The sequence below is a fragment of the Equus caballus genome, chromosome 18 (genome assembly GCF_041296265.1).
Source record: "Equus caballus isolate H_3958 breed thoroughbred chromosome 18, TB-T2T, whole genome shotgun sequence".
Lineage (NCBI taxonomy): Eukaryota > Metazoa > Chordata > Mammalia > Perissodactyla > Equidae > Equus > Equus caballus.
The window spans coordinates 39,242,049-39,386,227 of record NC_091701.1 but is presented as its reverse complement, the minus strand read 5'-3'; the positions used below and the strand labels follow the sequence as shown (position 1 = coordinate 39,386,227).

The 144,179-nt window shown below is 37.2% G+C and overlaps 1 protein-coding gene and 1 long non-coding RNA gene across 4 annotated transcripts; one reads left to right on the top strand and one right to left on the bottom strand.

The window, feature by feature from the left end:
- Nucleotides 1-62,622: 62,622 nt before the first annotated feature.
- LOC138918650 (uncharacterized) lies at nt 62,623-68,814 on the bottom strand. 2 transcript variants are annotated; one of them, XR_011428229.1, is made up of 5 exons: nt 67,861-68,767; nt 67,317-67,411; nt 66,261-66,351; nt 65,984-66,055; nt 62,623-65,460 (listed from the first exon to the last, which is right to left on the bottom strand). It is a non-coding gene; the product is annotated as an uncharacterized lncRNA (long non-coding RNA). The 2 variants fall into 2 exon arrangements; XR_011428228.1 differs by having other exon boundaries at nt 67,317-68,814.
- Nucleotides 68,815-69,511: 697 nt separating this feature from the next.
- On the top strand, nt 69,512-143,714 carry ACVR1C (activin A receptor type 1C). 2 transcript variants are annotated; one of them, XM_023622943.2, is made up of 9 exons: nt 69,512-69,829; nt 97,448-97,678; nt 118,690-118,929; nt 124,028-124,258; nt 126,850-127,017; nt 128,062-128,218; nt 130,272-130,396; nt 132,758-132,888; nt 137,117-143,714. In XM_023622943.2, the coding sequence occupies exons 1-9, from the start codon at nt 69,760-69,762 to the stop codon at nt 137,240-137,242; spliced, it is 1,479 nt and encodes a 492-aa protein (XP_023478711.1). In that variant the 5' UTR covers nt 69,512-69,759; the 3' UTR covers nt 137,243-143,714. The 2 variants fall into 2 exon arrangements, with proteins under 2 accessions (XP_023478711.1, XP_070097076.1); XM_070240975.1 differs by lacking the exon at nt 69,512-69,829 and adding an exon at nt 88,484-88,519 and having other exon boundaries at nt 95,697-97,678; nt 137,117-140,389.
- The last annotated feature ends 465 nt before the right edge of the window (nt 143,715-144,179 follow it).

The window sequence follows — 144,179 nt, the reverse complement described above, 5'->3', positions numbered from 1 at the left end:
TATATGTGGAATCTAAAACAACAACAGCAGCCAAATTCGTAGAAAAAGATTTGTGGTTACCAGAGGTGGGGTTTGGGGGAGGGTAGAGTTGGATGGAGGTGGTCAAAGATACAAACTTCCTGTGTAAGATAAATAAGTACTAGAGATGTAACGCACAACATGATGACTATAGTTAACACTGTTGTATGGTTTATTTGAGAGTTATTAGTAGATCCCAAGAGTTCTCATCACGAGGAAAAAAATCTCTGGTTTTTTTGGAATCTATATGAGATGATGGACGTTAACTAAACTTACTGTGGTAATCATTTCACAATATAAGTTAAATCATTATGCTGTACACCTTAAACTAACACAGTGCTGTATGTCAATTATATCTGAATAAAACTGGAAAAAGTCCATAGCAATATCACACTTAGGAAAAGGAACTGTGCATTCACATAAGCACACAGCTTTATAGCAAAGTTTGAAATTACTATATATGAGATATACTATAGTGACTCCTATCTACATTTACGTATTTATATATTTAACATAACTTGTGAATATATAAGAAAAATAAAGTGACCATTATAGAAATTTATAAATAAGAATTTTTAATTTGTTTTCACATCTATATTCTAGCTCACAAAAATATAAATTGTAGTTAATTTTATGCTTTTAAAAGCCTATTGCCAATGATATTCTTAAGACTATAAACAGTAAGGTTTTAAAGTTACAAGAAGTTACTTTTTAATGTTTAGGTCTTAAGCCAAATCTGGCACCAAAACTGGAAGATGTTGTGGTGGATTGTTTATTTGCCCTTTGTGGTAGACAGACTAATAACCCTGCAAATATGTGTTTGTCCTATCCCCAGAACTGTGAACATGTTAGATTATATGGCAAAGGTGAATTAAGGGTGCAGATGGAATTAAGGTTACTAATCACCTGAATTTAAAATACTATTGGAGAGGAGGGAATTATGCAGAGAAAGGACATTTAAAAAAAAATCCTTTATAGGCGTGTGCTCAAATCTTTTATTGCATAACAATTTGCACAAGTTTAGGGCAAAAACTCATGAGGTTGGCAATAAAAACTTTTAAAAAGTGACCATGGGGGAGCTATAAGCTAAGTAATTTCCCAAGCTCACACAGTGATAGCAATTGTTCACAATAGCCAGGGTGAAGAATCCTCGTTGAATAAATGAAACGTCTCATAAAGACTTTAGAAGGGGTAGGCCTTGGTAGTGTGGCTAAATTAAATTAAGTTTAGAATAGTAGACCTGTGAGAGCCTCTCTAAAAAAGAATAAAACAATTTTCCTAATTTTAAAAGTAGTTCACAAATAAATACTCTCCAGATCAAAGTCCAAAACTTCTTAAAGGAATATAACAAAATTCCACTCTCAACAATGTAAAATTCATAATGTCTGGCATACATAAAAAATTTTACATATAAAGAAAAAGAAAAATGTAACCCATAACCAAGAGGAAAAAAAACCCAATATGTATAGACCCAGAAATGGCAGAGATGGAATTATAAGTCAAGGATGCTAAAACAGCTATTTTAAATATGCTTAAATCTTTAAAAAAAAAAAAAAAATGTGGGTGGGCCAGGCCTGTGGCTGAGTGGTTAAGTTCACACACTCCTCTTTGGGGGCCCGGGGTTCAGATCCTGGGCATGGACCTAGCACTGCTCATCAAGCCATGCTGAGGCAGCATCCCACATGCCCCACTAGAAGGACCCACAACTGAAAAATATATACAACTATGTACTGGGGGGCTTTGGGGGGAAGAAGAAAAGATAAAATCTTAAAAAAATATATGCTTAATATGTTCATACACTTAAAAGAAAACATCAGGATAATGAGAAAAGAAACGAAAGATATAAAAAGAACCAAATGGAATTGCTAAAGAACCAAATGGAATTGCTAGAGATGAACACAAACAAAGGAGAAGAGAAGTAAACTTCTATAAGTGTATATTATATATGAAGGGATTAATATTATTTGGGGGTATGCCTACTGTAAATTCTAGAGCAATCACTAAATACACATACACACACACACATGTATAACTTATAGGCCAACAGTGGAGCTAACATAAAATTAAAAAAAAAATTATTCCCTATGAAAAGGATCAGTCCAAAGAAGGCAGGAATAAGTAGGGGGAAAAAACGGTAGATTTAAATCAAATCATATCATATCATATCAATAATTATATTAAATGTAAATGGTCTAAAGAATCCACTTAAAAAGCAAGACTCAACTCTAAAAGAAAGCCTAAAAGAAATTCTTTTTAAATATAAAGATATGGATTGGGTAAAAGTAAAAGCAAGGAAAATGATAAATCATCCAAATCTCAATTAGAAGAAATGTGTTATTGGTTTATTAATATCAGACAAAGTGGATTTCAGGACAAGGAATATATCCAAAGTTAAAGAGGGACTTTTCACAAGGGATCAATTCATCAAAAAGACATAAAACATCATAAATGTGTATGGCCCTAATAACAGAGGTTGAAAAAATTAAAAGGAAAAGTCACAAAGCTATAAGTATAGTTGGAGGCTTCAATATTCTTTCTTTTAGTAACTGCAGGAACAAGTAGAGATTTACATGACTTAAACAATTTTATCAACAAATTTGACCTAACTTACATGTATAGAACTCTCTAATCATCAGTAATAGAATACACATTCTTTTGAAGTACACGTGGAACATTTACCAAAAGAGACTATATGCTGGGCCATAAAAGAAGTCTCGATAGATTAAAAATAATTGAAATTATATAGATTATGTTCTTGACCATCCACAGAATTAAACTAGGAATCAAAAAGAAAATTAGAATATTTCCTAAATTTGGAATTAAACAACCAACCAATGGTTTAAAGAAGAAATCACAAGAGTATTTAGAAAATATTTTGAAGAGAATGAAAATAAAAATGCAAAGTATCAAAATTTGTGGGATGCAGCAAAAGCAGTACTTAGAGGGAAATTTATATAATATTAGAGGCTTATATCAGAACAGAAACAATAGCTCAAATAATCTAAGCTTTCCCAGGAAGTTAGGAAAAAGCAGTTAAATCCAAAATTTAAAAAAAGGAATATAAGAGCAGAAATCAAAACAAAAAACAAACATAAAAATGAAAATATCTGCTTCTCTGAAAAGCACAATAAACTGTATAAAAACTGGTCAAAAAAAAGGAAAAGACAGAAATTATCAGTATCAGGAATGTAAAAGTAAATACCACTAGAGATACTACAGACATTCCAAAGATAAGGAAATATGAACAAATTTATGCCAATAAATTTGATGACCAAGTTGAAACAAACACATTCCCTGAGACATACAAATTATGAAAACTGATTCAAGAAGCAATATAACACTTGAACAACCTGATAGCAATTAAATAAATTGAATGTACATTTAAAAACCTTGCTGTGAAGAAAATTCAAGCCCAGATATTATCTCTGGTGAATTTTATCAAATATTTAAAGAAGAAATAATACCAATCCTATGCGAACTCTTTCAAAAATAAAAAGGAAGACTATTCGTCTATTTTATGAAGCCAACACTATCTTGATACCAAAGACATTACAAAGAAACTATAGACCAAAATTTCTCACAGACGTAGATGCAAAAAATCTTTAAAAAGATAATAGAAGTTGAATTCTGCAATATATATTTTGAATGTAGACATATAAAAAGTGAGGAGCATCTAGGAATGCAGGTTTGGTTTATCATTGGCATCGAAATTGGAAGGGAAGAAGTAAAACTATCCCTATTTTAAGATAATATGATATTATATATAGAAAACCCTAAGGACAACTAAAAACTGTTTGAACTAATCAAATTCAGTAAAGTTACAGGATACTAAAATCAATGTACAAAAGTCAGCTGTCTTTCTATATATTAACAACGAATTGCTAGAAAGAAAGAAATAATCTTATTTACAGTTGCATCAAAAAGACTAAAATACCTAGGAATACATTTAATCAAAGAGGTGAAAGATCTCTATCCTGAAAACTGTGAGACATTGATAAAGAAAAATCTAAGATGACACAAATAAATGGAAAAATATTCTGTGCTCATGGATTGGAAGAATTTTGCTAAAATGTCCACACTACCCAAAGCTATCTACAGATTCAATGCAATCCCTACCAAAATCCCAATGCCACTTCTTATAGAACTAGAACAAACAATCCTAAGATATGTATGGAACCACAGAAGACCCCAAACAGCCAAAGCAATCTTGAGAAAGAGCAAAGATCAAGGCATCATGCTTCCTGATTTCAAACTATATTAGAAAGCTATAGCAATCAAAACAGTATCGTATTGGCATAAAAATAGACACGTAGAGCAACGGAACAGAACAGAGAGCCCAGAAATAAACCTACACATATATAGTCAATTAACTTATGACAAAGGAGCCAAAAATATAGAATGTGGAAAAGATAGTCTCTTCAATCAGTGGTGCTGAGAAAACTGGACAGCCATCTGCAAAAGAATGACACTGGACCACTATCTTATACCATACACAAAAATAAACTCACAACAGATTAAAGACTTGGACATAAGACCTGAAACCATAAAACCCATAGGGGAAAATAGGCAGTAAACTCCTTGGCATTGGTCTCAACAATGATTTTTTGGATTTGACACCCAAAGCAAAGGCAACAAAAGCAAAAATAAATGAGCAGGACTCCATCAAACTAAAAAGCTTCTGCACAGCGAAGCAAACCATCAACAAGTGAAAAGGCAACCTACTGAATGGGAGAAAAATATTTGCAAATCATATCTAATAAAGGGTTAATATCCAAAAAAATTATGATGAACTGAATAGGAAAACAAAAAGTCTGATTCAAAAACGGGAAGAGGAACTGAATAGATATTTTTCCAAAGAAAACATACATTGGCTAAGAGGTACATGAAAAGGTGTTTAACATCACTAATCATCAGGGAAATGCAAATGGAAACCACAGTGAGATATCACCTCACACCTTTTAGAAGGGTTATCATAAAAAAAGACAAGAGAGAAGTGTTGGCGAGGACGTGGAGAAAAGGGAACCCTTGTGCACTACTGGTAGGAATGTAAATTGTTGCAGCCACTATGGAAAACAGTATGGAGCTTCCTCAGAAAATTAGAAATAGAACCACCATATGATCCCCCAATTCCACTTCTGGGTATTTATCCAAAGAAAATGAAAATGCTAAATCAACAATATATATGTGCCCCAATGTTCATTGCAGCATTATTTACTATAGCCAAGACATGGAAACAACCTAAGTGTTCATCGATGGATGAATGGATAAAGAAAATGTGGTATATATATACACAATGGATTACTATTTAGTCATAAAAAAAAAAAAGGAAATCCTGCCACTTGTAACAACACGAATGAACCTGGAGGGCATTGTGCTCAGTGAAATGTCAGACAAAGACAGACAAATACTATATGATCTCACTTATATGTGGAATATAAAAAACCAAACTCATAGAGACAGATCAGATTTGTGGTTGGCAGAAGTGGGTGTGGGGGAAGTGAGAGTATTGAATGAAGGTGGTCAAAAGGTATAAACTTCCAGTTATAGGATTAATAAGTTCTGAGGATGTAATGTGTAGTGGGGTGACTATAGTTAATAATACTGTATGATATATTTGAAAATTGCCAAGACCCAGATCTTAAAAGTTCTTATCACAAGAAAAAAGCCTGTGACAATGTTAGGTATGAATGTAACTAAATTTATTGTGGTAATCATATCACAATATATGTAAATATCAAATCATTATCTTGCATACTTTAAACTAATACAATGTTATATGTCAGTTATATCTCAGTAAAACTAGGGAGTGGGGAAAATAGAAATCGAGTCCAGCAATATAAATTTTGAATCCAGCCATATATAAAAAGTGGAGAGTATTCCTGGAGTGTAAGTTTGGTTTATCATTCAAAAATCAATGTACTTCATCATATTAAGAGTATAAAAGAAAAATGCCATATGATATTTTTAGTAGATATTGAAAATGTGTTTGACAAAACTTAATATCCACGTGTGATAAAAACTCTCAGTAAACTGGAAATAGAAGGGAATTTCCACAACCTCATAAATGGCATCTACAATGAACCTACAGCTAGCACCATACTGAATGGTGAAATATTAAATTGCTTTCCCCCTGACGCTGGAACATACCCTTTCAGCCTTTGTATTTAACATTGTATAAATGGTCCTAGCCAGGCAATAAGGCAAGAGAAATCAAAAACACAGAAACAACATGATTAGGTAGATAGAAAATTCCAAGAAATATACAAATAGCCACTAGAACAATGAGTTTAGCAAGGTCAATTTACAATAATCAACTGTGCTTCTACATTAGTAGCAGCAAACAGTCAGAAATTGAAATGGAAAAACAATGCCACTAACAATAGCATCAAAAAGCACTAAATTTGAATATTGCTGCTGAGAATGTAACAACCCACCAATTCCACTCTAAGGTATTTGCCCAAAAGAAATGAAATGTATGTCCACATAAAAATAGTGTTAAAGACTTTTACACTAATGTTTGTAGTAGAAAATTTAAAATACAATCTGAACTATAAAGAAGTATATCAAACAGAAAGGGAATATATTGTCTCTCTCCCCAATCCCATTCTCTGGATATATCCACTGTTAATACTTTGTCATATATCATTCTGGACTTTTTAATGTATAACTAAGCACATACATGAAGCCGTAAAACTTTAATATAACCTGCTTTATCACAGCACAAAGTAGCATGGACATACCTGTGTCAGTATCTTATCTTTTCAAACAGATGATGATGGTACTTAATTTATTTAATAGATTTCCTATTAACAGACAATTAGGCTATTAGGGTTTTATAATTACATAGTTGCAGAACATGTTAACATTTTTATATACTTGTGCGAGTCATTCTTTAGAATTACTTTTTAGAAATAAAATTTTAAATTCTAATAGCTACTGGCTATTAAATTCTAATAGCTTCTGTCTCTTGCTTATAGCTGGATTAGTTAGGAAAAGTTAAGGGGCCACACCATCAGCTTCTCTGTAGCTTCAAGTTTAAGACCCTAATCTTGGAACATTAAATATCATTTTTAGGTGTTATTTATTGAGCATTTCTTGCTCCAAGTATTTAGAAACATCTGGGGGTCCATTTTTTATAATGGTGACATCAATACAGGTATAAGTGAGACTATGAGTAGAATTCATTTTCTTGATTCTAATCTTATTCTTGGTGTTTGAGATATGTTCTCCTTTATCTACCGATTAAGTGTACACCAGTGCAATTTTTCCTTTATGCACTGAATTCATTAAGAATGGAATTCTCTTTTCTATATCCAACAAATGCTAAGAGCTAAAGCAGCATTCAAAATATCCTGGCTGGAAGTGTAAGATTTTCAACCAGGTGGGAGTGGTACAAAACAAACTCTAACTTTTATATTAATGAATGCTAATGGGCACTTACAATGATAAAAAATTGGTTAAAATCACTCTCCCTCATTTAGTAAAATCCCACTGTGTGTAGAACACTGATAGGCTTTAGAGAAACTGTGTACTTTATCACCCCATTAAGCATTTACTAGGTGAGATCAGGGTCTTTAGTAAACTGAAGCCCTAAAAATCACTTACATGAGCTTTTTTACCTTGAGAGAAGACTACTTAATGCAATGGCTCAGCTGGTGGTCACTGTGGGGTCCTGTCTATCTTCCTACAACTGTATAAAACTTTCATGGGGAAGATAAATGAATATTTGCTTTTTGCTTGACCAAAATCAGAAGACCCCTTGAAATGTAGGCTAAGATACTTATGCGTGGTTATTATTATAGGGTCTAAACTCTTTGAGTCATGCATCCATTAGATTATAATATTAAATGATGGAAATACACAAGTTGTGAATGTAAAGTAATAAATCTTTGGGACTTGTCATACCCTTTCTTCCTCCCGACAACCTCAGAGCCCAGGAGGACCTGATGCCTGGCTTCATCAAGGAAAAGTGCTATATTTGAATTTGAAGAATGTTTAACATTAAGGGGAATTGAAGGCCCCTCAAAGTTAGCTGAGTTTGACTGGGGAGAAATTGGAGCTCCTTAATAGAATGAGGTTTGAGGGAAGATGACTGTGTCAGTGCCTGAGCTGATATAGTTAATTGAGAGTTGGTGCCCCCATGGTAGAATTTCTTGGTAGTGTCTCAAGGCTCTGTACCTCTTGATAAACCTTTGAAAGAAAAGACTCCAGGTAGTGGTGTGTAGGTATAGGTTTAACAACTGGTGGGGGGGGGGGTGGGGAGTGAAGAGCAGGGGGGAGGAGAGGAGAGCAGAAGGGAGGAGGGAGAAGCAGGAAGCTGTCATGTAGCAGCTCCCTAACAGACAGGTAAGAACTATTGTTAAATGTAGGCAGTAGTTCAACGTAGAAGGTTTTAAATCGAGGTCAGTGACTGAAATCTAAAGAGAGTACGGTGTACTCTAGGGACTTCTGAATTTGTTTTTCTTAAAATTGTTTTTTCAAATATATAATTCTTTATGAGTTAGAGACTCATAAATCAGTAAAGCATTTTCTCTTTTCTTTTATACATGCAATGACTACTTTTTATTAAACAAATAATGACTGGATCCCTGCTTTATGCCAGGTACTGAAATGTGCAATAGACATGGTCTCTGCTCCGTAGAGCTTAGAGGGAGACCTTTTTACGTTTACAAATGGAAGTAAGTGCCATAAAAGAAATGAATGCAATCTATAAAGCAAAGAAGGATGAGCTCCCCGGAGGAAGCGATGTTTGAGGGAGATCTGAAGGAAGAAATAGGGGTTAACCAAACACAGGGGAGATGGAAGGGGAGGGGAGGGACTCACACAGGAAGAATGGCCAACATAGCTGGGAGCAAGTGCTGGAAGCCAGGCTAGACCAGTCGGCATGGGTCTGGCCATGTAGGCCTTGTAGCCACGTCTAAGGGTTTTGTTTATTCTAAGAGTAATGGAAAACCACTGCAGACAACCAATTTTTAGAGAATATAGTTATGTCCTTGAAAAGCTCACAATCTAACTGGGGAGAAAGGCATATGTGTTGGTTTTCTATTGCTGCTGTAACAAGTTACCACAAATTTGGGGCTTCAAACAATACAATTTTTTTTTAAGTTTACAGTTCTGGCGGTTGAAAGTCTGAAACAGGTTTCCCCAGGCTGAAATCAAGGTGTTGGCAGGATTCTGTTCCTTCTGGAGGTTCTAGGGGAGAATTGTTGTTGTTTTGCCATTTTTCAGCTTCCAGAGACCAATTCCTTGGTTTGCGGTCCTGCAACACTCCAATCTCTGCCATTGTGGTCACATCTCCTCTGACTCTCCTGCCGTCCTCTTTCCCTTTTAAGAACTTCGTGATTCCATCAGGCACACCTGGATATTCTCCTCGTCTCAAAATCCCTAATTAATTTCATCTGTAAAGTCCCTTTTGCCATGTAAGGTTTCATATTCACAAGTTCTGGGGATAAGGATGTGGCCATCTTGGGGGACAGGGACTATTCTTTCTATCACAGCATGTAATTAAACGACAGACATAAGGCTGAAGAGGAAGGTTGGAACCAAGACAAGAACATCTTTCTAATTTGCCTTATTTTTGATAGTTACCTAAGAGTACACTGTCATGATTCTGCAAAGGACAGTTTGCTTTTGTGTTTTAAATCAGAATAATTCTGAAATAGTTTGATGTCTTAAGTGAAAAAAATCTATACGGAATTTTTCAGATCATCACTACAAAGGGACAAGACTGATTATTTGTTTTTGTGTATGGTAAATAGCAAATTTCATCAGCATTTTGGTCTGGCTCCTAAGCGTAAATTGAATGCAGCATAGAGCAGCACTTTCCAAACTTTAATGCACATACAAATCTGGTTAAAATGCAGATTCAGGGGCCAGCTCCGTGGCCGAGTGGTTAAGTTTGCATGCTCCGCTGCGGCAGCCCAGGGTTCGGATCCTGGGCGCGGACGTGGCACCGCTCGTCAGGCCACCTTGAGGCGGCGTCCCACATCCCACAACTAGAAGGACCTGCAACTAAAATATACAGCTATGTACTGGGAAATAAAGCAGAAAAAAAAAAAAAAAAAGATTGGCAACAGTTAGTAGCCCAGGTGCCAATCTTTAAAAAAAAAAAATGCAGATTCTGATTCATTCGATCAAGGGTGCAATCTGAAATTCTGCTTTCTAATATGTTCCCAGGGGATGTGGTGCTGCCTATCTGAGGACTAGACTTTGAATAGCAAGGACCAAGATTTCTAACCATCAAAAATCCTCCTAACATGTACAAAAGAGCATATGGAGTACACAACTTAGGGGCAAAAACAGTCATTAGCTCATGAAGAATATAGTAAAGTGTGTGTGTGTATGAAATAGCTCACTAACTAGTTATACTATTTCATTCAGAGGAAGAGCTTAATATTTATGCATTTTCTTAGGACCAAGGATCAATAAATGGAGAAAAGCCTCTGCCTTTGAACTTGTCTGCTCTGGGTTAGAAAATTGGGGGGCTTTCATTCCTCTGGGGACTATTGGAGGTAAACTGTTTTATCTTATCTAAACTGCCCAATAGTTGAAGCCATGGAGCTAGTGATGTGCTGGATCTGGCAAGAACAAGCTACTGTGAAATACTTAGCAATTCTGTGAGCTGGTTGTTAAACCATTGGTAGCTGGATCGCATCCCTGGTGGGAGTATTCGCACTGGGGAAATTGATACATGCCACAGACAGGGCTGGTTTGCTTTCTTGCTTTCCCCGGGGAGCCGGTTTACCAGCATACCACTGCCACAAGCCCCACTATTTCTTTAATTTTGTACATTTTAGGGACTGGCAGGTGGTATGCTGGGTCCAGACTCAGCCCTTCTCTCTAGCCCACCTGCCTGTGCATGGTGTCAATGGCTGCCACTCTGTAAATGCAACGCCTATGTGTGCAGGTATCTTCACATGGTATCCTCTAGGCCTGAACTTCTCCTAGTTTCCTAGAGCTGAGTTGCTGCTTTGGGATATAAGTGAGTTTCTCAGAAGTATTTTAACGTACTGTACAAAGAATCACATGCTCTACTAGAATTTTTAGAGTTTTCTTGTGAAATGTTCCAAAGGCATCTTAGAACAAGTCGTTTATCTCCAAATCACTCCTTTGAGCAAGAAAGTTGGACCAGTCATGATATTTATTCTGCCACTAGTGGTCTAATCTGAAGAGGGACAACTGGGAGGGAACATGCAAAAATCAAGCCTGGTGGGTATGGGTGGGGAAAGAGGGCCCTAGGGTACAGCTGAGGCAGTTAAGAATATAGTTCTAGGGGCGTGGTACTTGTGTGTGTGTGTGTGTGTGTGTGTGTGTGTGTAGGAGGCATTGTGAACAGGGATTAATAGGTAGGGAATTGGGTGGAGAGAAGGAAGAAAAGAAAACAAAGATGATAGTTTGCCAGGAGGCCTAATATTAGTTGATTAAGCTTCAGTGCTTGTATACTAATTATTAAACAATTACATACTCCAGCCCTAGGCAGTTTACAAAGCAATTTTATGTAAATTATCTAGTTTGATCTTTCCTTATGTTTACAAATTAGTTAAGATGGTAGCAGTATCCTCGTATTTACTGATGAAGAAAGTGGGGTTCATAAAGTTGAAGTGACTTCCTCCAGAATCACACAACTGTCATGAGGCTAAGTGTAGACAAGGGATGGGCAAACTACAGTCTTCAGGCCAAATATGGTCCACTGTCTGATCTTATAAATAAAGTTTTATTGGAACACAGCTACCCCCAATTGTATACTCTTGTCTGTAGTTGCTTTTACCTTACAACAGCAGTTGATTGGTTATGACAGAGAAGTCTTGACAGAAACTGTATGGCCCACAAGTCAAAAAAAGCTCTGCAATCTGGCCCTTCACAGAAAAAATCTTCTGACCCCACCTTTAGATTCCAGATCCCACTGTCCCAGCTGAGTCAACTTGATGCTAGTGGGGTACAGAAGTGAGTGTGGTGAGCCAAAACGGAGCCCTGGCATATGGTGGATTGAAGGGAGAGTGCTCCACCCACACCTGGGCAGCCTATACGCAGACCCAGGCAATTAACGCCATCTGAGAATAAGGGCCCAGAGTTTCAGTATCCTGTTTTCCAAGAGAAGTTTAAAATCCAAATTTTATATTGAAATCTTCACATTTTTAAAATATGGTGATCACATTTTTTGAAAAATGCCATGTGGGCAAAATAAAACATACGTGAGAGCCTGTTCTGTCTTATTGTCAACCAGGTTGCAACCTCTGCATGACCCCACTGATAATTAAACCTATCATAGAATGGGCAGGAGACATTTTGATGTGGCCATTTTAACAATGTGGCTATTTTGATGTTCACGTCTACCTATTTTTCAATCCCTGAAACAAAACATTATATTTTCAGCTTTTGAAAAGTTATCAAGTAATGTACTCCATAACCCATCCCGTGCTGTCACTCATTCTTACACCATCCAAGCCCCACGCCATCCTGGACTGCTCTACCCCTCCTTTTCTTCCATCCCATCCTCGAGGCCCACTCATAGGCAATGCACAAGCAATGCACAAGCTCTGGATGCAATTGTGATGGATCTTTCCCCAAGCGCAACATAGGTAACTAAGCACAGTTTATTAAACAATTTTTTTGGTTGGTATTTCTCAATGGGTTGTCTTAAAAAGCAGAAAAATTTCAAAATTTTGCATAGTCTGTTAAATCTTATTATGTCAATCAAAGAACGTGGCTCATTGTTTTACTTTCATTCCTACTTTTCATCTTAATAAACAAAAGAGAATAAAACGTGAATTTTTCCTGTAGTAGAGAAATAGATCACTGACTTACATTTCACAACCTGTGAGCAGTTTCATATATTCTAGTGGGCTCTCTAATATTTCTGTCAGCCACAAATTTTCTTTCCCTCTGTGTGTGGGTGAAAGATGGAAAATGGTCATTGCTGAGGGCGATGAGGTGGGGTCAGGGATGAGGTGATGGAATCCAGTACCCAATGCTTTATAATATTTTTTAAGCAAAAACATCAAAACACTGCTTTATCTGGGAATAAACTTCTCAATTTGATGGGAAATTTTTCTCTCATACAATGTGAGAATTCAAATAGTGATTTTTATGTGGTGTTCTGATTTTTTTAAATGTTAGCAATTAATTTTACAACATACTTTGATAAAATTGCTCATTTAAAATAATTCCTTTGAAATCTCATCATTGATTTCTTTCTAAGGGTCTCTTCTTTCTTCTTCCTAAATGGGGTTACTACTGTATCTTCTCTTAATTTTTCTCTCAACTAGTATTGGCTTACTTCCATTAATTAGACTCACTCTCTTTTTACTGCTTCTGTAAGCTAGTCCAAATCCATATGAGTCCTCTATCCTGAAAATGGACAATTTAGAACTTTATTTTGTTAGAGTGATAAGTTTGGATACAGGAACCCCAAGAGTTCCCTAGGTGGTCATAAAGAAAAATAAAGCTTTTTATCTAATGTTTCTTAATTATAGAAATAGCCATTAGCTATGACGCTTTGGTAGCAAGTAAGAAAAACTCTTGGAAGATCTAAATTAAAAATTGTATTTATTATTACCATAGAAGAATGTCTTAGTCATCCAATGCAGAAAGGCCACTAGGCCTAAGGAGGGGACCAGAACCAGATATAGAAAATGTTTCAGTCCTCTCTGTCTTGTCTTGGCATCTCTCTATGCATCTGCTTCCTTCTTTCTTTTTGCAACCAGTTTTCTCTGCTTCTCCAGATCACAGAACAATGACCACTCCCAGCACCTGAATTAGAGATTATCATTGAATCCATTCACAGAAGCTAGCTTACCATCACTGTCATAAGTCTGCATTCCAGAAGAGAGCATCTGATTGGTCCCTGCCTGGTCCCATTTGCCCGAGCCAGATGGCTGGGTCACATCGAACAAATATGGCTGCAGTTCAAGTAGAGAAAATTTCCCAAGACAAGATGGGATAATTTAGTTTGTGGGCTGGGTTTATAACTCAAAATGTGACTCACTGGAAGTATCTCACTTAACCAGCAAGGCTTATCAAACAGGCAATATTATGTAGTCTATTTTCCCCAAACTTTGGTATTTGCATATCCAAGTGCCAAATATTCCGTTGTTTACTAAATATATTTCTTACATCAAATTTAAGGTATGATATTATCTGATTCCTAAGCAATTTCCTGAAGTCACAGATTTGGTATGTTTTATTTTTTCTAATATTCGTTAATATAAATCTATAACTACTAAATGAAGCTGTTAAAATAGGAAAAATTTCATGGATAGCCCACTAATGGCTCTTTTGTCTGGACTTTCTACTTAGCCTCCTAACTAGGCACCTCATATCCACCCTTGTCCATCTCTAATCCACTCTTCATGTTGCAGCCAGAGTGATCTTTTTGACACACGAATGTGGTCATGCCACCCCCACCCCTACAACTTAAAATGCCTTAGTGGCCTCCCCTTGTTCAGTGAATGGCAACTCCATTCAACCAGTGTTTCAAGTCAAGGCCTTGGAGTCATCCTTGACTCCCTCTCTTTCTCTAAGACTTTTCATTCCATTCATCCATATATCATGCAGTCTTTATCTTTGAAATGTATCCAGAATCTGACCACTGCTCACCACTTTCACTACCACCATCGTCCAAGCCACTATCATTTCTTAACTTGGATTATTACGATAGATTCCCAACTGTTTTCTCTCTTTCTACCCTTAGCCTCTTACAGTCTATGTCCACAGAGCAACCAGGGTGATCCTTCCAAAACATAAGTCAGATCATCTGATTCTTGAGCTCAAAATGCTCCAAGGAATACCCATCCCATTCAAAGTCAATGTCAAAGCCTTTACTTTAGCTCCCAGACCCGATAACCTGCTCCCTGTGAGATCTCTTCCCAGATTCTCACTCTTCCCCTTGCTGACTGGGCTCTAGGCACACTGAATTTTCTGTTATTCCTTAAATATTCTAAGCATGTTCTCATCTCAGGACCTTTGCCTGAATTGTTTCCTCTACATTTTTTTTTGAAACTCCTAAAACACGCCATGTTCACTCCTGCCCCAGGGCCTTCTGTGCCTGCTATTTTGTCTACAAGGAGCACACTTTCTCTTCCTCCCTCTTTGCCTGCTTAAACCTCAGAGAAGAGTTCCTCAGTTCTAAGGGCAGGCCAAATTCTATTGTATGTTCTCATAGCATTGTGTGCCTTACTTTGAGTCACTTGTCACAGCTCTAATTCTACATCTATTTATGGGATTATTTGATTGACTACCCGCAAGAGTAGGATGGGGTTTGTTCTATCTAAGTGCCAATAAATATTTGTTGAATGAATAAATGAATACAGACCCAGATCCTAGTAATAGACCTATAGCTAATTTTCTGTGTAACTCTGGACAAGTCAGTTTTTCTTTCTGGCTGTCAATTTCCCTAACAGTAAAATGGGAAAGCTGGTCTATACAGGCCCAATTCAGCTTTCCCTTTTGTCTCTTTGTCTTTTGAGTTGAAGGTAACCATACTCAATACCTGCCTTCTGTTGATGTGAATGAAATCTAGTGAACCCCAAATACATCCTACTCACTCAGTGAAGTAAACTCTGTTTTCTTTGTTCTTGAGCTCGAATCATTTTATAGGCAAAATTTATTTTCTAGGAGTTCTTTATGTCGTATTTCTTTTTATTCTCTGATCCTTTCTACTGGGAGGACACAATTACATTGAAGCCTGTTTAACGATGAGGAAGGTAAGTTGAGTTATGGCAGAGCTATGCTTGAATTTCTCTCAGTCTCGACTCTTCCCACAAATCATGCTGCCTCCCGACAACATGTTAACCCCTTTGAAGCTTGTCTGTTACCTCATTTATCTCAACACAGGAACGTTGAGGACACTGTATTCTTTACAAGTCTTATTATGGTGTAAGAAAAGGAACTGAACTCTCGTAGTAAGGAAGCAAGCCCCAGAAAAACATTTTAAGGAAGGATAGTTTTCCAATTAAAACCTTTTAGCTCCTATATTCAAATCTTCTTTAAGTTTCCTGGTTGATTTCTGAGAATTGCAGAATTAGCTGAAACGGATCTTAGCCAATCCACGCCCCAAAGTCTATCAATGACAGAACTGAAGCCCAGAGAAACTGGGTGAAATGTCTAAGGTTATAGAACTAGTTAAAGGCAGAACTAGGAATAAAATCCAGGTCTGATTCCTAGTCTAGTGTGTTCCCAGGAACACTTTGGTTCCTAGGAAACTCTGGGGACCTAACATCAGTTACCTAAGTTGATGAGGTGGGCATGACTAAGTTAATGCAAATCAGCACTCCCACCACCGAATTCAGCACTGAATTTCAAGGCCCCACATCACAGCGTGGGGTGTTCAATTATCTCTATTTTTAGGTATTCAAGAGTCAGATTGTGTTACAGACCAATCTGGGCTCCGTGGAGGCAGGGTATCAGCATTCAAAAACCCTTCATTTCAAATTCAAAGTAAATTCACTCTCTTTTCCCTCAAGGTGGCTCTTTGCTTTAGCTAGAACTTTTTCCTCACGGCTTCAAGCTACCGTAGGAGGTTCTTATGTGCAAAGCTGATGGCTCGAAGGCCAACTGGGTCAGAACAAATTGCCTGAGAAGAAAACCGTGTTTAATCAGAAGATTCTTGTTTTAAATGGAAGAGCAACCTGATGACTTCAGTGGGTGGGTTTTCTTTGAGAAGGAGCTATGGGACTGCAGGTGGTGCTTGATCAAGTATATCTAGAGTATGTCACTAATAAAGGCTAGGTGTCTTTTTGATATGGCAGAGCATAGGCTAGAGCCAGACTGTGGGATCCTGTCCTAGCATCTCCAGTTTCTAGCTATATGGTCTGCCTCAGTTTCTATGATGTCAAATGAAGATTAAAAAATAATGTCTACTTCGGAGGGTTGTTGTGAGTTTTACACGAGTTAAAACATATATGGTGCTTTGAACCATGCCTGGCACATAAAAGATATTAGCACCTGGTTTTGTTAATGTATTATTGATGTGATTTTTTCCTCCTTTCTCTTCTTGTCTTGAAATCATTTCAGTGAAAGGTCAGTAATTTCTAGTAGAGGACCCCTCCACAGACCTGCAAGACAGCAGATGCCACCTGGGACACTCTGAAGGTCCATACAATCTTCAGCTACCCCCATGGCATTGGCAGAAGCTTTGTTGGGCTGCACTGCCCTTGGGCTTCTCTTTCTGCTCAACCTGCTTCTTCCTCCTCTCTCCCACAGACATCGATCACCGATAAACACTCTTCGTGCCAACTCCATCTCAGCATCTGGAGAACTCCCCCTTTGAAAACTGATTTCCAAAGGATGTCAGTTACAGGCAGGAGAAGGAGTTTGGGGGCCACTGACAAAATATGAAAATGTGGAAAAGCATTTGATTTCTCAAGGGTCTCAGTTTCCATATCAGTAAAATGAGGGTGATTATCTTTAACTTGCAGGGTATTGTGAGTATTAAGGGCTATCATAAAGTGCCAAACCCATAGTAATGAGCCCTTTAAGAGATAATCTGAGACGCTCTCCATTTTACCCTCTTGTTTCCTCCAATTTCCTCTTTCCTCTTCCTTTTCCTAACTTGGTCACAATTTTCTTTTCTCTTATTTCGCATGTTCCTTTTCCTCTTCCTTCTCTGTTGGTCATCTTCTTTTAAGTTGAATTTAGTCCTTTAATCATTATTGTTGAGGTATAATTTGCATAAAATACAATGCATACATTTTAACTGTACAGGTGAGTTTTGAAAAATGTATACACGTTAATCCACCTCCACAATCAAGGTATAGAGTACTTCCATCACCACAAAACGTAGCCTGGTACCTCTTTCCAGTCAATCCTCACCCTACAATCCCAGCGTAGGTAACCATTGACCTGCTTTCCATCACCATATCAGATTTGTCTCTTCTAGAGTTTCATATAAATGTAATCCTGCTGTATGTGCTCCTTTCTGTTTGGCTTTTTTTCTCTCCGTATAATGTTTCTGAGATTATCAGTGTTGTGTGCACCAGAGTTTGTTCCTTTTTATTGCTGTGCAATATTCTATTGTGTGAATGTTTTACAATTTGTTTCTCCATTTACCAGATCTTGGACATTTGATTGTTTCCAAATTTTGGCTATTATGAATAAATCTGCTATGCATGTTTATGTACAAGTCTTTGTGTGGATATAGGTCTTCATTTCTTATACAGTAGAATTGCTGTGTCATATGTTGTGTATGTTTAACTTTATAAGCAAATGCCAATATCATGTTGCTTTCCACCTAAAAAATATACAGATTTCAGTAGTCCCACATTCTCTCCAACACTTGGCATTGTCTGTCTTTCTTATTTTAGCTATCCTAGTAGGTGTGAAGAGAAAGTATCTCATTGTGATTTAATTTACATTTTTCTAATGACTAATGATGTTAAGCAGTGTTTCATGCTTCAATGGCCTTTTGTATATTTTTTCTGAGGGTTTTGTTAAAATATTTTGCCCATTTTTAATAGGGTTGTTTGTTTTGTTATTACTGAGCTGTATAAGTTTGGAGTGTATTTTGGATGTAAGTTCTGTCTTAGACATATGTATTGCGAATATTTTCTCCCAGTTGGTGGGGGTTTTTTGTCATTTTTCAAAGAGAAGTTTCAAATTTTGATGAAGGCCAAATTTGTTATTTTTTCTTTATCATGCTCTTTGTGTCCTAAGAAATCTTTGTCTTCTCCGAGGTTGCAAAGACTTTCTCATACATTTTTCCCTAGAAGTGGTATACTTTTAGGTTCACATTTAGGCCTGCAGTCCATTTCAGGTCAATTTTTTCACATGATGTGAGGTACGAGTCTCGCTTTTTTCCATATAGATACCCAGTTCTAGTACCATCTGATGAAAAGCCTTTTTTATTCTCCATTGAATTACTTTGGCCCCTTTGTCAAAAATCAGATACCATATATAGTAGTTTATTTCTGTCCCATTGTCTATATGTCTATCCTTATGCCAGTAACAAACTCACTTGATTATTGTAGCTTTATAAGTCTTAAAATCAGGTATGCATGAGACCTCAAACTTTGTTTTTCTTTTTCCGATACAATCTTTTGATGACTTTAATTAAATTTTCCACATAAATTTCCACGTAATTTCCACATAAATTTTAGAATCTACTTGCTAATTTCTGCAAAAATGCCTGCTGTGATTTTCATTGGGGTTGCACTTAATCTATTTGACAAAAATTGGCATTTTAAAAGTATTGAGTATTCCTATCCAAGCATGATGTATCTCTTCATCTATTTAGATCTTATTAATTTTTCTTGGTGATATAATTTAGTTTTTAGTGTAGATATCTCTTGAAAAATTTACTCATAAATGTTTTAAATGTTATTTTTAACGGTTTTTTCTTTTAGAATTTCACATCCTAATTGTTTATTGCTAGAATATAGAAATACAATGATTTTTGTGTATTAATATTCTTTCCTAAGACATTGATAAATTCATTTATTACTTGCAGGAGATTTTTTTAATGTTAATTTCTTAGTATGTCTACATAGACAATGATATCATCTGCAAATAAAGACAGTTTTACTTTTTATTCTCTAATATGTATGCTTTTATTTATTTTTCTTGCCTTAATGCATTTGCCAGGACATCTGGTATAACAACTGAAGAGAACCGGTAATTATGATATCCTGTCTTATTCTCAATCTTAGAGAGAAGGCATTCAGTCTCTTACCATTAAATTAACTGTATATTGTTTGTAAATGTCTTTTATTTGGCTGAAAAAGTTCCTTTCTCTTCCAGATTGCTGAATTTTTATCGTGAGTGAGTATTAAGATTTTTCAAATGTTTGTTTTTACATCTACTGATAGGGTCATTTTTTAAATTCTGTTAATGTGACGATTTATATCAATTTATATTTAAAATGTTATGCATTTATGAAAGTAATTTGTGCAATAATGCCACTTGGTCTTGGTTCATTACCCCATTTATACATTGCTGGATTCAATTTGATAATATTTTCTGTTTGAAAAGGTTTTAAATTGGAATCCATTTTGTTAAACTGATATAAGGCTATTTAAAGTTTTTAAATTCTTCTTGAGTTGGTTTTGTAATTTGTGCCTTTCAAGGAATTTTTTTATTTCTTCTAGTTTGTGAAATCTACTGGCATAAATCTGTTCATAACATTCCCGCATTATTTTTTAAGTGTCTGCAGAGTTTATAGTAAAATGCCCTTTCATTTCTGACATTGGTAAGTTGTGTCTACTCTCATTTATCTTGTTCAGCTTCCCTAGGGGTTTATCAATTTTACTGATCATTTCACAGTACCAGCTTTTTATTTTGTTGAGTTTTGTTTGTTGTTTCCTATTTCATTGATTTCCACCCTTATCTTTATTATTTCCTTCCTTATACTTACTTTGGGTTTAATTTGCTGTTCTTTTCATAGTTTCTTAAAAGGTAAGATTACATAATTGATTTCAGACACTTTTTCCACCAAAATTATCACTTAATGATTGATTGTTTCCTCTAAGATAGTGCTGGTCAATAGGCTTTTCTGTGATGGTGGAAATGTTCTCTGTACTGTTCATAAGGTGGTCACTAGCCTCATATGGCTTTTGAATGTTTTAAATACGGCTAGTTTGACTGAAGAAATGAATTTTTATTTTATTAATCTTATATAATTAAAATTGAAATGTAAATAGTTCCATGTGGCTTGTGGCTACCGTATTAGACAAAACATCTCTAAATACTACTGCATCCCACAAATTTTGATATGTGTGTTTTCATTTTCATTCAATTCAAAATATTTGCTAATTTCTCTTGTGATTTTTTTCTCAAACTTATGGGTTACTTATAAATGTCTTGTGTAACTTCCAAATATTTGGGAATTGTTATTATTGATTTCTAGTTTAATACCATTTTGTTCAGAGAACATACTCTATATGTGTCAATTCTTTTAAATGCATTGAGGTTTATTTTATTGCCCAGCATATTGTCTACTTTGGTGAATCAAACACGTGCACTTAAGGAAAATGTGTATTCTGCAGTTTTTGGTTGAATGTTCTATTCAAGTCAATTGGTCAATTTGCTTACTGGTGTTGTTGAAGTATTCTCTATACCTATTGATTTTCAGTCTACATATTCTATCAGTTACTGAGAGAAGAGTTTTTAGTCTCTAATTATAATCATGGGTTTTCTATTTCTCCTTTCAGTTCTTTCAGTTTTTGCTTCATATATTTTGAAGCTCTATGTGTATACACATTTAGGATTATTACACATTCTTGAAGAATTGATTCCTTTATGATTATGAAATAAACCTCTTTACTCATTGTCTTGAAGTCTACATTGTCAATTTTAATTTAGCCACTCCAGCTTTATTTTTGATTGTTATCTGCAATCTATATCTTTTCCACGCTTTTTCTTTTACCCCATTGATGTCTTTACATTCAAGGTCAGTTTGTTGAAGACAGCCTATAGTTGAATCTTGCTTTTTTTATCCAGTCTGACAATCTCTGACTTTTATTTGTTGAGTTTAGACTATTTACATTTAATGTGTTTATTGATATGTTTGAGATTAAATCTAGCAATTTGCAATTTGTTTTTTCTCTGTCCAATCTGTTCCTTATCTATTTCTTCTTCTTTTCCTATCTTCTTTTAGATTAATTCATTATTTTTGCTCTTCTTTTTAATTTCCACTGGAGGTTTATTAGCTATACCTTTGTATTTTATCTTTTAAAGTGTTTGTTCTAAGCTTTACAATATGCATTTTAAACTTAACACAGTCTGTCTTCAAATTACATCACAAAACTTCACATATAATGCAAGAAATTTACAACAGTATAACTTATTTTCTTTCTTCTCTCTTTTCTGGTATTATTGTTACACATTTTACTTCTAAATATGCTATAAGCCTCCAAATATATTGTTTTCATCATTTCTTTAGGCAGTTAGCTATCTTGAAAGAAATATAAAACTGAGAAAAGAATATCTTTTCCATTTATCTACTCATTTATCATTTCTGGTCCTCCCTATTTAAGTAGTCACCTGATATAATTTTTTTTCTTGTTCTATTGGCAATGTTGTCACACAGGTTTTACTTATATGAAAATTCTTTCATTTTTGAAAGATAACTTCTCTAGGTATAGAAGTTTGGATTGACATTTTCCCCTAGAAGTTAAATACATTGTTATATTGTCTTTGGGCTTTCATATTGTTGTTGTTGTTGTGTTTGCTTGTTTTTCTGAGGAAGATTAGCCTCGAGCTAACATATGTTACCAATCTTCCTGTTTGTTTTGTTTGTTTTCTGCTTGAGGAAGATTAGCCCTGAGCTAACAGCTGTGTCACTCTTCCCCCACTTTATATGTGGGTCATTGCCACAGAATGGCTGATGAGTGGTATACGTCCACACCCGGAACCCAAACCTGTGAACCTGGGCCACTGAAGCAGAGCATGACGAACTTAACCACTACACCACAGGGCCGGCCCCTGGCTTTCACAGTTTTTGATGAGAAACTTGCTGTAATTCTTATCTTTGTTCCACTTTATATAATGGCCTCCTTTTCCTGGCTGCCTGTAATATCTTCCCTCTTGTCTCTGTTTTTTTTTAGCAATTCGATTGTGATGTGCTGTGGTTTTCCTTATAGTCACCCTACTTGGAGATTGTTCAGCTTCTTGAGTCTTGGTTTATAGACTTCTTCAAATTTCGAAACATTTTTGGCTATTATATTTTCACATATCTCCCCCCCACCCTACCTGTCCCCTTGTCTCTTTTCTCCTCTTGGGATTTCAGTCAAATGTTTGTCTCGTCAGACCCCTTGATATTGTTCCACATGTCATAGAGGATATTTCTTCTTCTTCTTCCTCTTCTTCTTGTTTAGTTTTCTTCCTCTCTATGCTTCATTTTGGAGAATTTCTATTGCATTGTCTTTAAGTCCACTATCTTCTTTTTTTCAGTTTCTAATCTACTGTTAACCATATCCAGTGAAATTTTATTTCAGATGTTATAGTTTTCATCTGTACAAGTTCTTTTTTGGTCCCTTTCTCTATCCTTCATTTCCCTCCTCTTTGTATTCATTTTCCCCTGAGTTCTTAAGCATAATGATCATAGCTGTCTTAAAGTTCCTGTTTATTAATTCCACATCTCTGTAATTTTTAGATTTGTTACTATAGACTAACTTTCCTCCTGGTTATTGGTTATATTTCCTGTTTTTATACATGTGTAGTGATTTTAATTAGATTCTTAACACTATAAATTTTATGTTATTTGGTGGATTTTGTTGTATTCCTTTAAAAAGTGTTTGTTGGCCTTTGTTCTGGAGGTTATTTAGGCTGTTGGCAAATCAATTTCATTCTTTCAAGGATGACTATTTTTTTTCTTAAAGATCATCTGTACTATTTTTTTTTGCTTTTTCTCCCCGAATTCCCCAGTACATAATTGTCTATTTTAGTTTTGGGTCCTTCTGGTTGTGGCATGTGGGGCGTTGCCTCAGTGTGGCTTGACGAGCAGTGCCACGTGCATGCCCGGGATTCGAACCAGCGAAACTCTGGGCTACTGAAGTGGAGTGCGTGAAGTTAACCATGTGGCCGGCCCTCAAAGATTATTTTAAAAGACTTTGTTAGGGCTTGTTTAGACTAGACTTTACTTTCTGGCTGGTTAATCACCACTACTAAATGTTGACTCCTCAGTGGTCTCTACTGAATGCCCTTTGTATTTAACAAGGATATTTTATTCTGGCTATTGTGAACTCAAAATATTCCCAAGTCTGTGTGAACTCTGGGGTTGTTCTCTTTGTGGCTCCCTGGCAATTTTTATCACCTTAGAAGTTGTTCTTTGCACAGACTTGTAGAATTTCACCCTTTGCATGTGCAGTTTGACATTTACCCCAACACTAAAGGGGAACCTATAAATATTTCTGAAGCTCTTTCTCTTCTATTCTCCATTACTCTTCCCTGCACACTCTAGCTCCTTCAGCCTCCTTGAACTCTGAATTCTGTCTCCCCTACCCAGTGAAACTGATGGAGTGTCTTTGGGTTCTTTCTTTCCACACTGAGTTTTGGAAATTACATCTAGGCACTCACAGGGTTTACTTTATTAGTTTCCCATCTCAGCCATTATAGTCCTGTGCTACCTGTTGTTCAATGTCTGAGAATTGTTGTTTCATATATTTCACTCGGTTTTCTAGTTGAGTATGTCCTGACAGTAAGGCCAAACTTTTTCCTCCTAAGGGCTGGAAGCAGAAGTTCTAATTTTAATTTTTACCCAGGCACAAAGTTTAAAGAGTGAAATAATTTTCCAATGTTTTAATAAAACAAAACAAAACAATAGCAATTCCCTGTTCTTGACCCCGTTGCTCACTCCCAAAGGCAATCACTTTCAAACCTTTCTGTTGATTGTTTTCATATTTACTTCCATTTTGCTTATGTTGCCATTTTTTGAGTGTTTAGTTTTGAAACATTGACTTTCCACCAGAGAATACATAGATTTGGTTCTTTATCACATTCTCCACCCTTACTCCATACATACAAATTTTGATTGGATAAATATTGTGTTTACATTGTAATGGTATGTGAATATTTTAAATAGCTGATCACATAATATGTTACAATTATTTTTATTTATTGTCCACATTTTTTAGTTTCCCTGGAGTTGATAACTATCTTGTTTTCTTCATCTCCAGATCTCCTCTAGTTGTTTATTTCTCCTTTTATTATGTTTGAACACTTCAGATATTCTATCCCTAGCATCTTATTAAAGAAGTTGGATTGTTTTTCTCCGAATTGAGAAAGTTTTGTTTCATTTTCTTCTAGATTTCCAGTGTTGTTGTTGTGATATTTGATCCTCTGTATGTGATCTATTTTTCTTCTCTCCAGAAAATTTTAGGACTTTTTCTTTATTCTTATGCTTTATCCTTTAGAGGTCTAAAATTTCACGATGATATATGTTGGTGTATTTTGACATCAGTTTCCCAGAAAGTGAACTTGAGGCAAAGGCTTAGTTGCTGTTACTTTATTGGTAGTGCACATCCAGAAGTTAGGGGTAAGCGGCAAGGGGAGTGGAGGAAAAAATAAGTAGAGCCAATACGAAGATGCGTTACTGGTCTGATATCACAGAACTGTCATCCATGATGCAACACATCTCAGGATCATCCATCTGAGGTAAGCAAGAGGAAAGAAGTTTATCCATCAGCTCCCATTTCCCACTGGTCAAAGGTTTACCCTGAACATCAGTACATGTGTAAGCATTAAATAGGGTTCTGGGGCATCACACTCTTTAGTGTCAGCAGAAAAGCTGCAGGGCAGGAGTTAAGAGGCATGTAGTGCTGGCTTGAGGAGAGACATATGTGAAGCTTGTCGGAGCCTGGCAGATCCGGTTGCCATAGAAGTGACTGAAAAAAGAGACAAGGGAAACCAGGAAGATCTGACGTATTACATTAGAGGTGTCTGATACAGTCTGGGTCTTTTTGTTTCCATCGTGCTGAGCTTTTCATGAGCCCTTTCATGAAAATTATGTTGTTCAGTTTTGGCAAAATTTCTCAATTTTTTTTTGGATGATTCCCTTTCCTCATTTTCTCTGTTTTCCCTTTCTGGAACACCTGTTAATCGGATTTTGGACCATCTGGATTCTTCCTGAAATCTTATGTTTTCTCTCTATTTCCATTTTCTGCCATATTGCTCTACTTTTTGGAGAGATTTTCTCAACTCTACCTTCTGATTCATTGGATGCTTTCATTTCATTTCATTTAAATTCCCAAAGGATTTTTATTGTTGTTGTTTCTGAATATATGCATGTATGTATGTACACACACACACACATTTCTCTTCTTATTCAGTGGTTGCAGCATTTGTCTTTGAATTCTCTGCATATTAATTATAGCTCATGTGCTGTTTTATACTTCATGAAAAGAAACCCTTTGTTTCCTTTATACTTTATCTTTTTCTTGTGGTTTTGACCTCTGTATTCATATTAAAGTTGTTCTCCAGGCTTTTGCTGATTAGTATATATAAAAATGGGGCCCTGAAAAGCTGATTGAAAGCTCTCTGTGCATGGGTGAGCCATTTAATTAAAATGCTTCTAAGGGGCCAGCACAGTGGCATAGTAGTTAAGTTCCAGTGCTCCACTTCGGTGCCCTGGGGCTCACTGGTTTGGATCCTGGGCACGGACGTACGCACTGCTTATCCAGCCATGCTGTGGAAGGCATCCCACATATAAGGTAGAGGGAAAATGGGCACAGATGTTAGCTCACGGCCAATCTTCTTCAGCTAAAAGAGGAGGATTGGTGGTGGATGTTAGCTCAAGGCTTATCTTCCTCAAAAAAACAAACGAACAAAAGCTTCCAATGTCGTTATCTTGAAGACTTTTCTTTTGGCTGGTCAGATTCCTTAGAGAAAACTCTTGTAATCTTTGACCTGGAAGCTATATGCCAGGCTGCCAGTGCTCAGGAATCCAAATGGGGCAAAAGGCTGAGAGTCACAACATTTGATACACAAAATTGCACACATCTTCTTTTTTCCTTTTCAGGTTAAGACACCCACTGTCAACTGTGTCGAGGGCTCTCCGGCGAGAGACCCTCTATTTTACTTTCTTCAGAGACTAAGCTCTGGCCTTCTCTCAAGAAGGGGAGGGGATCTTGGAGGCTAACTAGTTCTTAAACAGAGTTGGAACCAAACATCTTGATTTTAACCCCACCTTCACGCCGTCTCTAGAGGTAGCTAGTGCCAGTAATTCCTGAGTCTTTGAGGGGTCTGTAGTGTGAAATGGGTTGCCTCTCAGCTGTCCTCACTGCCAGTTTAGGATTTAGCTTCTTGAGTCTGTGAAGTTATCTGTATGTTTTTTAGCTTCCAAAAATTTGCGACTAAAATCTCTTCTCCTGTTCTCTTTGTGGTATTCTTTTCCAAATCTCTTCTCATGGAAGGTAAATGTACATTTGAAGGCTACTCTTCCTCCCACTCTAACAAATATAGATGACCAAACTAAGTCCAGGGGCAAGTCCACTGTTCCTTGTGTCTTGGAAAATTTAGGTCTTCTCAATGTGTTTGTAGCACAATAGAATTTGTGTCTCTTAATGTGTCAATTCTGGCTTACTGAGAAATTACAAAAGACTGTGCGTTTAGTATGACATATAAAATAAGACCTCATTCATGAAGTTTTATGCCATCTAAATACAGTATAGTAGAATGGCAAGTCCTTCAATTGATTTGCTTGTTTTTCTCTGCACTCGGCTTCTAGGTGAGAGAAACAAGTTCAAATATATCAACAGCATCAGGTATTTAGTCAAAATAAAAATAAACGTTCCGATATGTGTCCTGAGGCTGAAGAGATGTGGGGCCACATTCTACACTTTCCATATCTAAGCGACAAAGAGAATTGATGTTCAAAATGATTACCTTAAGATGCTATAATGTCTTCTATCAAATAAATTATATTCTCTCTTTATTTTATAAGGTGGAAATAGACATTTCAGAAAAGTTTTTAACAATGAGAATAGAACGTGAAGGGATTTTAGTTTAACTGTAAGCCATTCACCAGAATGCTCCATTTCCCAAAGTTATTCTAGCTTTACGGAATGGAAGTAAATAAGTAAACAATTGCCCAGAATATTTAACTATGGAATTGCTTAGTTGGAAGAAGCTGAGTCTACAAAATTGTAGGCTTGAGGCCACATTCAACAGCAGCAAACTGTTTTTCATCCAGAATCTGTTTTAGTAACTGCTTTGCAGTAGCTGCCTCTAATGAAACTTCCAGAATCGCAAAGAATTACTGAAGCAATCTGCCATGAAAAATCAATAATTCACGTGACAATTCAAAAAATCCCAAGAAAATGCTTTTGAGGCACACCTTCTTTTCTGAGCTCTGGGAAACCCAAACTAGTATAAAACAGAGCCCTTGTTTTGAGGGTCTTACAATGTAGTCAAGGAGAAAGATGTTATAAATCAATATAAGTAAAAGTAAGGGGGTACATGTCACTTTAGTGGCAGGGATATTAATGACTTTAGGAGAAATATAAAGGAGGTAGAAGACTTCATTCAAGAGGTAGGTGGATCCACCAAACCAGAGGAGGAATAAATTAGGTAGTTCTTGCTTTTGTTTCCTAGCTCATCATTAGTGCTTGGGTGGTAGGAACTCAGGGCAGCAGTTTAGATGCAGCAAGCTGGAATACAGAGGCAGCTTAAATGAGCATATTATAATGTACAGTTTGGGTTTCCCAAATTTCAAGATCACATTTCATATATAATAATATATTTATCACATATTTGTATATATTAACCAAGTTTCTTCTGGTTACAGACACCCATTTTAAACTACTTTAAGAAAAGAAATTCTATTGACTAATCTGATTGACAAGGTCAATGTCAGAATGAATCAGGTGTGAATGGATGTGGATGTTCACATAATGTCATCAGGAATTTCTCTCTACCTCTTGGCTCTGCTTTCCTATATGTTGACTTGATTTTTAGGCAGGCTTTCTCCATGTGGTGGGAATTATGGTCAACTCAGGTCTTACGTGGCCCGTACAGTTTCCCCTCTCAGAAGATTAGAGAACAATTATTCTTAGCACTCATATATAGGAAGTGTCTGGGAGCTGCTCTGCCTGCTCTGTGGACCAGTCATGATGGACAGAGGATGACTGACTGAGTCTTAATCACACGGCATAAGGGAAGAGCAGTTTCTCAGTGAAAAGGTGCACTGGGAAGAGAGAGACAAGAAGTTTTGTTACAGACATGAAATTACTCATTTTACCTTAATTTGTGCCAATAAACATTTAGATGTGGCTGCTTCTTGAGTTTCAGGTTGTACATAGTAAGAGTCACTAATGTAGACATGAATAAAAGGATGGAGAGTTGGAATTGGGGATATTACACATCTGAGATATGAATTATCCCATCTTTTAGGTATTTCCCATCATTAAAGATGACACTCTTAAGAATATGTTACTTCTTGGGGACCTACCTCCTATTAATGACCGTTAGCAAATCTGGCACTCACAAAGATAATGTGCTAATGAAGAGGGTGAAGAACAAATATGTTCAACAGGACCTCATGGTTCTTTCTGGGTTCTGTTCTTCCTATTTGCCAGGAGTCTTCTGAGTATTCACACTCTCTTTTTTTTCCTGGAGATTCAGAAGCATAGGGAATTGCACTTTTAATGGAGTCCAATCTGTAAGGCCTTAGTAGCAGAAGCAAATCTTCTGAATCCCATGTCAGGAGGAAAAAAATACTCTTGGAGAGAGGAATGTAAGTGGTTCAAAGTCCAGGCAAAAGATTGAGGCCTTGAGACCTGCAAGAGCTGAAAGAGGAGGGGAAATTTCAAGGCCCTGGGACAAGGAAGAACCTTGATAACTATTGTAACTTTGCAGATTCAGGGTTTTTAGGTGGTTCAGGTATAAATGAAAGAATGGGAGAGAGAATGGTAATGATTGGGAAAACACGACTTGGAAGGTAGACCAAGGGTGTGGACAGATAAATCTTGGGCATTAGAAATACTGCTTAGGCCTTGTCTGTTTATTTAGTAGTGACTGTCTTGAGCAATGTGTTGAGAAAGTTTCAGAAGCTGCAGGGAAGAAAGCTGTAATTGGTTCAAAAGATCAGTCAGGGGCAAGGTAGCAGAGGTACCGCCCCAGTAATTCTCTCAAGGGCATTTGGTAGAATGGTAAGGAAATATCTAGAACTCAAACCTAGGCACAAATATTTAGATTGCTTCATGGACAGGAAATTAGAATTATAAAATGCTTTAATCACTCAGGTATTGTAGGAATTAAGATGAGAAACACTTTAACATATCCCTCAAGATGGTTGGCTGGAGAGTGGTGTTTAGGGGAATCCGTGGAAAGACACGTTGAAAGGATTATCCAACAACTTCAAAAATCACTTGTGAGTTTTTAGGAAAGAATTTGTGCTTAGTAACCGAATAAATGTAAGGACTATAAGAGCAGATTGCTCATTAGCAAACAGCCATTGCCTAATTTTAATGTATTTGTCCGTTTCAGTTGCCACTCAATCAACTTAAGGATGCTGCTTTATATAGGAGATAACACAAATTTCCCAAGCACCTCCAAAAGTGTTTTCCTTCATTCAGCAATCAATCACTTATTGAGCCACTACTATATGTCAGGAGTGCTAGGCTCTGAGATACAAAGCTGCTTATGACATATTTCCTCCCTATGTGGAGTCAGAATTGTAATAATTCAGTGTAATAAATGCTAACATAACCTACCGCCACAGAAACAAAGACAGAGAGGGAGAGATTCGTCCTGCCTAGGGATTTAGGAAATACTTCACAGAGGACGTGACATTTGAGACAAGCTTTTAAGGGTTGACTAAATGCTCTTGGCTCCATAATTTCCCCTGATTCACCTGTGGGCTTTAACTTTATTTAAAATCTTTTTTTTTTTTTTTTAGCTTTTTTATAGATAAGGTATAGTTAGCAAGGAGCTAAACAAAGGAAGAATGAGATAAAAAAAAAGAATTTGCCTATTGTTTAGTGGAGTGCTGAACATCAAAGGAAGAGATATAAAGCTTTGAGTAAATAGAATGATCTAATTATATGTTATATGGTGACTACTTCTTTTTCCTTTTTTATTATTGTAGTAAGAATACTTAAGATCTACCCTCTTCACACACTTTTAAGTGTACAATACAGTATTGTTAACTATAGGCACAATGTTGTACAGAAGATCTCTAGAACTTACTTACTCATTTTGAATAACTAAAATTTTATATCCATTGTATAGCAATTCCCCACTTTCCCCTCCCCCCAGACTCTGGCAACTAACATTCTACTCTCTATTTCTGTGAGTTTAACTATTTTAGATAACTAGTATAAATGGAATCATGCAACAATTGTCCTTCTGTGACTGGCTTATTTCACTTAGCATAATGTCCTCCAGGTTCATCCATTTTGTTGCACATGGAAGGACTACTTTCTTTTTTTCTTCTTTTTTTTTTAATTGAGGAAGATTAGCCCTGAGCTAACATCTGCTGCCAATCCTCCTCTTTTTGCTGAGGAAGACAGGCCCTGAGCTAACAACCGTGCCCATCTTCCTCTACTTTATATGTGGGACGCCTACCACAGCATGGCTTGCCAAGCCGTGCCATGTCCACACCTGGGATCTGAACCAGAGAACTCTGGGCTGCCAAAGTGGAACACGTGTACTTAACCGCTGCGCCACCAGGCCAGCCCTGGGACTACTTTCTTTTTTAAGGCTGAATTATACTCTATTGTAGGTATATACCACATTTTCTTTATCCACCGATCCATCAATGAACATTTAAGTTGCTTCCACAGCTTGGCTATTGTGAATAACGGTGCAATGAACATGGGAGTGCACATATCTCTTCAAGATCCTGATTTCAATTCTTTTGGATCCAGAAATGGGATTGCTGGATCATCTGATAGTTTTATTTTTAATTTCTTGAGAAACTGCCAGACTGTTTTCTGCAGTGGCTGCACCATTTTGCATTACCAGCAACAGTGCATGAGGATTTCAATTTCTCCACATCATCACCAACATTTGTTATCTTTTGTTTTTTTGATAATAGCCATCCTAATATATGTGAGGTGATATCTCATTGTGATTTAGATTTTCATTTCCCTGTTGATTGGTGATGCTGAGCATCTTTTCATATCCTTGTTGGCCATTAGTATGTCTTCTTTGGAGAAATGTCTTTTCAAGTCCTTTGCCCATTTTTTCATTGGGATTATTTTGTTTTTGTTTGTTTGTTTTGCTATTGAGTTGTAGGAGCTCTTTATATATTTTGCACATTAACTCCTTATCAAATATATGGTTTGCAAATATTTTTTCCCATTTTGTAGGTTGCCTTTTCATTCTGTTGATTATTTTCGCTGCTGTGCAGAAGCTTTTTAGTTTGAGGTAGTCCACCTTATATTTGCTTTTGTTGCTTATACTTTTGGTGTCATGTCTTATGTGCACTTTAATTTAGTTGCCAAATATTTATTGCATATTTACAAAGTACAATCTAGAGACAAAATGAAGACTGTAACATGATAGAAGCAAACTCTTTTTTCTCGATAAAAAGATAGTATTATAATCCTTATGTAAATTTGAACTCCAAAGGAAATGGCCATCTTTGATGAGAGGCTGTATAGCATAATGGTAAAAAGTGCAGTTCTGAAGCCAATCTGCCTAGATTTAATAAAACTTAGAAAATTTACTGTGTCTCAATTTTTTCATCTGTAATGTGGGATAATAATAGTATCTATATCCCAGGGCTATTGTGAGGATTAAATGCGTTAAAGCATGTTAAATTCTACATTCCTTGGCACATAGCAGCACTCAATAAATGTTAGCTAATATTATTATTCTTTTTTGAAAACCCAGAGCTAACCTGCATTAATATCCTTATTCAGGCTGTATTTTATCAGATGTGATGAATTTCCAGACCCTAGTCACTTTAGGCATCCTGGTTAATCAGGTGTGAAACCTGAGTGGGGGCCTATGGGGTATCACAGATGATGAGGTTTGCTTATGTTTTCAATAAAGAAAATCTGACTTAAATACTGTCTTTAGCCACCAAATGCTTTATTTGACAACCAAGGGCAATCTCCTCCTATATGTCTTCCTTTTAAAAAAAAGTTGAGGTCTAGTGAACACATTGCAAAATGAACAGCTCTTAAGTGTGCAGCTTGATGGTTGTTTTTTAATCTGTGTATATACCCATGTAACCATCACCCAGATCAAGCTATAGAACATTTCTATAACCCTAGAAAGTTCCAAAGCCATCCCTAACTGGTGTTTTATAATATGACTACTGGGCCACCAAGAAGTTTGCTTTCTCTTGGTTTTCATCTCAAGACTCCCCTATCTACATCTGCATGTCAGAGCTGATCTCTACAAAGAGGTAACTCGCTCTCAGCCGGGACTGAGATTCAGGAATCTTAGAATGTTCTCCTAACATATGACTGCCTTAAATAAGTCCAACCACTTTCAAAGCCAGGCGCCACTCCCCTTGAATGGCACTGCCACAGCAACTGAAATTTGAACCTCGGTAGAGACTGTAACATAGAATAAAAGAACACCCAGCTCAGTTTCTCTGAGACCGTGGTCTGTGATCAGCTGAGTTTGGATAGCACGCTGCCTTCTCTCTTGAGATTCCCCTTGCACATTAGTGTATTAAAGGGATTGAGAAGTTCTGTTCGAAAGAAACCTATTAACCAAATGTTACCCAAAGGAACTCAATCACAGAAAGATTTTCCCACTTTTTTAAACCCGCATCTCCAACTTAACATTTGGAAAGTTGAACTCACTACTTTTTTCTACAAACTGGCCGTCTTCCTTTCCTAACTTTTCCAGTTTGATAAATTTACTTTTTCAGTTCCCCAGATTCAAAATCTTGAAACTTCTATTTCATACCCTATATAAAAAAGTTTCTCACAAAAATGTTATTGATTCTTCAAAATTCCTCAAAATGTTTTATATTCTCATTCCCATTCTCTCTATTTCCCATCGAATCTTTAAAGTCCTTGAAGTACTTCTGTGAATTATTTTTGAATCTCCCTTGAACCTTCGAAAGATGTTTACTTGTGAAGAAGATCAAGGTTTTTATCAATGCTCCTCAGTTATTTCTATATGTTCATGGATACTGCTGCTTGTTATACTAATTATGGTAAAGGCTTAGCTAGTATAACAAAGAAACCCCCAGAATACAGTGGATTACATAAGATTTTAGTTCATTCTACTCTCACATGAGAGTCTGGTCTGTCTAGGTTGGCTAGGCAGCTCTGCTTTAAGAGGACGTTCAGAGATCCATGTTTCTACTAATCATAGCTCTACCCACCCCAGGCATGGTCCGCATCTGCGTGGTTGAAGCTGAGTCACTGTCAGGTCAAAGTTCCAGCCCATGGAAAGAGAAAAAGCCAAAAACCAGGAAAACAGTTTGTCTCTAAGTTAAAGATGACACATATCGCAAAAGTTGGCCCAAACTTGGTCACATGGCCACATCTAGATGTGACTAAGGAGACGGGGAAATATATAGTAGTCCCCCATTATGCGCAGTTTCGCTTTCCAGGGTTTCAGTTATCCACGGTCAACTGCAGTCTGAAAATAGTATTACATGGAAAATTCCAGAAATAGACAATTCTTAAGTTTTAAATTGCATGCTTTTCTGAGTAGCATGATGAAATCTTGGGCCATCCTTGTCCATCCCACCCAGGAGGTGAATTGTCTCTTTGTCCAGCGGATCCATACTACATACGCTACCTGCCCATAAATCACTTAGTAGCCCTCTTGGTTATCAGATTGACTGTCATGGTACCACAGTGCTTGTGTTCAAGTAACTTATTTTACTTAAAAATGGCCCCAAAGCTCAAAAGTAGTGATGCTGGCAATTTGGATATGCCAAAGAGAAGCCATAAAGTGCTTCATTGAGTGAAAAGGTGAAAGTTTTCGACTTAAGAAAAAAATCATATGCTAAGATCTATGGTAACTTTTATTGCAGTATATCATTATAATTGTTCTATTTTATTATTGGTTATTGTCGTTAATCTCTTATTGTGCCTAATTTATAAGTTAAGCTTTCTCATAGAAAAACATAGTATGTATAGTGTTTGGTACTGCCGTGGTTTCAGGCATCCACTGGGAGTCTTGGCACATATCCCCTGTGGATAAGGTGGACTACTGTGTTGTCTAGCTTCTTGGCCATGTATGCAGGAAGAGGAGTAAAATGGATCTTGGGACACTAATATTCTGCCATACTATCTTCTCTGTACTCTGGCCACAAAATATCTTAATCTTTTATTCATTCATTTGGTCTATCAGCCATGTATTTATTATTATATTTGTTCATTCATCAATATACATTTAAGTGCCTACTCTGTTTTATTCTGACTGTGTTCTTAAAAAGGTCCATACAAAGTTGGATAAATGAGGGGTGTTTTACACCCCCAAGAATTTGAGGGACATATTCTTGGAATGGGGGCTACTTAATCTTTCTTATCGGTGAGGTTACCTGTGTGGGCATGCTCACCTCCCAGCACATCAAAGGACCCTATTCTAGAGGTTGGGAAAAGTTGTTTCGAGTGAAGCTTGCCGAATGGGTGGGTTGAAGTACTTTGAATGCATCCCTCCTTCTGAAATATGAGTACTTAGAGAGAAGAAAGAGGTAGGTCAAGTTCTCTAGCAGCAGTATCACAACTGTTGTCTCCATTTCGTGTTCTAATGTCCCTTACGTAGTAAATTGCTGTTTTAATGCCTCCAGAATCTGTCATCTGTTGCCCAGGTTGTGGGGAGTCAGTCAATAGCTACACATGATTTACTGTACAAGATTTGTCAAGACAAACACCCAGCAATTTCCATGTCAAAAATACAGTCTTGTTCTGTTCATCCCTGATGAGCACCTCTTCATGCATGAAGGATGAAGACCTCACATTCTACTCTCTAGTTCCTCCCTACGTTAGATGCTTCAGTCATCTCAAGCAAATCTGCTAAGCTCTTGGAACCTACATCTCTGCAATGGGGAACCACTGATAATTAATTTTTGGTATTAGAAACCTACTTTGAACACTCTTACTCTCTTTTTCTTTCTTTTACTTCCATTTCTTTTCTTCTCTTGTTCCTTTCTTTGTCAAGGCTATGCAAAGTCAATGCTACATTTTATTGGCACTGAGCAACTAGCCATGATTGTCCAAACCAATAAAACATGAGCACTGTGAGTAATGACCCGCATTTTGAAACACGGTCCACATTAATAATTACCATGCACCGTGTGCTCATCCTCTGGTTGCTGGCACGGTGCGGCACAGAGCAGGCCTTCATCATCACGTGCTGGTGCTGTACACAAACGTCTTCGAGTCAGCCTTACCATCTTGAAAGAGAGTTTTATCTTCATTTTACAATGACAGAAACTGAGGCACCAAAAGGATAGTTAACTTGCCAAGATCATGAGCTAGAAATGTACCTGTGAGTCTCTGCTTATGAGATCTGACCCCAAAGGAGTAGTTCCATTGTCTGAAATAACACTGGGTTTCTCTTCTATGTAGCTGATTTTTCCTGTCCAATTGAAAGTTTTCAGAGACCCTGATACCAGATGCTATGACCTATATAGGAGATCAGCAAGCACAACACTCTGTTGAAGAACAGCAGAGGGGAAAATACCATAAACGCCTCCTTTCCATCCATTCTCTCTTCATTCAGCAAATATTTAAGGAGTCTATTACCTATCAGGCTCTATGATTGGTCTGGGCAACAGCAGTGAACACGATACAGTCCCTGCCATCAAAGGCTTCCAGTCCAGTGGGAAAGATGGCAAGGAAACGGATGATACAGTACAGAGGGGCCACTGCCGGGATGGAATTAAATTTGTGTTGCTCTGGGAACGTATAAGAGGGGATCTCCAATGCAGACTCTGGGGAGGGAGGAAAGTTCCTGATCCTGTCCTGACAGTCTCAGAGCTTACACTCTTTGCCTTATTTCTGTAGGAATGATCATTTTAGATCACTGCTGCAGTCAGCAGAAGTTCTAATTTGGGCATGGCTAGGTCCACTACTGGGGATCATACACGGTCTGAGTGTCTGTTAGCATTAGAGGTAAAAATAAAGAGCCTTTGAGTTGCTAAGCTATGTAAACATCTTTTATAGAATATACAGTTAATAAATGGCAACTGTTCATAAAGAAATTCACTCAACCAAGGCAGTAAAAAGTAATGCAATGTTTCCCAAAATAAAGGAAGTGAACATTTTGTATGCCTTAGTCTGGGGCCTATGAAATTCACATCTGCTCAGTCTCAGGCAACTTTCTTTTCTCCTACTGCACATTCTACATGGGCAATTTATGATTTCAATTACCAGCTACAAGACAATGACCATCCAATCATATCTCCAGCCTGATCTTTTCTTACGTGTTTCAGATCCATATGTGTAGCTAATTGCCTACTGGGCATTTCCATTGAGATATTCCACAACCTCTCAAACTTAATAAGTACAAAACTTTATTTATAATCATTCCACCAAATATATTATGATGTCTGTGCTTCCTAATCTTATTGAATGGCACCACTATGAATCCATTTGCTCAGGATGGAGACCAACCTAATCAATTCTAAGTCCTGCAGATTCTAAGTCCCAAGTAGTTCTTGACTCCATCCACTTCTTTCATGCCTATTGTCACTACTCTAGTTGAGGCTACCATTATCCCCCACTTGGTTATTGCAGGAGTTGCCTAATGATTGTCCTGCCTGCAATTTTGCTATACGGCAGCCAGAGTAATTGTTTGAGACACAAATCTGGTCATGTCACCACTTGCCCTAAATATTTAACAGTTTCCCCTTGCCCTTTGTATACAGATCTCTATCTTTCCTGTGGTTTATAAGTAGGCTGACCATATGTCCCACTTTCCTGTAATAGTTTCAGTTTATGCTCGTTATTTCAGTATAATTATTAACAGACCCTCTTCTCACTCACAAACGTGTTCCGGTTTGGTTGATAAATTAGAAAGTCACCATATTTATAAGACCTTTCATTTTTTGGGTTTTGCATACTTCTCTAGGCCTATCTCTCACCATTCCTTACTTAAATTTTGTTCCAGTCTCACCAAACACCTTTAATTCTTCTGACATACACTCTTTCTTTTGCTTCCTGACTATTGCCCATATATTCCTGTCCTCCTGGACCGCTTTGCATCTTCTTTCAACCCTGGCTAATGGCTGCTCATTCTGCAGGTCACAGCTTAGCTCAGTTATATGTCTGTCTTATCATCACTCAGAGCACTGATATTTCTGTCCTCATGGTTCTTACCACATTGAAGCTTAATTACAAATATATTTGTCTGAAGTCACCACTAAACAACAAACTATAGCAGGGATTGGGTCTGTCTTGTTCAAGTTTTCCTCAGGAGTTAGTGCTATGCCAGTTACAAAATAGATGCTCAGTAGATATTTGATGAGTAAATGAATGAATCTGGGCATATGAGAATGTCTAGTAGAGTATCAACATATCCAGACTCTCAAGAATGGAGTGGGTAGTTACAAAGGGTTTAACAGTCAGCAAGACAAAGGGGAGGACCATCTGTGTTACTTGTACAGTAGACCTCACAGTGCCTTTCAGGAATATCTTTTCTTCTCCTGGCTGCCAAAAAAAATTTTTATGTGTGACTTCACCTGTATCAGCAAAAGGCTGGTGGTTGGGGCATGAGCTCACAGGATATAAACTTGCCTTGTTCCTTTCCCACTCCTAGGCCCCTTGTTCTGCTAGGGAAAACCCAACACGAGCACGGGGCAAGTTATGTGTAAAGTGTGAGGCAGTAAGTGGTTGTGCTCTTGCACCTCTACTTCTCGTGTCCTCTCTGTCTAGGGCACCAGACTAGCCTTCTGAAGGGGAGTCCAAATTGTCTATGAGGATATTCCAACCCACAGTTTTGTTTCCTGGTTGCTCTCTTGGTTGCATTCTGAATGTATTATTCTTTGCCTTGCTTAGGCATGGGTAGAGCAGGGCTCCTCAAACCAAGGCCTGGGTGCCAAATTTGGCCTGCTGTCTGCTTTTGTAAATAAAGTTTTATTGGAACACAGCCATGCCTGTTTACTTACATACTGTCTATGGATCCTTTTTTGCTATGATGGCTGAGTTGAGTGGTTGCAGTGAAGACCCTGCAGCCCATGAAACCTAAAATATTTACTATCTGGCCCTTTACGGTGAAAGCTTGCTGACCTCTGGTCTTGTATCCCAGTCAAGGAAACCTTGGGAGGAACCTAGGAGCTTGCTACTCCAAGTGTGGTCTGTGGACCAGAAGCAACAGCATCAAAAATTTTATTATAAATATAGAAATCTTGGGCCCAACCCCAGACCTACTGAGTCAGAGACTGTATTTTAAAAGATCTCCAGGTGATTCATGTGTACATCACAGTTGGAGAGCACTGATCTAGGTACCTATGGAGACTGAGGAGAACCCCTAGAAGAACTCACTCTTGAGAAGGCGTTGCCTCTAGGATGTAGAGAGAGTCCGGCTGGTGGCCTAATGTTTACGGGTTGCAGGAGTATCACTATGTTAACAAGCCATAGTTCTTAACCCCAAACAATAAAACCTTAACAATGAATCTCAGGACTATGGAAACTGACAAGGTGAATACGCTAGGGCCAGGGAGACTCCAAGTACTCCTCAAATTGCACCATTAGGCAGCCACATGCTTTGGCTATGAAGGCAGTCAACCCTGAGCAGTTTTTGAGCCCAAGGGTGGCTGTGGGGATTAGCGATGCTGGTCAGAAGCAGTTGCTGTTTTATTACTAGCTTCACTGCTCTATTTTATTGCAACGACAAAAATACTCACTCTTTCTTTGTCCATCTCACTATTTCTGATTTCATTTCCCCTATGGCTACAGTTGGTATTAACAGTTTTGAGGGGGAGAGGTTTGGTGAATTGAACAAAAAAGTTATTTGCTATCCATAATTTGTTTTGGTGGCTCTTAAATGAAGAAAACCACAAAGTCATGTAAAACAAGGCCATTTTTCTATTACTCTTGAGACATCACACTGGGGACAATTCCTGGAACTCTGCAAGAATCATACTGAGCAGCAGGACAGCATGTCAGTGCCTGTTCCAACACAAGAAATAAGTTGATTGCCATCAAACAATGCCTGTACGTCAATACCAGCTAAAGTTGTAGAATATTCTGTAAGATACCTAGGTGGGAGGGCAGTGAATGTCTCCAACAGCACACAGTGTTCTTCCTTAGAGCAGGAGATGTGTTTACCCTCCCCAAACAATCCAAAATGAAAATTCAAAAGCCATGGACGCAGAGTGCTCTCTTGTTGTGGTAAATGAGCGGTTCCAGTATGTCAACCCGGGGAATTTAATAAATCTCATCATCACCTCCATCGCTGTAACATTTGTCACAGTGAGGAACACGTAAGAAGTTGGTTTTGTTTGGCTGTTTTTGTTGCTGTTGCTTTGCTCAGGATTTTATTTCGCTAACCTTGAGCTCAGATTCCTTTATCAAAGAGGAGAGAACACTTTAAATTTATTAGCTTATTAATTTGGGCAAAAGTACACTGTGTATTTTTTGGAACCTGAGAAGAGTAGTCCTAGTTACTCACAATTCACCACAGGAACAGGGGACAGGGTTGGTTTAGAAACCATGGTTTTGACGGCACTTTTTTCTGCCCTTACTAAACCCATTTCTATAGTTGGTAAATAATAAATTTGATTGATTTTGACATAATTTTCTTTATCTCATTTTACCATTTCTCTGATGCAGATTCAAATGAGTCCATTAAAATAAAAATTACATTTAAAAGAAAAAAGGAGAAACAGAAGAGACTTGGATACTCCAGAATGGATGCTCAGGCCCTTGGACTATGAAGCTGCTGGTGTAGATTCACGGAAGGAGTCTCTCAGCTGGGCTGGGTTGGCGATGCTGGCCCAGGGGGGTTTACAGACCTAAATTTCAGTTGTGTTCTCTTGTACCTCTGAATGACTTGATGTCCCGTAGCTCAGGGAGCATATATACAGATTTAAGATTCTGGACTGTTGTGGGGCCTGCCCAGTGGTGCAGCAGTTAAGTTCACATGTTCCGTTTCTTGGTGGCCTGGGGTTCACTGGTTCGGATGCCGGGTGCAGACATGGCACCACTTGGCAAAAGCCATGCTGTGGTAGGTGTTCCCTGTATAAAGTAGAGGAAGATGGGCATGGATGTTAGCTCAAGGCCAGTCTTCCTCAGCAAAAAGAGGAGAATTGGTAGTGGTTTGCTCAGGGCTAATCTTCTGCAAAAAAAGAAAAAAAAAATATTCTGGACTGTTGTAAGTTGTTTTTGTCAAATCCTTTGCTCATATAAATGTAGGCTCCATATCTAGAGACTGGGGACTGCTTATAACTGTTCCCATATTGAGGGCAAGTCCCTTTCCTCTTCCTGCAGCAGGCTGTTCTGATCCAAATAAACTCTGTGAATGATGGAATTCACTCTCTTTCTTTGCCTATTAACTCATTTAAAAGTGTCCAAGATGCTAGTTCAGCAAATAGTACCCGCTCTGGACCAGGTCCTGTGTCAGCACATGTTCTTGAGGTTACTCCTCATGGTTACTCTGTAGGGTGGATATTATTACTCAAGTTACAGATGAGGAGGCAGACTCCCACACGCTAAGTATTCCAGCCATTACACTATGCTGTACGGTGGTATGAGTGGGTTAAAAAGACCTCACTTATTTATTCTTTGTCAACAAGTAATGATTAAGGCAGCTAATATGTAATATGCTCGGCACTGTATTCAGTGTTGGGGATACAAAGGTAAGTGGGTCACTGTTTTTGCCCCAGGGGGATCTATGCCAAATGGCAAGATGTAGGTTTTATTTTTCATTACCTACTTGAGTTGTTGTTTTTGCTGCCCCTTTTATTGCTGTTTCTTGTTATATAGCCCACGTCGAGCAGGACCTGTGTGAACTGGCTTAGGCAGAGGCTTTGCTCTGAATGTTCATACTTCATGACAGACAGACACGGGGACGACGGAACAACTGTAAGGCAGTGGCAAACGTGCTCATTAGCTACAGCAGCTCACTAATTCCAGAATCTCAAATTCTGAAAAATCGCAAACATCTAATAAGTAAAAATGAACCTCTGAGCACCCAGATAGAAGTCCCGGAGTCTATTTACTCAAGCTCATGTGCTCTAGTTGCAGGGAAACAATTCAGCTCCTCACTTTGAGCCAATTTACTCCTCTCTCATCCAGAATTTTAACATGATTGGATATCTGCTCGCAGCTTATAGTAAATGAAAAAAGGAGCTTGTTTATCCTTGGGCATTGGCTGGACAAAAGAAGAGATTTGATTATCCCAAAAACCATTAATAATTTTGCTGAGGGCTGATTTTGTGCACCTGAACTGGGAGATAGTGCAGAAAATGTGTTTAACAACATAAAAGAATTGAAAACAAGTACGTTTGATTTGACTTTCCCAGGAAGGGTGTGATTGAGTTTAACAGTTTTGCTGAAAACGAGTGCATCTTTTACCTTTTTGCTTCGTCCTCTCTCATCTCTCATTGGTTTGTGTGCATGGTTCTAGTGCGTCGATAACAGCTTCAGTCAATTATTAACTACAGAGTTTCTGCAAACCAAAAGAGAATGGCTTTTAATCTTACACTCCCACAGTTTCACAGGGGCATGGATTTGAGGTGGAAAACATCTAGCTAGAATTTCACCATCTTTTGGCAAAACAGTATTTCCTGGAGGTCTGCCTAAGTTGCTTCATGTTGTCAGTCACTAGACCTGGCTTCTCCAGCGAACAGCTACACTAATGAGAAAGGAGGCCCTATGAATCAGAAGGGGAACCAATGCACACAGTAAATTCAAGGGTGGAATTGCTGGCCATCTGGGCAGAGGAATTATGGATCTTGGCTTAGGAACTTCCATTTCCAAATGGTACACAGGGTACTTTATTGACTTGTGAAGAGTCTTTTTTTTTTTTTGCAGGAGTTATGTGACTAAATATTTCTGAGAGTGATATAGTATCCAATAGTGGCTTTTCTCTTGAAGGGGAAAAAAGAAGAAGTGAAAAAGTGTACCAGGAGGACTTCATTTTGACATTTGGAAGAATTGTAATATGTTAGTTACCTAAGGAAAAGTGGATCTTTGAATCTGAAGATGAGCTATCAAGTATAAATTCTTGTTTTTCTTTGAATGAGTAGGAAAGGGATGTGTAATGTTCTTGTCACTTTTAAGAATCACACATGTGAACACAGAGCAATTCAGAATCTTGACCAAGGGTAGTAGAGTAAGACAAAATGGGGAGAGCTAGAAATACAGTACGGATCTCTTGACTTGCATTAACACGTTCTACATGCTAGTCTCATGTTTATATAACTCATTTGGGAAAGTTGCCCACTCTTCAAAGATTAACATTTTACAATGAAATGAGTGAGAAACATCCATCTCTGGGTCAAGATGGTGAGAGAAGCATGGTATGAGGGATCCCACTGGATGAGAACAAGACTGGGAATGATAGACCTGGTATCACTCTCAATGAGTCTCTATGTCTGATAAAAAGAAAAACTTACATTTGACTGTTTTTCAGTGCCTATGTTTGAAATTAAATATGTAATCTGATGTAATTTTGTATTTAAAGCAATTAATAGAATTAGGGATTTATTTACCCAATGATTAAGTGCCTAAGGCACAAGTTGCCTTAAAAATTTCAAACATGGATGAGACTTACATTATAAAGTTCCTCAACTGAATTTCTCCTTTGACCACTATATATAATCATATTTTGTGTTCTCTTGGATTTTACACAGTTTGTAGATAATCCAAATATTTTTACCTTATCTTCTTCTCTCATAAAGGCTCATTTCATAAAATCATCATCATCACCACCATCACCACTATCGTCTTCTTCAGCATTGCCATCACTATTATTGAGAATGTATTAAGCTCTTGACACATATTAACTCATTCATAGCTCCCAATAATCCAATAAGGTAGATATTATCATTATCCTGATTTTCCTGATGAAGAAAATGAGGCACAAAAGTTAATAATTTGCCAAAATTTATGCAACTAGTATATATTACTGAGGAGAGTCTCTTAAATGTTATTCTATATTACCTTGGATCTGGTGAGATCTTAGTGAAATTTTCATTGTATCTAGGCCTTTATTTTGCAAAGTGAATTCTTCTCTCTACATAGAAGAACTGACTTTCCTTTGACACTCAGCCAATTCTTGACAGAGCTTTGATTAGAACTCACATTCCCCGATTTCCTATACAGTGATCTTTCTAACATTATACTTTGCTCTTATTTTCTAAGTAATACAATCTTTGCCAGAATGTCCACTTTACAGGGGAAAAACTGTTGAAACCAAAATTCTTCACTCTTCCATAAATAAAATGGTTGGTAGGGGTGGAGACTTAGCCTATTGATTAAAATAGGATTCTTGGAATATTTCTATATTTATTGCTACCTGTGACGACCTGTCAATCTGGATAGTTCATAGATGGCATAGAATATCACCCATATTTGGCCTGTTAGGGAAGCCGTTTTATCACCCACCAGTGTCCTTAATTGTGAAGGGCTATAGTCCAGGGTTCTCACATCCATTCTCTTTAATATCATTCATAAATGAGTCATGCTGAGTTATATTGCAAAAACAGGTAGTTTACATTCCTCATATCTAAAACGATAAAGTTAAACATCCACATCCCTGGAACAAAGTTGAATAGTACTTGAGTAACTGTGAACTGGACTAGGTTTGCTTCTTCAATCCTTGGAAGATTTCATTCCTATCCAGGACTAGTTTCTTAGGCATAGGCAAAATAAGTGATTTTCTTTTTTAATGAATGAATTGTATGATATATGAATTAAAGCTGTTTAAAAAATTAAGGGATACAATCTCCATAAATATTTTCTAAATTTAAAAATATACATAATGCACACATACACACCATTGCATTAACCTATTATGTGCATTATATCCACTATAACAGAAATACGTAAACTAGACTTTTATAGGCTGAGATGAAAAATAAATAGAAATTTTAACTTTTTCTGTCTGCAACCCAGTGGATTGCTTCTGGAGACCCCTGCTCTAGAAGAAGCAGCTGAGATTCTGGAAGGTAACAGAGCATGCCGGCTAGCAGAACCTTTGCTCTTCCTGGCACAGCATGCAGATTCCAGGGTCCCCCGGAGGCTGAGGCAGGCCAGGGAACCCTACTTTTTTTTTTCTTAATTATTTTATTGAAGTCATATTGGCTTATAACAGTGTGTAAATTTCAGGTGTACATTATTTTCAGTTTCTTGATAGACTGCATCGTGTTCACCACCGAAAGTCTACTTTTTATCTGGATTAGTGACTTCTTTTGAAAATGGAAAACTCATTGTTGGTTAACATCTGTTAACTACAAGTAGAGTCAAGTACATTAAGAACATGTGGAATACGTGCCTTCTGCCCATTAATAGCTGGCTTTCTGAAAAATCTGAAAGTGAAGGTCTCCTAGTAGTTTAAGGTGCTCAATGGTATTTAATTGTGAAAACTATAGAACATGGTCTTTCTCATAAACTCTGTTAATTACAGGACAGAATTTCCAAGTATGAAATTGAATTAAATTTAACCTTTCTTTATGGTGAGGAATTTAGAGTGTGAGTACCCAGAGGACTTCATTACAAGGCAGCTTCACTTAGAGGCAGAGCATCAATCTACCTATTTTGCTTCTGAGCAGATTCAAACTTATGGGTAAAATATTCCCTTGGGTGAGGCAGATGCTTTGAGAAGTTGCATTAATAACTATTTAGAGCAACTGTTTATGATTCATGAGCTAAGCGAGGTTATTTTCCTGTGGCTCACCAGACCATCTGTAAATTGGCTTGACACAGGGCTTCAAAAGAATAAATACATAGTAAAAAATTCTGAGTTAGAATTGAGGCTGTTTTCTTAACTCAATTTGAAATCCCAGTTCTTGGGTTTTTTTTTTTAAACCAATCAAGTACCTTTTATTTTAAGCTCTTTATCAAACATTTCTTTTCACTGAGGTCTAAATGTCGACTGTAGGTTTTTAGCATATAAACTTTAACATATGATAAACAAGTAAATATTTTTCATTTATTTTATATACATTTCCTAATGTTTGAGTATACCGAGCATATTAAGTAAAGAATATACATATCTGGGAAACTCAGAAAAAAATAATAAAGTAACAATATTATATAACCACCAGATCCATGACTTCTCCATTCTCCAAATACAAATAAGGTCTCAGTGACTTTAATTACAAAGAGCATACACACTTAATGAGAAATGCAACACATGACCCTGTACAATTTAGACAAAACAGAAATGAATAAAAAAATGAGAATGATTCCGCACCACTCCCCCCTGTCTTTCAGGGATCCATAGAGTGTAAGATTCCAGGCCCTCTTTCACAAACATCCCTAGATGTGTGCACGTACATACAGAAGTGTGGTTTTTGTTTTATAAACATTGGGACCAAATTATACTTATTGTATGGTAACTTGGGTTTTTTTAATCTTAAAAGCGATCCACTATTATAAAGATTAAATTAATTTTTAACAGCTGTGCATGATTCCATGTATCATCTTTTAAAAAATCATTTCCTTGCAGGGGCTGGCCCCATGGCCAAGTGGTTAAGTTCTCGCGCTCCGCTGCAGGCGGCCCAGTGTTTCGTTGCTTTGAATCCTGGGCGCGGACATGGCACTGCTCATCAAACCACGCTGGGGCAGCGTGCCACATGCCACAACTAGAAGGACCCACAACAAAGAATATACAACTATGTACTGGGGGGCTTTGGGGAGAAAAAGGAAAAAAATAAAATTAAAAAAAAATCATTTCCTTGTTAATAGATATTGAAGTTGTCTTCAATATTTTTTCTATAAAAAATGCTTCCTGTTGAAGACATCCTTATAAATTTCCCACTAACATTAATCATTAAAATTTTAATAGGTAACATTTATACTTGATTCCAAATTTAAAAGTTATACATGAGTATATGGTGAAAAATAAATCTCCCACTCTTATTTCCCAACCACTCAGTTTCCTTCTCTTTCTTGTGAATCCTTCCAGAGATCTTCTGTGTATGTATGCACGTGTGTGTATACAAAATTTTCCCCACATATTCTGGCATAATCTATAGACCGCTCTGTACCTTGCTTTTTAACTTGCTAACAGGTCAGTCTGTTTAAGCTGCTTATTTCTTTTTATTGACTCTGAAGTATTCCCTTGTATGGATATAGTGTAATTTATTCACCTTATTAAATATTAAATAGTCCTTTATTAACTTGTTTCCCATCTTTGCTAATACAATAAAGTGAATATCTTCGTACGCATATCACTTTTAGAGGTGACCATGTATGTGTAGCATCACACTTAATTGTGGAATTGTTGGATCGAAGAGTATGAGGAATTTTATTCTGAAAAATTTTAAATTCAAGCCTCCTGTGGAGAGAAGTTGTACCCACATACTTTTGACCAACAATTTATTAAAAAAATATACATTTTCATAATTCATTTTACATAATGCATTTTCCCTTCAACTCGGTCCAACATAGTTTCTCTCTCTTTCTTTCTCTCTTTTATCATGGCCAAACCGGTAGATGAAAATGTAACCTCATTATGATTCTATTTACTATTTTGAAAGATTATCAGTGAGGCTGAACAATAATTCATGTGTTCAAGAACCATCTGTATTAGCCTTTCTATTAATATTTATCTTCCATTTTTCCCAATTTGATTTTTAGACTCTTCCTACTGAGTTATATGAACTCGTTACATTTAAGGCCATTGGTCTTTTATTAGTGATTTTGGTTGCAAATTCCCACCCTGCTTCTTCCCAAAGCTGTCCTCTGTCATTTGACTTTTGGTCATATTTGCAATGCAGTAAGTTTTTATTTTTACATAGCAGAGTGTATCGTCTGTTTTTAGTTGTTTCCGAGTTTTGTTTGATATTTGGAAAGTCCATTTCCTCTTCCAAGCTGTTTAACAAAAATCACTTGATCTTTTTAGCTCTTCAATGCATTATTATTTTTTCTCTCATCTAGATCTTATATCCATCTGGAAATTATTCTATTTCCTTTTCCATATCAAGTTTTGAATCTACTCGTGTTGATTTAAAGTTCAGCTTACGTCACACAAACCCCTCCTTACTGGATTCGAGGAGCTTCGCTGCTTCACTAGCCTCCCTCAGTTGTGTTTGGATATTCTCAAAGAATTATTTCATGAACCATATGAGGATGAGGCATGATAATTCCTGGGCTATAATCATAGCTTCTGGAGTTGGACAGACTTTGATTTAAATTCTGGCTCTGCTACTTACTAGCTATGGCACCTTCAGAAAATGTGAGGAGATGCTGATGGTCATAGTGGTAGTAATACCTACGTCATAAAGTTGCTGGGAATATTCAATGAGATGATGCACGTCATCTTGGTGCACAGTAAGTGCTTGGCAATGTTAGGCATGATTATCATCATCATTATTAATATAATTATTAATAGTTAATAATGTTATTATTGTTATTATCACTAAAGTCAGTTTGTTGGGTAGAGTCCCATTGAGATAGCTTCCTCTGCTGATCTGGACAGGAGGCTGAGCGATGCCAAAGGGACATACAATGTGAATGTCATTGTCTAACGTGCTGTCTCTAGACATGCCACTCCCAAAGCCACAAGCTGATAGAGCTGGACTATGTTAACAGGTAGGGAAAGGGCGTGTTCCCTAACGTGCAGTTCACATTGCCACTTGGGCCCCGAAGAGCCTTGCTTACTCCGTGTCCACCCAGTGTTCACGAAGGCTGAAGATCCTCATAACCATCTCATTATCAGATTCAAACCCAAGCTGATAGGCCTGGTGAGTAACATGTATAGAAAATAAAGAAGCAGATATTTAAAACCATGAGGTAGGTAAAACCTTCCTGGGCATTCACAAAATACAGAAGTCATAAAGGAAAGTGTCAATTGATTTTAATAACTGAAAGTTCAGAATTTCTGTTCAATAGATGTCAAAAGCAAAGTTAAAAGACAATTCTGGGGGCTGGCCTGGTGGTGTAGTGGTTAAGTTTGCGCCCTCTGCTTAGCGGCCAGGGTTCGCAGGTTTGGATCCCTGGCGCAGACCTAGCACCGCTGGTCAAGCCAGGCTGTAGCAGTATCTCATATAAAATAGAGGAAGATTGGCACAGATGTTAGCTCAGTGACAATCTTCCGCAAGTAAAAAAAACAAAGGGGGAAGATTGGCAACAGATGTTAGCTCAGGGCCAATCTTCCTCACACGTGCACACACACACACACACACACAAAAGACAATTGTCAACCTGACAAAAAATTTGGAATATATATATGTAAAAAGATATCAGCCTTAATATCTAAAGATTCCATGCAAATTAAGAAAGAAAAAAACAACTAATATAAATTTTAAAATTATAAATGGTTAATAAACCTGTGAAAAAATGTTCAAAGCAAATTAAAACAGAGATATATTTTTGCCCTTCAGATAGACAAACATTAAAATATTTATAATAGCCAAGATCATGGGTACATTGCAGGCAGAATGCAATTTGGGAGTACCTAAAAAAATTATACTATACATACACTTTGAACCGGCAAATGCCACTCCTAGATATCTTTTTTACATACAGGTGTGCACTAAGATATATGATTAAGGGAATTAATTGCCACGCCATAAAGAAGAAGTTAAAACAATCTAAATATCCATCAATAGAGGAATGGTTGATATGGAACGCTACACAATGGTTAAAAATCATGTGGTAAATTCTGACGAGGAAAGATTTTCCAAACGTATTATATGGAAATCAAATTTTATACAGAATTCAAGTTATGGAATTATATGGAAAATCAAGTGGTAAAATAAAATGTATAGTGCAATTTCAAAAGTGATAAGAAATTATCCAGACCAAAGTATATATCGTATGTATAATTATGTTGAAAAAGGTCTGGAAAAATGCACACCTCATGTTAGAATGGTTCTGATAAGGAGAGTGGAATCCATGAGGGTGGAGCAGTGAGGAGGTAGGAGAGAGAATATGGGAAATTTTCACTTTTCATTCTCCATACCTCTTTGTTGTTTAAAAAGTTTATGACAACAATGTATTCAAGTGTACTTACATAACTAAAACTTTCAAAAATGACATCATGGTTATCCTTACATAGTACTGCTTGCCATAAAGTTTAATGGAATGATTACTTGTAAAACCTTGCGTAATATAATTTATATTTTTCAGAATACAATTGGAAAACCAATTAGGAGATCACAAATAATCAGGGCGTATAAGAGGATTGCTCACAAATCACTAAATTTAGGACCGGCCTGCCATAGCACACGTTTAAGACAATGCCGAGGTCCTCATTAGAGCTGGAGTCAGGTTATAATGAGGTGATTCTGCTGACAAACTGCACCCAACCCCATCATACTAAATTCTGTGCTGCAGAAAGCAGTGTCACATTCTGAGATGGACTTTCTTTCTCTGCTGCAATCCTACTGAACTTTTGCTCTTTAACATATAAGAAAAACAGTGGCAGAGTGAAACTTCCCTGGTGTCATTAAGATTGTGAAACTGACACAGTTATTTGGCAAAGTTGTTGCACAAGGACATCATTAATCTTTCTTGAAACTTCATGAGAAAGAGATTGATGCCTTAATATCCCTGAATTTTCTGCCTCTGAGACTGGCCCTTTTGATCCGTCTTTTGTTTTCCTGCTTTTGACAAAGATGAAGTTATAAAAAAAATTTCACTTTCCTCTTCTCTGTACATGCTATCTGTATAAACAAAACAAGAGTGAAAACACAATGGTAAACAGCAGTGTTATTCATCTGCAGAAGAAGGGAGACATCAAGGAATGAAGAGGACTGTGACAAAATGGTAAGTTCATGCTCCACCCAAAAGAGGCAGGGCCGTTCAGTTCCAGCTAGTTGTTACCGTGTTGGAATGGAAGTCTCGTGGTGCAGTGTTGTGTGCCAGTGTCAGCCTATCAATAACCAATGTGGTGGTTGGACTGGCCCTTGTGGTTCTTAATATGCTTGCAAGAGGCCCTTCAGCAATAATCATCAGGAAACTTTGAGAAAATAAAGATTTATTACTCACAAGACCTAGAAATTTCAACCTCACCTGGGGCCACACAACGAAGTCTCTGGTAGAGAGAGAGAGTGTGCATGGGCCTGGGGTCCTGCTTTTATTGGGGTCGAAGATGGGAGCCTAGGGTTTCTTGGGTTCACTGTTTATCGGTGAATTTAAAACAAGAGCAGAAATTTAAAGTGATGGTGGTGGCCTAGCTCTTTATCTAGTGGTGTGGCTGGCAATGTGTTTATTTGTGATAGTCATCTTCAAAGTTGATGCCTCCTTGAAATGGATGCCTTGGCAATCCAAACTTAAGTCAGGCACTTGCATTACAAAAAGGAGAAAAACCAACAGTCAGAGCTTACATGACATCCAGATTTTCTAATTTTTAAAGAGAAGGAAAATATCCTGATTTTATGTGATTTTCCCCCCAATTTTTATAGATAGGGAAATATAAATATAAAATATAAATACAAAATGTAGCATGTAAAAATTATTTAGCCAACCCTATGAAACACACGAAAGCCAAATTTAGCTTATGGGCCACCACTTTGCAACTTCGGATTTACGTCATTCCTTTTCCCCTGAGTGCTCTGCATCACAGATTCCCAAACATGGCAGTGGGTAAAGACCACCTGTGGAAGTTATTGAAGATATAGACTATCAGGCCTCACTCAGTGTACTAAATTTGAAACTACACTTTTAACAAGCTCCCCTATTGACTGTATAAGCTAGCCCAACAAGAGCTTTTGGCTAGCAGCCCATCAGCTATAACTGGAATGGCAGATGGAATCCATCTTGAATGCAAATTCCAAGCCATTAATGGGTGACTGCCTGGAGCACTGATTAGAGGGGGACTGCCAGATTGTGACCTGGTTCAGTGGGGAAAGATTGGTGATCTTTTAGTGATGCCTACCTTGGGCATAGGTGAATGGAAAGATGGTACGTGCACAGGTTGTTTGCTGACTATGGCTCATTTGGTAGGATCTATGCTTCTAAAAATGATATTTAAATCCCTCCATAAAGTGATCCCACTCTCTTCTCTGGTCTCAACATCCACTTTATTCTGCCTCATATGTGCAGCTCCAGCAATATCAAAGTATTTGTTGCTTCCCAACGTATCATTCTCTTCTACTGCTCTGTAGCTTTATTCGTGCCATTTCCATCCCCGACCTCCTCCCTTTCTGGGTGCCTCTTACTTCCTGTTTAGGGCTCAGCTTGGATATCTTCTTCCAGAGGAGGATTTTTCTGACCTCTTCTCCCTTCCTTTTTCATTTCAGGATGGATTAAGTGCCTTGTGCTTCCTTGTAAGTGTCCTAAGAATATCTCCATCATAGCATTTGTTTCATTTTATTAAAATGATCGGATTATACTTGCCATTTCCTCCCTAAACTGGAACCTTTCCCTGCTTGAATATTTTATTCATATATGTATAAATGCACAATGTATTATCAATTATATAACTAAACTACATCTAGGACATCTGCAGTGATGAATTAATATTTATTAAATTGAACTTTGCTATGTTTATTATTTATAAACTTGTAGTATATATGTTTGTAATGAAGACTTATCTTTCTTGCTGAATTACATCTTGCTTAAGGGCAAGGTACCTGGAAACAAAGACGTTAAAAAGATATTAAAGCATAAAAGCTCCTTACAAATTATCTTATTAATATATTTCCCTTATAATTGTATACAAGAAGAAAATGAGGTTGAGAGAGGAGGGAAGATTATGGGTTAAGATTGGTTTCTGGATTCAGACTGCCTGGGTTCAAATCCTGTCTCCACCACTTCCTAGCTATGCGAACTTAGATGTAAATTCTGAGCTTCAGTTTTCTGATGTGAGAATGATGCCAATAACATTAGGTCCTTAATAGGGATAATATGTTGGTTCAATGAGAAAACCTCTTTTTAACACTTGGTAACATTCCTACCATGTTACAAGCACTAAATAAATGGTAGTTATCATAACAGGTTAAGTAGTTTGCCCTTGAAATACATAGTAGTTAGTGAAACAGCCAGAACAAGAGCCCAAGTTTTCTGACTTCCATTCCAGTTACTTCGACAGCTTAGTTGATCCTCTTCTATGGCAGACTAGATGTTTCCTAGTTGTCACATTGGCCTAGACCCCAAATACCTAAGACTACTGTTTTCTCAGATGAGGATTTTTTGCTAAAGCCTTTAAAAGTAAGTGCTAGGTGAAGGGAAAGTGTTCTCTAGCAAAAACAAAACAAAATGAGAACAGCAAAAAAAGTTGAACTAAATGAATAGACAAATTCCTTTTCTTGCATGTAATATATTATGTAAAGCATTTATATAAGCCACTGAATACATTTTGAACCAAGTTTGCTTACAATCGTTTAAAAAAATCATCCATGGTGAATTGATGGGAAACATGTCTGGCTGTGTCCTCTCAATGACACTGTGCTTATAAAATGGTGAGTACTTGCGAGTCCTTACTAAAATCATGACAATTATTTGAGCCATAGTCATTGTGAATAGTGTGAATAAATTATTCTTCTAAACCTTGTGGCATTTCGTATGTTGAAGTTCTTGTTTTTAAATGAGTTGTTCAGGATTCTCATTAATCTGAAGAAAATAAGGAATATTTCACTATTACAGTGTGGCAACCAGTTGTGCATCTCTTTGGGTCTGTCATGCGTCAACAAGGCTACATTCTGAGAAGTGCATCATTAAGGTGATTTGGTCACTGTGCGAACATCATAGAGTGTACTTACACAAACCTGGATGGTATAGCCTACTACACACCTAGGCTACATGGTACTAATCTTATGGGACAATGGTCATATGTGCAGTCCAAAACATCATCTATGTTGACCAAAACATCGTTATGTGGGGCATGACTACACAGAATGTTCTGTTTGATGTAATTTCTGGCATCCATTTCCTTGCCTTGCCTACAATATCCTCTCTCAAGGCTTCTAGATATCATTTCATGTTAGCCATACTCACTGGAAATCAATTAATTTAACCATATAATCAAACAAATCAGTTTTTAATATATACTATTTTTAAAATTAATCAGTTTTAAAGGATATGATCAAATATCTTTGGATAATTCTAGCCTTGAAGCTGACAGAAATCATTCTGTTTTTACTGAAAACAGTAATGCTTAATTACAGGTTTAGATCAATGTATGGTAGGAACCTAAATCCTTTTTAAAAAGGGATGTATGCTATTTGTACAGAGTTGACATTGGCATGGTACCTTGGTTCTTCATGACAATGTGATCAACCAAACCAACACTGAGACTGCCCACCTCCAGTTTCCTTGTTAATGAATAAGAACTGTGTTATATGCCCACCACTAGGTGAATAATGGGGAGTGACTGGGACCAATTACAATTCATCCTATGGGGCTGGACACATTGTAATCAACAAATCAGAAAGAGGGGGGAATGAGTGATGGGAAAGTAACCGACAGTGTGTAGTGTATGTTATGTCACATCTAGAAATCAGTTCAAAGAACAGATCCTAGTGCTAGGATGATCAGTGTTATTTCACGCCAAGGACGGCATTCCTAATGATCAGGCATTCACGTTCATAAACAGCTTGGACAATAAAAGATGCACAAAAGCAATAACTGTTATGAATTTAGTTGTGATAGTAAGATGCATTCTATTGAACGACTGCTCTTGCATTTATGCATTTATAAGATATATTTAGAAAAACTTCTATTATTTCAGGCCATGCTAGTTAATAAAGAGGTTTTAGTTAATAAATAAGATTAGCATTACACCAAGAGGTTCAGTAAATACTAGTTGTTCCCAAACCAGGCTGTGAGTCTGAATTACACGGGCTTTAGAAATTCCAAGGGGCTATGCGGTAGCTGAAGTGCATTAGTGTGAACAATAGAATGGTCCAAGGTATTTGTAATTTGAACAATAAAAAAGCCTAGAGACATTTTGTGACCTATAGAGTTCAGAGTAACAATATATAAAACAAACACGCCTGCCCTGAGTACATTGGTATTCTTAAGGGTGATTAAAGTGTAGTCAGGTGTGAGTAGAAATCTTCATTAAAAAGATGGAACAAACCAACTTGTGTTTGCCTCTATCCAGTGGTTTTTAACTTTCTCAGTTCAAGGGCTTCATTGAGAATTTGAACAAGGTTATGGAACGATTCCCAGAGAGATGCACATTTGCATATTCACTCAATGTTTTGAATATTAATAACCTCTTCTCCAATGTTCTTGGTCCTATTAGAAAAACTGAAGCAGCATAGCTAAAAATTAACAATAGATACCATTAATTGAATCCTTACCAGTTTTCCAAGTTCCACCTAGCTCTATTGAATGAAAAGCTTCACTGGCTCAAAAATACACGATTTTATAAAATTCTTTCATTGTTTCTGATGACATTAACCGGATCCCTCCTGGTTAGTCAGTCTATTCTTTATCATAACACTCATAAGGGGCCTGATTTGTTTGCAGTCCAAATATTAAGTAATTATTTGAGCTAAGAAATTCATGGCTGTAATGTAAGCATTGAACGTTAAAAACAAAATTCATGATACCAAATCAAAGATAAAATAGCAATGGTGTGAGCTGGACATGGTTTTTATTTGAGTCATGTAAATGATAAACACATTAGCATGGCACAGCTTCAGAAAGCAAAGCTCATTGACCCCTAGGTCCACAGGTCTCATCTTCAACCCTAATTTTGCAAGACTTTTGGAAGTTTTCCAATTCCTAAAGCTTTAAAATTTTCATGCCGTTTCAATAAATTCTTGGTTGTGTGGAAGGAGACTCTTTCAAGTGTCCAGAATGGTTCTGAATCGGGAAAAGAATAAAACAAGCCATGTCTCATGTCTAGCAACAAACAAAAAAGAATCTTTGAATATGATGCAATAAACACCATGGAGAAGAGTTAAGATTTGGAGATTTACCCTCATTGGTTGTTTGGGCAACAAAAAAGAATATTCTTATTGCAAACGCTAATTTTAAAAAGGACAAAAATGGGGAATCTGGTTTAGGCAAGAAAAGGACAGTAGAGGCCTGGGTGAAATAACTGAGGGAACAGAAAAAGAGAAAGTAGCCCCAAACAGGGAAGCAGTGATAACTGCCAGCATTATGGGAGGGATTTTAAAGTAATTTTGCATAGCTCAGTAATTTACCTGGGAGGTTTTCTATCATTTGTTGTGTTAATATATCTTTGACCCATCCAAGGATCTATCAGGTGGGTCAGGCACATTAAGGTCAACAACGGAGTGTCCAGAAACAGAATCAGATTAATATAAGAGCTTAGTGACATTTAGCGACCACTAAATGAGGCCACTATTGTTTCTTAGAGAAACAACATATAAGATAAATACGTGCCCTGATCTCTTGAGCGCCCTGTCAAAATGGAGAGTGAGGAACAGAGGCTGAGTCAGTACCTTCAGAAAGAACAGAGCTAATTTATGTTTGTTTTCTTGCAGTGGTCTTTACATCTTTCACTCGTGGACCTCACTGAAAATCTGAAAAAAGACTATATATACCCTTCCTAGAGCAATGCACATAGAAGCATAGTGTTTTGTGGATCGATCACCACTTTGCTAATGTTCTTGGTGATACAGGGAAATGGAAACAACATGACTAGCAATAATAGCTCCAATTAGTTATTAATTAATTAAGCTAATAATAACTAATAGCTACTATTAATTAAGCCTTTACTATGTTAAAGGCATTGTGCTAAGCCCTTTATATACATTATCTCATTTAATCCTCCTCTTGATGCAATGAAGTAAACAATATTATTGACCCCATTTTACAGATGAGAAAACTGAGGCTTTGGGAAGTTAAGTAGCTTGCTTGAAGCTCTATAGCTGGCAAGTGGCAGAGCCTGGACTCAGACTGAGGTCTGTCTGAGGCCAGAGCATATACTCTTTTTTTTTTTTAAAGACTGGCACCTGAGCTAACAGCTGTTGTCCATCTTTTCTTCTTCTTCTTCTTTTCTTCTTCTTCTCCTTCTTCTTCTCCTTCTTCTTCTTCTCCTTCTTCTTCTTCTCCTTCTTCTTCTTCTCCTTCTTCTTCTTCTCCTCCTTCTTCTTCTCCTCCTTCTTCTTCTCCTCCTTCTTCTTCTCCTCCTTCTTCTTCTCCTCCTTCTTCTTCTCCTCCTTCTTCTTCTCCTCCTTCTTCTTCTCCTCCTTCTTCTTCTCCTCCTTCTTCTTCTCCTCCTTCTTCTTCTCCTCCTTCTTCTTCTCCTCCTTCTTCTTCTCCTCCTTCTTCTTCTCCTCCTTCTTCTTCTCCTCCTTCTTCTTCTCCTCCTTCTTCTTCTCCTCCTTCTTCTTCTCCTCCTTCTTCTTCTCCTCCTTCTTCTTCTCCTCCTTCTTCTTCTCCTCCTTCTTCTTCTCCTCCTTCTTCTTCTCCTCCTTCTTCTTCTCCTCCTTCTTCTTCTCCTCCTTCTTCTTCTCCTCCTTCTTCTTCTCCTCCTTCTTCTTCTCCTCCTTCTTCTTCTCCTCCTTCTCCTTCTCCTTCTTCTCCTTCTCCTTCTTCTCCTTCTCCTTCTTCTCCTTCTCCTTCTTCTCCTTCTCCTTCTTCTCCTTCTCCTTCTTCTCCTTCTCCTTCTTCTCCTTCTCCTTCTTCTCCTTCTCCTTCTTCTCCTCCTCCTTCTCCTCCTCCTTCTCCTCCTCCTTCTCCTCCTCCTTCTCCTCCTCCTTCTCCTTCTCCTTCTCCTTCTCCTTCTCCTTCTTTCTTCTTCTTCTTCTTCTTTCTTCTTCTTCTTCTTCTTCTTCTTCTTCTTCTCCCCAAAGCCCCCCAGTACATAGCTGTATATTCTAGTTGTGAGAGCCTCTGGTTGTGCTGTGTGGGACGCTGCCTCAGCATGGCCTGATGAGCTGTGCCATGTCCACACTAAGGATCCGAACCAGGGAAACCCTGGGCCGCAAACCGGAGCGCACCAACTTAAGCACTCAGCCATGGGGCCGGCCCACAGAGCATATACTTTTAAACACTCCTTTATACTACCTCTAATTTTTTTAATTTAATTTTTTATAGGCACTTAAGATCCCATATTCCAAGCTGGGCTCTGAAAGATTAGTGAGCCTGCTGAATTTATATGCTACATTGTTTGTGTGTATCTATGCTATGTTTGTTTTTCTGGAGATCCAGAGCTTTAATCAGATTCCTTTGGGATATTTCATCTACAGTAGTGGAGAGTCCGTCATTTAGTGATGCCAGATTTTTAGCTACGGATTAAGTTAGGTCATCACAGAGCCACGTGTTTGGGCCACATTGATCATCTTCCCTCCACTTCTCTCACCTCACAAAATTGCTCCTATTGAGCTGTTTTTGGAATTATGTCTTGAATGAAGACTACTGCCAGAAATAGCTATATAAAATCTACTACCACATTTACATTAGGGATATTTTTGAGTGTATTTTTAAATATATCCTTCAACGTCTTCTAAACAAACCCCAAGCAATAAATTACCTTTGGAGGAAAGAAAAAACGTCTTTCTTTAAAGAATGTAATGGTGTATCCCTTTACCTAGAAGTCAAAATTTCAGACTCAAAGTTGCAATCCGGCTTTGGTACTTGTCTAGAGGTCTTTGGCCTATAGTTGCATTTGACCTTTCCCTCAGTCATAGCCATCTACTCCAGTTTGTATTTTTTCTTGTTTTGAATATATATATTTCAGTCCATGTATTCTTGTAAGGCATCTCAGATTCTTTATGGAACACAGAAGAATGTAAACTAAAAATTTAGCTTTTTCAAACCTTCTTTTTCTGCAGCTCCATGCCTAAGAAGGAGGCAGAGCTTTAAAATCCTGTAGAAATTTGTTCTTTTGATACCTTAACCTTCAAAGATACAAGGAAATGATCCCCAGTTAGGGTTATACAGCAGACTGAAATAATACAATCACCTCCAGTGACATTTTTCTTTCTATTGACTTAGCAGAGGACTGCATCCTGCTTCCCTTCCCCCCTGTAAATACTCATCTCAGGAAAAATGGATTTTTTTCATTCATGATCGGATTTTCTGAGAAATAGCTGTTATGCAGCTATATTGTGTTGTGAATTAAATGAGAGCCATATGGTTTAAACCTTGGATTTGAAGGGGCAAAGTTCTCTTTCACTTGTGTACACTTGAGTATATGATCAAAAGATCAACACGCCAGCACAGGAGTTGGGCAATGTAGTGGTATTTAGGCGTAGCGTCAACATTTTTCTCAGGAAAAAACTTTGGATTTTCTCAAGTAGTTACAATCAGTAACTGGTTAAAATTCTAAGCCTTACCTTACAGAATATGACTCTTGAAAACATTTTAAGTTGGATTGAACCAGTTGTGAGCTTTGCTAGGAGACTATAAAAAAATCAGGAAAAAGCTTAAGACAGCTCCAGTGACTGTCTGGTCTGAAAACATGTATCCGGAAAATCTTATCCACAGCCTTGGTTTCAGTTACCCCCTGCATACCAAGAGAACTCTCAAATTTTTGCTTCTAGCCAAAACTAATCTTGCAAGTCCTAAACCTATATATCTAACTACTGGCTCCTCAGCTCTAGTTGGGTGTCTCACAGTCATTTGGAACTCAACATCTAAGTGGAATTCATACACATCCAACCTGACTCTTCTCAGTGTTCGCTCTCTGAGTGCACAGCATCTCTGCCCACCCAGTGCAGACATCAGAACCCTGGGGGTTACCTTGAGTCATTCCTCTCCTTTCCCGTCTACCTCCTCCCTCAGTACAATTCCCTTCTATCGTCCCTGCCAAAACTGGTTCCTGCCAGAAATCTTTTTTCACCCAGATGACTGAATAATCCTCCCAGCTAGTGACCTAGATTTCACTCTTGCCTAGGCACAGCCCATTCTCCACATTAGAAGCTACAGTGATATTTTAACGTTACGATCTGATTTTATTTAAATTTTTCAGTGACTTCCCATTACTTTAAAAATTAAGACCTAAATCCTTAACGTGGCCTAAAAGGTACCCCCCTGAGCTGAATATTTTTTCAGACTCATCTCTTGCACTTTCCACACTGGCGTTATTCAGGTTCCTCTAAAACCAAGTGCTTTCTTGCGTTGAGTCCTTCAAACACACAAACAAACACTCACACACAACACCTAACTACTTTCTGTTCTACTTTCAAGCTCTGCTCAACACACTTCCTAACAGACACTTTCCCTGTTACTTCTGACAGATTCAACCTATTATAATTTTTATAGTATCCTATATGTGCCCTTTCAAATACTGATCAAATTTAATTAATTATATAAGTAGATGTTTAACATCTTTTTGTTTGACATAAATTTCATGAAAAGTGGATGACATTTCTCTTTTCACACTACATACTCAGTATATGGCACAGTGCACGGCACAAAGTAGGAATTGAATGGATTAAGTGACAAGTGGTGTGCCAGCTGCATGAGTTAGGTGTAAGATGCCAATCAGTTACATGATTTTACCTCGTGGAAATTATTAAAAATTAATGTTACTAACTATTTCTATGTCATTTTGGGAGAAGACAATTCTAAACACAATTTTTGGCAAAAACTAGGAAAGAAGAGGATGGGTCTTTACATTTATCGAGTGCTTACAATGTAAAAGGGCTTTAAAACATCATGTTACTAATTCTAGTGTAAGTCTCAGAATTTCCCGGTGAGAATTCATGAGAAAGGAAATGGAGACCCAAGGACTAACTTGACCATAGTTACACAGTTATCAAATGGCAGAGATGACAATAACTCAAATGTCTCAACAAAATAAGTCCATTTTTTTGAAACAACGGGACCAAATTTATCTTCTTGTGTATTATAGGACTACGGAATAATACCTTCCAAGTTGTAGTCATTAAATAAATATTTCTGAGTAATTATGTTGATTTAGTTAGATTTTTATTAACAAAAGGACATGCTGGGATCTAGGTCTGTTTGACTCAAGTGTCAAGAAGCCATTTCTATCACGTAATGGTCACTCACTTATGGGATGAATGAAGAAAAGATAGCAATTAGCAGTAGTGTTTTGATATAAACACTAAAGATGTATTAATAGCACAGAAAACTTAAAGCTTAAGTGAAACTTTGGAGGTTTGTGGAAGCAGTCTTAATCAAATCAAGATAGAAAATAGCAAGTTTTCTATCTGCTCCTATGCTATGTGCTATTGGGTACTTCGACCTTCAAAGTTTATGAAAGAGTATTAAAAAACCCTTGTTCTCCATTTCATTTATCCTAAGGACATAAGAGCTTGTTAGATGTGTCTGTACTATAGCACGACATGTTCCAGGACTCTTGAAGAAGCAGATGACAACATGTTGTTCACTTCTCTGCCTCTCTCTCATTTTCTGGGCTTGGTCTTTTAAGAGATAGCTGCAGCAGGGTAATGGAGAGGCCAATCTCCTCAGGGAAACTCATCTTTGGTGCCTTTGAGTGCGGACTTGACTATCAAGCATCCACAAAGAGAGAAACCTGGCATTGCAGTGAATTGGGTCCCTTGCCACAGTGTGTAAGTGTGCATGTGTGTGTCTCCTTTGCTCTGGATTCTGACATGGTTCTCCTGTGACGTGCAACGCCACACCGACATGGGTGGGAGGAGAGTGAGGGGTCTTCCTCGCAAGAGTCGGATATTCTTGGAGTCAATGTGGTGAGGAAGTGTTCATTCTTGAGAATGAACATGTAGAAGTTAGGCTTTAAAAAGGCAAGAGGGAATGTTTGTTGCTCTTTGGGGTCAGCCTCCCCCTTGTAAAGGATGACCTTTGCTGAATGGGCCACAGGGAAATGAGCCTGGAGCTGGGGGGAAATGCCTTTCTAGGAGACCACAAGACAAAACACGAGCAAATGATATTTTATGAACTGTGCTGCCTGGTTGTATGTTCCTATCTGGTTTTGTTTCCCTTTTCGTTCTATCTGGGCTTTAAGTGGAGTTTGTTTAAACGCTTCGCCCCATGTCAATTCTAGTACTAGGAATTTAGAGAACAGTTGTGTTCTGCATTTGAGCTGGAGTATTACAGGGTGAACATTTTCTACTTGTGTCCCTGTGTGCCAACTCTCTGGGCCCATGTGTTAATAGCAGAATTGATTATTGAAAAGTCTATCCATCCACCTCTTCCCCACACGACAATATTTCTCCATTGAAACCTCAGAAAATATTAGACTTGATTTATTAAGCCAGACTCTGGTCTCCTTAGAGGAATATCTTTAGAGTCTTCTTTACATAAGATTTCAAGTTTCTCCATAGTCCTCAGATTTCTCCCTGATCATGTTGCTGTTGTCTGAAAGTCATTTAAGAAAAAAATTTTTCTTCCAAAAAAGGCTTAAAGGCACAATATACAAATACCTGGCTATAGTAGTAGCCTGAGAGAATTTTGTTCATTCTGAAATATAATTTATCAACCAATAAGCATAGGATTTCATAACCTTTCTTGTTTGAATGGGAGGGATGGGTCAGAGACTAGGAGCCCTTTGTGCAGGACAGAGGGAGCAAAAGGGTGGGAAAGAAGACAGCTTAGAAATATCAAAGACCATGTGGGGTTACTTTGCCTTTTCTCTTAGATGAGGCATATGTACTTTCAACTGGATATTGGGACAACAGATCCTGCTCCAACTCCTTCTGCCCTGTGTGAGGAGTGGCAAGCTATGAGACAACTAGGTTTTCAATGAAGGACCAAGTATTCAGTGACTTTTTCCCCCCAGCCATAGCAGGGTTTCTTAAGGAGAATCTGATTGCCAGAGAATTCACAAACAGAGGTACCAGTGTATTTTACATCTCCACACAATAAATAAGAAGGGGAAACCAAGAAAATAATGTACTCCCTGTTCCAAAATGTTATGGTTTGCTATATAGTTAATAATTCGAATTTAGGAGTCATCTCAAAGGAAATGGGTGGGTTGATAATGACTTACTGTGAGCTTTTAAGAGTACAGACACATTCGGGGGCCCTTATCACAAGAAAAGAACCCCACTTGGCGGCAGGATGGTAAAAGCTATAGGTCACACAGACAATCCAACAGGAAATGATTGAGTTGGGATTTTATAGAGCTCTCCCAGCATCTCACCTTCTCACCACTCTTAAATTTGCACCTCTGGAGCTTGGGCAGTTGTGCTTTCCATCATTGTTCTCTTCAGTTTCTTGCCCTGTTAGGTTCTAGAAGAACCTCTGACTTTTGAGTTTAAGAACAACTGACTTACTCTGAGGAGATAGAAAGGGATTATTTTTGCTAAGTATTTTTGAGGGCTTTTGTCATTTGCAATCTTTTTTATTTTGTACATTTTATGTTTTACATTTTGTTTTGAAAAACAAGGAGAACCAAGGCCCTGCCAGACAAATAAACAGGGAAATAGAAAGGAACAAGGACAATCATGTGGTCCCTTTCATTTGGGAATAGGTCACTCATGGCCACCAATATTTGCACATAAACTGCATTTATCACCATAGCAGAAAAGGAAAACAAAGATCAAACATTTTCCAAACAATTTCACCAACAACAGTACTAAATCCTTGCAAATTTTAATTATATTTAAGTATTCTACACTTTTATTTCTCACACAAGTGATTAAAAAATCTACTCCTTGTATTTGTCCAACTTTTTTTAAAATTCAAAAGACTTCCATGTAATGTTTATCTCATTATCAAAGGTTTTGTGCATGGGAAAATAGTATCATGCCCATTTTGTGATAACAATAGTATTAACACGTTTTCATAACAATCTAAAAGCATTCCATTCACAAAATAAGTCTTGGAGGTACATTTCTCCATTTTATAGGTGAAGAATATAAAATGTGGTAAAGTTGTGGCTAAACAAGGCTGATGGGAGGTCTGAAGCCTCAATTTCTAACAGTAACTTTGAAAAGATTAGGTAATTTGCCCAAATTCTGGAAAAGTGAGATTAGAATCCTGGGCTTCTGGATCCCAGTTTGTCATTCCTTTTGGACCAGTAGCACTTTTGAACATTCATCCTATTTGGAGGGAATTCCCCACCTTGTGAATCCTTACTTCTCTCTATAAAAGCCTGCTGCTCCGTTCCCAAGCCACCTTGAAGCTACAGTTAGAGTGCAGAAAGCCACAGCTGGTGTTCAGATGCAGCAGTTGGAGAGGTTCTAGAAGAATCATCCACTGTCCAGCCTCAGGGTGTTGATGGTGCAAGATGCACTGTCTGTGCCCAGTGGAAGGATGGGGCACAGCATCTCTGAGGTCTGTAGTAGCATGTGGCATGCTGTCCCCGGCTGTGTAACTCCCAAGCCTGGTTCATGGGCTTTTCTGGAGAAGCTATAAGCTATTTAGCATTCTTTAATAAATTTAATTCCCACTTACACTTATTAAGGTAAATTTATTTTCTTTGCGATTAAAAACCTTGACTGATATAGAGCTCAAGTTTCTTTTTACTGAGATGACTTAGCTCCCAAGTCAGAAAATTTCGTAACGAACATTCTTTGGTCACTTTTAAGGTTTACTCATTCTCAGTTTTAGCGTTCACGCTCATTAGCTATACTTTACCCAAACTACCATCTGTGGTTGGACAATGTGAATACAAAGGACGTGAACACCTAGTTATAAAAATGCTGCTGTTGTTGAGCTAATTTATTTATTCAACACAGCGTTGATGTGTGGGGAGCAGAGGGAAAGATGGAGATACACTTGGAAAATCAGGTTGAGGATCTTAAATGTCATTTACTCACTCATTCAACAAGTATTTATTGAGTGCTTACTATGTGCCAAGCTGATTTCAGATGCCAATGTTAGACCTGCTAGTGTTAGAACTGGCCATATGTCTTAGATAGCTCTCAGTGATATGCTCATATTAGTGCTATAAAAAGGTTCCTCTGGCTGAAGGGTTGGCAGGAATAGATTGCAGAAGAGTGAACCTCAAGGAAGGGACACCACTTAGGAGGCTTTTTTGACATTTCAAGTAACAGAAGATGATAATCTGACATAGGATAGTGCCAGTGAGGTGGAAAGAAGTGAAAAAACTTGAGAGATTTTTATAAAAGTTAGAATCAATGGAAACTGCTGATTTATTGGAGGTAAACGATGAGACAGAGGGAAGAGATAAAGAAAAAATCCAAAGTATCTGGCTTGAGCAGTGACAATTACTGAGAAGTAGGACAGGAGGAGGAACAGGTTTGAGGAGCAGCTTCTGTTGTACAAATTGGTTTCGACCACTTTTGGGTTGTATAGAGAGAAACGACAGTAGGACATACAAATCCAGAGTTTGGGAGTAAGATCAAGGCTAGCGATGGAGATTTGGGGGTCTTGAGCATATAACACAGAAATAAACACTGAAGTCATGGGAAGGGATGAGGTCACCTAGGGAGAATGTAGAGAAATGAGCTAGTGTAGCAGTTCTAAAGGTGTGCTTCAGGGCCCCCTGTGTGTTCTCAAGACCTTCTGGGGGTCCACGAGGTGAAAACTACCTCTGTAGGTAATACTAAAATGTAATTTGTCTTTTCCACTCTCATTCTGGCACAAAGAGACAATGGAACTTTTCAGAGGCTACATGGTGTGTAATGAGGTCATCTCTTAGAAGGCTAATGGAATTTGTGCTTTTGTATTCCTTTGTTTTAAGAATTTATCAATGTAAATTTCTAACATTGTAAATGTCGATAGATATAACCCAACATAAGCTTTCTGGGGTCCTCGGAATTTCTGAAATGTAAAGGGGTCATGATATAAAAAAGTTTGAGAACCAGTATGCTAGAGAATTTAGCCTTAATTCTATAGGCAAGGGTGATCATTAAAGATTTGAGGACAGGGGAGAACATAATCAGAGTCATGTTAATAGAAAGTTGTTCTGATGGCAGCCTTGAGGATACATTATGATGGGGATAACATGAAGCTGTGGAGATGATTTAGCTGGTAATTACAACAACTCAGTACGTTGTTACTTGGGGCTTGGACTATGGAAATAACAGTGTGAATGACAATGGACAACATGAAAGAAAAATAAATGTGACCTTATTATTGACTGAATATGGGTTGCTATTGAAGAGACAAAAGGAGTAAAAGTCTTGCTTCTCCTACCATTTCAAGCACAGGAAAAATCCTTGACATTCAGTGAGGATTCATGAGATGAGCACTGTCCAACAAAAATAATAATGAGAGTCACATAATAATTCTAAGTTTTCTAATAGCTACATTAAAAAAATGAAATTAATTTTTTTTTGATGAGGAAGATTGTCCCTGAGCTAACATCTGTGCCAATCTTCCTCTGTTTTGTTATGTGGGACGCTGCCACAGCATGCCTTGATGAGTGGTGTGTAGGTCCATTCCTGGGATCCAAACCTGCAAACCTGGGGCTGCTGAAGTGGAGCATGCAAACTTAACCACTATGCCACCCAGACGGTCCATGCAGTGAAATTAATTTTAATAATTTATTTCATTTAACCTAATATATTCAAAATATTATCATTTCAACATGATATTCAACAAGTGAAACTGAGAGTCCCCAACGGAAAGATTTCTGGGATTAAGAGATGAGATGAGTGGAGACGAGTGATTCTTTAGGGGGGATGTGAGTTTAGGGAAGGAAAAATTCAGTAAAATGAGAAAAGATTAGACCTTGATAGTATACAGCAAATTATCATAGTATGCCTCCTCACCATATGCTCATTCCATGATAAGTTCACGTTCCAAGATGAAACAAGAAATTAAGATGCATGGCATGGGAGATTCTGGAAAGGATAATAATAAAAGAAACCCATATGATAAAAAAATCCCAGTCATTTTTAAAGTTCAACAAACAGTCATTTTGAAAGTTCACTTATTACACACATTTATTTGCCTTATTAATTTGGAATGTTATTCTGAAATTGTATCAAATTTTTACAGTTTAAAGTCCCAATATCTGCTTCCCTTAGTTACGCAAGATTTACTTACCCAAAATCTGTTTTGCTGATGAACTCCTCAGTTATTTGTTGTTTTTGTTTTCTTTTCATTATGAGAATCCAGGAGTCATGATGTAACGTTGCTATGGTAACGAATATGTACAAATAGATGATTTAAGGGTGGGGAGAAGGTTAAATCTTGAGAAAAACATTTGCACGTAAATTTCTTTCCAATGAAATTTAAAAAAACTCTCATGTAAATTTTTTTCTGTTATGAACAAAAAGCATGAAAGATGTATTATATCACATCTTGAACAATGCATTTGTATTGCTTATATTAAATAACAGGAGTCACTTAGTATGCTCCAAAGAGTATTTTCTTAATAATAGCTCATTTAAAAAGATATTGAGGGACTGGCCCCGTGGCCGAGTGGTTAAGTTCACGTGCTCTGATGCAGGCGGCCCAGTGTTTCACTGGTTCAAATCCTGGGCGCGGACATGGCACTGCTCATCAAACCACGCTGAGGCAGCATCCCATATGCCATAACTAGAAGGACCCACAAGGAGGAATATACGACTATGTACTGGGGTGCTTTGGGGAGAAAAGGGAAAGAAACAAAAAATCTTTAAAAAAAAAAGATATTGGATTAAGACTGGATTAATTTCCATAGGAGTGTTTGCGTGTGTGTATAAATAAAGAATATTCCTAAGTAAAATTTGGGACACATAAGGATGAAGGTCTTTTCTTGGTTGTTATGAAGAGGGCATTAAGGACTCAAGCATATCAGAAATATTTAAAGTTGCCTAAGAATATACTTTGCCCGCTATTGGGATTCAATACATTGAGAGTGGTTAACTTCAAAGCTTCCATAGTATTGATATTGGAAGAAGAACATGCATAAGAGGACAGAGGGAAATAGTATTTGAAGATGTAGTTTAAAAGAATCCTACAGATTAAGTACTTAGATTTTTTTACATATTAACCTTTTTTTGTTGCGTTACAGAACTTTGCACTAAGAACTCAAAACATCCTGCTTCCTTCATTGGCTGGCCATATGTTGATTGGCACGGCACCTAATAACTCTTGGTTTTTTTATACTGTACTTACGGCAAAGGTAATGATCTCTGCCATCTGATGAGGATTGCACCGTCCAATAAAGAAATAATGCGAGCCACATATGTAATTCAGAATTTTCTAGTAGTCTTATTAAAAAGCAAAAAGAAATAGGTGAAATTAATGTTAGTAATAGATTTCATTTAACCCAGTATGTCCAAAATATTATTTCAAAATGTAAGCAATATAAAAATTATTAATGATATACTTCACATTCTTATTTTGTACTAAGTTTTTGAAAGCCAGTGTGTATTTTGTACTTACAGCACATGTCAACTTGGACTAGACACATTTCAAGTGCTCACTATCCATATGTGACTGGCAAATACCACACCATGTGGCTAGCAGATACCATAGCGGACAATGCACCGCTGGACTAAGAGGAAAGGGTTGAGTTTGTTTAGAATGTTGAAGTTATTCAATAGCCGACTTCTCAGGATAATAACCTTGCTTTCCTTAGAAGATGAGAGCTTTCCGACTTGCAGGGACATTGCTTACTGCATTCAAGAGACAAAATAAATTTGTAGGGAGTACATACCTGACATGAGTGTAATGCTTTATGATTTGACAGTGTGTTCACATTCACTGCCTTTTTTAACCCCGATCATGGTTCTAAGAAATTGGGAGGGATGACGGTCCATTTATTTTTGAGGAAGCCGGCCCACAGAGGACACCAGTTTTGCTCTTTCAGCACCAAATCTCATGATCCAATGGTAGATCACAATCTAGGTACAGTTACCAAATAATGAGCAAGCCAAGTCAGCCAAAATATAATGTGTCCTAGCATTTTCTTGCCTTTTTTTAAAAAAAGCATCTGTTTTGTGGGTGTCTGGAAGGGCTCAGGCTTGTCCCACATCTCCATTTTTTTTTGTTGTTTGCTTGGATCCAGAATAAAATGAGAACAAAGTCTTTTTATGCTTAGAAATGTTTTGATTCATCCAAGGTGGTGGTGATGGGTTGAGAGCCTCAGGACTGTCACAGTCACGCATCAAAGTCCAACAAACATCCTACCTCCAATACTGTGGCCCTTTGATGGTAAAGGCAATTGTATACACCATTCCACCATAGGTCTTTCCTAGACCTCAGAAAGAACATTCGCCTTATTTAGAGCTGAGCTGGGTGAAGCAAGTAATATCTCTTACTCTAAAGCAATTAATTTAAATGGCAATCACTTTCCAAGGAGGCCCATAACAGTAGCGATAACACCAGTATTGGATTCTCGGCTTTTTGTGTTGTGCAGGTTAAAAGAATCCCATTCACTTTAATGTATAGGCTACATACGTGGATTGAATTTAGGCTAATTTCTATTCTTTGGTAACGTTGCCCTTACATTTTCAATCATAATCCACCTGGGAAGCACACCTATTTGATAATAAGCCTCCAGGGACTTAAACAATACTCAAACAAGTTTCTAATATATTACTTTAAATCATTCTTCACCTCCCCTTAATCCGTGTATCTAATCCCCCCTCCCCCACTGTCCCCCTCTCCCTTCCCCGCGTCCAGTTTTTCAATTGCTGAAATTGTAGCTGCAGAGATAGCTTCCATAGGTCGGGGCCTCTACCTCCAAACCTGGATTATATATTGCAGACGATCACATCACCTGGCGCAGGTGGTCTAGCCTTGGTAGCCATTCATACAGGGGAGAGTCGCTGGAAGGCATCAGACAAGAAATGAAGTTTGTTAAACCAAAGCTTTAGGTAGCCGATTCGGTCGGACAGCTGGTTATTTCCAAGGCTGGACAGAGAGGGCGCCCTTCCACAGACGCACGCACAGCCAGGATGTGGTGGTGGGACGACACGGGGAGGAATACTAGGGGTGTCTCATGGCTCAGTCTAGTTAGAAAATCTTTAGGGCACTGGACCACAAACGAATGTCAAGCGATCTGGACGGCTGGATCTTCCGTAGGAGACTAGAGAGCGGACCACCAAGAAGCAATTGCTGCAGGGTTTAAGTTTCCCTAAAGTCTCAGCAGGGCTTTCCCTCCCGTCCCAACCCACCCCCACCGTATCCAGTCTTGGGGTTCCGCGCCATCCCATCCCGTTCCTTCCCCCCAGCTCTAGGTGATCTCACTGCCTCGCCATCGGGCTGCCTTTGCCCGCCTGCCGGGCAGCGACAGGCCCGGGGCGGCTGTGAGAGGGCGCAGGGGGCGGAGGCGCGGCAGGGGCGGGCTCTGTCGCCCCCGCCCCCGCCCCTCTCCGAGCGCGGCTGCTGGGGCCAGTGGCAGGAGCGCCGCGCACCGCCCGCCGCGGGGGGCGTGGGATGGGGGAGGCAGAGGAGGGGGGCACACGCGCCGATTAGAGCCAACCGCACACTTCAAAAGGGTGTCAGGGCTGTGCTTGCCTCCCGCGCCCCGGGAACTTCAAAGCGGCCCGCGCTGTCCCGGCCACGTCGCTCCGCTCCGGGGCCTCGCAGCCCCGGCAGCCGCCTGGTGGCCATGACCCGAGCGCTGCACGCCGCGCTCCGCCAGGCTCTCCTGCTGATCGCCGCCGCCGCGCTCTCGGCAGGTAGGATGGGCGCCCCTTCCCCCGCTCCCGGAGGGTGGGAGTCGGGGGCTCTCTGCAGTGGGCGCTGGGGTAGGGGCAGAAGGTGCTCCGCCACGGGGCCGAGTGGGAAGCGCCTGTTGGATTGAGGGGGCGCGGGATAGGGCGCAGCGTGGGCCCCTGAGTCTGGCAGCTGTAGGGGTAGACAGGTGTGTTGGGGACGAAGACACCAGGAGGAGGGAAAAAGCGACAGAGATGAAGGGGTATGAGTATTATGAGTGAGATGGGTGACAGATTGGGGGCAGTTTGCCGCGACGGGAGTAGGAGAGCGTGTTTGTAGGTGTGCGCAGGGCTGGGCATGGGGTGGCACCATGAGTTTACTCTGCAGGGGCTTCGGGGACCCTCTGTGCCGAGCTCCGGAAGCTGAACAAGGATGCTGGCGTGGCGGTGGTGGGAGGGTGGGGGACGGTGGTAACGAATCAGTCTGAATTTGGGGAGGTGGGGGATACCTCAAAAGCCACTGGTGCCAAGCTATGTAGGCGGGAGTGGGAGCTTAAATCTATGTCGTGTGCAACGCACATTGCTTTCGAGGTACGATCTTTACTAAGAGTTGAAAAAATTCTGGCAGGCGTCCCAGCGTTGCTAACAGGTCTGTGCCTTGAAAGGCTAAATAGAGCCCTCGGCCCAAGCTAGAAACCCATTTCTTTCTAACGTTCACTAGAAACTGGGGCAAATGCATCTTTGGTAAAATCATAGTATGCTATGTTGAGAAACCCTTTAACTCTAGAATTATTTTCATTATTACATTATCCTGGGTTATGGAGACCAGGAACAGATTTCCTTGCTAACTTGTTCTTTAAACATTTCAAACAGACATTTAAGACATTTGCACATAAAAACCTGGTGTTTTTCCGTAGAGCTGTACTTTGTCCGAAGCTGATTTTGATGCATTTTTGTTTTCTTGGATGACAATCTGTTTGACATTAATAGCTATGCTCGGGGTGGGTAGTTTTTCTCTTAGTGACGTGTGCAGGAGAATGTTTTGAATAGTATGATTTGTGCCCTGTACATATTTCAGTGTTTCAGATGGCCTGAGAGAATCGCTAAATACAATATTCAAGTGAAAATTTGATTATTGGAAGTGATGAATTGGTACAATATGAGGATTAAAGCATTTCATTTATCTTTGAAAAGGCACAGCCCCTTAGGAAAGCGGGTACCCAGAGACTGTCAGGAAGATGATGGGATACGGTGAAATGTTTGCGTTCAGAGTTAGGAAATCCATCAATGGGAAGAAAACTGATTATCAGAAAGTCTTTATAAAAAATGGGTGGAAACTCCACTAACTTGGAGTACTCAGAGTGCTCGTGATAATCTAATAGAATTTACACACGCGCGCAAAAAGTCTTCCAAACATCACAGTTTTGACTGGGCACCTGTGAAATTCCCGCTACAGGCTGTCTGTACAACCCTTTGATTTTATGGAGCTAATAACTTTGCTGCAGACATTTTAAAAAATAGACAATTATTTTTTGTTTAGCTTGAAAGGTATATTTTGTTATAGGACAGAATCTTTAGAAAATTTCAGAGACCCTGGGCATAGCAACTTAGGTAAACATGCCCCACTATGTTCTTAAAAAGACATGGAAAATTTGGACATTGAAATGTGCAAAAAAGAAAAAAAAATAGATCATCCATTCAAATTTGACTGTTTCCTCAAAATTTGAAGGCTAAGAAAAATGCCTGATATGGAGATAATGTGTCAATATAGTAGAGACGTACTTATTAAAATGGAACTTTTATAATGAACTTTTCTGTGTCAAATGCTATCATTTTCAAATCTCTTTAAGAAACTTTACCTCTCTTTGTCCCACAGAAAAAACGTTTGTTGTTATCTACATTTTTGATTCTTAATTTTTATATAAATCTTTGATTATTTGACAGAGGGATTTAAGGTAATTTATTTATTTCCTCTTTTAAATTGTTTTTCTCATGTGGTTAGCCACATTATTTTTGTCTTGCTCTCTTTTAAAAATCACCTTGTTAATCATGTTGACCATTTTTGAAAATGTACATACCATTGTTGACATGTTATATGAGAAGTTGCTATTGACATGATGACATAGCAAAACGGTATGACAGAAAACATCACATTCCAATTTGGCTCTGCTGAGCACCAAGCCTAGAACCTTAAATATCTGAAGACATTGATAAACCAATACACCCTTTTTGCTTTAGCTGTTCTTAACAGCATCCCTATTACTTAGGCGCGGCATGCATTAACAGCAGAGTAGAAACTATTGCTCCTTGATGAGAATCTCAGAGGGTAACCGCTGATGGCAATTTAGAGAAAATATATATTGGTCTGGAGTGGCCTAAAAATTAGTCTGCTCTGAGTTGTGTAATTATCTAGTTTCTGGGTTCCTTGATGTTTGATAAGAAAGACCTGACATGACCTCCTAACATTTATCATGTGTACTAAACAAAGAATTGGCAGAAGTGTCCTGGAGTTCTCAAATTTGAAACTGTGATTTGGATATTATATAGATTGACACATTGTGCATTCTCTACCAATTTCACGGAACTCCTTGGTTTTGGCATTATTAAGAATCTGGAAAGCTAGATGCTGTTACTTTAAAAGTGAAAAGATAACTGTTTCATTTAATAACCAGGGTGGAGGTGGGGGTGTCAGGTAGTGAGAGTTTCCCCCCAACAACTGTTAGCAGTTCCCACTATAAATGTTAAGTGGTACTGGAAGGGAAAGTCAAAACCTTGGGCTGACTGCGTTTATAAATGCAAAAGATGTAGCCCCTTTGTCCTTGTTTAAGCACAGTTATTTACTGGTTGGTTGACACAAATGTGGCAAGAGGCTCCCTGGTTCCAAGGAAGAGACTTCTTTGGAACCAGGGAGCCTCTTGCCACAGGAGGCAGAAACTCTGTGCACAAGTCTTTGGGGGCATATTTCTTCACTGACTGTACTGCCTCAAGCCATTTTCTAGCCTCAAACTTATAGAAGTGTAAACTAGAGAGTTCTTCTCATTCGCTACAGTCATACAAAAATAAAGGATTTGAGATGTGAGAGAAAGAAAGGAGCAAAGGATGACCCCAAATTGTTAACCCAGGCAAAGAGTAGACCCTTAAGTGGAATGAAGCAGACTGCAGGAGGAGCATCTGGGGAAAGAAGGGGACAGTGGCATTTAGCTGGAGCTCAGTTTTGGATAGGTTGAGTTTGAAATGTCGATTAGACACTAAAGCAGAGATGTCAAGTCAACAATTGATTTTATGGGTCTGGAGTTCAGGGGGTAAGTCTGACCCGAAGATAACAAATCTAAACCCAAGGACAATTACAGGTAATTTTAAAAGACATTAAATAGGGTTACAGATTTGGCAAATCACAGAACACCCAGTTGAACTGAATTTCAGATAAACAACAAATCATTTTTGCGTTTAAGCATGTTACAAATATGACATGGGACATACATATATTAAAAATTAGTTGCCATTCAATTCTAATTTAACTAGGCATTCTGTACTTTTATGTGGCAACCCAACATTAAAGAAATGTTGTGATGAGGTGAACTGTGTCTGATACGTGTATTCCTAGTTATTGCTTTAGAAAGAGAAGGATAGACCTATTTTCTAGTCCTCGTCTGTTAAAACTTTTGTTCCAGCTCCTCTGCCGTCCCCACATACATCTCTGAATGGGGCACTCCCAGCTCTCTGCGCTGGCTGTCTCCACTGCTCTGAGTAAGCGGGGAGGGATCCCTAGTCGTTCCTATCTTACATGAGTATCTGAACATGAAAGGATATGTGCAAAAGATAAGAATACCTCTCTAGGCCCCCTGCAAATGACTGTTATGTGAAAGCAGTTGGTTTTGCCCAAATTAACTGTCTTTTGAATGTGATTGCTGTTTTCAAATGCATTTTTAGCGTATTTTCCTTTTGAATAAACATTCGTATGTTTCCCTTTTAGGAGAAACGCTTCCAGGCGGTAGTTGAGATCCAGTTTGTTGTATTTTTCTTGGCAGTACTTGCATCTCTTATTGTAAATAAGAGAGGGTGAAGAGGAGAGGAGAGTGGATAGAGCTGGGGCTAGAGAGGCCGTGAGCCCCCCAGGACCTGATAATCTGACACAGTTTCAGGTTTGAGATCATGTTGCCCCAACAGTGATGGCAAGTCCTTTGGGAGAGGGGCAGGGAGACGTAAATATCAGCCACAGGCTGTTTAGTGCCTGCTCGAGCTAGGTCTGGACCTGCTACCAAATGATTATCGTTGGCTTCATTTTGAGATTTGTAGGGGAAAGTGTCCTAGAAATGAACAATTGTACGCATAGAACATTAAAAAGCTCAAACAGGTATGTTCACATGTATCTAAAGAGTTGATTTCAATAAATAAAAAATGAGAGTTTATTTTCAAATGTAAGTTGAAAACAGAACTAAACAGAAAAAAAGAGAAAAATTCCAAGCACAAAGAGGGTACTATGTATCATTCCTTATCATTTATATCTGTGAGGCTTCTTCTGGATTTTCCATTGCTTTGGACTTCTTTGTTTTAAGTTTTTCATAGCCGATAGTCAAAATCTCAAGGTTTATCCTTAACGTTGTTTAAGAAATTGGGATAATATTGGAATATGTTCATAAGTGATAGAGAAATGCTACTTTTGTGAAGGAACCTGGGAATACCTAAATACTGTTTTGGCTCAGCTGTGCCTCACCGCCAGTCTAAGAGGGGTTATTCTGTCCTATACTAAGGGGGATATCCTAAAAAAGGGAGGCAAAGTAACTTTTTCTTGTTACCTGGTACTTTGGCTCCAAATTGCATAGTGGAACTCTATACACTCCCCTTTTCTAAACTTTTATAAACAATTAAATAGCCTCAGAATAAAGAAAGAGGGGTTGTGATAAATTGGAATCCTGGATCCTGACACTGTGATACCATTGGAAGACTGTGCAATGCCTGGCCAGTTGAATCCAGAGGAGAGGACCTCCATCTCCAGTACCTCACATTAGTGCAGGCTGCATGGCCCTTGTGATAAGAATTCCAGACTATAATCTCAGGGCCGACTGTTAAGTGAGGAAAAGACAGAGTCTGTGGAGAAAGGTGGCTGGTTCTTTTCCATGAGGAAGCAAGTCCTGCCCTTCCCACACCTGCTATGAAAAGAGTAGAAGACAAGACCGTGATTGTGAGCGTGTGCCTTTCGTGTTCTTTCAAAGCTGGATCCCTAAAGTGTGTGAGCCTCTTGGTTCCCTGGAATCTGAACAACACAAATCACTACTCCTCTCACTTAGGGATCCAGTAAAAAGTAAAAGAGAGGGAGGAGGTGAGTAGGAGTGTGAAACAGGCAAGGAAAACTTTATTTCCATAGAAGCCACACTCCGCTGTTCCTCAGGGGACGCTCCCTTGCCTTATCACGTGGCTTTTGAATTCGTCTGCTCTGATTGGCCAACCAGACTAACCAGGTTCTGCTCTGTCCTGTTTCTTCGCTTTTTCTCTTCTGGAATAACTTCCCTTGTCTGTTGTTCTTTTCTGTCTTTTTAGAGTAGGTGCATGAAGACTGTTTCTTTAGTACTGTTTTAAATTAATCCCCTCAAGAATTCATGGGTGAATCATTCAGCATGACTCAAGAGCTTGGCTTATTATTTTTTTTAAACAATTTAAATTTGCCAGTGACTTAAGCACCCCAGATTAGATCAATCTACTTTTCCATTAAACTTTTCACATTGAAATGATTAGGATGCTCTAATTTTGAAAGTGAAACACATACATTTTCTGCTGGTCTATTTTATCTTCCTTAACCTCATGGTAAGGTAAAATGACCGAGATAGATGCCACATCTCTCTATGTTGATTAAGTCCCGTGTAAATTTTTTGTTCAACACCGTGATTGACTGAAATAAATGCTCTGTGGTCAAAAACAGGATTAGAAAATAATTTAATCCATCGGGATCTGGACAATGATAATTTTAATGCAGTATGTTTAGTTTCATAAATACATGCTTATCCAAGAGAGAACTCAGAGGGTGGCAATCCAGATTAACACAGCTTTAAGGAACCAGATTGTTTTAAAACAGAGCCAAAATATGTTAAAGACTATTAACTCATCACATCTCACAATTTGATCTGATGACATTTTCCTGGCCTACTCTTCTAGAAGTGTGTCTTTTCCTTTCCTTTGTGCCCATTATTGCTCTTCAAGAGTGAAGACCTACTTTGTGAATATTTGCCTGCTCTAATAACCACAGTGAGACTGCGTTCTCACTCAGATTCCACTTACAATCGGAAGTGTGCATTTCCAGGAAATAGTACACTGTAAATTTGAAACACTGAATAAAGAATAATTATATGATTAGCAGAGGATTCCTTACAGGATAATAAATGCATAATTGAGTGAACCTCCCTCCTTTTTTTTTTTTAAGATTTTATTTTTTTCCTTTTTCTCCCCAAAGCCCCCCAGTACATAGTTGTATATTCTTTGTTGTGGGTCCTTCTAGTTGTGGCATGTGGGACGCTGCCTCAGCGTGGTTTGATGAGCAGTGCCATGTCCGCGCCCAGGATTCGAACCAACGAAACACTGGACCGCCTGCAGCGGAGCGCGCAAACTTAACCACTCGGCCACGGGGCCAAGCCCTCTCCCTCCTTTTTTTTTATCTTTCTTTCCTACAGCTGTTCTCTAGCTGTATTATGTTAGCTATTGTATATTAAAAGCCATTACTTTTTTGCACAGAGAAGAAAGTTGACTTCGTTAAAACAACTGGGCCACTTTAAAAGGACTGAGAGTTGCTGCACCAGATTGAGGTGAACGTGCTCCTTTGGAATTGCTTTTACTGAACTCTGCTTTGGATATTGTCATTATCATAAAGTTTTTCATAATATTTCCTTATTATCTTTTTCATATCTCTAGGATTTGTAGTGCTGTCCCGTCTTATATTCCTGACACTGTGAATTTGGATTTTCTTTCTTTTTGTCTTGATCAGTCTAGCTGGAGGTTTATCAATTTTATTGATTTCCTTCAAATAAATAACTTTTGGTTTTATTGATTTTCTCTGGGTTTTTTCCTTCAATTGTTTCCTGCCCTTATCTTCCTTATTTCCTTCCTCTACTTACTTTGAATTTAATTTATTCGTTTTTAGTTTAGCTTCCTAAGATGGTACCTATTAGATCAAGGGTTGGCAAGTTTTTTCTTAAAGGGTCAGATAGTACATATTTTAGGTTTGTGGGCCATGAAATCTCTGTTGCAACTACTTAATTATGCCTTCGTAGTATTAAAGCAGCCATAGACAATACATAAATAGGTATTGCCATGTTTCAGTAAAACTTTATTTATAAATGGGCCAGCCAAATGGGCTGTGGTGTGCTGACCCTTTCTTAAATCATTTATATAAGACATTTCTTCTTATCTAATATAAGCATTTAAAGCTTTAAATTTCTTTTTTTCGGCAACTGCTTCAGCTCATCTGTAAGTTGTGCTATGTTGTGTTTCATTTTCATTGAGTTCAAAATATTATCTAGTTTCTGTGTGTGTGTGTGACTTTCTGGGACCTGTGGGTTATTTAGATGTCTGTTGTTTAATTTCCAAATATTTTTGGAATTTCCAGATTATTTTGTTATTGACTTCTAATTTAAATCCATTGGGAGGATGAAAGAACATAATCTGTATGACTTCAGTTCTTTTGAATTCATTTTTGTTTGTTTTAGAGTCTAGCCTGTGCCTCGTGAATGTACCATGTGCACTTGAAAATAATGTATTTTCTGCAGTTTGTTGGGTTTAATGTTCTATAGATATTATTTAGGTCAAGTTGCTCGACAGTGTTATTTAAGTCTTCTCTATCTTCACTGATTTTCTGTCTTCTTGTTTTATCAATTATGAGAGAGGCTTGTTTGTATCTCCAGTTTACTTCTGAATTTGTTTGTTTCTCTTTTAGTTTTTCCAATTTTTGCTTCATATCTTTGAAAATTTTGTTAATGGGTACATTCACATTAAGATTGTTTTGTCCTCTTGATGCATATTTATCATTAGGAAACCTCCTTCATCCCCATTATTGCTTTATCTCTGGTAATATTTATTATTATGACATGTCTGTCTTTATCACTGGTAATATTCTTTGTTTTAAAGTCTACTCTGTCACTATTAATATAGCCACCCCAGCTTTCTTATATTTAATATTTGTATCTCTCTCTCTTTTTTACTGTTAATATAGCTACTCCAGCTTTCTTGTGCTGAATGACTGCATATGATAGATTTCCCATCCTCTTATTCTTAGCTTATATGTATATGGACATGTATATTAAAATATATATTTAAATTGGGTTTCTTGAAGAGAGCATATGGTTGGGTCTTGCTTTTTTATCTAGTCTTACATACTTGTCTTTTAACTGGAGCATTTAGACCATTTACATTTAACATATTTATTGATAATGGTTGTGTTTATACAATATATGTGTTTAAATCTGTCATCTTGTGTTTTTATATCTCTCCTTTTATTTCTTCCTCTGTTTTTGCCCTCGTTTAGTTTAATTGACTAATGTTAGTATTCTGTATTATTTACATTATTAGTTTATAAGCTCCATGTCTTTGTTTTATTTTTAGTGATTTCTCCAAGATTTATACTATCCATCTTTAAATTATCATGGTTTAATCTAAAAGCCTTACTATCATATTCCTCCATTTTCTTCTTCTTGTCCTTTGTGCTATTAATCTTATATCTTTGCCTTCTAAATGTTTTATAAACCTTGAAACAAATAGTTATTTTGGCTTTAAATATTTAATTACCTTTATATGAATTAAAAAATAAATGTCATATTTTGCATTTACCCACCTATTTATCATTTCAGTTCACTGCTCTTCATTACTTTGTATAGATCTGAATTTACATCTGGTATCATTTTCCTTCAGCCCGAAGAACTTCTTTCAACATTTCTTGTAGTTCAGTTCTGATGGCAATGAATTCTTATCTATTTTGTTTTTGGAAAAGTTTTTATTTCATTTTCATTTTCCCCCCAAATTTTATTATGAAACTATTCAGACACTGAAATTAAAAGAATTTTACAGTTACCACCCATGCATCCACCAATTAGATTATACTATTATATTTGCTTTATCACATATATATCCATTTATCTATCCCTCTCTTCATTAATACATATTATTTTTGATGCATTTCTAAATAAGTTATAAATAGCCCTACACGCTCTCTAAATACTTCAGCTTACATATTATTACACAAGTTCAATATTTGCTAACATTTCTCTCTTTTGATGAAATGTTTACATATAATGACGTTCACAAGTCTTATATATGCACTCATGGAGTTTTAGAAATGCATTCACTTGATTTTTTTCAAGCTATTAAAGATAAACATCACCAAAATGAGTTTCCTCTTGTCCCTACCTGGTCATTCTTTAATGCTGTACTCCTGAAGGCATCTGCTCTTCTTGTTTTTTCTACTATAGATTAGTTTTGGCTGTTAAGCGTATTGTTCTGTAAATACCAGTTAGGTGAAGTTTGTTGATAGTGTTGTACCCACTGTCTGTATTTTTACTGGAAGAAGTCTGTTTAAAAATCTCCAGCTGTACTTAGGGAAAACACTTATAAAAATTGTGAGAAACACATAAAGCTGTGATTAGAGTGAAATTTAAAGGAACAACAAATGAACTCAAAGCAAACAGAAGGAAGGAAATAATAAGGTAAGGAGAGAAATCAATGATGTTGAAAATAGAAAAATATTAAGGAAAATCAAGGAAACCAGAAAACTCTTATTTTTTTAAACATCAATAAAATTGATTCACCTGTAGCTAGATTTACCAAGGAAAAGAGGGAATACACAAATTATCAATGTCAAAAGTGAAAGAGAGGATCACTATACACCCTACATAGATAAAAATAAAAATAAGAGAATGTTTCAAACATCTTTATGCCCACAATTAAAAAATTTACGTAAAATGAACAAATTCCTTGAGAAGTACAAACTGCCAAAGGCCACTTAAAGAGTAATAGATAACTTGAATAACTTCTATCAAAGAAGGCTCCAATCCCAGACGGCTTTATTGGTGAATTTCGTAAAAAATTTTAGGAAGAAATATTATCTATTCTGTACAAACTCTTTCAGAATTTGGAAGTGGAGGCAATACTTTTCAGCTCATTTTATAAGACCAGCATTACACTGAGACCAAAACTAGGTAAAGACATCTCAATGAAAGAAAACTAGAGACCAGTATCTCTCATAGAGATGCAAAAATCCTCAACAAAATATTATCAAATTGAATCCAACAAAATAACAGGATAATGCTCCATGATGAAATGGAGTTTATTCTGGGAATGCAAGGCTGGTTCAACATTCAAACATCTAATATTACAATTTACCATTTTAGCATATTAAAGAAGAAAAACCATATGACAATATTAATAGATGCATAAAAAACAGATGACAACATTCAACATCTATGATAAAAACTCAGCAAACTAGGAATAGAAGTGAAGTTCCTTAACATGATAAAGAGCTTCTTCGGGAAACTTACACCTGGCATTGCACTTACCTGTGAAAGACTGGATGCTTCTCACTGAGAATGGGGACAAGGCAAGGATGTCTGCTCTGACCACTTCTAATCAATACTGCATTGAAAGTTCTAGCCAATGCATTAAGATAAGAAAAATGTATAAAAGCCATTGGATTGGACAGGAATAAGCAAAATTTTCTTTATTCACAGATGATTTGATTTTATATATAAAAAATACTAAAAACTCTCCATAAAAGGTATTAGAACTAATAAGTTGTAGTTCAAGTTTAGGATTTCAGGATACACAGTTAATATAAAAAAAAATCAGTTGTATTTTTATATAGAACAATGAAAAATTAGAAATTGGGAAAAAAGGAGCCATTTACAAGAGCATCTAAAAATCTGCGAAATATTTAGGTATAAATCTAGCAAAATACGTGGAGAATCTGTATCTTGAAAACTATAAAACAGAGGTGAAAGAATTTAGAGAAGACCTACAAGAATGGAATGATATACTATATTTACAGAATCAAAGGCTCAGAGTTAATCTCAGTTATCTCCAAATTAGTCTGTAGATTCAATGTAATCCTGTTCAATGGCCCAGTCAAAATTCCAGCAGGGATTTTTTCAGAACCCACCAAACTGTTTAAAAAATTTATGTGCAAAAGTGAAGCAACTAGAATAACCAAATCAGTTTTGAAAAGGAAGAGCAAAGTTGGAATGCTCATGGTGACTGATTTGAAGGCTTGTAAATCTACAGTAATCAAGACAGTGTGTTACTGGCAAAAGGAGAGGCACAGTGATTAATGGAATAGAAAAGAGGAACTGGAAATAGACCCATACATATATGGTCAGTTGTGGAAATGGAAATAAGCACACCAGAAGTGCTCAGGCCATTAGTCATTGAGGAAATGCTTATTAAAACCACAATGACATGCCACTGCATCTTTATTTGAAAGGCTTAAAGAAAAAGACCCCCCCAAAAAAACAAAGATGACAATACCTAGTACTGGCAGGAATGCTAAGTAACTAGAACTCTCATACTTTACTGGTGGGAAAATAAAATGGGTACCTACTTTAGAAGACACTTTGGCAATTTTATATAAATTTAAACATACGTTTTATATTAAATGTAGTAATGTCACTTCTAGATGTTTAGCGAAGAGAAATGAAACTTATTTCACATAAAAATCTGTATATTAATGTTTATTACAGCCTTATTCCTAATCAGCAAAAACTGGGAAAAAACTCCACAAACATTCTTTTAACCAGTGAATGGATAAACAAACTGTTGTGCATTCATTCAATGAACTACTGATGGATGCGACAACATGAATGAACCTCAAATGCCTGAGGCAAATGACAGAAGACAGACTCGAAAGGCTATATTCGTTTGACATTCTGGAGAAGGCAAATGTATAGGAACAGGAAACATCATTGCTTGCCAGGGGCTAGAGTGGCCGGAGGAGTTGTCTAAAAGAGAGGATGAGGAAATCTGGGGGGAGGGGTGATTGACTGCTGTTGTCAAAACTCATAGAACTGTTCGCTGGAAAGGGTGAATGTTACTAAGTGCAAATTACATCTTCATAAACCTGACCCTCGCCCCCAAATTGCAGGGCATGTATGTGAACTAAGAAATCTTATGTAAATCAGGAGGTCAGCAGATAAGATTTCAAAGTGGTTAATCCGGAATAGCAGGAATAGCAGTATATTTTTAAAATTAATGTCTAAGATAATGTCCTAAAGAACAACAACAAAAATAGTTCAAAGTGCCCCTTTAAAGTGAGACTGGGGAGATATGGGTCACTAGATAAATGCTTTTCATTTTAATTCTTCCTATACTATTTTATTTTACCGTGTGTATTTATAATGTTGACTAAACAAATAAAAATACTTTAAAATTACAAATGATTGATTTTCTTTTGTTATATATCTTCTATGTAAGGGATTTCTGTCCATGTTAAAATGTTTTTTGTGTGTGTCATCTTCAGTGTGTAAAATGGCATAAAGTAGATAGAAATGAAATCAAGTTACGATAAATTAGGCTATGTTTTATTCATTAGCATGGATTAGCGATTTCTTCTCTTAGCAAAGGACATTGCAACTGAGGGACATTATCCATACATAGATAAAGGCCACTGTAAATACAGCATTACTCACCTGCTCTTTTAGGTGAAAGCATTTGGTTCAACTTGAAAGGTCATTTATCACCTGCAAGGGAGCACTTACGGGCTGCTGGGGCTCTTTTTGTTGGTTTGCTATAGCATTAAGCTTGCTTATGGAGAATTTTGCTTGCATCTGCAGTCTATACTCAGGCTCATTAATTCATTAACAAACCTCTTTTTGCTGAGTCAGATGAGAGGTACCCGTTGTTCAGTAAAGTGTCATATACACAGTGGGCAGTCAGCATTTTTCTTGATTGTCTTCTACACAATCATGGAAAGTCACTATGCCTGTTTTTGACCCGTTTCCAAGACAAATTTAAAGATGAGGGGAAAGCTATGGAAAGATCTAGAGGCTAGGCTGGTCTGCTGGTTAATGTCCCAGAGATCAAGTAGGTTTCCAGTGTGGAACAGGAGTCATTCTGTAATAATCACGTACCTGAATTTTCAGGGACAGCCCTGCTTTCAAATAGGCTAGCCTGTTTTCGGACCACGAATTCCAAGTTTTGGTCTTGAAAATAGAGTTGCTGTAAGCTATGGGCCAGCACGGCAGAGAGATGGGTGTTCACCAGACTCCACCATCAGTGTTACTTTACAGGCCTGTGCAGGAGAGCTGACTGAAGATATGCCTGTGACATCCTCAACAACTCCCTGTGAACAAAATACTTGACAGAGCAAGAAATGACTTTAACGAAATAATGTTAGTTTCTGATTATAGCATCAACATATGTTCATTATAGGAAATTAGGGAAAGTGTTGAAAAGTCTAAGTCATCTTTAGTTTTATACCTGAGAGACAACTATTAATATATTTTTTATTGAGATAATATTGGTATATAACATTATGTAATTTTTAGTTGTACAACATTATAATTCGACATCTGTATACGCTACAAAGTGATCACCACCAAACGTGTAGTTACTATCATATTTTGATGTATTTCCTTCTAGTCTTATTTCTATGCATAATATGCAAATTGAGATCATATCCTGTATCTTTTATAATTCTACTTTTCATTTAATATTTACAGTGAACAATTGCCACTCTAATTAAAAATTACTAAAAGCAGGATATTATGCCATTATATGTATTGTCAACATTTATTTAAACTTTTTGATTTGGAGACATTTAGATTATTTCTATTTTTTACTTTTATGAATAATAACTTTGCAATGAGAAATTTAAATAAAATATTATTTTTATGATTATTTCATTTAGAGGAAGTGGGACTACAACCACAAAGATCACAAACATTTTTAGGACTCTAGAGACAAATAGTTCAGATTGTACTCCCGAAAGTTTGTCCCAATTGATCCTCTACCAACTGTGAATAAAGATGAAGCTTTTTGATCACCTCTTACCATTTCTGGGTGTTTTACAATGATTTACACAATAATTTACAATTTAGCAAATGGAAATAACGTCTTTGTATTAATTTTCCATTTTGAATCTTAATGAAATCAAGCCTTTTCGTGTTTATTGACAGTTTTTCTTTCTCCGTTTATCTACTTTGTTTTTCTGTTGACATATTTGTCTTTCCCACGTTTATTTGTCAGACCCAAGAAATAATTGGCTTAGAAGGGAAAAAAATTAGTGTGGTAACCACTAATGAGAGTTAACATCCTGGATACTTGTACCCTTTAATCATGCCCCGATGCCAGTTTTTTGTTTCTTTTTAACAAAAATGTCCGTTTTGTTTGGGAGCTGCTGACTTTATCACCTCAGTGTGGCAGTGTCGCTACCAAAGAAAAAGTTAATCCAAGTCCGAAAGGGTTGTCAGAAACACCGAAAGTTTTTTCTTTTTAATTCATATATCGTTGACATATAGTATTGTATTAGTTTCAGGTGACAACACAGTGACTCGATGTTAATATACTTTATGAAATGATCACCCTGATAAGACTAGCAACTGTCACTACCCAAACTTACTACAATCTTATTGACTATATTCCCTATTCTGTACGTTACCTCCCTGTGACTATTTTATAACTAGGAGTTTGTACCTCCTAATCCTCTCCTATTCCACCCTTCCGCCCCCCCCCCCCCCCCCCCACCGCTGGCAACCACGTTTGTTCTCTGTACTATGAATTTGATTCTGTTTTGTTTTGTTTGTTCTTTTTTTTTAGGTTTCACATATAAGTGAAATCATACTGTATTCTTTTTCTGTCTGACATTTCACAGAGCATAATACCTTCTAGATTCATCTAAATGTTATTTTTAAGGAGTATCGTTTGGGCCTTGAATATTGAACTTGGAGTAGGTCATAACTTGTCATATCAGGAGCTTATAATGTTTCATTTTTTTAAAAATATCTGCTGTGTGTCAAATATTTTATCTAAGATATCGCTTAATCACATAATAACCTGTGAGATAGGAATTATTATCCGGGCTTCACCTATGTGCACGCAGTCACATTTACAGAGGTGGAGTAACTTCCCGGGCCACCAGGCTGCTCTAGCAGTGGGTCAGAATTTCAGCTACAGGTGTGCAGTCTCTGTAGCACGGGATCCTTGCATGACACGGTGCGGAATTCCGACAATATGAAACTCGAACAGAGGTACAAAGACAAGGTTTGTGTTTGTTTCTTTGCTAAAGTTTTTAAAATTGTCTTGTTTTATACTGGCTTATCACAGGAGAAGCAGCAAAACTCAGACAGATGACCTGCCTTAGACTTCTTTTTTTCTAGCTAATGTGAATTCTTTGAGACTTCTTTCAGGTCCTCTAATTTCTTTGTATAATTCTTCGCTTTGATGTCTTGAAATATATTTTGTAGCTGCAAAAAAAAAGCAGTTATTTTGTTTAATAGTGCTTTGATAAACATAAGGAAAATATAATTCCAGAGAAAGCCATGTGTCTAACTTCTAAAAGCAGCTATGATAAACCCTAAGTCTGAGAATTATATATATTATATATAGTAAACATATATATATATAGTTTAAATTGTGGATTTAAAAATTTCATCTACCCCTCCTCAGCTCCCGCTCCCACCCATCTTCTTGGAGCAGAGGTGCAGGCAATGCTGCCCTTTTCATGCCTGCACCATATGAGTTCTCCAGAGTATCAAACCTAAACCTTGAGTGTTGGGGTCACTGTTGGAAAGAGGCCCAGCTGGGATCAGCCTTAAAAAAAGCGTTCCTTCTAAATCACTCGCCCTCCTCTTCCCTTTCAACTCATCACTTGCCATTCTATTTTTGGTTAGATCAGCTTATTTTGGATAGTTTCCTTTTATTTCTAGATTGAGAATTATGTATTCCTTACCATGTCTGATCATATAAATGAATAACTGTGGATTGTGATAAAAAATTTCTGACAAGTGAGCCCCCGAGAACTCTTGAGGACCTTAACTTTTCAATTTTCTTTGTTACTTTCATTCTAAACTTGAGACAGTTCTGTCTCTTTTTCTATCTGTATATTCTTTTAGCCCTGTAGTTTGACTGACTATTAATTGCTTACTTTTTTCTTTGCTGATATTTTTAATTGCCTCCTTTCATAAGTGAAAGCTTCCTTAGCTTTTAAAACCTTATGTTTTTATCATTAATCTTTTGTATTTTATTCCATCTTTCCCAAATAGGTTGACCATGTCATGTGCTCCTTTTCTCCTTTTGTTAGCAAATTCTCTGTGATCCTCTCCCATTTGGTTTCCACTTTTTCTACTTCATGGAAATTGAAAACACAAAACTAGATTCTATGACTTAATGGGCCTCCAAAGTATGAACTTAGATTATTCACTTCAATCTTTATCAGACTAATACGATGTTCCCCTGAACAGCTTTCTTCGTGAACTGTGATTCTAGGACGACAACTTCTCTGTTGCCTGGGTGTGTAGTCACTCATATTGCTCTTTCTGATACTGCATGGTGGCCATTGATGCGTTCATCTCTTAGGGTCATAGAACTTTAGAGCTGGAAGAAGACATTAGAGATCATCTAATTGAATTCTTTCTTGGACGGGTCAGTTGAGGACAAAGAAAGCTCAAAGGCCACATGAATAGAAGAGGATTAGAACCCCCAGTCTCCTAACTTTGACCAGTGCTGGACTGTATCAGAACTCCTGCACTGTTCTTTTCTTTACACAGGTTCATTTCTTTACAAGACAAGGTAGCAATCTCTACGTATAATTATAGGATGTTGCTGGAAATGGTATCCTTCAGGAGTTCGTTATAACTGGTGATAATTTCGCATGGAAACCATGTTAAAATTATATGGTGTATTCCTGATCAAGAGTTTATCATCAAGTAAATCATAGATTTGACAAGCAATATAGTTAACACAGGCTTGTAATAATTCAAAAAAATGTATACCATACTCCAAGTCCTGTAAAATAGACCTGAGTTGCACATTGATCAAATACATTGTTAAGATCTGTGCCCCCGTCCTGGAGGAGGCATTGCAAGGTGAATTTCTGGCAGGTGAACATTTGCCTAGTGTGAACTCATTGAGTTGCGCCCAGAAGGCCCAGGAGCCCGTTCCCTGAGCAAGGAGGTCCTTTGTTAGCCAGACACTGGTCTCCCACTACTAGCTTTCTTTGTAGCTTGAGGTGGGTGGCTACTGTTATTCAGCTTTTTTCAGTTTTCCAGAACATTCCATATAGAGTAAAAATAGCATATGGAAGATTGCCTCTTTCATTTTACAGAACATTTCTATATATATTGTGGCCATTAATTGTGAACAAAACAAAGTACAGGAACAGGTTGGACACTCAAGCTCCAGTTTCTGATGCACAGTCAACCCCCGGATTAACAATTTGTATCAAAAAAAGACAAAAGAAATAGAACATTATAAAATGCAATTGGTTTTCAATATTTGAAATTTTAAAAAAAGCATCTTTGCTCCTGGTAAAGTCAGTCCTTAATTCTGAGATTTATGCCCTGTGTTACTTGGTCAATAGCATAATGCCCTTTCTTTTTGAAATGATACTAATAGAGGGTGTGTTTTTTCCTTTGTTTTTTAGTGTTCTCCCTTGGGAAAACAAAAATTTAGTTCAACCTTTGGTTGAGTCCTAAAATTATTTTTGAAATTTTACTGGTTGATGAAATCCCGGAATCTCGTAACCACTGCTATCAAGTATGATTTTATGTGACCATCAGTGTAACAGGTATATAGCCAATAAGATCTAAATGAATATGCAAATTCTAGTAAGTATTAAGGGCTTAATTATTAATTTTTCTTTTCTTATAATTTGTTGAGACTTCACTAGCAATATTTAGAAAGCTGGAATCTTTTGGTGCAAGCAAGAGATTTCCTTTAGTAAATTCCGATCTATCAAGCAGTGGCTTTCAAAGCCATTCCCTTAGGCTAGAGCGATGATATTCAAGAGAGGGAAGACTACTTTTCAAATGGAAAAGCACATTCAAGTCACCACTGCGTTGATTTGTTTCTAGACAAGCTATACATTTTATTTTGAAATCCCAAATAACAGAAAACTAAGGCTGTGAGATTTTTATGTTTATTTTAAGGAGACTCGAGTTTTAAAAATGCTTTAGAAACGGACAAAGAGAACTGATCGGTGGTTGTCAGGGGAAAGAGGGGTGGGGGGAGGGCACTAGGGGTGAAGTGGTGTACCTACAACATGACTAATAATAATGTACAACTGTAATTTCACAAGGATGTTAACTTTTATAACCTTAATAAAAAAATAAATTAAAAAAAAAAGTGCTTTAGAAACGCTCCCCCGGAGTTGAGGTCATTCTCTAAGAAGTAGCCCGCATCCTCTCTCCGCTGCCGCTAGATGGTACCCGGGTGCACCGGGAAACCGTCCAGAGGTCAAAGCGAGCCAGGAGCTGACAGGTCCCTAATTCACTCTCGCCAAAGCCAGGCTGAAAGCCTGGGGGTCCCGGCAACCCAGGGAGGGCTTGCAAACCGATCAAGCAAAGAGGAGGCGGAGGCTGTCGGGCCCTGCACGGGGGCAGGGCTCCGAGCCCCAACCTGCAACTCCAGGGATGGCGGCTGAACCTTCCAGGGGCCCTGCGAGGGCGGGGCCTGGGACTCGGAGAGGGGTGGGGCATGGAGTTCCATCTGCGCAATGAGTGTGACGAGAACCCGTTGGCAAAGTAGGGTCAGGTTAGTGCCCATACGTTTCAGCCCCACAGCAGGAGGTATTTCCTGCTGCCTGGTGGGTGAGGACTGGCTGGAGGGTCTCTGAGGACTGAGAGGGTGAGGTGGGACTGGTACTCTAAATGGGGCGAGGAGGGGTTGGGAATGGTGAAGAAGAATTGTGCTCCTCAACACTCAATTCAAAGAAGCCTCCTTTACGCGTCCTTGCCGCCAGCCCCAGCTGGATGACGTATTGCTCAGCCTCTGTGTTGTGACACAGCCTGTACACATGCCTGACTCAGTTTACCACGCTATCATAAGGCCCTTTAACTCTCCAATTCCTTTAGGGAATGATCTTTTCTCTTTCTTCCCTCCCTCCTTTTCTTAGCTCTTACCATAGTATTTGATGCATGGTAAATACTTGTGGGTGGTTAATTTTGTGTGTCAACTTGACTAGGCCAGATACTCAGTCAAACACCAGTTTGGGTGTTGCTGTGAAGGGATTCTTTTAGATGAGATTAACGTATAAATGTTAGACTTTGAGTAAAGCAGATTACCCTCTGTAATTGGGTGGGTCTTATCAAATTTGTTGAAGGCCTTAAGAGAAAACAAACTGGGGTCCCCTGAGGAAGGAATTCTGCCTCCAAACTGTCTTCAGACTGGAGCTGCAGCCGTCAGCTCCTCTCTGGGTCTGTAGCTTGCCGGCCTGTCCCACAGATTTTGGAACGAAACTGTCAGCCTCTACACTGAAATGAGCCAATTCCTGAAAATAAATCAGTCTTTCTCTCTCTCTCTTTCCACACACACGGACATCCTGCAGTTTCTGTAGAGAACCCCGACTAATAAAATATTCTTTAAATAATGACTTAAACAATTTTAACATCTAGGAATTTACCATAAAGCAGTTCACTTATCATCTGTCAAAGAGATTTATGTATTATCTCGATGCAAACAAATTCTGTGTGAATTTGGGGGTTAAGTGTATTAAAAAAACCAAATCATAAGTTGGAAGAAAATATTGAATAATTAGAAAATATCTGGATGGGTGATTTGTTAAGCTTGAAGGCAAATGAAAGTGCTAAGTAAAAGGTTGTTAGACACGATTTCCAACTATTGTGTTAGGATTTTAATGGGAACATCACAATGCATAGGGAATGTAAAACTCCACAGACAGATCTTGGGAGAGGCTGATAGGAGCAGTCATTTTGGGGATGTGGGATTAGGGGTATTTATTTTCTTTTACCTTCTTGTTTATGTCATGTGTATTACTACATTTTGACAAAGGGCAACTATCATTTTTTCAAAAACAATGCAGATGGTACATTGGGAAAAAACAAACAAATGCGAAAGTGGGAAAAGTTATATGTAACACATGACAGAGGATTTCCATCTTTATAAAGAGCTCTTTCGAACAGGGAAGAAATTTTAAGATTCATCCAAGAGATAAATGGCATGGACAAAAAAATTCACCCAAGAGGAAATCCAGAGGAAATATTTGAAAAAAAGTTCAATCCCATTAGTAGGGAAAAGCACACTAAAATAACGTACAACTTCTATCTATCATATTATTAATATTTTGGTGAGAATAGTTAATGCTGACAAGTGCATTGTGAAATGGGTACTTTCATCCAGGGCCGATGGAAATCTTAATTGGTACTACTTTTCTAGAATGCTATTTGACAGTGTATATCAAGAATGTCTGATGTTGTAATTCCACTTCTGGGACTCTAGCCTAGGAAATCAAATTTGGTTAAAGATTAACCCACAAAGATATTCAACAAAGTGTTACTTAATTGCAAAAACTGGAAACAGCTGAAATGCCTAAAAGTATGGAAATGCTATATGCCATCCATTTACATTAATGATAGGTCTATAAATGCCATTAAATGACTCTAAAGAAGAGATTACAAAGTTCATGATATAACACTGACAGAATAAAAAAGCAGTATTTAAAATTGTGTTTATAGGTAGAATTCAACTTTGAAAACTCATATAGAAAAAAAGACTGGAAGAAAGTATACCGCAATGAGAATAGTTACGGGGTTTTGAGTCTTTTTATGTGTTTGGCTGTTTGCATTCTTCTGTACATAGCAGTTTTCTATACTTTTTAATTTAGTACATGTTTATTGGGTTTTTATGCTACATCATGTTCTACTTGTTGGGGATATGATGGTAGATAAGACAGGAAAAGATCCCTGCCTTCATGGAGTTTTCATTCCAGTTGGGCTGATACAATAAATAAGCTAATCACAGATTGCAGTAAGTGCCAGGAAGGTTGGGGAGCGGATCGTTTGTTAAGAGGAGTCTGTAAAGATTTCTCTGAGGTGCTGACATTCCAGCTGAGACCTGAAGAATTAGAAGGAAAGCAAGAGCAAAGGCCATGAGGTGGGAATGAGCTTGTTATATTAGAGCTATAAAAAGTCGACCAGTGTGTCTGGAGGGCGGAGCTATAAGAAATGAGGTTCTAGAAGTGGAAAGAACACAGACCTACTGGCCTGTTAGGTCCTATTAATCATTATGGATTTTGTTTTATTATAAATTCTAATTGGAATCCGTTGAGCATCACTCTTCTCCTAAGCAGGAGACAGTAAGTTAAAAAACTTCAAGAATGAGGGAACAGTTTGACAAGGAACCATTTAGGCTGCCAACGTAAGAAAATAACTTCTCAAATTAAGTAAGAATTATATGGGAGGCAGCAGGGGGAATGTGTCCTGTGATTGGGAACACTCTTTTCTTTGGCATGATGGTTTGAGATGGGAGACCCCAACTGGGTCCTTTTGTTCTTTACATGGCTACAGCTAAAGTCTAAAGCTGGCCGGAGGACTCCAGGCGGTGTGTCCTCCCTAAGGAAACGAGAATTTAGACAAGGACATGCTGTGTTATTCCCAAAAGCAGCCATCACACAACTGCTCCCGCTGCCAGCTGCTGCCCGCTGATGCCTGGACTTCCAAGGGCAGGAAGGAAAAGGCTGTCTCTCCCCATCTCTGAATTCAAATTATCCCATTTCATAGGAATAATTTAAGAGAATCCACACAAGTAATTTTGTCATCAGCCATTTTAGATTAGATTATATCCCTTTATGGTTGATTTATATTTGTACCAGACTGAAAGAGTTTAGAGGCTAATGTTATTATTAAGTATTTTTGGAAAAGCCTTTCTTTGAAAAGTGAAACTTTCAGTTAATAACTATGCCGATAAGCAAAAATGTTAAACTGATCATTTTTCTCTTTTAAATTTAAAGTTTTAAATTGCAATAAAAGCTTCATGATATTATGCCATCATACATATCCTTTCTGTATTTAGTCACAATTTTGAGGCTATCAGTAAAAAAAATAACATAATTCTAGCTGATTTTGAGCTCTACTTTTTTGTCAGTCATTTAAATATTATTGGGAAATGTTTTCATTTCTTCTTAGCAGAATCAGATTGCTAAAGGGTGCTTTCTTTAGCACACTTAGTGATGGAGGGACCAGGCCAGAGTCTCTGGATGTCTAGCCAAACTCAGAGAGGATATAAGCATTTGCAGGCCATCACTTTCCCTCCATTTCCCAAAATTGTTATGCCGATATTGGAAAGAGTATTAAATTCTCATATGATAAATATAGTACAAGATAAATCATCTTTAAAATCCACTGGAGAAGTTTTGTTGGATTATAAACCAGTAGGATCCTTTCACCCACTGAAATATCCGTGTGTGAATTTGAGGGTGCAAATCTATCCTACTTTGGGTGCTCATACTTCAGACCCCAGCTCTCTCTTATCCACATAGATAAGATAACCCTAAAGTTACTTATATTGAGAATTGTGACATGAGCTCAGAGCCGCAGAGGACTAGAAAACTGGAAGAGTCTTTAGAAATCTTCTGATCTACTTCCTGACTTCATCGTATTTCAGATGAGGAATCTAAGGTATAGAGAGATTGAGAAAGTTGTCTGAAGTCTTAGGCTTATGTTAGAGGTAAACTGAAACCTCAGATTTCATTTAGCGCTGCCTTTGAACAGAGGACATTCAGCACGGCTAGCGCTATAATTCAAAGTGTGCTGGACTCTTCGTAAATTGAGCCCTGCAGTTGGAAGTGAAAGCCGCTCTCCTGGATAGACTCCCTCTGTGAGGGTGGGTCCATTCCTTCTCAGCTGTAAGAGTGAGGCCTTCTTGAACAGGGAACATAATTGCCACTTTGCACCAAGGAAGACTTTTCCCTTGTGCTGGGTATATTCCCATATTTGGGGAGTTCTGAAGTTCTTAGATACAGCCTGGCAAGTAGAATTTCTAAAAGCTGAAACTATTGAAAGCACTTTTGGACTAAAATTTTGCATTTATATTGCCCATATTTTATTAAAGCTATTTTCTTTCTCTATTCTACTTTTCCTTCTGTTAAGAAACGCAAATTCTTTGAAATGACTGCAGGACAAGAAAATAAAATTTTGAAAAGGAGTAGAAAGGAAATTGCATGGCTTCCTTTGACCCTCTCTGGCTTTCCTTCACCGGCCCTCCTGCTGGTGGTCTTGGCTTTTTTCCTGTTGTTGTACTTTTCACATTCAGCACACTCATCAGCTTGAATTGTTCCTTTTGTTAACTCAGGAGCCTGCAAATGATGAAAAGATTACATATGCAGCAGGTCAAATTTGGGACAGTTTTCTGAATTTAAAAAATATTTTGTGTTTAATAGCCTGCTCTAAAATTAGGGAAGTCAAATCAAGTAATGTCTAGAGAAGAGGAAAGAGTATGTGTCAGAAATTTACATAAGGCACTGGTCAATAGATATTTTAGCATGTAGATCCAAAATGTAGGAAACCTAGGAAATATGAAACCAACTTACTGAAAACCGTATCTAATTCAAAACAGCTAGTATTTCCTAAGCAAATATTTGACTTTTTAATAAGGATAGCACAAAAATGCAAATAGGTAAATTTGGTTCTTTTTTTGTAGTCTGATGGTTTTTACATTTCTGGACACCAGGGTGCGCTTGCCATCTCATGTAAATATGGATGAAAGTTTATTTTCTGGTTGACTAGGAATGTGCACATCCTTTGGTTTCATGTCGGTAACAGATGTCTTGGCTTTTACAGACTAATTGGCAGAAAGGGGGAAAGAGGGGCTAATTAAAGGGGTGGGAGGAGGCACAAGGAAAGTGCAATCTTTGTGGGGAAAAAAATCTAATGGACCTCCTTATTATGGGTAATTACCTCCTTCTTCTGGGTAATTACCTCCTTCTTCAAGGTCATTTACTATCTCTTTCCATGTAACTTAAGTATATTATAATGGGAAAGTATAAAATAAAGAAACATAAGGCTGGACTACTGTCTGCTAACAACCAGATTTATCCTGTCAGGGAATATTCTAGAATAATTGACTTAACGTTAGTTTTTTAAAAAACAAAATCTGAAAGCAGAAGCCTAATCATCAATGGCAACATGTTTTAACTGGCAGCACAAGGGTTCTGTGTTGAGGATGGTTGACATAAATATAATTTAATTATATACCAAATGTGACCATATAGTAGATTGGTGGGAAATGAAAAAATGCAAGATTGATTGTGTTGTATTTTAGATATATATCTTTTAGGTTGCTGTTTGCTCTCTGTCAGTGCTATAATATTGCTAGTTGACCTGGAATAAATGAGAACATTTAGCAGATATTTGAAGCCATTATCATCAACAAATTCTCAGGTTTTCAGTGTTTTCCATCGTGCAATATTTAAAGTAAGGTGTCGTATACTATGTTGAAACTATGTCAGCTAGGTCTTATGTTATTTTTCTTATTGGTACCTTTTACTTTAAACTGAAGGAAATTTGTATAGCTTGTTAAATGTTCAGTGAGTATCCACGTTATTCCTTGATGAGAACTGTCATGTAACCATTTTTGTAAGGAGCTCATAGTGCTTGGAAGAAAAAGTATCATGTTAGGTACTTAGAGGCTTAGACTTAGTACAAAACTCAAACTACCCGAAAGGTAAGGTGATTTATGCTAGATGCAAGGCACATGATATTGACTTTCATTTGACCACCTGTCTCGTCAGAAAAAGGTAGGTAGAATTTGTTTAAAAAAAATCTGTGTTTTTAAAAGGTAATTAGGACTATATAGATCAAAATCTCAAATGTCAGTTGTTAATTATTAATTTCTTTCTGCTGTCTTAGAATTGTATTTTATTCACAATTGCTAGGAACTGATGATGTGGGAGAATGGTTTCTGTACCCGTCTTTTTTTTTTAAATATCAGCTTTGGTAGGATAGAAACAACATTGCTTGGGTAGTCTAATGACTGCCGCATCAGTTTAGTCACTGGATCTTTTTGAGCCTCATTTCACTATCTATAAAATGGAGATCGTGACAACTAACTCCCACAGTTGCACTGAGAATTATACGCAATATAAACGCACATGAAACTAACATATGTTTAGCTGTTTGAGTACTTTATGGTTGTCTTCGCCCAGTGGATCCATGTTATTAGTTAGTTTCCTTGATTTCCAGGCTAGGCTTCTCTTGGAAATAGAAAATTCAAGGAGATTCTGGTAAGGAAGCTAGTAACAAATGGTTTGAGATTGTGTGTCAGGAGAGTTACTCTTCCCAACTTTAGCCCCTTAAAATAAGAGATTGAAGAATAACCATAGTGGAGTAAGTTTCTTAACTGTCAAAGAGTTTTCCCTATTTTATAATTGTAAATTTCCATAAATTGTAAATTCATGGAGTCATAAAATGTTGGCACTATATGAGGCTTCAAGATTTCTGGACCCACTGCCCCTACCCCAATTTTTTTCCCATTTTCAGAGGAAGGCAGTGAAGCCCTGTAAGGTTCAGTATCTTCTCCAAAGTCAATCCGCAAGGTGGTGACAGAGCTAGGACTGGGACCTTCGTCTTTTCCTGAATTCTTTATCTGGAACGTTGCCAGACACCACCCTGCTGTGTGACTGTCTGGGATCTAGTCTGGACCATTAAAAGAATAAGAATATTCGACTCACGAGGCAGAGCAGAAAGAGTTGCATTTCTTTGTTATGCCTTTTAAATGGTCTGTACACCCTAGTTCATTCAGCCATTCCTTCATGGATTACAAATGTATTCCGATTGTTTACATAGGATGAGCTGTACCTCCTCCACTAGGAGAAGACACAGTCACTAATATTTACATAGTATTTCCTATGTACCAGGTATTGTTTTAAGGGCTTTAACTAATTCTAAGGGATTAACTAATTTATTTTCCACAACAGCACTATGAGGAGGTATATTCTTCTTCTTATCCTTCATATAAGGAAATGGAGGCACAAGGGGCCAAGTAAAGCCCAAGGTTGCAAAGCTAGTATAATCAGGATTTGAAGGCGTTTGTCAAATTGGAATTGGAAGATGCTGGAGTAGCAGATTCTACTGTCAGAAGACATGGGTGGATGGATCCTCATTCTATGAGCTCTCTTTTATGCAAGGAAAGTGACTGAAAACATTTTTCAAATCACCTAGATTTTATATATCTAGCTCTACTGAATCCAAGTAAATCTAGATTATAAAGTCCCACCAAAGTGTGTAAATATCAGCAAAAGAATATGTTTGTTTATGTTGATCACCACTGAAATACATAAAAGAGTGAGCTATTATGCTTGGTCCAGTGTTGATAACAAAATAGTATTTTATTTTATGGTTGTATTATCCTTAGCACATAATAATAAAAGTGTTTATAGGGATGGTATTTTACCAGTCAGGAAAAATGATCAAAAGAAGAGATAATTTCTATTGGCAATATGTAATTTTTTCTTATACACTGAGTTATATAGAAATATTATCCATATATTGGTATTTGAAGGTGAGTATAAAACTTGCCAGTTATGGATCAAATGTTTTACAGGTATAAAATCAGCTCCAATTTGAGTAATTAGTGATTTAAAGACTTTAGTTTGAGTAAAAACGATTGTATAGTAAAACTTAGGACTTTTAGATAATTGTGGGGGGCACTTTTGACTTAACAAAAATTTTATTAAAGTAATACGAAAAGCTTATTCACTATTGTATTATTTAAAAACAATATGATTAAATAAAATTCGAATCAGTTGCTCACAGCCACTGGACTCTATGGTGACAGATATTTTACATTAGAACAGAATTGCTGCATCACTTTGAACACGTGAGTTAATGTGCAGGGTGTGTGTGTGTGTGTGTGTGTGTGTGTGTAGTAAGTGGGGAGTGTGGAGGAAACTTATAAGGCGAACAGATTAATTTATCGAAGTCTAATTTTTGAAAGTTTTGTTGATGCAGATATATTAAATTCTGTGATTGATGTGTTTTGCTTTATGGAATAGATGTGTTCATTAAAGAAAATTGTTTGAAGGTCATGGTCTATTTTCAAATGACTCACATTTTAAGATGCATTCTTTAGTGAAGAGGGGGCGGTATAATGGCTCATCAGTGCCTTGAAGGTACTAGGACAATAATAATGTTCAAATACCACAGAGTATAAATGTAAAGAATCACACTTTTTTTTTTTAGAGCTGTCAATATCTATGGTTAGGTTTCTATTTAGCGTATTCGCTCAGAAGTGTAAAGGGGAAAGGGTAAATGAACAGGATATACTGGATCGTTTGGTTACACAGCTGCTGGGATCACACTTTATGTTCTACGGTGATGCTGGACAGCACCCCTTGGTTGCTGTGTTACTATATCCTAGCATTTTAGAGGGGCTATTGACTTAGGAATGAGCTGATTGAGTTTAAGAAGGAGGAATTAGACCACGGATGAGAGAATTGTTTTAAATATAGTAGCAACTGAACAAATTCACAAAAATACAAAGAATGGTAACTAATGATTAGGCAACCTGTTAAATAAAACACATGGCTGAGAGGGAGTGACAGGATTACCTTGTGTTTATCCCTCTCTCAATTTTCATTAAGATTGAATTTTGATACTCAAGTATTTTATGAAATAAATTTGCATGATGTCTTTTGTATCTTAAAGCTTGTTGCCTTACACCTTCCAGGATTGAAGTGTGTGTGTCTTTTGTGTGACTCTTCAAACTTTACCTGCCAAACAGAAGGAGCATGTTGGGCTTCAGTTATGCTAACCAATGGAAAGGAACAGGTGATCAAGTCCTGTGTCTCTCTCCCGGAATTAAATGCTCAAGTCTTCTGTCATAGTTCCAACAATGTTACCAAAACCGAATGCTGCTTCACAGATTTTTGCAACAACATAACTCTGCACCTTCCAACAGGTAAGGGGTTTATCTTTGTTCATTCCAAATTTAATTTTACTCTTGGGAAATTATAAGCGTGGTAGAAATCAAACTGTTTTTTGTTTCTTTAAATAAGAAAATCTGTTTTACAGTTCTCTTTCTTTTTTGACTGGTAAAATTCGCTAAAGCCTAGCTGAGGTTGACTTTTTTTTCAGTTGCACAAGACTGTCAAAGCATTGACAAGAGCATAACAGTTTTGGAGAAATTTGTCCACATGAATTGCATTTTTTGAAGTGATTAATGGACCTAAAGTAAAATGTAAATTTTTATGGATTCTTGTAAAGGAAAGAAATTGAAATGTGCACCAAGTAAGAAAAAGAGCGAAACTAAAAGTAGTAGATTGCCAACTTTTATGAAGACAGAAGCTTTTTTTCATGGAGATCTTCTGTTTATCTTCTTCATCAGCTCACACTCCAATGAGAGCACTCATTAGCAGAAAGATAGAGGTAGAATGGGATTTGACCCTTCATTGTTGTTCAGATATATTCCTGCCTTTCGCCAATTTTATGGTATTTTATTTTAATTTATAAGCCACTGAAAATCTTAATCTTGCCTTTTATCAGTAATCTGGAATCTGAAACTTTGGGGGATATTAAAGGGCAAATAATTCAAATTAAAAACTAACTTATGACATGAAAATGTCCTGTTGGTGGATCTTCTTCAATATTTATTAATAAAGTGATGATTCAGTGCTTATTCATATGTTAATATCTCTACCCAGATACTGACTTTTCCTTACAAATGAACATTTTAAGGTACTGTTATCCAATCTCAGATGTTCGTATATCACCATATCAATATCCACTATAGTATTTTTAGTATAGTATTTTTAATCTAATATTTTTTTATAAATTAGCCACTCCAACCCTTTTTATTGAAGAACATTTATTTTATGCTAAAACTTGGCATCACTACCCCAAATGAAAAACCACTTTACTTGCCATAGATAGAAGATAAATACGCAAATAAACAAACGTACCTACTGCATTCCAGTTGGGTATTTTGTATTTTACTTTTGTTTAAAAGAGAGAAGAAAGAGGTGTTAAGATATTCGAGCATGAAATGAGGCTTTTTGACACATAATCAGAAAAACTAAGAGAACTAAAGAAAAAAATCATCATGTGATTTAATGTTAATATCATGTTTGTTTACCACTCCAATTTATCTCAAGAACACTTAAAATCATTTCATATACCACAACTGGTATGTCTCACTCTTTGGGAAACACTGTTCTAAGGCGTTATCCTGCATGTTGCAATCTCAGAAGTCATACTTGGCATATTTCATCCCCCAGAGCTACTTGCAGTCTTGGTTTTTAGACCGCACTTAGTCTCTCTGTTTCAGATTCTGTAGATTCCTTGGTTTGGTAGTGATCTAACATCTATTCTGGACACTTTTCTTTCCTTGCGTTTTCTGCCCTGGTTATCTGTGGACCAGAGATACCCTAAAGTGAAGGCTCTCTATATTCGATGCTGGTCTTACCCATGACCAAGAGCCAAAAGATTAAGGAGGGAGAGAGAAGTTTCCACATTAGTCTGTGGCAGTGGCTTCTAATGTTTTCTCAGTAATGAATTATTCACAAGACCACATTCTGCAAGTGAGTAGGGGTACAAGACAGTACTTTGACTGCAACAAAAGGTCTTGGAGGACAAAATGGTTCATATGCAGTTGGGCAAATTAAAGGTGCTTATTGCAGCCAGAATGTAAGTCCTTCCCAGCCCAACTATACACTCTCACTACCGAGAAGTCTGTGTTCTGCCCTCAAGTCCAGTCAAGTACCAGTATTTCTTTTTTAAAAATCAATTTTGTTGGGGTGTAATTTAGATATACTGAATTGCACACATTTTAAGTGTAGAGTTCGATAAGTTTTGACACATGCATATACCCATGTAACCACTACCACATTCCCATTACCTCAGAATGTTCTCAGTCAGTGTTCACTTTTATCAGGGCTAGACAACTGATGTGTTTTCTATCACTGTAGATTTGATTTATTTTTCCTAGAGTTTCACATACAAAGAGTTTTCTGGAACAAATTATTTTGCACTTGGCTTCTTTCACTCAGCATGTTTTTGTGATTTATTCATGTTGTTGAGTTTATCAGTAGCTTGTTCCTTTTTTACCTCTGAGTAATATCCCATTGTGTGGATATACACTGTATGGATATTTTTAACCCATTCACCCACACATGAGTATTCAAGTTGTTTCCATTTGGGGGATGCTATTAACAAGGCTGCTATGAATGTTCTTGTACAAGTCTTTGTACATATGTTTTCCTTTCTCTTGAGAAAATACCTAAGAGTGAAATTGCAGGATCATGTGATAAGTATATGTTTGTTTTATAAATAATAATGTCCCAAGTAGTTTTCAAACTGCTTGTACCATTTTACATCCCCAACAGAAATGTATGACAGTTTCACTTGGTCCATGTTTTTGCCAACACTTGGTGTAATCAGTCTTTATCATTTTAAGTGATTGTGTAATAGTATTTAATTGTATTTTAATTTGCGTTTCCCTGATAACTGATGATGTTCATTATTTTTCATGTGCACAATGGATGTTTGTGTATCTTCCTTTATAAAAGTGTCAAATCTTTTTGCACATTTAAAAAAATTGGGTTATCTTCTTATGATTGAATTTGAATTCTCTATATATTCTGAATACAAGTCCTTATCAGATATGTGTATTAGGACCATTTTCTCCTGTTCTGTGGAATGCCATTGTGTTTTCTTGAAGGTTTCTTTTGCAGAGTAGAAGATTACAATGGGATGAAGTCTATTTTGTCTTTTTAAAATTATTATTATGGTTCACATGTTTCATGTCCTAACAGAAGTCTTTATTCAAACGTCATAAATATTTTCTTTTCTGTTTTCTTCCAGAAATTTTTAACATTTTAGTCTTTACATTTAGATCTATGTTCACTTTAAACTTAATTTTTGCTATTATGTGAGGTTAAGGTAGAGTTTTGTTTTTCACATGTGGATATGAAGTTGTTCCAGCATCATTTGTTGAAAAATCTATCCTTTCAATTCCTTTGGTACTTTGATTGAAAATAAAGTGACCATATGTATGTGGGTATATTTCTGGGCTCTTTATTCTGTTCGAGTGTTCTCTATGTCTATACTTATACCACTATCAAACTTTCTTGATTATTGTAGCTTTATGGTAAGTATTAAAATCAGGTCGTGTGACCCCCTCCGACTTTGTTCTTTTTGAAAATTGATTTGGCCATTCTGAGTCCTTTGCATTTCTGTTTAAATTTTAGAATCAGCTTGACAATATTTATGGAAATACATGCTGAGATTTTTATTAGATTGAATTGAATATATAGGTTTAGAGAGAATAGGTACGTTAACAATATTAAACATTTTGATCTAAAAACATAGTATATTTTTCCATTTATTTAGTTTTTCTTCAGTTACTCTTAGTGGTGTTTTGTAGTTGCTGGAGAACAGGTCTTGGACATATTTCATTGGATTTGTCTCCAAATTTTGCGTGATTTGGGTGCTATTGTGAATGGTATTTTTACTTTCACCTTCTAAATGTTAATTTTTAGTGTATGAGAACAAAATTAATTTTGTATATTGACCTTACATCCTACAAGCTTGACAAAATAATATGTTGATTCTAGTAGCTTTTTTTTTTATTCTTTGGCATTTTCTGCATACACAAACATTTTATCTGTGAATACAGTTTTACATCTTCCATTCTGAGCTGTATGTGTTTTATTTCTTTTTCTTCCCTCTTTGCACTGGCTAAGACTGCCAATATGATGATGCATAGGAGTGGTTAGATGAAGATCCTTGCCTTTTTTCTGCTCTTGGGAGGCATGCACTCATTCTTTTACCGTTAAGTGTAATAACCATAGGTTATTTGTAGATTCTTTTATTCCTAGTTTAGGAGAAAGCTTTTATCATGGATAAATATTAAATTTTTCCTGGTATTTTCATGAACTTAACTGAGATTGTCACATGATTTTTCTTCTTTAGTCTATTGATATGATGGATTACATTAATTGGTTTTCAAATATTATTTATAAGAGAGAAGATATGTGTCTAGCCAGTAATTAATATTTTTACAAAAAATACTATATGATATTTAATTGAATTCAAATTTCTCTACTTAAACTAAGAGTTTGTTTCTTTTAATGACCTTGTCTGGTGAGTTGACATTCAGTTGAATAGGGTTGTGTGCGCCGTCATCTTGTGTCATGCTGTTTTCTCTGTGAGGCAGCACTAAAGGGTTATTAGCTGTATTTGGAACAGCAGCTGTTTGAAGAGGACTTGGGAACCTCCAGGCTGAGCGCTGACACAGCCAGTGCCAAGAACTGCCGCTGTTTCCATCTCATCGGGGGCGTGATTGAAATCCCTTGCTCTGCTTGTAGAGATTCATCAATTTCAGATGTGATCACATATATATGAAATATATATAAGCACTCTGAAAAGTAGACAGCGTGGCATTTCTACAGTACTTAATACTCTGCATCACATTCATGAGCAAAACAGTAGAAGAAGCGGTTGGGAGGTGACCAGAAGAGGTTGGAGAAAATCTGGGACTTCCTTTTTCAGTTTCGGCTGAAAGCCAAGTGGACGCTTGCCTCTGACTCTTTCATCCATCACCGAAGACTGTGGGGCCATTTCTGGATAGCTGACTTGGTATAGGGGCAGTAACCAAGTGTGTCGTGTTTCAGCTGGCCCTCTTCTGTCCTCAGATCCTGTTTGTAATAATCAGGCTCTTCCTTTGTTTCTTTGTGACAAAATTCCTACCTTGAATACAGCTGGGGACTTTGTTCGCCTCCTCCTGTCCGTGCTGGTACCCCAGTAGCTCAGCACTTGCAGAGCTGTGAGCACTCACTCTTGTTCTCCTAAAAATTCTTTTAAGTGTTTGATTCTACTTCCTAAAACCTTAGACTAGTGGCTTTCCTGCTGGCTTCCATTGTGACACACAGAAAGAAATTCATTTTGTATAATTTCCCCCAACCTGCAAGCATACACAGCTGAAACAAGAATTTTACAAAGTATTCTTACTCTTAAAATGTGTGAGGTGCTCTGTGCTCTTTCATTAAGTAGAAATGCTGGTCAGCCCTCACTAATAAGTTGTTTACAATTTAAGAAACACTGCTTTAGCTGATATTTAAAATGTGATAATTTTAAATGGAGTAAGGACATTTATTATTTTAATTTTTAGTGCAAAAATCTATTAAGAATCTAGTCACTATTTTAATTTAAAATGTTTTGCTTCTAAATGGCATTTAAAAACGTTCTTGCCCATTCTTTTTTAATACTAAATTGGATTACATTTAAGTTGAATTAATTCAGATCACTGTAAGCAAGATTTTATTTAGATCACATTAAATTCTGTCACTTGACCTTCAAAAAATACTTTTTTGGGGCCAGCCTGGTGATGTAGTGGTTAAGTTTGTGCACTCTGCTTTGGCGGCCTGGGGTTTGCTCATTCGGATCCTGGGTGTGGACCTACACACCACTCATCAAGCCACGTTGTGGTGGCATCCCACACACAAAATGGAGGAAGACTGACACAGATGTTAGCTCAGGGCCAATCTTCCTCACAAAAAAAAGAGAGAAAAATACTTTCTTCTTTGACATTACATGGGGGGGCTAATATTTAGGGGTTGTTAATTTTTTTTGATAGAAGTAATTTTATAGTTTGGTAGAAATAAAATGTTAGAAAACTTGCAACCTTCCCTGAAGCTTATTGAAGGAGATACCTTGATGTCACTGGAGTGACTTTCCAGGTGCAACTGTTCTCACAAATATTTAGGGTTTTTTGTTTTTGATTTTTGCTAAGGAAGATTTAACCTGAACTAACGTCTGGTGCCAATCTTCTTCTTTTTTGTTTTTTTTTTAATATGAGCCACTGCCACAGCATCTCCACTGACAAGGGAGTGACATGGTTCCACACCTAAGAAGGGAACCTGGGCCACTGAAGTGAAGTGTGCCAAACTTTAGCCACTAGGCCATTGGGGCTGGCCCGAGGGATTTTTTTTCCCTACGTAAAATTTGAAAGACAACAGCCATTTCCAAAAACAGCCATTTATTTGACTAGTGCTTTGAGTTTGTCTCCCTACTAACAGCAAATATGTTATTATTTTCATGAAACAAGTATAGTGTTTATTTAAATATTTAATATTTAAAAATTTTTAATATTTAAAAATTAGACTATGCAAGTCAGTTAAATAAGAAAAATATATGCACTTTGTACAGTGTACCCTAATTTCTTCTTTCTGTTTATTTTTGGACCGGATAAGAATAGCTATCTTCAATTCCAAAAATGTCTGCCCACCTTTCTGGATGCTGCCTGTCTTACTCAGACTCCAGTGACCTTTGGTCTAATACTCCCAGGCTTCATTAAATTTCCTTCCCAGTAACTCGTGCAGATTGTCCACTCTCAGCTTCCTCTGAAATTAGGAGAAGGGTAACTTTGGAGGGAAAACTCACCTTCAAAAATACATAATATGGGGCCAGCCCTGTGGCATAGTGGTTAAGTTCAGTGGGATCCACTTCAGGAACCTGGGTTCGCAGGTTTGGCTCCCAGGCACAGACTTACACCACTCGTCAGCCACGCTGTGGCAGCATCCCACATATAAAGTGAAGGAAGATTGGCACAGATATTAGCTCAGGGCTAGTCTTCCTCAGGAAAAAATTTTTTAAAAAATGATATATTCTTAACTCTTCAAGAATATTTCCATTTCCAAAATCACAGACTTATTTACACAAATGAGTGTGCATGAGAGTGGGATCCAGGTAGGGTAAATAAAGCAATAATAGGTGAAAAAGTTCCATTCACATTGGAAGATGTTTTGCGTGTGGGTCCCTACAATGGGTTCTTTTTGTGAACCCTCTAAGTTCTCCTTCATTCTTCTCACAATTCCTTCACTGATTTTCTGTAAGTTGGGCCTTCTGTATCTTTTCTCTGTGCCTCTTATCTCTTTTCCCTTTATTTTCTAATATTTGAATCTCTGATAATTTCAATATCTATCGCTTCTGTGAGTGTGAATCTGCTGTTTTTGATTCTGCGGACTCATATTCTTGGTGGCTACTTTCTTTGTGCATCTTGTGATTTTTTGATTGTGAGCTCATGTTTTTGGAAACTATATCTGGAGGAAACTTTTGAAGCCTGTATTTAAAATGTATTCCTCCAGAGAAGATTTACATTAGCATCTGCCAGGTATCTGGGGGTGCTACCAACCAAAATTCATTCAGTGTTTTGATTAGGTTTTTTTGGCCAACATATAGCATGAATTTTGGCTTTAAGCCTCCCTATATGGGTACACACTTGTGGTGAGGAACTCTTGAAGACGTTTTGTTTTTCTTTTTTCTGCTCTACCCAAAGTCAAGTTTGAGACGGACAAATACATGAGTATATATACCTTGTCTCTCTCTGTGGAACACTTTCTGTTTTGTTTTCAATGTAATGCCTTTCATAGTTGTCTGATTTATACAAGGACCTCTGATCTGATCTTTCACTGTTTTAGGAACCATGTTTTATCTCCTGATCTTGTGATACAGTCTGGAAAAACTAAACCCCAGCCACCAAGCACTGGCAGATGCCTCCAGGGTAAATGGCAGCCCCAGTGCTTAAGTATCTCTCTGGATTTGTGAGTTATATTTGTCTGCTGAGCAATTCATTTATTTTCCTACCAACTTAATCACGAAATAGAAAAAAAGTTTTTCATTTATATTTTATTTAGCATTTTTGTTTGTGCTGTACCAGGAAATGCTTCTGTGGACATCTAAAGTGTAACTTGGCAGAAATGGAAATTCCAGGATAGTTTATTTTTGAGATGATGCTGGCATAATTATCTATCCATCTGGAAGAAAACAGGGCTGTACTACAGTGTCATACCATATACAAAAATAAATTACAGCTTGATTAAATATCTAATTGTGAAATATAAAACAATTTAAATGTCAGAGGAAAATTTAGAAAAAAAAAGACTTTTATGACTTCATAGTATGGAAGCTGTTCTTAAATAAGACAGGAAATCCAACTGCTATAAAAGGAAAAGACAGATATAGTTGACTGCATGAAGACTAAAATAAAAATGAATAATAAAACATAACAAATAAAACCAAAGATAATTTAAATATGGGATAGAAATATTTGTGACATATGTGACTGGAAAAATGGCAACTATTTAAAAGGTTGATTTTATGGTTTGTTAGCAAAGAGGCTCAACAATGTCACCAGGCTACTTTAAGCTTTCTTGTTATGTGAATCAGTGAACACCCTTATTGTTTAAAACATTATTATCTAACTTTCTTATACTTTTTTTTGAAGAAGATTAGCCCTGAGCTAACATCCATGCCCATCTTCCTCTACTTTATATGTGGGATGCCTCCACAGCATGGCTTGATAAGCATTGCGTAGGTCTGCAACTGGGATCTGAACTGGCGAACCCTGGGCCACCAAAGCAGAGCATGCAAACTTAACCACTGCATCACTAGGCCAGCACTAACTTTCTTATACTTTTATCTGATACTTTTTTCCTCATGCGTATCTGCTTTTTCTAATAAGGAAAATGTTGAGTTTTGTTATTGGGATCTCAAGGTTTAGGGAAGACAAAAGTCAAGAGGTAATTTGCTCAAATTGGGTCGTCTAATAGAAACTCTCATTTTTAGCAGAGATATTGATGGTCTCTTTCCTTATTGCAAGTTTAAACCAGATATAAACCCATCTTCTTCCAACCCCAGGAAGAGGGCTTGGATTTATTACTAAGAAGAGCAGGCAAAACAAAAGAAGGAAATAAAAATAACAGTAGTCTAAAGACAAACAAAAAAACCTTGTTCCTGATAAGCTGTGAACATAGCCTGGCCATCGTGTGGATTTTACGCCTAAGTTCCCATTGTCTAAGTAATAGAGAGACTCTCCAGAAGGAAGAATTTCTTTAAGGTAGTCCCAGACTATTAGTGCCTCAGCTGCCCGCCAGGAAAAGTACTAACCTAGAGGAAGGCACTTTAATATTAGGTCTCAAAGAGACACATGAACACTTTTGCAAGGACATGAGCAGCAGTGAAGAATAAGCACCCCAAGCACGCAGAGAGGCAAGACAGCATGAGCATGCACCAGCAGAAAAGAGTGCACAGCAGAAATAGATCACAAAGGCTTCATGTATTGGAATTATCAGACAATAATTGTAGACCAAATATTCTTGTAAGTTTTAAAAAAAAACGGTGGGGCTGGCCCAATGGTGTAGTGGTTAAGTTCATCCGCTCTGCTTCACCAGACTGGGGTTTGCAGGTTTGAATCCCAGGTGCGTACCTACACATCGCTCGTCAAGCCACACTGTGGCAGCATCCCCACATACAAAACAGAGAAATATTGGCACAGATATTAGCTCAGGAATAATCTTCTTCACCAAAACAAAAAAGGGCAAATTTGGAAATATTTTTAGAGAATAGGAAATTGTAAAAAAGTGGCTTGGCAGATTTCAACAATAACAGAACAAAACATTTTAAAATTAAAAATACAATAATGAAAATTAAAAACTTAATGGATAGATTTAACAGCAATTGGTATAGCAACAACTAAAGAGAGAATTAGAGTTCTGAAATACAAAGCAGAAGAAATTATCTTGTATGTAGCATATAGAGAATACATAGTGGAAAATGTGGAAGGGAGAATGACAGATAGAGGAAAGCATGAGAACGTTTAACATGTACTTGTACATAGTTGTCCATGAGGTAAGGAGAGAGAGAATTGGGCAAAAGCATTATCTGCAGAGATAATATCTCAGAATTTTCCAGAATTGATGAACACCAATCTACAAATTCAAGAAATTCAATGAATATCAAGAGAAGAAATAAAAAGAAATTCAAACCTGGACGTAGTGTAGTAAAACTACAGAACACCAAAGACAAAGGGAAATCCTAAAAATTGACAGACAAAAGGGTAGATCACATTGAAAGAAGTTACAGAAGAACTGATGGCACCTTTTCAAAAGCAAAAAGTAAAAAGAGAAAAAGTAGAATTGTATCTTCTATATTCTAAAAGACAATAACTGGTAAACCACAATTCTTTACCCAGCAGAAACATCTTTAAAGAATGAGGTTAAGGAAAAGACATTTTCAGAGTAACAGAATAGGTGAGTTTGCCATCAGACTCCTTGATAAAGGAAATTCCAAATGATGTACTTCCAGCAGAAAGAAAGTAATACCAAAGTTCTGACATGCAAAGAGGAATGAAAAACAAAGAAAGTGATAAATAGGTGACTAATTCTAAAGAACATTAATCTACAACAACAACAATGTCTTGTGGAGTTTTAAAAACCAAGATAAAATGATTATTCAGTATAAAAATGGCACATTATATATGTCAAGAGAGGGGTAGATGGAGTTAAAATTTTGTAAGGGCCTGTTTTGTCTAGGAGGAGGATAAGGCTATCGTTTAACTTTATGCTTTTAAATATGCCTGTTGTCATTTCTAAGTAAGTTCTAAAAGAATAGAATGAGACTGTGTTCCCTCTAATCTATAGTAGGTAAAAATGGAATAAGAAAAACAATCTAAAAGAAGTAAAATACCAAAAAAAGGGGAGAGAGATAAAAGGAAGCACACAACAGATATAACATAAAGAATGCATCCAAATATGTCAGGAATAGTTAAATGTAAATAATTCTAATGTAAATATACTAAGCACTCCAGTTAAAAAGCAAAGCTGATCAGATTGGCGAAAACAAATCCAATTAAATGTTGTTTAAAAAATGTATCTAAAATGAAAGTTTATAAAAATGTTGAAATTGTTGTGATGGAAAAGATATGCCATGCATATATTAAATAAGGAAAAATGTTGATTTATTTATATTAATAGCAGACAAAATAAACTTTAATGCAAAAAAACTTACTACAGTTAAAAAGGGTCATTTTACAATGATTAACATTTCAGTTTACCAGAGATTCTTAATAAATTTAAATTTCTGTGTACTTAAGAACATGGCCTCAAAAATAAAGAAAATATTTACAGATCCAGAAGGAGAAATTAAGAAGTTCACAATCTCAGAGGGAGATATTAATACGCCACTGTCTTGGTAATTGATAGAAGAACTAGATTAAAAAAATTAAGACTACGTAAGGTTGAAACATGACTTATAAACAACCAAATTTTTAGAAAATTATAATTTACCAAACCTGAATAATAGTCATATGATTTATTAAAGAACTTGAATCAGTAGTTTAAAAAAAGGGAGTCAAAAATATTCTCGTAAACAAAATTTCAATGCCCAAGAGGCTCTACCAGAAAGTTCTGCTGAACTTTTGGGAACAGATCATTCTTACATAAACTCTTCCAAAACGTAGACGAAGAGGAAAGACTCCTTGACTCATTTTATGCATAACCTTGATATCAAAACCCAACAAAGACAATATCAAAACAGAGATCACAAGCCATTCTCATTCATAAATATGTATGCAAACGTCCCCAGTTTAACCTGGAACCATATAGGAAAAGTGATTCTGGGAACCACAGTACAAAGGTGAGAAAATGATTATTCTTCAAATCAGGATAATGGCTACCCTGGGAGAAGGGATAAGGTGGTGACCATGTCGGGGTATCTCAGAATGGGGGTAAAGGGACATGCAGGTTGAGAGGGGTGGTAATGCATGGGAATTTAGACTTGTTTTTATACTCAATCTGTGTATCCTATGCACTTTTCTGTATATTCATTATATTTCACAACAAAAGAAGAATGAAATGTCAAGTTTCAAAGTAATGTTTGAGTATAGGTAAATTTACGGAAGTTACGCGCTCTATTAACATCTCAAGTCAGTATTGGAGAGCAGACAGGCTAAGGACATTATTTAACTCTTTCCTCATCAATTCTTACTTGTTTGACTTGTTTTGTTGCAACCATGTTCTTTTTCTAATGAAAAAAATCTAATGGATCAAAGTTTACTATGACTATAAATAAGTGTTTCAAAGCCATCTGGTTTCCTCCAATACCCATTTAGTGGCAGAACCTAGACTTTTAGCTGGTTGTGTGACTGTCCACGCAATGGACAATATTTTCAGTCACTCTTATAGGTAAGTGTGGCCTTGTGACTAAGTTCTGGCTGGTAAGATGAGTGGTAGTGTTTTCCGGAACTTCTGAGAAGACTGATGGAGTCTCGGAGTCATGGAGCCACCCTACTAACAGTGGACTGCCCATCTTTAAGTTTCTTTTGCAAGAAAGAGAAAAGGAAACTTCTATTTGGTTTCTTCTGTTACTTGTAGCTAAACCTAATTCTAAGGAACAAAGAAACAGCAAAACAAGTTATCCAGAGTTCTACCTGCTTGTGGGTTGTAACCAGACCACAGACAGGTTATTTTTGATTTACACAGTTTCTGGAAAAGAAAAGTGGACTTCTTTATAACGTTAAAAATTAAGAGTCTTAATATAAAAATCCAGATATCTGGGTTGTCTTGAAAAATCAGAAGATTTGGCATCCTTGAGGTCACCCTCTTGTTATCAGTTGGTGGAAGCGGAAGTGACTGACTCTTCCATACTGGGCACCGGCTTTCCCTTTCATTCATTCATTCAGTATGTATTGAGCTTATATCCAGTGGCCTAGAGTTCTCGCTATCATTAGTTTAGCATATTTTCTATTTTAGTATAGTTGAGTTATTCTGTTTAATACAATTTTGTATCTTGCTTTTCTCCCTTATTGTTAAAACATGTGACTTTTCCTACATGAAGGATTCACATTTTCTTGCTTGATTCTTTCATGGCTGGATTGCATTTCAGTTTGTAACAGAAATGATTTCGGGTGACTCTAGGTGACATCAGAGAAATGGTCAGAGAAATAGTGATGTCAATAGCACTCTAAAATCATCTATGAAAATTCATCCAGGAGAGGGTCAGGAAACCTGGGCCAGAGATGCTGGTTATTTATAGGGTTAATTTTGATAGCAATTGCTGTTTAGTTCCTGCTTGTGCTAATTACCACCCTTCATATGGAAATAGACTATTCAACAAAAACATTCAAGTTCCAGGTATCTTTGTTCCCATTTTGCTACCCAAACATACAGTGCTTGAAAGGGTAAGTGTAGTAATAATTTCTGGGATTTTTCCTATCAGATTTCAATACACTATTTTAATAATGTTATTATATTTTTGACTGATTCAAATAATTAGTTTAAATAAAGAAAATACATGCACAACATTAAATGTGGGTGCTTTATTAACCTCAGTATAATTTCTGCCTTCCTATTCTGTTCTTAGTTGTGTAGAGAGAAGAAGAAAAATTGATTATTTATATCAGTTAGGGTAGGTGAACAATGCGTATTGATTGGGTACATGTCTAAATTAGATTTTAATTTAAGTCAAACTGAAGGATTACATCCGAAGGAGGATAAACTGCCAAAACATTAGAATAAAATTTATCAAAAATTAATAATTTTAAAGCGTGCAATAATCATAAAAATTGCAGACTCAGATAATGAGTATTATTCTTTTGGAAGTTTAAAAATTTTGTTATCTTCATTCATTTGAACAAATCCATTGTTGTTTCTTAACTTATATGGTTTTCTATTTTAAACATAAATTCATTGCTCTAGTCAGTGGAAGGTGACATCTACATGCTGAGAAATACTCCTAGGACCCCTTGTGGAATTGTTCTGCCATCACATGAACAAATCCATTTATAGCTCATTCTCTGAGGATTCAGGGCACACCTGACAGGTGTGTCAGACAGGGGGATTTTTTTCCCCATGAACTGAAAGATGCTACGATTTTTATATTTTGGAAAGCGCTATGAAATATAAACATACAAAGAAGTCAAACTTGTGCTTTAAAAGTTAAAAATAGGCAGCATTTCTTGTCTCAAGAAACAAGTACACTGATGGCAGTTGTGAAATTTTGTTCGTAGAGATGTAATGGGAAATTGAAAGTAAAATTTATGACCAGTTCTAAATTAAGGATTTTACCTTAGGTAAGCCCCTACTCCTTCAGTTATGTGAATACTATTCCTGTTTACTCAAGTATTTTGGGGGCGACTCTCATGTTTGGGACATTGAGCTGGGTCAAAATATGATTCTCTCACATCAGTCTTTTCTGTGTGAACAAGCTGCTTTGTGTGAATGTGTCAGCTGTGGGAGAATTTATTCTAGCATGATCTTCAGGACAGAGAAGTGTACCTGATCCTTTGTCATCAAGATTTTTAAGAGCTTTCTTGGAAAAAGGCTCTCTGCTGTGAGCTGGAGAAACAGAGAGACAAGATATGGGTGATGCTTCCAAGGAACTTTCTTTTTTCCCATGTGCAAGCTTGGCTTGAGAAGAAAACCTAAAATATTCCTTGAGTAATTATTATCTAGTTTCTTTACAGATATGTATTATTTGAGAATATGTGTTTTGATGACAGATTAAAACTAATCTCTGGGTACATCCCCTGAAATTAAGAAAAACTGATGTAATTCTCAGGAGCCAATTTAAACTCTCCTTTCTATGTTTTATCAGTCTCGTCTCTGCTTCAGTCAAAGTTCTTCAGACCCTTTATGCCAAAGATTATATTCTTCAGTCTATCATTCATATTTCCGTAAAATACAAAAACAGTATTATTATTAAGTTCAGATGCTAGAGGACAACATGAGATCTGAAGCTTCTCAGTGTTCCTCACATACTCCCAGAAAACCAGGCGAACGAGGAAAACTGTCCAGGACGTACTTGTATGTGTGATGCCCCCTGCCTGCTGTACACTCCTGAAATCAAGCCAGACAAAGACAGTGTATGCAAATAGCCACTTAAAGATTGAGCACTGAACAATGAAATGGCCCATCAGTAGCTCATCTGATTCAGTTAAAAGGTATAAATAATTCTCATGTTGTTTCTGTCACTGTCATGGCTTAGTAGAATATCTAGATTAGAAAATATTCTGCTCTTGTCCAGTACTTGATGTCACGTTGATCAGAAACAACCTGATTGACATGCTTATTCTTGCTCTGTGAAGAAGGGAGACCATTTGCTTCTCCGGATGGTGGAACATGTTGGAGGGATCTAACCAAATTAACTTCTACCTGGATTATTCCTGATGACGTTTATAAGGGTCACTGTGAAGAAGTAGGAGGCTAGGACAAACTCTGGCAGGGGCTGGTGGTGGGGAGGCTGCCTGCAAGCAGTGAGTACAGAGTTCCATGGGAGTGTTAGACAAATAAAACCAGTGTTTGCGACTTCGCTCCTTAGACCCATTCTACCTCACGGGTGTGCTTCACACATGTAAGTGCAGTTATGTATTCTTTTATATTGAGCTGATTCATCATGAATGGAACTCTTCATGAGGATCTTTTTCTTATCTCCCATCTCCTTTGCTCTTACATAAAGTTTTCTCATATTTCGCCTTGCAAAGTCGCTTTGGAACTGTTCCCTAGATGGGTCATGTATTCCTTAGTAGATTTTCAGTTCCACAAGGGTGTGGACTGTGCTCCATTTCTCTGACATACCCTCTAGAGAGTTGTTCTCAGTGCAACGTTTTACAAACCAATCCATTTGGTTTCAGTCTTTGAACCAACTTAGTAAAGCAAGAAGAAACCAATTAGACATGTGTTTTCGTTACCGTGAAGCAAATGTTTGAAACGATGGTACCCACGTTTAAGGATGCTTCAAAAATGGCAGGTTAAAGGAGGTTCATCATGAAGATTTGAGAGATTTCTCATTGCTCAAAATGTCACTCTGTTTTTGACAAAAGAAATTATTCCTTTTGAGCTAATTAATGAGATAGCTTTGAATGTCTTAGAGGTAATTTATTCTTTCTTCTTTCAGCTGCACATATTATTTCCACATTTTTCCCCCAGAAACTTGTGAACTAAACAAAAACTCTTTAATTGAAGTCACAGGGTTGTGTCATAGGAGATTTATAGGATATGTGGTTGCACGGTATATCACCACATCATTCAGTTGACCTTGTGGCATTTCCTCGCGGTGTAAGGACAGAAACAGACCCATCAGAAGCATCTCAAGCAACATTGTCTTTTTGGCTGGTTTTTTACCTGAGAACATTTCAAAGCCAGAAACTGGAGAAAGAAATGCTTCCCCTTTTTTGGGGGTGGGGTGAGGAGGCAGTTGGAGACTTGATATTTATACATTCATGGATTCAGCCTTGCCAAATGGTATCTTTTCACTTGAGGAAAATCTTTCATGAAAGGAAGAGGAGTGGTTTTAATGCTAAATCAGTCTGTGGTTTCTTTAGGGATGTTCTGATCCTTTTAAATTTCGCTAGCTACTTGTTCCAGCAGCTTTTGGGAAGGAAGCGCTAACCTTGAAATGTTTCATTAAAATGTGCTTTGTCTGGATGAAGACCTCTGTGTTCTTTATCTGAATTTGTTTTTAAACAGCTGTCCAGCCGATATATGTCTCTTCAGTCACTCTATCCTCAAAGAGGTTCCATACATCGCTCCATAGTCATATCTTAGTTTCTAGTCAGTTGAATGTCATTCAAATATAGAGAAGAAATGTGCCTGTAAGTTGAATGTAGATATACTACTACAAGACTTTTATGTTAGTGTCAGTACGAGTTATTTGAAGCAGTTGGTCAAGTCTGTATCTCCACGTAGTTCCAAGGCTTCTCCTCCTAATAGCGTTTACTAAGGAAATGTAAGTTAAATTAATTTGAAGGTCAAATAAATCTCATACACGTCAATAATTTTTCAGACTTTTAGGAAAGAAAGAGAAGAGGTCAGCAGGGGTGGAAAGATGGGGATCATGCCCACATTTTCTCATCTTTTTCTTTTCGTCTTGAGGAGTTTGCCTCCCTAAAGCCAGAAATAGGAAGTGGCAAGGAGGTAATGGGAGCAGTGAACTGTCCTGGGAGAAGTGGAGGCATCTAAACTGGTTCTGGACTTTATTTGGGCAGTGTCAACCACCATCGCCTTTTACCATCACCAGTTCCCCTCGCGTCTCTAGGGAAACTTGCAAAATTCACAAAAATAAATACTGTCATTTGCAACAACATGGGTAGATCTAGAAGGTATTATGCTAAGTGAAGTAAGTCAGACAGAGAAAGGCAAATACCATAGGATTTCACTTACGCATGAAATCTAAAAAACAAAACAGACGAGCAGACGAAAGAAAACAAAACAGAAACAGACTCATGGATACAGAGAACAAGCTGGTGGTTGCCAGAGCAGGGAGGCATTGGAGGGTGAGCGAAATAGATGAAGAGGATTAAGAGGTACAGACTTCCAATTATAAAATAAATAAGTCATGGGGATGTAATGGACAGCATAGGGAATATAGTCAATAATATTGTAGTAACAGTGTAGTGACAGATGGTAACTAGACTTATCATAGTGATCCTTTTGTAGTTATATAAATACCAAATCACTGTGATGTACTTGTGAAACTAATAGGATATTGTATGTCACTTACACTTCAATAAAAAAATTTTGGAGATATAAACCAATATGTGTTGGAGCCAGGAAGAAGTTATAGCCAAGCATATATTGATGCCATTTTAATAAAGGTATTTTTACAGGTAAAAAACTTTTTTCCTTCTTTCTTCTTTCCTTCCTTTTTCCTTTTCTGTTTTTCCTTTTTTTTAAAAAAAATTTTATCTTCTTAAATTCTTTTGCCGTTCACATGATGTCTTCAGCTGTACAGAATCTTCCACCTCATTCAAGTCGATGCTCCCTTCTCCCTGCCTTGTAAATACTTCCTTCCCCTGTGTTGTCTTGGTTTAATGTATTATAACTTATACAGGGGAGAGATTTGTGAGCTCTGCTCTCACCCATCTGGCCTAGCACTTTTCTCTCTTTTTCCCCATTCTCTTCTATTTAATTCACTAGGGAGTGAAATAACTTGAATTAGCAGTGCAGCACTTCCCAGACCGCACTTGGGATTAACATATCCCCCCATGAAGCTGCTTATTCCATGGAGAACGCATCTCAATTGACACAGACAATCTCAAAAACTGGAAACTATCAAAAAATAAGAGTTCTATGATCAAGAATGTAAAACCTGCCAGAAAAATTAATATGTCATCAAAGGTAACTTATTAAAATGTATTCTTAACTGCACTACTGTCTCCTTCTATCATGACTCATTGGGTGTACATTACAGTTTTTCATTTATCTCCTGTAGAAATTACAATCAACATTTGGTTTAGAAGATAGTGTTACAAATGTTTGCTTTGAAAATTGCTCAGTGTTTAAGGAGCTCTTTCTGGATGATGTCGCTAGCCTTTTTCTAGCTGAGTAATCTTTTTTTCTTACTAACTCATATCAGTAAATTTGTTCACAAAAGTAGAAACATTGCCCATCTGTAATAAACATCCCTGAGTGCAGCAGCCTTCACCAGAGCAGTGTACTTTTATAAATATTATTCTGTTTTCAGGCTTACTGACCTTTTGCCTCTTTATGGGTTGCCATAGTGATGATCAGAGCTCTGCTTAATAGAGCTTTACCAAAATGAAGATAATCAATAAGCTTTTAACTGTAATGTTGATATTGATAGTTCCTGATAATGTATTTCAAAATAAAATTTAGCCATATAAATGTATCCGATAGTGGAATTTTATTTTTAAAAACAGATTTAAATAGATGTTTATGTAAGTTGCAAGTAATTAAGTGCATTGTGGGCTTTCTTTGCATTCCTAGAATACCTTTGTGAGGCCATGAAAATATGAATACAACTTGAAATGTCGATTTGAAAGTTCATTGTCAAATGGGTAATGAAGCTCTTTTATAACAGCAAACGTTACAAGTTGCAGGTGCCATGGTTAATGATTTCTCAAGCAAAGTCAAGTCCAGGAGCTTTTATCTCCTTCTTGTAAGAACTCTCAAGCCCAAGCTGTCCTCAGATGCACCCGTGCGACGTCTAATGCTTTCAGAGGAGTATAAAACACTCAGGAGGAGGAAAGCCGGTGATCTGCCAGAAGTCACCAGGCGAAGTGCAAGAGTGTGGATTGTGTTTGTTTCCAAGGTTCACTCAACACTTTTAAATCTTTTACTCATTGGTAGTAGATAGACTACTATTTTTAGGATTATAGTGAAACTTCTATGAACACATTTTTTGAGGAATTTGATTCTTTTTCCTTTAGAATTAAATAATATTTGTTTTCAAATCATATGTATTCTGGTTGACACATTGTAAGTAATATGTAAATAGATTTACTATAATAAACTCTCTAGGAAGTCTGAGGAATGGCTGATTCACAAGGGCCATTGTCGTTGTCATGAGTGTAGACTCTCAGGTGCAGGCATTATGCTGTTGATTCCCATGCATTGTCTCTAACTCTCACCGTGCCTGTGCAGAGTCAGCGGGCCGGAGGGCGTGCAGTTGTCCCACGGCACAATAGCCACATAGTGAGAAAGTGGCAGCCCACGCTTGGAAGCAGACCTCTCTCTCCAAAGCCTGCTTTCTTCTCCTTCTCCTTGGTGTTTGAGAACCTAAGACTTCAGAATTCTATTCCAATATTCTATCAAATACACCCCAAGGTTTATCAAAACTAAAAATCAACATCCTTGATGGCAGGACTTAGGGATAAAATTAAATTGATGCTGAGGCTGTCTTTAGTGAATGAAAAGAAAATGAACTACGTGCTCACTTCAAGTGTCAAAATAATTTCTTTGAAAAACACAGGAAGTATCTGTCATCACAGGTTTTTCTTGTATCCCCTTTTGTTCTAAATTAAAAAGATTTCTTACATGCAAGGTCAACTTAAAAAAAAATCTGGCTATATGTGTTTTAAAATTAGAGTCACAAGTTTAATTATATCCTTATGTTATTTGGTTTCAGTGATCATATTTATTTTTCTGAAACTAAATGTCTTATCCCTTACTTATTAAACATAAAACCAGTAGAACCTTTAGTGATTCTCCCATTCAAGAACTACCATTGTAAACACGGCGCATATATTTGGGAACAAAGCAGGCCAAGTTCTTCCGCTCACGAAGCATATGTTCTTGGGAGGGAATCAGATAATAAATAAATGAATATATGATGTGCCAGGTGGTGATAAGATCCAGGAATTAAAATAAAACAGGAAAAGGGTACAGAGAGTGAATGGAGAATGAGAAGGGAGTGCTATTTTAGAGAGTTGTCACCCCACACCATCATGTCTCACCTGGATCATTGCATTCAGTTTCTAATTGGTCTCTTCACTCGTAAGCTTGTGTTACGTGTGTCTATTCACACAGCAGCCGCTCAGAATATAAGTTAGATCTTATCTTTTGCCTGCTGAAAACCCTGCAACAGCTTCTACTTAGAATAAAATTCACAGTCCTCCTTTTAGCCTACCAGACCCCACATGATCTTTCTCTTTTTTACCTCCCTGACCCCATTTCCTTCTATCTTCTCCGAGTTTACTGTGCTCTGGGCACAGGTTGTTCTCGAACACGCTAAACAGGTCCACACCTAGGGCACCTCACCCTTGTTTCCCTGAGAGACTTCTGTTGTTGCTCCCTGGTGCCTCCCCGGAGTGGCCTCCCATGACCAGTCGATGGAAAGTAGCATCTCGCTGTCACTCTGTTTCCTTGGCTTCATTTTCTTCATAGCACTTACCATCCCTTGCGTTTGTATTGCATAGCCATCTTTTTAATGGGTGTATGAGAACATAAGCATCACAAGAGCAAGGATTTGGGCTCTCTCACTCACCACTATATGTCCAGTGCCTCGAATAGTGCTGGCAACATATTGCCAGAACTCAGGAATTATTTGTGGCATGAATGAATGAATGTACTCTAAGGATGGACAGCTGAAAAATGGGGAGAGAGTGGGAGAAAAATCTCAGATGGTTTGGAGGTTTTAAAAAGGATTCTGTATGCTAGTGCTTTCCAAGTTCCTAATTCTGTCTCGTGTTGTCGCCTGGCATAATTATTCCTAGCTACGCCCTAACCTCAATCCCTTTCCCCATCTTTGCTTATAGCACAGAGTCTTTACCAACTGACATAAGTGCATACAGTGTAGCTGCACGTTATAGATGTGAAATTTGGGCGATTGCATTTCCAATTTCTAAAATATTTGAAATGGGTTGATTTATGGTCATGTTCTTTCTTTTTTTAATTAAAGCATCACCAAATGCCCCAAAACTCGGACCCTTGGAGCTGACCATTGTTGTTACTGTGCCAGTTTGCCTCCTGTCCATAGCTGCAGTGCTGACAGTATGGGTCTGCCAAGGCCGACAGTGTACATACAGAAAGAAAAAGAGACAGAATGTGGAGGAGCCCCTCTCTGAGTGCAATCTGGTAAATGCTGGAAAAACTCTAAAAGATCTGATTTACGATGTGACCGCCTCTGGATCTGGCTCTGGTATGTGCCCATTGTCCATTTTTCAGTAAGAAAACTTATTTAAAAATAAATAAAAACAACTTTTAACAAAAAGGGCCCAAATATTATGAATTCTACTGTTTAAAATGCTTGATATGGTACATGGTAAATTCTGATATAGAAACTTCTTTTAGGATTTGATGAAGAGAAAACACTGTCATGGCCTGAAGAAGTCTTCTCAATTGCCTTTTATGTTTTAGGCATTCAGACTGTCATTTTCACATGACTTCAGAATTTATTTTTGAAGCAAGAAAGAGTTTCTCTTTTCTCCCTTCTCCCCCATCATAGTTAGTAATAATCATTGTTGCTCTCTTGGTAATGTTTCATGGGTTCAAAAGAGTTACTTTATATAAGCAGTTGAGTCTTGGGGAAAAGATGTTAGTCATGCAAAGTAGTGTTCTTACAGCCCCTTTGCTTGTGGTTATGAAGGTCTTCAGAATCTGTAGGCATCCCCTGGGATGTGTGTGTGAAGTTAACAGGGAGCTGACCCGAAATTAAAATCAAGAATGTGTTCTTAAAGCATAGCAATGGAAGATGAAAGGGAAGCGCACAGCGTTCCTGTGCTGGCTTTTGCTGCTAAGGTTACATAGCACTCTTCCTCTTTAATGGAACTCCAGAATCCCTGGTGAAGCAATTCAAAGTACCAGGCTGTATTATGGCCTAAATGAGCGTTTCTCACATCACAAAGCATCTGTGGGCTTTTTGGGTTTCTGGTGACAGAGGAGAGTTTCCTTTGTAATAGCAAACTCTCTGAAATGGCAGAGAGGAACCCTGGTCTCATATATATTTCCAGAAACCCTGTCAGCACGTGGTGTTGCAGAAATAAGAACTAGGGTAAGCCTAGGAGAGCCACTTCAGAAGCTCCTGCATCGCCTCTTGCTTTGGAAAGATCACTAAGGATGATTACCCGAAACAGATTTTGAGGAACTCCCTTGCCCATGGCCTTTAGGAGCCTCCAGGCAGGCACAGTTAACGGGGGCAGATGACAGAGGGATGATAGCATCTATATGAACATCAAATTTAACATGGAGCAGCTTTGGACAGACAAGTATTCCTCGGAAAAGAGAAGCCTAACTACGTCATCCGGGGAGCTCAGACTGCTGCTTCTAGGAGCAAGGTCGCCTCCACTGTCACTGACCAGTTTCAATGGTTACACCACCATTGCACAAATTAGGTGGCACGTTTTCAGAGGAGGAATATTCGGGAGACTATCTCCAAACTGCCAAGTTTATAAAACTGAAATCCAAATTAGATTATTGGATGTAATGTTAGTGTTCTTTATTTAAAACTACAACTTCGTAGGACTCAACACTCTTTCCTCTAGCATTACATTTTGAGGCCTGCTGTGCCCTATTTCTTGAGCACTGGCAACGTTGTGGGCACAGAGAGCTCTGATTTGTGCCAAGTTCCTTGAAACCTCACGTAATTTCTTTAAAAGTTTCGAGTGGCTAAATAGTCATCTATTTAATCCCCACCAAAGCGTGGCGGTTCGTCTGAAGATGTCAGGTAGAAATGTGGATTTGGGAGCTACTTCTTGAATATGTTTGAGATGACCAAGGATTTCCCTTTCCAATAAAAGGAATAGAGATTTTATAACTGGAGACTGGATATTTAGTTTAAGAAAGTAGTCCTAAGCCAGGGCATAAAAGAAAAAGTGAATTTTTGGGGTGCATCTTTAATCCTGAAACTGGATTTATTGACTGTTGGACCCTCTCCTTTTTAGATTATTCTGTCTCTTAAAAAGAAAGCTGTAAATGTACCCAAGCATGAAGGATTTCTTTAATGACCAATTTGAAAGGGTTTTAGACACTTTTTCCCGAAGCCAGCTGCATATTTTTAGCAGTGACCACTGGCTGAAAGGAACTCTGTGCTACCATCCAGAACCCAAGAGGATGGGTCCATCTGCAGCCAGGGTTCTGTCACAGCAGCTCACCCTTGGGGAGGAAGGCAGGCAGCTCTGCTTCCCCTCGGCATCTCTTCGTTAGCCAGTAACCTTAAACGAGAGGCAGCTTTGTCAGATGTTGAGAAACAGAAATTGTGAAGCTTATCCATGACCAGGTCAGGGACAAATTTCAAAGAGACATAATGCCGGCAGGAGAGAAAGTGAACTGTTTTGCTGGGCTTTCTTTGAGAGTGGATTGTGTCTCAGGTGGCTTCTCAGAAACTGGGTAGATGGCGGCTTTCCTCTCATGATATAACACTTCTGACACCGCTGAGAGGTGCCTTTCCATCTGAAAGGCATCAGCTTCTACAACTCCTGTAAAAAAGAGTAAAACGAACCTACAAAGGGAAGGAAAGTCCATGGATCTTCAAAAGAAAGCTCTAAGTGTATAACACAAGAATTGGATTATTTGGGGAGGTTGCTTTCAAAGATACCAAAGCACCTTTCTTTTTTTTTTTGAGGAAGATTAGCTCTGAGCTAACTACTGCCAGTCCTCCTCTTTTTGCTGAGGAAGACCGGCCCTGAGCTAACATCTGTGCTCATTTTCCTCTACTTTATATGTGGTACGCTTACCACAGCATGGCTTGCCAAGCGTTTGTACCATGTCCGCACCCAGGATCCGAACTGGTGAACCCCGGGCTGCAGAGAAGTGGAACGTGCGAACTTAACTGCTGCGCCACTGGGCCGGCCCCCTGAAGCACCTTTCATTGACTTTTACTGTCCCAACCTAATTGCTGTGCTGAGTCCCTTAGATGCTGTCATCTTACTTCTGTCTATGGTCTGTGGCATTGATCACGTGCTTGATCAATTTGTGGTTTGAAAACATCGGCTTGTCTAGGTCACTAGCCAGTTGTTGTTTGGTTGTGGTGGTTGGTGGTGATGTTTTTGTGAGTGTGTGTGCAAGATGGGGGCGGGAGGGAGAGATTAATATTGCGATTTGGCCTAATAATTGTTAGTACAACTTTTATTGTGTGGTCAAGTACTAAAAAAAAAATTGGCTCTAGCTACAAAAATAGCCCGTATGGTTTGCTGCTAGAAATCTGCTCAACAGAGGAAGACTGCAGGCATACCTGTTGGATGATGAGAGAGCAAAAGTTTGAACTAAGGACCAGTGTTTTAGTTGCAGGTCTGCCTCTCGCTAGCAACATATTCCCAGGCAAATCTTTGATTACCTTGGGGCCCTAATTTTCTCATCTCTAAGATGATAAAGTTGAACCAGATGATCTCAGGAGAACTTTCTGGCTGTGGGGCTCTGTGACTAATTGTTGAGACCCATAATAGCAAACTTACAGTCTGCGCTTATTTAGCCATGGTGGGTGGTTCTCATGAAGCTGAGAGCGTGTGCATAAACCGTGGCTCATTTCAGGAGGGGAGGCCGAAGTCTGCAGGAGCTTCCAGGGCTGTTGCTATGAGGGTTTCCCAGCCATCTGAGTGCAATGACAGTAACTAAACATGACTTTCCAGAATAAATTTATACTGTGACCCCTTTAACTATTTTCCCTCTAATTATAAGAGTAGTAAATACCCATTGTGGAAATTAAGAAAATGTACAAAATTAGAAAGAAGCATATCACAGTTCACCCTGATTCCACTAAATAGAAGTCACTGTTATGGCATTTAGCATATTTCCTTTTCAGTCTTTTTCCTGAGCATATTTTGAATAGCTAGATACACTTATTTAGATGGATAGAATTTACCATAATGTTTTCATTTCACATTCTAGCAAAAGTAATTTCTCATGTCACTAAGAAATACCTCTTCAGGGCCAGCTCCAGTGGCCTAGTGGTTAAGTTTGGCGCACTCTGCTTCGGTGGCCCAGGTTCAGTTCCTGGGTGCAGACCTACACCACTCGTCTGCCAGTGGCCATGCTGTGACAGCGGCTCACATACAAAAAGAGGAAGATTGGCAGCAGTTGTTAGCTCTAAGTAATCTGTCCTAAGACATAATATTAAGGGCTAACCATTCCTGAGTAAGTAATATGCCAGATCCTGTGCTAGGATTTTAATATTAAGCTTATTAATTCTCACAGTATCCCTATGAGATAGGTAATATAATTATCCCCAGTTTTTCAGACAAGGAAGCTAAAGCTCAGACAAGTTCAGAAACTTGCCTATGGTTACTATGTGGCACAACTGAAATTTGAGCCCAGGTCTTTCTTTTCTGTGCTCTTAGTCTCTGCATTATATTTAACAATTTTTCTATTATCTGACACTTTTCTTTATTTTTCCATCAATAATAATAATATATTAAACTTCTCTCTCCCTCTCTTTTTTTTTTTTTTTTTGCTGAGCAAAATTTGCCCTGAGCTAACATCCATGCCAATCTTCCTCTCTTTTTTAGTATGTGGGCTGCCAGCACAGCACGGCTGCTAACAGAGCAGTGTAGGTCTGTGCCCAGGAACCGAACCTGGGCTGTTAAAGCAGAACATGCTGAATTTAACCACTAGGCACCTGGGGCTGGCTCTAAACATTTTGACATAAATTTTTCTGCATTTTGCATTATATCTTTAGGATAGAATTCTAGAGGTGAAGTTATTGGCTCAAAGAATCTAAATATTCTACCCTGAATATATTTTCTTGAATATATTGAATATTCTTTTATTCCACAAAAAATATTTATTTGATATTTTCTATGACTGGATCTTGCCTTTAGTGTAACATGTTCACCCCACTTGATCACTGAGTTTGATTCTTCACTTTCCAATTTTAATTTGTTTTTAAAAAAACTCGCAAAGAATTCTTCTGCCTTCCCAGTTGTCCTAGGAGCCATCCAGTTGATTTTAGAGGCCAACGACATGTATTTTTTGAACTTTTGTGTATTTGGTAACATCCCTGGCTTTAATGAACAAATCAGAGAGACTTGTAGCAATTCTGGAAAACCAGCTATCTGCAGCAGCAGGCTGTGTTCAAGAAATTTTTATTTATGAATATGAGAAGAGAAATTCATATTAAGAATTTGGAGTATTTTTTTGAGCATGGCCTGACATTAAAATTTGGCATAAAGGTGCTTATTTCTTCACAATTGGTAAAATTATTAAAGTGCTTAAATGTTTGCTTTTTCTATGAAAATAATAGTCATCATGACAGTTCTTTTCTGGCACTTGTTTTTAATCATCAATGCCATCTTTTCTTTGATTAGGTCTACCTCTGTTGGTTCAAAGAACAATTGCAAGGACGATTGTACTTCAGGAGATCGTAGGAAAAGGGAGATTTGGTGAGGTCTGGCATGGACGATGGTGTGGGGAAGATGTGGCTGTGAAAATATTCTCTTCCAGAGATGAAAGATCTTGGTTTCGCGAGGCGGAAATTTACCAGACGGTTATGCTGAGACATGAAAACATCCTTGGTTTCATTGCTGCCGACAACAAAGGTATTTTCAATCTCGTTGGGTTCAGCAAATAAGATATTCTGTCTACTATCAGATGAGAATGAATAATCTCTTTGTTTAAATAAAATCTACGTAAAAGCCTGATGCATTTACTCAGGAACGAAAATGCTTTTCTCTTCTCTGCAGATAAATGTGCATAACCGTACAATAAAGCAGGGCAAATGAGTGATATAAAATCATGATGATGCTGTATAGCCAGGTTGATATTTAAAATATTTGATGACTGGTATGGCATAGGAACTAACCAATCAGAATAGAAGCTTCAGGGGGAACAGAGTCCTGGGAGCACCCTACTCTGTTAGGTTTTACCGCTTTAGTTGGTGGGTCATGAAGAGATTTAGAGGCATCTTGGGGGCAGGGAGAGGGGTGTCGCTTTGGGTGTCTAGGGCAGAGGAATGTCATTGGGAGTTTTGTATAGTAGCTGTTAACCAACCAAGATGGAAATATTTCAGTATTTTAATAACTGGTGTAGACACATGAGTGAGTGCTATCTGAATAGTCACCTTTGCCAGGACTTTCCTTTCCAGCTACATAACAGGCTTCAACTCCTGGACTCAAGTTTTCTGTGAACATTATCAGAATGGTGGCAAGCAAGACAATTTTAGTGAAATTTTCTGTTAATGTACTTTGAATCTGATTTACATCTTGAGGTTTAACATTAACAACCCCAAACAGTATTACTTTTTGAGTTTCATGGAGCGAGACACAGCATCAACGTGTGATATTTAAATCCATATTCATAAAATATTGTATATATGCCTGAATAACCTGAGGCTGGATATAAAGTTTGTGGATATCCCATGTTCTCCTTCTTCTTTTCACATGGCTTTTACTCATTTGACTTTAGGTCCTTTAGAGAGAAACACGGAACAAAAGTGAGAAAAATTTGATCCAGTCTATTTTTTTGTTTGAATTAGTGATACTCATAAAGAACTTTGGTGAGGCAGAGATTGTAAGCTCTATCTAAAACACGAATCATCTATGGATATCAGGGACCCACCATTACCTATGAAAATTAAAAATATGATTGTTTTTGTCTAATATAAGCTTGATCATGAAAGTATTCATTATTACTTAGACGGCAAAAGAGATGCTTAGCATTATCGTACATTTTGGCCGGAATAATGTGTGCTGATGACTTGTCTTTTCTGATTTGCTAGACAGAAACAGACTAAAGCCAAGGCGAGCTTAAAAAGAAAAGATTCTTTCCAAATTCTTAACTATATGTACTTTGAAAATATATCCAGACTGTTGAAAATGAGATATTTCTTATTAAGCTGTTAAGAACTTTTTCTTTTCCTTCCTGAGATTGCGCTGAACTGCTTACTGGTTAAATTAATAAGCAGTGTTGTCAAGCAGTAACGACTGTGGTTATATGGGTCATCTTGGCGGGGCTAATTCACTCATGACACTTGTTGGATTATAAACAGTATGCACAAGAGAGATCATCCTTGGTTTTCTCTTCTTCAGTCAACCGGTCTACCTCTGCCAATGGTTTACTTGTCAGTGGCTTTGTGCATGATTCCAAGTAGTCTCTAATATCGCTTTCATCTTCATGCGTTTATGTATCTTTTTGCAACATTTGCAGTTTCGCTCTTTAGTCAACTGTCTGACAGAAACATTGATATGAGAGGGCAAAGGTAGTCACTGATGTTAAGCAGGGAGAGAGGGGTGAGTAAGGGTTAACTTTGTATATGGTGAGTTTATTAGTGAACTTTATCATGTTATGTTGATTTGCATTGCTAGGAAATGTTATCACCACCCAGTTTTGGAAATTAAATATTTAGATAGCAAGGAGTTCTTGTTCATAAAGCACTAGGTAGAAAAATTCCTTAGCAAATATTTATTATGGTTTCCTTTCTCTGCGTGTCAGAACTGGTTAGGACTGCCCAGGGCTATTGTAGACACCTTATCGCAAAAGCTTAAACCAGCTCTAGGGGCTATAATACCTAGAGAAATTTTAGGCTAAATTCTCTTCTGCTAAAAGTCTTTTATAAGCTGGATCCACTTTTGGTTAAATGAGATAAGTTATTTGATAATGTCTGGTAATTGTGTTTGTCTCTTACTATAACCTTTAGGGAAAATCATCAACTTCATATTTTGAAAGGTGAATAACATGAACATTCTTGGAGTGTAAGAGTTTTTGTGCTACTTTGTGTAATTTGTTATATTTCTGTTTTTCATTGATACAATCTTTCTTAAAAGCTCAGGAGTAATTTATAATCCAAGACTGAGCCCAAAAGCATCTCTCAGTAGTTTCTCCTACAATGTGGTTGCTATCACCAGCAGGTATTGATGTAGAGGGAGTGAGAAAGGAGCTGTTCAGTTAGAATCACTGTCTCACAGCTTTCTGTAACTATGATGGGTGCGTTTGAGAAGTTCTAATATGTCAGCATCGTCAGGAATTCACTGAGAATCTTTGCTTGACTCACTTGGACCGTAAACTTTATCACTGAAGGAATTCACTTTGCCTTGTTAACAATACAGATTTACTTTAAAAAAACACATTTTTAAAAGTGTTTGGCTTCTTTCTCAATGTATATTTATAGCAACAAAATAATTTTTTCTGTTAGATAATGGAACTTGGACTCAACTTTGGCTTGTCTCCGAATATCATGAACAGGGCTCCTTATATGACTATTTGAATAGAAACATAGTGACAGTGGCTGGAATGATCAAACTGGCCCTTTCGATAGCTAGTGGTCTGGCCCACCTTCATATGGAGATTGTTGGTACACAAGGTATGTTTTTATTTCTAATGAATGTTAATTTCCTTGAATATGAGGACAGAAACACTAGGTTGTATGTTAGTGTTCAGTTGTATTTTAGTTTATTACAAACAATTATCAAATGTAAAGAAATGCTAAAGGTACTTTATAAAGCTGAAGATTTTGCCGTGATACAGCCAACTCTCATCTACATACTCCTCATTTGGTATATTACCCATAATAATATTTTTATTCCTAGTGCCTCCACCTTTGTCATTTGGCACTTATACTTGGGATATTGACTATATTAGAAACTAAAATTGAGAAATTTAAAAATATTTATTAATTTACATAAAATAATTAACCAAGTAAATGTTAACATAAATATTATAGTTTAAAAAAATTACATAGCTTTTTGTAATACAAAACCCAATCTAGTGAAGGTAATGGTTTTGCTTTACATTTTTCAAATCTCTTTAATGTCTGGATTTTCGTGTCTGTTCTTTATTCACTTGTTTCCCATATTGTTGTTTTGGCTGAAGTATGTGAAGAAAAAGTGATATCACACAGATATGTGGTTGGAAAATAGTCTCAAGGACCCCTGGAGATGTTTGGGCCACATTTGAGAACTGCTGATTTAGGGTAGTAGAAATTTGAAACTTGTTTTCTGAGAGTATTTGCCATGTTCTTATGTGGACAAAGCAATCTTAATTCTTTCCTTATTCATTCAACAAATATTTATTAGTGACTACTAAATGTCATCTAGTGTTCTCAGCATTGGAGGCGTGGCGATGAGCAAGACACAGTCACTGCCTTTATGCAGCTTATAGTCTAGCTGGGGGGGACAGATAACTAAACATGCATGTGAATGAACAAGATAATTTAGATAGTAATAAGAGCTATGAAGAAGGCAAAATGGGATACTCTGTTGGAGAAGGACTTGGGGTTGGAATGGTGGTGAGAGAAGACCTTTTTTAGGAGGTAACATTTGAGCCAAGTCTTCAAAATGACTCCTTTTGGAGAGTCAATCTTCAGTAACAAACAAAAAACAGAATGTGCTTTTCTTCTGTTTCATAGGTAAACCTGCTATTGCTCATCGAGATATAAAATCAAAGAATATCTTAGTGAAAAAATGTGAAACTTGTGCCATAGCAGACTTAGGATTGGCTGTGAAGCATGATTCAATACTGAACACTATCGACATACCTCAGAATCCTAAAGTGGGAACCAAAAGGTAAGATGACTAACTTTGGTAGCATACTAAGACTTATGACTACCCCATAAATATGAATGCCTGGGATGTGGGGAGAGGGGGTGGGGCAGGTAGGTCCGAATGGGAAATCATTAGGCCCAAGAAAGCAAGAAGGCTTCTCTGTGTCGTTGATAAGTCAATGGCACAATGGTTGTGAAGCAAGGAGAGTTGGCATTTTGGTCATATAGACAGTATCCATTTGAGTGGGGAATCCAGTGAAGAGGAATGGAGGAAGAGACGGTGATGTATTTTTTTAGTGTGCTATGTTCTGAAAATACATTTTCCTACAGATAAGAGAGAAGAATGTCAGCAGTGTATAACTCCTCCAAATCCTATATACCTCATAAATGAACTGAAACTCAGGGCTCGTTCTATGTGTTCAGGTTCTAAACAACCGGTACAGAATCAATATATTGGACTAAGAAAGGGACTCTGTGTAATAAAATACATATGTATGCTATTGTGTTCTCTAATATTTAGAAATGTTATATAACAGTTTTTGTATTTACCTGTACTTGTGCTTATTGTTGAATCTCTCAAACTGATGTGTATTAAGATAATATGAGTTTGCACACAATTCTCACTTTCAAAGAACAGAATCTCTGAGGGTTAAGAACAAGCATGATATAAACAGAGCAAACCTTTACACATATATCAGGACAGGCCCATTAATAATGGGAGCTCTGGTGTTTTTATGTTATGGCCAGCCAGTGACCATATGGCCAGCATACTTCCATTTCTTTTTATTTGAATTTCAGGCTCTGTACTGCTTTGGCGTAATTCCAGGGTACTTGACCTTGAAATCAGAAAACAACCAAAACATTTTCCTGGAGTTGTTAAAGGCTTTTGAGAGGAATTTCTAAGCTGGTATAGTTGGCCTCAGCCCTGTTTAAGATTCCAAGCTAGGGGCCGGCCTGGTAGCGCAGCGGTTAAGTGCACACGTTCCGCTTTGGCGGCCTGGGGTTCGCTGGTTTGGATCCCGTGTGCAGATGTGGCACCGCTTGGCAAGCCATGCTGTGGTAGGCATCCCATGTATAAAGTAGAGGATGATGGGCATGGATGTTAGCTCAGGGCCAGTCTTCCTCAGCAAAAAGAGGAGGATTGGCAGTAGTTAGCTCAGGGCTAATCTTCCTCAAAAAAAAAAAGAGAAAGAAAAAGATTCCAAGCTAGTCCTTCTGAGTCTTTCACTTGGTTCGATGGGAGGATTTAATGAGGCCCTAGGAATGCTTCAGGACAGTTTGTTCAAACTGGGTGGCTGTAAGGCACCTCTTCTTTTCCCAGTAAAAGGGAAGTCTTAACTTGCCCATTTGATGGTCCCCACTTTAGAGACCCTCAGGGAAGCCTTAGATGTCAGAGTCCTTCCGAGGATCTAAAATTTGTGAAAGAGTTTGGGAGAGGGTTGCAACCTCACCTCAATATTCTGGGAAATGTCCTCACCTCAATATTCTGGAAAATCCTCAAAATCTCCCTAGGACAGCTAGATTCACTCAGGTCCCATGGTCTGTAGATTTCTTTGATTTACTTCTATTCAGACAAGGCTGTCATTTTTGGGGGAGCCAATATTTAATATGTATACGTTTCTTGGAGCCAATGCATAATAAAATTGTTCATTCAGAGAAGATATTTAGGGAATGCTGCTGAGCGCTGTGTTGGAGTGCTGGGCCCATCATGATGAATAAAACCTGCTCTTTGCCCTCAAGGAACTTTCTGTGGCAACAAACTCCTGGTGGAAATTGAGTTCCATCTCTCCTATTGAGTTCTTTGCTTACTGAATTTCCCTCCAGCTTGTACTTTCTAAGTATTTGGCTCCTGGCGCATGTACTTTAACACAGAGTAGGCTGACCTCTAGCTCTATTTAAAATGTTTTCTATATTATGGTTGTTGAGTCAGTAACTATGTTATTAAATTTTATTATAGTGGCTTAAATTGATGTAAGCTATCTTAATTTATATTTTGTATCAGGATTTATTAAGATTGTGTTTTCCTGGACTACTATAAATCTTATACAGAATCTGAAATGTGCCTGTTTTTGAAGGTATATGGCTCCTGAAATGCTCGATGATACAATAAATGTGAATATCTTTGAGTCCTTCAAACGAGCTGACATCTATTCTGTTGGTCTGGTTTACTGGGAAATAGCCCGAAGGTGTTCAGTTGGAGGTAAGATTTAGAAACAGTCTTTGTGTCAGCCTTTCCTTGATGCTGCGAATATAAGATAGGATTTTCTATCTTTTTTTTTTCGTAAGCACTATATTGAATCATTTCTTAATATTTAAGAAAATACTTTTAGGTACTATCTTTCCAGTGGCAAAAGTGGGGCATCCTGCATATAACGGAGATTTTATATTATGATTACTGCTTAGGTGAGGTGACAGTTCTCCTGATAATTCTGGTTTCCATAACAATACCTTGCAAAGCGCTTGAAAATTTTCTTATTTGAGTTTGAATGCAGTTAGCTATATTCCCTACTTTATACCAGAAATGAAACCCAAAGAAGTCAAATGACTTGCCAAGGCCACCGGACTTGAATTGAAGTCCTGGTTCATAGGCTGGTTCTCAGGCTTTTCTTTCCTGTGATGGTGAATGTGTGGGGGATAAAGTGGAGGGCAGAGCTGAGCACAGACTGACTTCCTGACTCTACTGCTCCCGGCAGTTTAGAGATTAATAATGAGAGGAAGAGTTTGAGAGGATGAAGTCCTACAAATGCAGTCTGGTGAAATTGTTGCATCAGTGGAGAAACGTTAAATACTGGTAGAAAATGGTTTGGAGTTTTCACCTTCAAGTGAGACAGACTTAGGGCTCAGCCTTGGCTCAGCAGCTTCCTGAATGTCTGTCTTAAGGAAAGTTACTTGGTCTCACTTTCCTCATCTGTAAAATGAAGATGATAATAAAGCCAACCCCTTGGGCTTTGAGGATTTAATGAATTAATTCAGTTAATTTATGTAACGTTTTTAATACAGAGCATGCTCAGGTTAAACTTTCAATAGCAGCTGTTATTATTAAATCGCTATCAGTTTTTGTGTTTTGTATTTGGCCTTGAGCTAACATCTGTTGCCAGTCTTTCTCTATTTCGTATGTGGATTGCCCCCACAGGATGGCTTGATGAGAGGTGTAGGTCTGCACCCAGGATCTGAACTCACAAACCCTGGGCTGCTGAAGTGGAACACGTGAACTTAACCACTACACCACTGGGTCAGCCCCACATCAATCTCGTTTTAAAAAAATGAAAATCTTACAAGGTTAAAATTGTATTTGAATGAGAAAACATACTTTTCCCCTTTATTCATAGATGAGATAGTAAGGCATTAGGAAGATGAAACTATTCATAGAATAGAATTATGTGGTGTGGAACATGGCTTGAATTCCAGATCTGCCACTTACTAGCTGTGTGATCTTGAGCAAATGCATGACACACTTTGTCCCTCAGTTTCCTCATTCTGTACAATAGGGACAGTATGGCACTTTCTTTAGTCAGTGGTTTTGAGGACTAATTAGTTAAAATAAGTAAAGGGCTTAGGACAGTGCTTATTAAATAGCAAGATTCAAACATGTTTGCTATTATTTTTTAAAATTTCATATTGATATATGTTTAGATTTGCTTTTAGGTTTTTGTCCTTCAATTTTCTTCAACTGTTGAAATAGTAATTTAGTTAACATGATTTGAAGTTTATTTTCTAATATTATGGCATATCTTAAATATTTTAAATTAAAAGGACTGTAGTTAATTCAAATGATGTTATAAGGAAATGTTCAAATTCGAGTGATATTCTGATAATTGAGGTCAAGTCTTTGTCTATGTCTTTGAGACTCTAAATCTTGACCTTCATGCTGAACTATCTGTCTTCAAATACCTTTGGCTGCTTCTTTGGAACATTCTCGGGTGCACTGATTCTAAAATCTAAATAAGAAACTCAGCTTTTAAGAGATCGCCTAACAATTTTCAAAAAGAGAAAGCTATTTTGTTTTGAAAATGTTAATTAATAGAGAAATATACTTCATTCACAGAGGAATGAGGCCATGCTACAAATTTTGCAATTACACAATATTTTTGAATTGCACAACGGCATTTTATGTAAATCAAGATTTACGTAATTTTCATAATATAAAATTCTATTTTGTACAGTTATTTAAAATTATATAGATGTAATATATTTACATAAGAAATTAAGTATATGTAATACATAATTATATAAAATATATTTTTATAGTTATATAAATATAAATGTTATAAAAATAATTATATAAATGATATATAAAATAATTGCATATAATTTTGTTTTATATAATTGCAAAATTATATAAATTTTCATAATATAAAATTTCATAAACATATAATAACTATTCAACTGAGTGCTTTAAACTTATATCTTTGGTTTTATAGTGATTCTTAATTTTGATAAACCTGACTTTCCAGTTTCCCCGGGTGCCACCTGTACCTAGAAGACATAATTGGTATTAGTTTGAAATAAGCATCTTTGTTTTTATTCACACTGGGAAATTTATTATGCAAATTTCTTATAGGAATTGTTGAGGAGTACCAGTTGCCTTATTATGACATGGTGCCTTCAGATCCCTCAATAGAGGAAATGAGGAAGGTTGTTTGTGACCAGAAGTTTCGACCGAGTATCCCAAACCAGTGGCAAAGCTGTGAAGTAAGGCTATATTTTTATGTATATTTTTTCAATTATAATTTTTAGGTAACTATCAGGGGAGATTTTCAGAGACCATATAGTTCTTTTCTCTTAATCCAGGCATCCAGTTCCTTTCATATACAGTTATTTGCCACATAACAATGTTTCGGTCAATGATGGATCACATATATGACAGTGGTCCCTTAAGATTAGCACCATATAGCCTAGATAGTGTGGTAGACTATACCACCTAGGTTTGTTTAAGTACACTCTATGATTTTCACACAATGACAAAACCACATAACGACGCATCTCTTAGAACATATCCCCGTTGTTAAGCGGTGCATGACTGTATGTGGGTATATGTCTTTGTATGAGTCTTCAGAAGGATTTTATTCCCTTTAGCTGTGTGTATACATAGTGCTAAGTTTTGTGGCAGTAACAAACGCTGACATCTCAGTGACTTTACTTAACGTGACTTTATTTCTTGCTGTGCGAAGTCCTTTACAGGTTAGGCAACTTTCAACAGCGTCTGTGTTCTCTGTGATGATTCAGTAATCCAGGTGACTTTGATCTTGGATTGCTGCTATCTCAACACACAGTTTCCAGGTGTCTAGATCAGCAGAAGAGAGGAGCTGGAGGGTCACACACTGCCTCTTTAATGCTTTGGCTCCTTGTGACTCACATCACTTTCACTCAGGGTTTATAGATCAGAATCAGTCCCACCGTGCCATCTGACTCTAAGGTGGCTGGGAACTGTGGAGAACACAGGCGTATTTGGTGGATAGTCAATGTCTGTGCCGCACAGAGTATTACAATTTCAATCATCCTTATAGTCAATAAATTATTCCTACTCCCTAACTTGCTGAAGTTTGAGCTTATTCTCTCACAGCAGAGAAGTTTCCTCATGGCAGGGCCCACTGTTGTTTATTTCTTCACCCCCATTGACACATGTAGTAACCATCATATAGTAGATACACCATAAATGATTATCGCAGTGGTTGTTCTGCCCTTACATGAAGAGAGAGACTTTTCTAGCTCCCACAAGAAGAAAGAAGGGAAGGTGGGGGAAAGACTATAAACCATCTAAATAAGTCCAGAACTACTTTAATCTCCTCCATCCCAGTTATTACTCTGTACCTTCTGCCATAGTTAAATATAATGCTTGAGGTCTTTTTTTAAGTGACATTTTTAGTTTGATTTTGTCATAGGGATTATTATATACAGTTACTTTTTTTCTTCACCTTTTCCCCTTCTTTGTGTTTCACTCAACTCTTTTTCTATTTATCTCTTGGTATTCCTATTTTGTATAGATATCTTAACTACATACTTATTTTAGAAGCAGAATTTGAGGCACTTAGAACCAAATTGAAATTAAATTAAATTCTTTTCTAATATTAATAATTTCATGCATATAAAACAATTTATATATACATTACATAATATAGTACACAATAACATATGTGTAAAGTTTAAAGTATAATATATAAAGTATAAGAATAAATTGAAAGCCAGTGAATTCAGTCCCAAGTTTTAAAAATAGAACATTTCCAGTACCTTTGAAGATTCCTCACCCCTGTGAGAGGTTACTATTATAGTTAATCATTTATTATTACCTTGCTTTTCTTTAGAATTTTAGAATTTTGCCATCTATATATATATACTGAAAAATATATTGCTTACTTTTGTATATCATGAAACATATTACGGAAACCTACTATTGATATTCTTCTTAAAATTATTTTCATTTTCCCTTGTATATGTACAGCTGTATCTGTTCATTTTCGTTTCTTGTAGTATTCCATTGTATGGATATAATACAATTTCTTTTTCTACTCTGTTGACTGTCATGTGTGTGATTTTTAGTGTTTTAAAACAATGCTGCTATACATGTGTGTGCATGGAAAAGTTTCTTTAAGGCATAAAACTTTAGATCTTTTGGGGTGTCCACATAGATGATCATATCTGCAAATAATGAGAGTTTTGGGAGCAGTCCCCATGCCTTTTCTTTCTTTCTTATTGCAGTTTCTAGCTCTCCCAGTATAATGTTGCCTGAAGGTAGTGATATTGACTATCTTTGTTTTGCTTCTGAAAGTTTTGTATGTTTCATCTCTGAGTATGATGTTTGCTGTAGGTCTTGTTTGTAAGAACTTTAATTACATTAAACAAAAGCTGACTCTGATAAAGCTTTCTCCCTTTCTATGAGGTGATGATAGGACATTTCTGCTGTAGTCTCTCAAGCTGATGAATTGCATGTATAGATTTTCCACTGTTAAAGTAATCATGCGTTCCTGAAATAGATCTAACAATTTTTATGTGATCAATTTTGTACATTGCTGATATATGCAATTTTTGTCCATTTTTGCCCGGTATTTTAATTCTATCTTGTTTTGTATTAATCCCATGTATTAGATATTAGTATGATTTTATACCATCGCTGTCTGTTTAGACTTATGAATATGTTTATCATTTTCTTTGTTCAACATTCCTTTTTAGCTCTCAGAGCTTCCTTTTAAGATCATTTTCTGACTTCCTGATATGTATCTTTTAAATGTATTTTATTTAAATTGGTTTTCCAGTGGGGATCTAGTGGTTGTAAGTTGTTCCAGTGTTTGGCTATCTGAAAATGTCTTTATTTTGTCCTCAATCTTGAACAAATAGTTTATCTGGGCACACAAATTTAGGTTCACAGTTATTTTCTCTAAACACCCTAATGGTATTATTCCACTGTCTTCTGGCTTCCATTATTGACTGTTGAGAAGTCAACTAATATTTGTTTCTTTTTAGTTAATTTATCTTTCCTTTCTGACTACTTTAAGAATTTCCCTATGTTGTTAGTATTTTGCAGTTTCTCTATGAGGTTTTGGTGTAGATGTCTCTTGATTAATCTTGGTTGGAACTTTTGGACTTTCTAATTCTGAAGATTTGTGACTTTTCTCAGTTCTAGAAAATTCTGAGCCATTATCTCTTCAAATACTTCCTCCTTTCATTGTCTCTATTGCCCATTTTTAGAGAACTCATTGCAGACATGTTAGACCTTTCATTTTACTTTTCTTGTCTCTTAGTCTCCCCTATTTTCCATGTTTGTGTCTTTATGCATCATCTTTCCTATTTATCTTCCATTTCATTAGTTCTGTCTTTAGATGTGTCTAATCTGCCATGTAACTCATCCATTTAGTTTTTTATTTTAATGGCTATATTTTTCAGGTCAAGAAACTTTACTAGCACTTTTTAAAAAATATTGTTTTTTTACTTATATTTTGAATTTCCACTTCGCTTTTTAAAAATGTATTTTTATAGACTGATTTTATATTTTATACCATTTAATTCTAGCACCTTGTGTTTTGATGGGTCTGATTTTACTGTGTTGTTTCAGTTGACTCTTGCTTATGATACTTTATTTCCTCATGTGCTTGTGAATTTTCATTATGAGCTCAGACTTACTGCAACATTTTCAGGCCTGGGTTTGATTTTTTCTTTACCAAGAGCCAAGACTTAGACAATTTTCTTTACAAAGTTCCTTCTAAGACTACTTCATCCTCACACTCAGGACTTTGTGAACATCTTGATCTGACACCTTCTGTGTGCTTTGGGCTATGCTTCTTGTCTTTCGCATGTAGTCCATCATTTCTGAAATTCTAGACTCTGAGATCAGTGATGCCACCAGAGCGGCCTCTCAACTTCAGCGATTTCTCATATCTCTGTGGACTTATGCATTCTCATTGTTTTCTCCTCAGAGTATTTATCTTATTTATTTACCAGTTCACTTATACTGATGTTTTTTAATTCAGAATTTTTGATATTTATACTTAGATCATTATTTTATTGTGGCATAATTTACATATGGTAAAATTCACAAACTTTAGTAGACAGACTGATGAATTTTTTATACAATGTATACAAGTGTGTACTTACCATCCAGGTTGATATACAGAGAATTTCCAACCCACTCATATCCCTTTTTGTGTTTCATGTCCCTTCTTAGAAGATTTTAAAAGATAGCCATTCTACCATATTCCCAGAAATCAATGGATTGAATTTTCAATTAAAAGTTAGCCTCTATAAGATTAATAAATGTGTTTTGACAGGATTTTTGATGGAGTTTTGCCCTAATTTCCTTCTCATATTGTTTTAAGTTTACTATTTCTTCATCAGAGCCTAGCATCAATTTCTGGGTTTGTGGTTTTGCTTCTCTTGCACTCTGTTTTGTGTGAGTAGCTAAAATCTTTGATCTCTTTCTCTCTTAAAGGCACTCCGAGTCATGGGGAGAATAATGCGCGAGTGTTGGTATGCCAATGGGGCAGCCCGCCTAACCGCCCTCCGTATTAAGAAGACTATTTCTCAACTTTGTGTCAAAGAAGACTGCAAGGCCTAATAATGACAATCGTGTAAAAAAGAAATCTCTCACAGCTTTCTTTCTCATTTTCCCTCTTTATGTGAATGTTTGCCTTTTTTGTTGTTGTTCTACCTCAAAGATAATACAGTACAGTATTTAAGTGCCCAAAGGCAGCATGAAAAAATAACTCTCAAGTCAAGCATGGGCAGGAGCTGACTTCATCCACTCTCTGTGTTGTCTTTAATTTTATTTTGAAAAGCAATACATTAACTCATCTTTTTATTTAATAAGAAGGATATTATAAAAGTGTAAAATAAGCTATATAAAAATAATAAAAGTTATTAAGGTTTTATTTTACTTGAATCAAGAGCATATGAATGAATAGGAAACAAAAAGGTAAAAACACATTTTTTTCCTGAGATAAAAACACATTCATTAAAAATGTGAACTAGAGCATGTTATGTCTAGACAAAACTTTAGATCATACCATCTATGGTTTTCTCTATTTCGTTTAATTAAGTAGAATCTTTAAAAAAATAAATATTGCTCTGAACTTTAGTATATAAAACAAGTAAAAATGGCGCTGCTTGGTTGGAAGATAGAAGTGAGGTCAGAGGTCACTTACTTGGTCTCCCTTCCCCCTGTGTCCCTACTCCTCATAATCCACCACCACAGCAGCCTCTCAGGCAAACAGTTTGAAAGCCACTAAAATTGTTACTTCCTCTCATTTACAAATGAGATACCTGACATCTTAAGGCATTGAGAAATGTTCCAAAGTCACATAGCTAATGGTAGAGCCGGCAGTAGGTCCAAATCCTGTGGTAATCCACACTGTGGAGTTAGCTAGCTTCCTACTTTCCCTTTAATTCCCATAGTGCTTTTCTCCTTATGCAGAAACAACAACTTTCATCATGGTATTTGTGGTTTAGTCAAACAGAAGACAAATTGAGTTATTTTGCTGAATCATAATGGACCTGCATGAACTCTCAAGACAATATCCATTGAGATTTTCCTCACAGAAATTTCATAGTCACCCTCTAGAGGAATATTGTTTTCGAATACTTCCAGAGATTAATCAAGCATGAAGATCCATTGTCAGAAGATGTCTTTAAGATGCATTTCAGAGGTCCCTACTACTTTTGCACATACACTTTTAGAAAGAAAAGAACAGAAAGAGGAAACTAGGAGATATTTTGAGAAAAACTGATAAAACTCTTAAATGACGTACAACCACTAAACCCTACAGAGGTATCAGTTAACTGTGGAGAGATAACCCCCTCCCCTTTCAAAATGAGCTAGTGGGCGCAGAAGAAAGCTCGTGATCATTTGCTTTTATTCTACTTCCTGTGGAGACGGACAAATTCAGCGATAAGTTCTGAATAATACATGGAACATTAAATATTTCCTTCAAAGCTTTGGTGAAGGAGATTGAACATGGTATCTTTTATTATTCTAAAATGTTCTTTCCTAAACTCTATTCCTTAGAACACTCTTCTGCTGAGATGAACGAAGACCAAAAGCGTTCTTTGATAGATTCTTGAAAAGTGATACTGCACTTTCACATATCATATGCTTTGAGGAGTCTAGCAGTAAAGAAATTTACTTGAATTTCTTTAAACTGGGCTTCCTCATTATTTGACCATGGAACCCTTTTGTTAAGAGCAGGGGAAACCTTTTGCTATCACAAATTTTAGGGTTCCACAAAGCACAACTTGGGTAACAGTATTCTAAAGGATATACCTAGTATTTTCACGTAGAGCACAATCTAGTGATCACACTTCATTTCGCTATGGAAATATGTTACTGACCCTGTCTTCATTTGACTGGTATGAGATATCGAAGGCAAAACTCTGACACCTGTGGTTTGCGTATACTTTTGCTCCCATTCATGCAGTTATCCATTCATATCTTCCTTGCCACATATCTTCCTTGCCACAATGTTGGGTCCCATAGGGAGATGAAAAGTTGGATAAGTTCTGCCCTCAGGGATTTTAAAGTCTAATTTGGGAATGGGAATAGGGATGTGGGTGTGTAGGGGAAGGAAGTAAATTGGCAAATAGGTATAATACAAAGTAGGATGTCTTGAGTTCTATATGACAGTGGGTTTTGAAAATTACTTTTAATTTGCATCACATTTAGAAAATATCTTTATTTGGCTATTCCAGACAATCTAAATTATATAATAAGTTTTAAAAGTGCATATGTGGAGGGATTTTAAAAAGAGCTATGTGAAGGGGTAGTCTTGCTTATGCTTGTTAGTTTGATTTCTCATAGATTGTTTCTGCATATATGAGAATGAAATTATTTATTTACTATGGTCATACTATAGTTTCAAATAAACAAGAATAATATTTCCTGTTTTATTCATTTATGTTGGGTAAATATACTTATTTAATTTTTAGGAGAGGATGTTTTAACATTTTCCTTGACATAATGTTTTGTAATCTATTTGAAAGTGTCTGAATATAATTCCATATTTTTATTAGTTCAACTTTAACTTTAGAGAAATCTGTACATTTTGAGATATTTTTCTTGTTTTTGTGTTGGTTAACTATAACTCCTAACTGAATGGTCTTATATTTCAATTACCACGTACATTTTTTAAGAAAATGGGTAGGTTAACAGAAATGACAAGGAAAACTTAAAAGTTCTAATTTTTCCTTGACACTCAACATGATTATAAGTAGAAAAGGCTCACTTAGAAAAATAGAATAAAGTTTAGAGCATAAGTCAAATTTTCTGTATATACCTATGCTGTCAAACTTCTTATTCTTTGTTTTTGATGGAGTCTTATTGTATAATATTTATTTCTTTTGAATTGTGTTATAAGCAAAAAATACTCTTCCTAGGCTCAAAGTGTCAGTGTTCTTTGCTCCTTTCACATATTTTGGCTTTGGGTGTAATATAAAGCTTGGGAAAATGCTATTTATGAAATTTCAGTACTGTATAAAATGGTGATGGAGTTTGTATGCAGCATCACTTCCTTAAAATAAGGGAAACATTGTTTGTTGTCAGTATTTCAGCATGAACTTGTTGCCTTATAAGCTATGCATTTAAGTGTGTAATTGGTACAGATTCTGTTGTGTGCTTTCTTCTATGTCTAAAATATTTGGCATGTCACATCTAGAATTCTTAATTTATGTTCTGACTTGAAAGTTAAGTGAAACATGACTGTGTCGTGCACTATTTTAGGCGTAGCACTTGTTTTTCATCTTTATACTTTCAATTAACTTTGCATTTTAAATTTCCATGATTGTATGAAAATAGTAACCCAATCGCAGTGTCTGAAGACTTCCAAATCAGCTTTTGTTTTAAAATGAAAATCTACAATATATTCATTAGGTTAGAAGTTCCATAATAATTTATTATTTTTAATACTTCTACTTTAGTAGAATTATTAAACAAAACAAAACTACTTGTACTATGCTGGAATTTTGCCACCATGTGACTTACTGGGGCAGAGAAAACTCAGGGCTATCTAGAGTTTATGCAAGAGTACCAAGGAACCTACTTAGCAAATCACACGAAAGCAGGGAGCCCACGTTTGCCATTACGCAAAATTCAACTTAAAATTGCTTGGCAGAGAATAGTTTTTGATTACTTATAAGATAAATGTGGAAATGTATTTTGTTTATATAAATTTATTTAAAATATGAACATTTTATTTCCCATCGGGAAATTAAGAAAGTAACAGTAGCAAATGAGTAAAGCTGATGGCAATTGATGTCTTCTGTAATCATTTCGTTAAATAAATTTACAAAAACAAAATTTTAAGTTACTTGGAAATGGTTAGGAATTAGTATCTTAAAATGGTATCGTTGTGGTTTTAGAAGATATTCTAAATATCTTTTCTTTTGTGAAACATACTGTTCTCTGTTTGACAATGCTTTGTTTGAGGTCCCTCCACAAGCTTCTACCTACATGGACTTTATGTACTATTTAGTGAAGACAGTAATCTCTTTGCTCCTGAGGGCCTCTTCCAAACAGAAAAAAAATCAGTTGGAATATAAAAATTTCATAAAAATATTAATATTAAATAGAATTTCTATAATATAGTTTTTCAAAGTGTTTTAATGCAAATTTTCTGATATTTGACTTTTGTTTTTTCCTCTAGCTTTTCTTTTATGTTTCATTATTTCTCTTACCTCCTTTTAAAACATTCCCTCACTCTTTTAAAATTATCTTTAGTCTCTAATTTTGAGAATAACCAGCTATTATTTAACCTAATCATTCTAGTGTTTATCCTTCTATGAAAGAGAATCCCTTGGTGGTCTAGATTATTTCAGATGTGTCACACACAGAAACAAAAACCAGAATTTGGGAATTGTAAAGGATATAAGAGACTTTACAATTCAATTTCTATATTTTATAGATGAAGAAACCAAGGATCAGAGATTAAATGACTGCTAGTTATTTGCAGAACTGACAGGAGCACTGAATGGTGACACCCACCGCAGTGCCCTCCCATATCCAACGTTTACTAATTAAGAAATAATTAGCATACATCGTAACCTACTTTGAATGTACACGAACATAATGTGCTGTTTAATGGTGATGATCAAATCCCACTTCTCTTTTTATTTCTGCTAAAATAGTTTGTTCACTCATGGTGAGGTCAGTGAGAGAAACTAAAATAGGCTCACGAAGAATTGTGAAATATTTGCCAAGTTAGGTAGGCAACTATTGGAGTGCTGAATAAAATTTAGGAATTGTGAGAACATAGAATTTCTTAGTGCAAGTAATGGTAAGAGACTCTTCATGACTCTTTTCCCCTCTTAGCTGTAGGAATTGTTCTGTCTCTTTATGCGTTGGAACGGGAGTGAAAGGTGATTTGGTAGTTGAATTTGGGACCATGTCTAGTAGCATATTATTTCTTCTCACTCTTCTTAGTTTCTCATTAGTTTATCTTTGGCATTCATTTTCTTTCAGTACATTAAAAAATTTTTGCAGGATTTCATCAACTCCAACAATCAGTCTATAATTCCTGTTTGTCTAATATTCTTGCCCCTGTTCAGATTGCTACACACTGGACTTCTTAACAAGATTTCAATTTCCTATACCCCTGTATGAAAGATTTCGTCTCATGCCTCCTCCAGTAATTTTTCACTTGTCACGATGAAGAGGATATTCATTAATGGCAGAGAAGACTTTCTTTTAAATTTTAAAAAGACTAGCAATCTAGTTATACTCTAGCTTTTAGCTAACATATAAGAAATGTCTACTTTTGCCTTAATGCTAAATTCCACTTAAGAGATGGTGACTTGGGCAGAGAATGTGAAATACGTATCCCATAATGTGATTGCTAAATTTATTTTTGCTGTTTCATACTATTCCTTTGTTGTGCTTTGGCTATCTTTTTAAATTAAGCCGTTACATCATATGGTTTGGAAGATAATATTATATCAAAGTTAGGTAATAATCCTTATTTTAAAATCTCTCTATTAAGAACTGCCTGGATACTTCTTAATTCAGTTGTAGGTTAGTACAACATTTGGGAGAACAGGAGCTCTATCTCATCCTAGATTTTAATATTTTCAGATATGACTATATTTTCTTATCATTTGTTCATGTTTTCCTACAAGAAGTTTTTTCTTTCCAGATCTAACAGTTTTAACTGCACGATTTTTACCCTGGGCTACGTGAACCTGAATGTTAACACAGCCCTAAGAATCTGAATATATTAGGAAATTAGCCTATACCGAGGGTCACCACATCCAGCTGTGCATGTTGTGCTCCGCACGAAAGTACTCTCAGCTGAGGGGCAGGTAGGGCTGAAATCCAACCTGCAATTGGCTCCTCAACTCAGAAATATTTTTATATTTTGCAAAAAGCACCTTATGTGCTTATATATCTTCAGGAAATGGCCCTGCTTACATATCTTCCGAAAATGAGAGTTAAAATTTCAAAATAGTTCTTGACATCTGCAGATTGAATAGAGAAATTAGAAAAAAATACTTTAGATTTTCATCCTAGCATTCCCAAGAGATCAAAAGAAATTACATGTTTGTCCTGTTGGTTTAACTTTTTGACCCAATCTGCAGCAAGACATATGGACTCTAATTTTGATATCTCAGTTGAGTTTTCATCTCCTGTGCAAACCTATTCATTGACTTTGCCTGCAAGGAGGAAATTGCATCCCTAAGTTCTGTCTAACTAATGCAGGCATAAAATGAGATTTACCAATATGTCTATTTCTTCCAATAGGCTGAATACAAGTAATTAAATATTCTAAAAATCGAACTCTTTTTTTCCTCTTTATATAAAACAAGGGTATCTGAGCCAAAATATTAAATTCTAGTTCATTTTCACGATGACTCCTGTCGAGCTCTTATACTCTTCTGCTCCTAGACTAAAGAAAATTATTCAAACTTAATCTGTGTTTCAGGTTTTAAAATGTCCTAAAAACAGAAAATCAGATTCAAATCTCAAAAGAAAAAAAGGAATTTTGGATTGACTTTCAAAGTACTAATACTAATTATACTTTTCTTTTGGTAGTGTGACTTTTCTTATACCTAAGAACATATTGTAAATGTCAAAACCATTGCATTTTGACATTGCAAAGCATGCCTTGAACTCTTGAACTACTGTGAAAAGAGTCACTGTTGTAAGGACTTATTGTAAGCTAGCTAATATTCTTAAGTATGTAAAAAGAGGTTACCTTTCAAGAGACAGGCCCAAATGAATGTATATAAGGAATATGAAGAAATAAATCAGGTTTTAAAATAAGAATTGGGCAATAAATTGTATCAAAAAATATGCAGATGGCAATTTTGGTAGTTGTAATTTAGTTGTTGAAGCTGAAGAGAATTCCAAAATCCAAAGAGAAATGAATGATATTCAGATGTTTCATTAATTTCTAGTCTGTGGAAATATGCATTTTATAGTAATATATATATATATATATATATACTTATTTTGTTTAGAAATAATAGTATTTTAGAATTTAGTAAGAACTCAATGATAGCCTTCATACCAA

Bases quoted from the DNA above. Each gene is read 5' to 3' on its own strand.
- ACVR1C (XM_023622943.2), top strand. From the start codon at position 69,760: ATGACCCGAGCGCTGCACGCCGCGCTCCGCCAGGCTCTCCTGCTGATC. The intron at 69,830-97,447 runs GTAGGATGGGCG...TACACCTTCCAG, and splicing joins CGCCGCCGCGCTCTCGGCAG to GATTGAAGTGTGTGTGTCTT. The intron at 132,889-137,116 runs GTAAGGCTATAT...TCTCTCTTAAAG, and splicing joins ACCAGTGGCAAAGCTGTGAA to GCACTCCGAGTCATGGGGAG.